Consider the following 112,297-nt stretch of genomic DNA (forward strand, 5'->3'; position numbering starts at 1 on the left):
CAGCTCCGCTCCTTCCTTGAAGTACAGCGACGTGACAGTGAAGGAGAAACACTGAGGCGCCGCTAAAAGCAGCGAGAAGAACCGGAAGGCGGTTTGTTTCTCCATGTTGGCTTCAGGAACACCGAGGTTCTGCTCAACTCTGTAAAATCCAGCAGTCTCTGAGTAACTTCTGTGGTTGGAGCGTGCGGTGCACCATGGAGAAGAGAGAAGAACCAGGTCCCGATCGCAGTGACTTTCTATCCTTCTTCTCCAAACAGCAGTGTTGTTCGGTGGGTCCTCCAGTCGCCTGTCCAAGCACAACTCATAAAAACCCACCCAGATCCAGAAGGAAACCAGTCAGAATAAACAGGAAAACCATCAGGAGAATACAAAGGTTTCCAAGGGAACGAAATCTGCAGGACGGCCCTCCCATATACACTGTGTTCCAGCGAAAGGGCGGAAAATAAAACGAATACAGAGAAATCACTCCAGTTCCAAATGAAACACACCACCGGGACAATTTCTACAATCGGTTAAATCACGACAAGCTCTGTTTCTTTGTGTCTAAAGTCCTCCTTGTTCCCTGTCAGCTTTCAAAGTCTCTCAGTCGTCTCTGGATTTCAGGACCCACTGTTTCTCTTTCTAGACTTTTTTACTCTTTCAGGACTTTTTACTGCGCTGATGCAACAGATCAGGTTGGCAGCAAGTTAGGCCATGCAGTGTGTGTGTGTGTGTGTGTACGTTTGTGTGTCTCTGTCAAAAAAAAAAAAAACCCTCACTAACCCAAGCTTACTGTGGGCATCGTGTATTTGCAAGTGTATTTGCAGTCCCTATGTCCTCTATTGTAAGTCGCTTTGGATAAAAGCGTCTGCCAAATGCAATGTAATGTAATGTAATTGCATTGTATTTCTTATTCTTCCTTCATCCTACTATTATCTATTACTGTTATGTTTTTGCTTTAAACTCTGGCACAACAATTTCCTTCGGGATAAATAAAGTTGTTCTCATTCTCATTCTCTCGTGAAAATGTTTCTATGGACCGGTGAGAGGCGCAGGGGTTCAAATGATAAGAACTTTTCACTTCACAGCATTCAATCAGTAACATGAGAGGGAGGTGATATCTCACGGTCACACTGATGTTCTGCAGTGAGGATGCAGAGCTGTTTTTTCTGTTCAATCGTTCCACGAGCCCATCGCTCTGAGGATGCAAAGGAGAAGTTCCAGACAAACTTTACAAACAAGCCTTTAGTTGCAGCTGAACGCCCAGAAACCTCATCCCACTCCGACGTATCCTCCGACGGGAGGGGTTCAATGAGTTGCAGCCGTTGGTAAACAAGCGCTTCTTTTATCAGAACACTTACATCCAAAAACCTACGACGACAGAAGCTCAAAAAACATTACCTTCACGCCTCCCGAACACTCTCGCACCTGCACACCCCGCTCCCAGCCAAAACACATTCACAGCCAGTAAGAAATAACAGAACTCTGAACATTCCTCTCAACAGCACTGCAGGACGTTTTAGTTAGAGAAACACCCTGGTGATGGTAAACGTCTGTTTACGCCACACGAGCCTGCAATATAACAAACTGCTCACATCAATTCCTTGTGTATAAAAAAAAGAAACAGAATTTATTGCACAACAAAAAACACCCACATCATTCACGGCAATCACAAAATCACACAGAAAACAAGCATCAACATAAACACAACATTTGTGACTCGCTACAATATGTACTATATACTGCTCAGAAAAATAAAGGGAACACTATAACAACACGATGAAACTCCAAGTCGAACGCACTTGTGTGAAATCAAACTGTCCACTTAGGAAGAAACACGGATTAATTTTGACTCGTTTTCAGGACGTTACATCAACGTTGGATCAGCCTGTCGTGTGTTTACCCACTAACATTTTGATTCCAGACCTCAATGGGTTCATCAATTTGATTTCTCTTGATCATTTCTGTGTGATTTGTTGTCGGCACATTCAACTGCGTAAAGAACAAAATATTTGATAATAATATTTCATTCATTAAGATCTAGGATGCTTTTTTGTCGTGTTCCCTTGATTTTTTTGAGCCGTGAGTATAGAGTGCATCGGAAAAAAGCAGTCTTTAACACACACACGCTCATACTTCAGCGTGGGTGAAAGGGATGGGGGCGGCGTTACTGGGTCTACAGCGCCCTCTAGCGGTGAGGGCTGGAACTGCAGGTGTGTGTGGCGGCGGGTGAGGAAACAGGACACACTCTTTCCTGGTCGCTCACAAACGCTCACCTCTTTCTTCAGTCTGGCTTCAACGACTCCTTCCCGTAGCTCCATTGTGTGTCTCATCAGCTTCATTTGTCAGAAGAACATCTCCCTTGTTCTTCACCATGGCCACCAGCACACCTCAAACATCTGCAGCTCAGTTGTTTTTTTAAGTGTAATTCTAAATTTAGAGCATGTTGATTTTGTAACATCGACATAAAAACATGTAGAATGTTCGTGTCTTTTCTGAGGGGAAACTGAAAGAGCTTGCCTTAAGAAGGACGGGCACATGGAGATGAATAAAACAACAAACAAATTTAAACAGTGGAGTTGCGAGAGTGTGCGGGCTGGCGCACGCGCACAACTCCGGAAGTGGCGGTGCCACATGACGTCATCCTCCTCGGTCCACAGCGGTGTTGCCAGATAATTCCGACAATGAACAAAAACACTTCCTGAAACCTGACTGCAAACCGGGTAATACAGAAACATGCTGAACAGGAAACGCATCAGGAGACGCAAGAAGATCTTTTAATTCATTCATTGTATTTTTTCAAGCATTCAAATCGGTAATCTCTTTCAGGAGTGACCTGGACATGAGAGGACGAAAGGAGGAAACACCACCAATCTGGCAACAAGCTCTTTTTGTGAACATCTGACACATTGTTGGGAAACTCTGAAGCAGCCCGCTGGTGAAAAAGAATAAAAACACCAGCAGTAAAATATATTTCTGGCGATGACACAGTGAAGAGGACATGAAGAAGAAGGAAGGATGAAAAGTAACTATGTGTGAGTTCAGTGTCTGTTGATGGAAGAAGCTTCAAATGATGAAATCACTCAAATTCAACCACACAGTTCATCCTTGTCACTTCATGGTATGAGCTTTATCATGTTTGACACACACACACACACACACACACACACACACACACACACACACACACACACACACACACACACACACACACACACACAAAGTGCTCAAATGTCAAAAATGTGCAACACGAGAGACAGCAGTGTGGAAATGTCAGTATCTCTACTTCTTTGTAGAGACTTGGTTACTGAGCTGTTCTCCTTCCTTCAGGTTGACTTGAGGATCTTCTGAACCATTTTCCTTCTCAGTCCTTCCTCTGAAACATCTACTGATCCACGGCCGTGACGGCCGGGTCCAGCTGAGCTGGATGGGGCGCCGTAGATGAAGTTGAATCGCAAACCTCACCTGATTCAGACATGCTCGGTTCGGGGTCACCAATGTGGCGTCTCAAAGACGAAATAATGGTGGAGGCGTAGAGGAGTTCAGTTCTTTAATTTTAAACACCAACAAAATACAACTGGAACTTGAACATCCGGGATCAACTTAATATACGCGGCTTAAATCAGGTACTCTGATATCCGTCTGGTCCACAAAATCTTCCATAACGCCACCCCGCCTCCTCTTAAGACCTACATCAAGCCTCGCTCCCAACTCACAAGTCGAGTGCTAAGGTCGGTGTCTAGAGGAGACTGCAATGTTCCTAAGAGAAAGTCTGCTTTTTCCTGTAAAGCCATAAAAGAATGGAATGTGCTTCCAGAAAATCTTAAGAACATGACTGATTTTCACACCTTTACACAGGTCGTTAGAAATAGGATTCTGCAGCACCAAACATGCTCACACTAACAATACCAGACGGGTCCCAGATGACCAAAGTCATAATATTACAACAATATCACAACAATAGCACTTTCAACTTGCAAAATACATATTTGATTGCCTGTTTATATATTGTATAGTTATTTTATTGCCTATCTGTACATTTTATATATATTGTCTATTTTGCACAGTTTTATATTTGTATTGTCCAGGACTACAGATGGAAATTAGCTATGAGCTACAATCTAGTACAAACATCTCTGCCTCTGTGCTTAATGTAATTGTACACTGTCCTAATAAACTTCTAAACAAACAAACAAACCACGCGCGACGACTCCCGGGAAGAAAAATTGGAGCCTTTTTCTTTATAAAAATAAATAGAAATGCAAGGAGAAAACACACAAACACACAATCTTGGCCTTCAACTAATCGTTTGTTCGTCTTAAAATCTTTAACCTCCGAGAGCCACAAAACCCTTTAGACACGTCAAGTGAAGATGGTTATTGTGGTTTGTCCGTTTTTGCGGCCTCCGCCACGGGACCGGACCTTGTTGTCCCGGTGTGTTCAGATGTGATCCAAGAAAAACATCAGAGCTGTCAGGAACTGATTAAGCAATGAGTGGTTAATTAGAGGTCAAGAAATACACTTGCGTGTAATGAATGTCACCCCGAGGGGATCGTTCGCCCTCTCTAGACGTCCGCTGAGCCGCGTCCAGTCGGATGTGCAGATGAGGAGGTTTCGGCCCCACTCTCAGGGAGTGGCAGTGATTTATTCCACTGTCTCGATGGTCAAGGTTACTTCCTAATAAGGAGTTGTTTTTCACACTCTTTGGAAGTGGGCAACTAGGTACCAGGCTGTGTCTTGGACTGGGCCTCCGGGCCTTCGGGATACGTCATTGCTAGTGCACTGGGGGTGTTAGTGGAAAAATACAAAGTCGGGTGCACTTTTGCCATCACGTGATGCGTTCCCACGCAAAAAGACGCTGAAAGTTCCCGTCAAAGAAAATACGGAGCATCTTCTTGAGTCCTTCTCATATTTAGAAAAAGTGTGTGTGAGAGTGTGTTTACCCGTGCAGACCTTCCTCTGAAAACTCTCCCGACCTCTTTACGGATATTTCCTATTCTAAAAAAAGTCAAATATGTGTGTGTGCGTCGGTGAATGGGACAGAGCCGCCGTCACTGAGCCTCCAGCGGCCTGTAGCGGAGGAATGAAGCTGATGAAACACACAGTGGAGCTATGGGGAGGAGACCTGGAAGCCAGGCTGAAGATGGAGGTGAGCGTTTGTGAGGGGCCAGAAAAGAGTGTGTTCTGTTTCCTCACTTAACGTAACACACACGTACACACCTGCTGCAGTTCGCACTCCCACCGCTAGAGGGTGCTCAGAGCAGGCGGCCCCGTCAAATTCTGCTGAATCACTTGGCTGATGACACACTCCAATCACACACACACACACACACACACACACACACACACACACACACACACACACACACACACACACACACACACACATCGGTACCAGTCCGATCGGCCGATCCCCAAGACGAAAACTTTCCCAACCGACCGCGTTGAGGGGCAATCCGAGTCCACAAACCAAGATGGAGAAAAGCGGAAACAAAATAAAAAAAGTGGAGGAAAGAAAGGCGCATGCGCACAACTCCACATGAGATGGCGACACTGTTACGTCATCCTGGCGACTCGTAGAAATAAACTCGTAAACGGAACCGCAAACTGAGTGTAACAGAAACATTTTGAACATGAAACACATCACTGAGCCCACAAGGTCATTAGTCATCTATCGATTGTGTTCATTTTGGGACAAGTGGACAAGAAAACACCATAAAAATTCAATGCATTCTTATCAAAAATAGAAGGTCCGTGTTTAAAAAAGAAGACTACAATCCAAGGGCATAACAAACACACACACACACACGCAAATGCTGTCGTATAAACAAGGCAGAGTCTGCTGCTACGTCAAAGAGTCTAGGCGGAGTTTGGAAGCGGTTCTCCTTCCTTCAGGGGTACTTGAGGACCTTCTAAACCATTTTCCTTCGCAGTCTTTCTTCTGAAACATCTACTGATCCGTTCGTGGATGGATTTCCGTCCCTTGATTGTTAAAGCAACCAAAACAGAAACGCAAATCAAACCCAAAACCAAACCCACCACCACCAAATATACAGGTGGTGGAGGTGGAAGGAATAAAGGGTTCTGCAAGGGGTCGCTCCATTTCTGACTGACTGGGTTCTTCAGCCTGCAGGAGAACTTCTCAGCCTTCTGGATGATGTTGCCGTTGTAGACGGTGATGTCTTTCCTCTCAATATCCCACTCATCATCTCCCAGTCTCCACAGGTAGCTGACAGGTTCCACATTCTCAGTGTTTCCGTCGCAGCTCAAGGTGCATTTCTCGGATTCAGGACCACAGGATGGTGGATCGATGCTCACCGTGGGCTTCGGTACCTCCTCGATTATCTGCACCCTGTATTGATCCTGGAAAACCTTGTAGTTGAACTCCAGTGTGAAGATCCCAGCGTCTTCTTTAGTGGCATTCCTGATTTCCAGCTCCCCAGAACTGAGGTTCAAGGTTGTCCGGCCCTTGAAGCTCCGATAATAAACCAAATCCAGTTTGTCTTTCACCCACTCGCACACCAGGTTCCTGTCCAGCTTCCAGGTGATGGCCCAGATCTCCTCTGAGATGGACGGATTCAGCCGCAGCTCCGCTCCTTCCTTGAAGTACAGCGACGTGACGGTGAAGGAGAAACACTGAGGCACCGTTAAAAGCAGTGAGAAGAACCAGAAGGCTGTTTCTTTCTCCGTGTTGACTTCAGGAACACCGAGGTTCTGCTCAACTCTGAGCAAACCGAATACTTCAGTCGAACTGAAGTATCAAAATGAACAGTCTTCTAACTGAAGTAAACCGTTTCCGAACACATTAGCTCCTCAAACACGAGATTAGGTGCCGGGTGTTTTTAGGATCCGGATTGAACGGAAGTCCTTCCTGTAACACCCCATTATGTTGCCAGGTCATTCTGACGATTTGAAAAAAAGACGCCAAACTTGTTAAAACCCAAACGTGCTGAACAAGACACGTGTCGATGAGCCCATGAAGTCTTTTGTCTTTAATCATTTTAAAGGTAAAATCCCATTAATATCAACATCTCTTTTACAGGAGTGACCTGGAGAAAAGAAGAAGAAGAAATACGAAAACACCACCAATCTGGCAACAACACATCCGCTCCGGTTCCCCTGAGGAGAACCAGCTGAGCCTTTTTCTTTGTAAAAATAAATAGAAATGCAAGGAGAGAAAAACACACACACACAAACAATCGTGGCCTTCAACTAAATGTGTAGTTATTTTAAAATCTTTAACCTCCACAAAAGCCACAAACCCTTTAGACACGTCAAGTGAAGACGGTTCAATGACATTTCCATGCAAAAAGTATCGGTATCGGCCGATTCTACCCTGTATTCACTTGGTATCGGATCGATACCAAAATTCACAGTATCGCCCACCCCTAGTGTTAAGTTAAACAGCGTGGGAATATGGTAACAGACAAAGTGATAAAGTTGGCCGTTTATGTGTCTGGTTTCAAACGTAAAAGGTAGCACTCACTTCGAGTTAACCTGTTTATTAATCTTGAGAGGAAATATGGTTATTCATACAGAGACTTTGGTATTCCTTGGAATAGTGGGTGAAATTGTCGAATAAGGTAACTCAAATTATTCTTTAAAGTAGAGCCAGAAGAGTACAGTAATATAACCATAGTACAGGCTCAAGTAACACTGTCTTGGGAAGCAAGAATGTAAAAAAAAAAATGTTGTATTGTATAAATGTTGTACAGCGACGTGACAGTGAAGGAGAAACACTGAGGCGCCGCTAAAAGCAGCGAGAAGAACCGGAAGGCTGTTTGTTTCTCCATGTTGGCTTCAGGAACACCGAGGTTCTGCTCAACTCTGTAAAATCCAGCAGTCTCTGAGTAACTTCGGTGGTTGGAGTGTGCGGTGCACCATGGAGAAGAGAGAAGAACCAGGTCCCGATCGCAGTGACTTTCTATCCTTCTTCTCCAAACAGCAGTGTTGTTCGGTGGGTCCTCCAGTCGCCTGTCCAAGCACAACTCATAAAAACCCACCCAGATCCAGAAGGAAACCAGTCAGAATAAACAGGAAAACCATCAGGAGAATACAAAGGTTTCCAAGGGAACGAAATCTGCAGGACGGCCCTCCCATATACACTGTGTTCCAGCGAAAGGGCGGAAAATAAAACGAATACAGAGAAATCACTCCAGTTCCAAATGAAACACACCACCGGGACAATTTCTACAATCGGTTAAATCACGACAAGCTCTGTTTCTTTGTGTCTAAAGTCCTCCTTGTTCCCTGTCAGCTTTCAAAGTCTCTCAGTCGTCTCTGGATTTGAGGAGCCACTGTTTCTCTTTCTAGACTTTTTTTCTCTTTCAGGACTTTTTACTGCGCTGATGCAACAGATCAGGTTGGCAGCAAGTTAGGCCATGCAGTGTGTGTGTGTGTACGTTTGTGTGTCTCTGTCAAAAAAAAAAAAAACCCTCACTAACCCAAGCTTACTGTGAGCATCGTGTATTTGCAAGTGTATTTGCAGTCCCTATGTCCTCTATTGTAAGTCGCTTTGGATAAAAGCGTCTGCCAAATGCAATGTAATGTAATGTAATTGCATTGTATTTCTTATTCTTCCTTCATCCTACTATTATCTATTACTGTTATGTTTTTGCCTTAAACTCTGGCACAACAATTTCCTTCGGGATAAATAAAGTTGTTCTCATTCTCATTCTCTCGTGAAAATGTTTCTATGGACCGGTGAGAGGCGCAGGGGTTCAAATGATAAGAACTTTTCACTTCACAGTATTCAATCAGTAACATGAGAGGGAGGTGATATCTCACGGTCACACTGATGTTCTGCAGTGAGGATGCAGAGCTGTTTTTTCTGTTCAATCGTTCCACGAGCCCATCGCTCTGAGGATGCAAAGGAGCAGTTCCAGACAAACTTTACAAACATGCCTTTAGTTGCAGGTGAACGCCCAGAAACCTCATCCCACTCCGACGTATCCTCCGACGGAAGGGGTTCAATGAGTTGCAGCCGTTGGTAAACAAGCGCTTCTTTTATCAGAACACTTACATCCAAAAACCTACGATGACAGAAGCTCAAAAAACATTACCTTCACGCCTCCCGAACACTCTCGCACCTGCACACCCCGCTCTCTCAGCCAAAACACATTCACAGCCAGTAAGAAATAACAGAACTCTGAACATTCCTCTCAACAGCACTGCAGGACGTTTTAGTTAGAGAAACACCCTGGTGATGGTAAACGTCTGTTTACGCCACACGAGCCTGCAATATAACAAACTGCTCACATCAATTCCTTGTGTATAAAAAAAAAAAAAACAGAATTTATTGCACAACAAAAAACACCCACATCATTCACGGCAATCACACAGAAAACAAGCATCAACATAAACACAACATTTGTGAGTCGCTACAATATGTACTATATACTGCTCAGAAAAATAAAGGGAACACTATAACAACACGATGAAACTCCAAGTCGAACGCACTTGTGTGAAATCAAACTGTCCACTTAGGAAGAAACACGGATTAATTTTGACTCGTTTTCAGGACGTTACATCAACGTTGGATCAGCCTGTCGTGTGTTTACCCACTAACATTTTGATTCCAGACCTCAATGGGTTCATCAATTTGATTTCTATTGATCATTTCTGTGTGATTTGTTGTCGGCACATTCAACTGCGTAAAGAACAAAATATTTGATAATAATATTTCATTCATTAAGATCTAGGATGCTTTTTTGTCGTGTTCCCTTGATTTTTTTGAGCCGTGAGTATAGAGTGCATCGGAAAAAAGCAGTTTTTAACACACACACGCTCATACTTCAGCGTGGGTGAAAGGGATGGGGGCGGCGTTACTGGGTCTACAGCGCCCTCTAGCGGTGAGAGCTGGAACTGCAGGTGTGTGTGGCGGCGGGTGAGGAAACAGGACACACCCTTTCCTGGTCGCTCACAAACGCTCACCTCTTTCTTCAGTCTGGCTTCAACGACTCCTTCCCGTAGCTCCATTGTGTGTCTCATCAGCTTCATTTGACAGAAGAACATCTCCCTTGTTCTTCACCATGGCCACCAGCACACCTCAAACATCTGCAGCTCAGTTGTTTTTTTAAGTGTAATTCTAAATTTAGAGCATGTTGATTTTGTAACATCGACATAAAAACATGTAGAATTTTCGTGTCTTTTCTGAGGGGAAACTGAAAGAGCTTGCCGTAAGAAGGACGGGCACATGGAGATGAATAAAACAACAAACAAATTTAAACAGTGGAGTTGCGAGAGTGTGCGGGCTGGCGCACGCGCACAACTCCGGAAGTGGCGGTGCCACATGACGTCATCCTCCTCGGTCCACAGCGGTGTTGCCAGATAATCCTGACAATGAACAAAAACACTTCCTGAAACCTGACTGCAAACCGGGTAATACAGAAACATGCTGAACAGGAAACGCATCAGGAGACGCAAGAAGATCTTTTAATTCATTCATTGTATTTTTTCAAGCATTCAAATCGGTAATCTCTTTCAGGAGTGACCTGGACAAGAGAAGCCGAAAGGAGGAAACACCACCAATCTGCAACAAGCTCTTTTCGTGAACATCTGACACATTGTTGGGAAACTCTGAAGCAGCCCGCTGGTGAAAAAGAATAAAAACACCAGCAGTAAAATATATTTCTGGCGATGACACAGTGAAGAGGACATGAAGAAGAAGGAAGGATGAAAAGTAACTATGTGTGAGTTCAGTGTCTGTTGATGGAAGAAGCTTCAAATGATGAAATCATTCAAATTCAACCACACAGTTCATCCTTGTCACTTCATGGTATGAGCTTTATCATGTTTGACACACACACACACACACACACACACACACACACACACACACACACACACACACACACACACACACACACACACACACACACACAGACACACAAAGTGCTCAAATGTCAAAAATGTGCAACACGAGAGACAGCAGTGTGGAAATGTCAGTATCTCTACTTCTTTGTAGAGACTTGGTTACTGAGCTGTTCTCCTTCCTTCAGGTTGACTTGAGGATCTTCTGAACCATTTTCCTTCTCAGTCCTTCCTCTGAAACATCTACTGATCCACGGCCGTGACGGCCGGGTCCAGCTGAGCTGGATGGGGCGCCGTAGATGAAGTTGAATCGCAAACCTCACCTGATTCAGACATGCTCGGTTCGGGGTCACCAATGTGGCGTCTCAAAGACGAAATAATGGTGGAGGCGTAGAGGAGTTCGGTTCTTTAATTTTAAACACCAACAAAATACAACTGGAACTTGAACATCCGGGATCAACTTAATATACGCGGCTTAAATCAGGTACTCTGATATCCGTCTGGTCCACAAAATCTTCCATAACGCCGCCCCGCCTCCTCTTAAGACCTACATCAAGCCTCGCTCCCAACTCACAAGTCGAGTGCTAAGGTCGGTGTCTAGAGGAGACTGCAATGTTCCTAAGAGAAAGTCTGCTTTTTCCTGTAAAGCCATAAAAGAATGGAATGTGCTTCCAGAAAATCTTAAGAACATGACTGATTTTCACACCTTTACACATGTTGTTAAAAATAGGATTCTGCAGCACCAAACATGCTCACACTAACAATACCAGACGGGTCCCAGATGACCAAAGTCATAATATTACAACAATATCACAACAATAGCACTTTCAACTTGCAAAATACATATTTGATTGCCTGTTTATATATTGTATAGTTATTTTATTGCCTATCTGTACATTTTATATATATTGTCTATTTTGCACAGTTTTATATTTGTATTGTCCAGGACTACAGATGGAAATTAGCTATGAGCTACAATCTAGTACAAACATCTCTGCCTCTGTGCTTAATGTAATTGTACACTGTCCTAATAAACTTCTAAACAAACAAACAAACCACGCGCGACGACTCCCGGGAAGAAAAATTGGAGCCTTTTTCTTTATAAAAATAAATAGAAATGCAAGGAGAAAACACACAAACACACAATCTTGGCCTTCAACTAATCGTTTGTTCGTCTTAAAATCTTTAACCTCCGAGAGCCACAAAACCCTTTAGACACGTCAAGTGAAGATGGTTACTGTGGTTTGTCCGTTTTTGCGGCCTCCGCCACGGGACCGGACCTTGTTGTCCCGGTGTGTTCAGATGTGACAAAGTTGGGTGCACTTTTGCCATCACGTGATGCGTTCCCACGCAAAAAGACGCTGAAAGTTCCCGTCAAAGAAAATACGGAGCATCTTCTTGAGTCCTTCTCATATTTAGAAAAAGTGTGTGTGAGAGTGTGTTTACCCGTGCAGACCTTCCTCTGAAAACTCTCCCGACCTCTTTACGGATATTTCCTATTCTAAAAAAAGTCAAATATGTGTGTGTGCGTCGGTGAATGGGACGGGGCCGCCGTCACTGAGCCTCCAGCGCCCTGTAGCGGAGGAATGAAGCTGATGAAACACACAGTGGAGCTATGGGGAGGAGACCTGGAAGCCAGACTGAAGATGGAGGTGAGCGTTTGTGAGGGGCCAGGAAAGAGTGTGTTCTGTTTCCTCACTTAACGTAACACATCGGTACCAGTCCTATCGGCTGATCCCCAAGACGAAAACTTTCCCAACCGACCGCGTTGAGGGGCAATCCGAGTCCAGAAACCAAGATGGAGAAAAGCGGAAACAAAATTAAAAAAGTGGAGGAAAGAAAGGCGCATGCGCACAACTCCACATGAGACGGTGACACTTTTACGTCATCCTGGCGACTCGTAGAAATAAGTTTAAACGGAACCGCAAACTGAGTGTAACAGAAACATTTTGAACATGAAACACATCCCTTAGCCCACAAGGTTATTAGTCATCTATCGATTGTGTTCATTTTGGGACATGTGGACAAGAAAACACCATAAAAATTCAATGCATTCTTATCAAAAATAGAAGGTCCGTGTTTAAAAAAGAAGACTACAATCCAAGGGCATAACAAACAAACACACACACACGCAAATGCTGTGATATACAAAAGGCGGCGTCTGCTGCTACGTCAAAGAGTCTAGGCGGAGTTTGGAAGCGGTTCTCCTTCCTTCAGGGGTACTTGAGGACCTTCTAAACCATTTTCCTTCGCAGTCTTTCTTCTGAAACATCTACTGATCCGTTCGTGGGTGGATTTCCGTCCCTTGATTGCTAAAACAACCAAAACAGAAACAAAGATCAAACCCAAACCCAAAGCCACCACCCAATATGGAGGTGGAAGGAATAAAGGGTTCTGCAAGGGGTCGCTCCATTTCTGACTGACTGGGTTCTTCAGCCTGCAGGAGAACTTCTCAACCTTCTGGATGATGTTGTTGTTGGAGACAGTGATATCTTTTGTATCATTCTCCAGTTGAACATCTCCCAGTCTCCACAGGTAGCTGACAGGTCCCACATTCTCAGTGTTTGCGTCGCAGCTCAAGGTGCATTTCTCCGATTTAGGACCACAGGATGGTGGATCGACGCTCACCGTGGGCTTCGGTACCTCCTCGATCATCTGGACCCTGTATTGATCCGGAAGAACCCGGCGGTTGAACTCCAGTGTGAAGATCCCAGCGTCGTGTTTAGTGGCATTCCTGATTTCCAGCTCCCCAGAACTGATGTTCAAGGTTGTCCGGCCCTTAAAGCTCCGATAGCAAACCAAATCCAGTTTGTCTTTCACCCACTCGCACACCAGGTTCCTGTCCAGCTTCCAGGTGATGTCCCAGATCTCCTCTGAGATGGACGGATTCAGCCGCAGCTCCGCCCCTTCCTTGAAGTACAGCGACGTGACGGTGAAGGAGAAACACTGAGGCGCCGCTAAAAGCAGCGAGAAGAACCGGAAGGCTGTTTGTTTCTGCATGTTGAACTCCAGGAACGCGCCGACTTACCACCAACTCGTCTGGGAACGACCGTTCAGGCGAGCGAGCCGGCTTCCTGAGGCATTGAGGGGGGGCGATGCGGCGTTTCTTCCGCTTTACATGGACGGTAATGGGCGTGGCGTGTTCGGTGACAAAATGTCGACCGCAAGTAGTAAATGCTGATCTTTTAAGGTTACACATGTCACTGTTACACATTTCAATTTATATATTTTTGCGTGTTTTTCAGAGGCTCTGTGTTGTTTCAGTCTAAATTGGTTAAAAGTTGAATTGTGAATAGTTAAAAGTTCTTGTATTTTTATAGTTTATTTGTAGCACTGAAGAGTTCATATTTTTAATTTATGTTTTATAATTTTGCATTTTTTCAGGGATTCTGTGTTGTTTGATTTTACATGTGTTGAGTGTATAAAAAGCTGCAGAAACACAGCTGCAGACAAGGAGACACGGCATTTGAGCTGTCAAGGGGTTACTGTAACAGGTTGGGGCCTAAAGTTCGGCAGCTGACCTCTCGATGCTCCCCTGGAGGTCCCGCAGGGGGGCGCCCAGCGCCGCAGAGGCCGAGCACAGGTCGGCATAGTCCTTCTGGGTCTCCAGGGCCAGCAGGTTCAGCTGGTCCTGCAGGCACTGGATGGTCTGCTTCATGCCCTGAAAGAAGCAGCGGCGGCCCTTAGGCGACGATCAGGTAACTATGGCAACAACAACCTCCTGAAGCATGCAGTCAGGGAGACCCTCTGCATCGGGGTCCCACCTCTTGATATTTCACTTTCAGTGCGTTCAGCGCACGGGGGAAAAGACGAGCACTCTCACCGCCTGCTGTCGCTCCTGCGCCCGGCGGATGGCGTCCTCCAGCCTGTCGCGTTCTTCCAGCAGGGAGCCCAGGCCGCGGGAAGCGTTGTCCCGCAGCGCCGCCAGGTCCCGTGCCAAGCCGATGAAGAACGCGCCCATGTCCTTCATCGCCTCCACCTGGTCGGAGGGACCAATGACGAAGACACCATCAAAACGGATCCGTGACCCCGGAGATCCCCGGGCCACGCAGACCGGAGGTGTACGAACCTTGTCGGCCAGGTCTCGCTGCGCCTCCACCGCCGCTCCCAGCGTTTGACTCAGCTCCCTCACGACCGGGAGCCCCGCCAGGGTCTGACCTACCAGCACCTCCTCCATGTCGCGCTGATGCTCCTCCTAGCGGTGAAAGATGGGGCGCATGTTAAAAAGAGCGAGATGTTGAAGCTTGATAGACACACATCAGCTGCGCGAGGCTCACCAGCAGCTCCAGCAGACGCTCCTTGTCCTGCAGACACTGCGACCGCTGCTGCCGAACCTTCTCCTGACAGCGAGACACGCCGGCCGCCACCAGCTGCCCGACCCCGCCCACGAAGGCCTGAGCAGTGTTAGAACTAAAACAAACAAACAAAAAAAACTCCACCTCCGCTTTGCTTGTCAAAAAGTCACATTACCAGGATGGCAAGCATCAGTCCAGCCGCATTTCCTTCCATGGGTTTTGAGACTTTTTTTCTGCATGTTTTTGTTTGGTTATTTGTGTTTGTTTTTTTGTCCTTGTCTACAAAACACAGGCGTCCTTCTCCCTGAGGAGAGACATGAGGTCCAAACAGGTCGTCTCCTCTGTGCTACGAGGTCAAAGTCTGTCCAGCTCAGTCTCGCCTGGGTTACTGAGCGGTTCTCCTTCCGTCCGGGTTACTTCAGGACTATTTTCCCTCACAGTCCTTCCACTCAAACATGTACTGATTTTTTGGTGGAAATATTTTCGTTTCCAAATTGCGAAAACAACCAAACACAAAACCACCAACACCACCAACACCAAAACCCAATATGGAAGTTGAAGGAATAAAGGGTTCTGCAAGGGGTCGCTCCATTTCTGACTGACTGGGTTCTTCAGCCTGCAGGAGAACTTCTCAGCCTTCTGGATGATGTTGCCGTTGGAGAAGGTGATGTCTTTTGTATCATTCTCCAGTTGAACATCTCCCAGTCTCCACAGGTAGCTGACAGGTCCCACATTCTCAGTGTTTGCGTCGCAGCTCAAGGTGCATTTCTCCGATTCAGGACCACAGGATGGTGGATCGACGCTCACCGTGGGCTTCGGTACCTCCTCGATCATCTGGACCCTGTATTGATCCTGAAGAGCCCAGCGGTTGAACTCCAGTGTGAAGATCCCAGCGTCGTATTTAGTGGCATTCCTGATTTCCAGCTCTGCAGATCTGATGTTCAAGGTCGTCCGGCCCTTAAAGCTTCGATAATAAACCAAATCCAGTTTGTCTTTCACCCACTCGCACACTGGATTCCCGTCCATCAACCATCCAATGGCCCAGATCTCCTCTGAGATGGACGGATTCAGCCGCAGCTCCGTTCCTTCCTTGAAGAACAGCGACGTGACGGTGAAGGAGAAACACTGAGGCGCCGCGAGAAGCAGTGAGAAGAACCAGAAGGCTGTTTCTTTCCCCATGTTGGCTTCAGGAACATCGAGGTTCTGCTCAACTCTGTGAAATCCAGAAGACTTCAGTGTCTGAGTAAGTTCTTGGGTTGGATGTTGGATGGCAGCGTTACCTGAGAGGAACAATCAAAGTCTAATCTGTCCCTGCTCACCTGTCAGAGAAGTAATATCCCTCTCATCCAATCAGCAGCGTTGTCAGTCTGTTGTCCAATCACAACTCAAAAACCTGCAATATTTTAATAAAAACCCGCCCAGATCTTAAAGGAAACAGAGAAAACAGGTTTTAAGGGAACGAAGTGCAGGGGGAGGTTTGCTTAAACACTGTGTTCCATAAAAAGGGACGGAAATTAAACAAATAGAGAATTAAATTACTTGAATTAAAAAGAAAACACACACACACATCGACAACAAAACGTAAGATGGTAAATCCTTGAAAACAAGTTGAGCTTTGATTTCTGTTCAGAGTTCACACACTCAAACTCTGATTGTGTTAAACACAATTAGGCTCATGTATATCTGTTAGTTGTTATTAAACACAGAAGCAGCAAAAAGGTTTAAAAACACCAAGAATACACACACACACACACACACACAGTGATCTGTGATCATTATCACATCTGATAATGTGCAGTCAACAACTTCTAACCGAAATAACCCGTTCTCTAAAATCTTGTATCTCTGAGGACGACGGCTTCCTTATCAGCAGGAAGCAGATGGTTTGCAAAAACGCGCCATAATCAACTACATGCTGGGCTGACAGGTCCCACATTCTCAGTGTTTCCGTCGCAGCTCAAGGTGCATTTCTCCGATTTAGGACCACAGGATGGTGGATCTACGCTCACCGTGGGCTTCGGTACCTCCTCGATCATCTGGGCCCTGTATTGATCCTGAAGAGCCCGGTGGTTGAGATCCAGTGTGAAGATCCCAGCGTCGAATTTTGTGGCATTCCTGATTTCCAGCTCCGCGGTTCTGGTGTTCAAAGTTGTCCGGCCTTTAAACCTTGAATAATAAACCACATCCAGTTTGTCTTTCACCCAATCGCACACTGGATTCCCGTCCACCAACCATCCAATGTCCCAGATCTCCTCTAAGATGGACGGATTCAGCCGCAGCTCCGCTCCTTCCTTGAAGTACAGCGACGTGACGGTGAAGGAGAAACACTGAGGCGCCGCTAAAAGCAGCGAGAAGAACCAGAAGGCTGTTTGTTTCTCCATGTTGAACTCCAGGAACACGCCGACTTACCACCAACTCGTCTGGGAACGACCGTTCAGGCGAGCGAGACGTCGAAAGGCATCGAAAGGAGGGGCAGCGGCTTTTATTCCTCTTGAAGCTCACACGATTGGTCAATGGGCGTGGCGTGTTCTGTGTGACTCGTTGTCAACCTTCAGTTGAGACAGTAGTTTGTTTTGCGTGTTTTTCAAAGGCTCTGTGTTGTTTCAGTCTAAATTGGTTAAAAGTTGAATTGTGAATAGTTAAAAGTTCTTGTGTTTTTATAGTTTATTTATAGCACTGAAGAGTTCATATTTTTAATTTATGTTTTATCATTTTGCATTTTTTCAGGGATTCTGTGTTGTTTGATTTTACATTTGTTGAGTGTATAAAAAGCTAAAATTGTTTTGTATTTAACAATTGATTTTTTGTAGATCTGTAAATACTTTAATTTATATTTCGTGAGTTTTTCAGGGATCCTGTGTTTAAATCACTTTAAATGTTACGTACAAAAAAGTTTATTCTTGTATTTCATAGTTTATTTGTGGTTGAACTGAAAAGCGAATATTTCTAAATTACATTTTCTTGTGTCATGTGTTTTTCAGGGAGTCTGCGTTGCTTGACTTTAAAGTTGCTTCGTATAAAAGAGTTAAAAGTTTAAAGTTTACAAAAGTTTACAGCTCTTCCCATTAACAATGTTTATGTTCTATGTTTTTCTGTTGTCAACTTGTAAAGCCTCTTTGTGTACCGTGAAAAGCGCTATACAAATCGTATGTATTATTATTATTATTATTAAATGAGTTAAAAGCTGCGGGGTCGCGCCTGGGGAACGGGGACAGGATGACACCTTCTCAGACGGCGTCTTCACTCGGGAATCCGAGGAGAGCGAGGGTTCGGGCACTGACCTGTAGGGACGTCCTGCTGAAGCTCCTCCATCAGGAAGCCGCTGACCAGCTGCCGGCTCCCGTCCAGGCGGGACCGGATCTCGGCCGTCTGCCGGTCCAGAGCCGCCCGGTTGGTGGAGGTTCGGCTCTGCCGCGCCGCCAGTGCCTGCTGCAGCTCATCCTGCTGGTTCGTGAGCTCCTTCTCCACCGCCTGGAGCTGCGTGGCGCAGTGTGTCTGCACACCCTGGGGAGCGGCGGGTGGAGGAAGCCTTTAAACCTCCTCCCAAAAAACAAACCAACAAAAAAACAAAGTGACGTTACCTCTTGCTGGGCCCCCGCCTCAGTGGAGAGCTCCCCCAAAAAGGAGAGGCGTTCCTGGGCTTGCTTCTCGGCGTGCTCCCTGGCCCTGGAGCTCCACCGGAGGTCACGCTCCACCAGACCTGCGGGTCACAAGTACACGGTCTCACACACCTGCTGACGTTCACCAGGGGGTTGGTGAACGTCAGGAGGTTCCTGACGGGGGCTCCTACCAGACACGGAGCCGTGCAGGTGGGTGCAGCAGCCGGCCAGCTCTTCCAGCGTTTCCCGGCTGTTGTCGGCGTTGAGCCGCAGCGAGGCGGCGAGGGAGGAGGAGGCGGAGGAGAGGAGGTCCGCCTGCGCTGAAGCCTGGAGTTCTGCTACGTTGCAGCCGCTGCAGACAAGGAGAAATGGCATTTGAGCTGTCAAGGGGTTACTGTAACAGGTTGGGGCCTAAAGTTCGGCAGCTGACCTCTCGATGCTCCCCTGGAGGTCCCGCAGGGGGGCGCCCAGCGCCGCAGAGGCCGAGCACAGGTCGGCAGAGTCCTTCTGGGTCTCCAGGGCCAGCAGGTTCAGCTGGTCCTGCAGGCACTGGATGGTCTGCTTCATGCCCTGAAAGAAGCAGCGGCGGCCCTTAGGTGACGATCAGGTAACTATGGCAACAACAACCTCCTGAAGCATGCAGTCAGGGAGACCCTCTGCATCGGGGTCCCACCTCTCGATATTTCACTCTTTCAGTGCGTTCAGCGCACGGGGCAAAAGACGAGCACTCTCACCGCCTGCTGTCGCTCCTGCGCCCGGCGGATGGCGTCCTCCAGCCTGTCGCGTTCTTCCAGCAGGGAGCCCAGGCTGCGGGAAGCGTTGTCCCGCAGCGCCGCCAGGTCCCGTGCCAAGCCGGTGAAGAATGCGCCCATGTCCTTCATCGCCTCCACCTGGCCGGAGGGACCAATGACGAAGACACCATCAAAACGGATCCGTGACCCCGGAGATCCCCGGGCCACGCAGACCGGAGGTGTACGAACCTTGTCGGCCAGGTCTCGCTGCGCCTCCACCGCCGCTCCCAGAGTTTGACTCAGCTCCCTCACGACCGGGAGCCCCGCCAGGGTCTGACCTACCAGCACCTCCTCCATGTCTCGCTGATGCTCCTCCTAGCGGTGAAAGATGGGGCGCATGTTAAAAAGAGCGAGATGTTGAAGCTTGATAGACACACATCAGCTGCGCGAGGCTCACCAGCAGTTCCAGCAGACGCTCCTTGTCCTGCAGACACTGCGACCGCTGCTGCCGAACCTTCTCCTGACAGCGAGACACGCCGGCCGCCACCAGCTGCCCGACCCCGCCCACGAAGGCCTGAGCAGTGTTAGAACTAAAACAAACAAACAAAAAAAACTCCACCTCCGCTTTGCTTGTCAAAAAGTCACATTACCAGGATGGCAAGCATCAGTCCAGCTGCATTTCCTTCCATGGGTTTTGAGACTTTTTTTCTGCATGTTTTTGTTTGGTTATTTGTGTTTGTTTTTTGTCCTTGTCTACAAAACACAGGCGTCCTTCTCCCTGAGGAGAGACATGAGGTCCAAACAGGTCGTCTCCTCTGTGCTACGAGGTCAAAGTCTGTCCAGCTCAGTCTCGCCTGGGTTACTGAGCGGTTCTCCTTCCGTCCGGGTTGCTTCAGGACCATTTTTCCCTCGCAGTCCTTCCACTCAAACATGTACTGATTTTTTGATGGAAACATTTTCGTTTCCAAATTGCGAAAACAACCAAACACAAAACCACCAACCCCACCAACACCAAAACCCAATATGGAAATTGAAGGATTAACGGGTTCTGCAAGGGGTCGCTCCATTTCTGACTGACTGGGTTCTTCAGCCTGCAGGAGAACTTCTCAGCCTTCTGGATGATGTTGCCATTGGAGAAGGTGATGTCTTTTGTATCATTCTCCAGTTGAACATCTCCCAGTCTCCACAGGTAGCTGACAGGTCCCACATTCTCAGTGTTTGCGTCGCAGCTCAAGGTGCATTTCTCCGATTTAGGACCACAGGATGGTGGATCGATGCTCACCGTGGGCTTCGGTACCTCCTCGATCATCTGGACCCTGTATTGATCCTGAAGAGCCCGGCGGTTGAGCTCCAGTGTGAAGATCCCAGCGTCGTATTTAGTGGCATTCCTGATTTCCAGCTCCCCAGAACTGATGTTCAAGGTTGTCCGGCCCTTAAAGCTCCGATAACAAACCAAATCCAGTTTGTCTTTCACCCACTCGCACACCAAGTTCACGTCCATCAACCATCCAATGTCCCAGATCTCCTCTGAGATGGACGGATTCAGCCGCAGCTCCGCTCCTTCCTTGAAGTACAGCGACGTGACGGTGAAGGAGAAACACTGAGGCGCCGCTAAAAGCAGCGAGAAGAACCGGAAAGTTGTTTCTTTCTGCATGTTGGCTTCAGGAACAACGAGGTTCTGCTCAACTCTGAGCAAACCAAATACTTCGGTCCAACTTTAAACCGATTTCAAAATCCAAATGGCGGATTAGATTTCGGTTACGATTTTAAGGTCTTTCCTGTAACACCCTATCATGTTGCCAGATTTTTCTGAAGATTTGAAAAGAAGACGCCAAACTTGGTTAACCAAAACATGCTGAACAAGAAACACGTCGATGAGCCCATGAAGTTTTTTTCATTTAATCATTTAATTGATCCAACCAGGTAAAACCCCCATTGATATCAACATCTCAGTTACAGGAGTGACCTGGAGAAAAGAAGAAGAAATACGGAAACACCACCAATCTGGCAACAACACATCCGCTCCGGTTCCCCTGAGAAGAACAAACTGAGCCTTTTCTTTGTAAAAAAAAAAAAAAAAAAAAAAGCTGCAAAGTCCTACCTTGATGCCATGATCATATCCCACATTTTATGTTGCATATCATCCTGGTCTCAGGATAAGATAAGATTAGATTAGATTAACTTTATTAATCCCGAAGGAAATTATTGTGCCAGAGTTACAGAAAATATAACAGTAATAAATGATAAAAAGAAAAAGGCAGAATTAGAAATAAAAATAAACTATAAACTATAAAGTGTCTCAGTGAAACAATAAAGTCTCTTAGTAAACAAGTGATACAACTCTAAGTGTCTTAGTAACAAGTGAGGTAAGGAGTGCACAATAGTATGATGAAAGGAAAAATTGTAGTGTAGCTGTTATGAAAAGAAATATTGCACAGTGAAATGAAATATCGCAAAGTTGTTCTAATCTTATCTTATCTTATCTTATCTTAGCCTGAGACCAGGATGATATGCAACATAAAATGTGGGATATGATCATGGCATCAAGGTAGGACTTTGCATCTTCTAGTGATAGCGCGTTCCTGATATGTTGGAAGTTCGAAATGTTAAACTTCAAGGCATTACAGGTCTTTTTAATATGATTTTTAAAACTAAGTGAAGGGTCCAATATGACACCTAGATATTTGACCTCTTCAGCGTTTTTGATCATATGGTTACTTACTTGAATATTTGGGAAGACATTCTGAGTTTTTTTGTTTGAGAAACACATTGTGAGCGTTTTCTCAGTGTTCAATGCAAGGCATGAGTTGTTGAGCCACTCTAGTGCATTTGCCATCGTGATGGATAGTTTGGCAGCAACAGAATCAGCATCAGAACCGTGCGCAAAAAAGACCGTATCATCAGCATACATTAAGATTTCTACATCGCTGCAGATGGAGGGCAGGTCATTCATGTATAGACTGAAAAGTAATGGCCCTCGAACGGACCCTTGGGGCAGGCCTGTTGTACAGGCTGTAAACGGTGAGGTTTTAGTTTTTATTTTGACGCATTGATAACGGTTCGCTAGGTATGATTGAAACCAATTCGTGGTATTTGCTGATAAGTGAAAATTGTGCATTTTGGACAAAAGCATAGAGTGGTTTACTGTTTCAAATGCCTTGCGAAGATCCAGAAAGACGGCCCCGACCACCCCTCCTTTGTCAAGACTGGATTTGATCACCTCGAGGAAATAGCAGCATGCTGTGTCGGTGGAATGGTTTGATCGGAAGCCAAACTGCATAGGATGTAACATGTTTCCATTGTCCAGGTGATCAATCAGCTGTTCAGTAACAATTTTTTCAATAACTTTTGAGACAACTGGGAGGATGCCAATCGGTCTGTAGTTCTTAATGTCTTTACAGTTTCCAGCTTTAAAAATAGGTGTCATGTGTGTGACGGCAGGTGAGGAAACAGGACACACTCTCTCCTGGACACTCACAAACGCTCACGTCTGTCTTCAGTCTGGCTTCCACGACTGTTAAATGCAGGTCATTTACATTCAAAAAAATCTCAAACCGGCCAAAAACACTACAGCCTGCTGTTACCTTGGCAACAAAGCTATTTCAACACATGTAAATAAGGAGTACGGCTTGGTCGACTAAATCTGCAATGACAGGGTTCTGTGCCGTCCAAAGAAAAATATTGGGCAAATTCCGTGTCATTTTGTCTACCTTTCCTTTGGGCCGCTCCCTGCTGGAGTCGCCACAGCCAATCATCTTCCTCCATGTAATTCCCGCCAATCCAGTCACTTCCTGTCCTTTCCCTCCATCCAATCGTCCTTCCACCCAGATCTTCGAAGTCAGCTGTGCATTGAAGCCAACTGGCTTTTTAGAACTAAAACAAAAGCCAAACCCTCCACCTCCGCTTTGCTTGTCAAAAAGTCACATTACCAGGATGGCAAGCATCAGTCCAGCTGCATTTTCTTCCATGGGTTTTGAGACTTTTTTTCTGCATGTTTTTGTTTGGTTATTTGTGTTTGTTTTTTTGTCCTTGTCTACAAAACACAGGCGTCCTTCTCCCTGAGGAGAGACATGAGGTCCAAACAGGTCGTCTCCTCTGTGCTACGAGGTCAAAGTCTCAGTTTTACAGTTCATTCTCGCCTGGGTTACTGAGCGGGTTTACTTCCGCCTTGGTTGCTTCAGGACTATTTTCCCTCACAGTCCTTCCACTCGAACATGTACTGATTTTTTGATGGAAACATTTTCGTTTCCAAATTACGAAAACAACCAAACACAAAACCCCCAACACCACAAACACCACCAACACCCAAACCCAATATACAGGTGGAAGGAATAAAGGGTTCTGCAAGGGGTCGCTCCATTTCTGACTGCCTGGGTTCTTCAGCCTGCAGGAGAACTTCTCAGCCTTCTGGATGCTGTTGCCATTGTAGACGGTGATGTCTTTCCTCTCAATATCCCACTCATCATCTCCCAGTCTCCACAGGTAGCTGACAGGTCCCACATTCTCAGTGTTTGCGTCGCAGCTCAAGGTGCATTTCTCCGATTCAGGACCACAGGATGGTGGACCGATGCTCACCGTGGGCTTCGGTACCTCCTCGATTATCTGCACCCTGTATTGATCCTGGAAAACCTTGTAGTTGAACTCCAGTGTGAAGATCCCAGCGTCTTCTTTAGTGGCATTCCTGATTTCCAGCTCCGCGGTTCTGGTGTTCAAGGTTGTCCGGCCTTCAAACCTCCGATAACAAACCACATCCAGTTTGTCTTTCACCCACTCGCACACTGGATTCCCGTCCACCAACCATCCAATGGCCAAGATCTCCTCTAAGATGGACGGATTCAGCCGCAGCTCCGCCCCTTCCTTGAAGTACAGCGACGTGACGGTGAAGGAGAAACCCCGAGGCACCGTTAAAAGCAGTGAGAAGAACCAGAAGGCTGTTTGTTTCTCCATGTTGGCTTCAGGAACACCGAGGTTCTGCTCAACTCTGAGCAAACCCAATACTTCAGTCTAACTGAAGTATCAAAATGTACAGTCTTCTAACTGAAGTAAACCGTTTCCGAACACATTAGATCCCTAAATACGAGGTTTTAGCGCTGTTTTTTTTTTTAGGATCCGGGTTGAACGGAAGTTTTTCCTGCCACACCGTATCATGTTGCCAGATCATTCTGACGATTTGAAAAAAAGACGCCAAACTTGTTAAAACCGAAACGTGCTGAACGAGAAACACGTCAATGAGCCCATGAAGTTTTTTTCATTTAATCATTTCATTGATCCAACCAGGTAAAACCCCCATTGATATCAACATCTCAATCACAGCAGTGACCTGAGAAAAGAAGAAGAAATACGAAAACACCACCAATCTGGCAACAACACATCCGCTACGGTTCTCCTGAGAAGAACAAACTGAGCCTTTTCTTTGTAAAAAAAAACAAAACAAATTGAAATGCAGGGAGAAAACACTAACACGCACAAACAATCTTGGCCTTTAACTAAATGTGTAGTTATTTTAAAATCTTTAACCTCCAAAAGCCACAAAACCCTTTAGACGCGTCAAGTGAAGATGGTTACTGTGGTTCCAACTTCGAACAGGAACAAGTCCAGAAAGATGTGTTACTTTTAACCTTCATGCTGGATATAAAACAACAACGAGTGTGTTGCATTCATGAAATTAATCTGAAATAAAAAGCGTTGAAAGGACCGCGTCTGAGTAACTTCTCTGCAAGGACTATATATATGGCACCTGAGTGGTACGTAACGGTGACGTAAGCCGGTTCCCCACCAATCAGGACACACATAATTGGTGCGTCAATTATAATGACGCACCAAACCGTACAACCACAGTTACCCCAACTATCACTCGAGGGAATCTCAAGTCTGGATAGAAAGTGCAGCAACTCCTTTATTAGGAAATGTTTTACAGAAAACTTATTCCCTGGACGTCAAAACAAAAATAATATTTTGAATAAATTTGATAAGGAATCGATTGCCACGCTGCTAACTATGTATCTGACTCTACCCATAGCCCCCAAGGCAAAAGAGACCCACTTCAAAATTATGAATGACATCTATCCATCGAAGGAATTATCGAGGGCACTTTAATATTGAAGGTAATATACTTTTTGTGAAGACAACATTGAAACTACTGACCATTTATTTTCTCATGCAAAAAAGTACAAGGCTTTTGGGCTAAAACTCTAAAATGGGTTAAAGACATTTTTCTTCGTCACCAGTTTTCTTCTCAAGAGATGACATTACATTTGGTTTACTTTTAAGCAACAAAAGAGATGAACTATGTGTCAGTGTCATTTTAGGCCTGGCCAAGTTCTTCATGTACAAACACAGAATGCAAAAGTGTTCCTCCAATTTTACGTTCTTTATAAACCATTTTGAATTGTATAAAAAATCCTCAAAACTTATTGAAAAGTCTAAAAACCAAAAAATATACAGTTTGATGTCTGAGATTCCTTGTGAACCAGCAAGTTAAATACATATTATATTCCCCTTGCAATTTTTTAATGCTTTTTTTTTCAATTTATTTAATTATCTTATTTTATTTTTCTTTATTTTTCTTCTAGCACTGAACATTTCTCAAAAACCTTTAATACTGTTAATTCGTACAGTTAAGGGATTACATTGTTAAAATTTGTGCGAGATATACGCGTGGGAACGCATCACGTGATGGCAAAGGTGCACCCAACTTTGTATTTTTCCACTAACACCCCCAATGCACTAGCAATGACGAATCCCAGAAGGCCTGGAGGCCCAGTTCATGACACGGCCTGGTACCTAGTTGACCTCTTCCAAAGGGTGTGAAAAACAACTCCATATTAGGAAGAAATCTTGACCCTCCAGATAGTGGTATAAATTACGGCCACTCTTTGGAGTTGGGGCCGAAATCTCCTCATCTGCACATCCGACTGGACGCGCCTCAGCGGACGTCTAGAGAGGGCGAACGATCCCCTCGGGGTGACATTCATTTCGGCCCGGGAATTCTCGTAAGTGTATTTCTTGACCTCTAATAAACCACTCATTGCTTAAACAGTTCCTGATAGTGCTAATGTTTTTCTTGGATCACATCTGAACACACCGGGACAACAAAGTCCGGTCCCGTGGTGGAGGCCGCAAAAACGGACAAATTGGTGACCCCGACGTGATCATCAAATGATGTGATGGTCAACTAACGTGATCCTACTGATGTGATTCTCAGCAGGAGAAAAGCTGGCTTGAAGGTATTCGAGGACGGGAAACCGTTGATTCCACACAGCGTGCACGACTAAAGGTAAGCAGTTTCCTTTTCTAAAAACTGCGATTGGATATTTTAAACTATTGGAATCGGCGGGTGACCGTAATCTGATACAGAGTAGAGCTTGGAATTGGAAAAAATAAGAAAGAAATTGAAATTAATCAGATAAAGAAACAAAGAGAAACTGGAACTGGTTAAGCAAAGTGGAGAGAGGGGAAATTGTGTGGGATCCAGAGTTATTGAAAAAAAAAAAAGAGAAGTTGAGGTTGAGAGAACCTCCGCACAACAATTTCCTTCGGGATTAATAAAGTTAATCTAATCTAATCTTATTTTAGCCTGAGACCAGGATGATATGCAATATAAAATGTGGGATATGATCATGGCATCAAGGTAGGACTTTGCAGCTTCTAGTGATAGCGCGTTCCTGATATGTCGGAAGTTCGAAATGTTAAACTTCAAGGCATTACAGGTCTTTTTAATATGATTTTTAAAACTAAGGGTCCAATATGACACCTAGATATTTGACCTCTGCAGCGTTTTTGATCATATGGTTATTTACTTGAATATTTGGGAAGACATTCTGAGTTTTTTTGTTTGAGAAACACATTGTGAGCGTTTTCTCAGTGTTCAATGCAAGGCATGAGTTGTTGAGCCACTCTAGTGCATTTGCCATCGTGATGGATAGTTTGGCAGCAACAGAATTAGCATCAGAACCGTGCGCAAAAAAGACCGTATCATCAGCATACATTAAGATTTCTACATCGCTGCAGATGGAGGGCAGGTCATTCATGTATAGACTGAAAAGTAATGGCCCTAGAACGGACCCTTGGGGCAGGCCTGTTGTACAGGCTGTAAACGGTGAGGTTTTAGTTTTTATTTTGACGCATTGATAACGGTTCGCTAGGTATGATTGAAACCAATTCGTGGTATTTGCTGATAAGTGAAAATTGTGCATTTTGGACAAAAGCATAGAGTGGTTTACTGTTTCAAATGCCTTGCGAAGATCCAGAAAGACGGCCCCGACCACCCCTCCTTTGTCAAGACTGGATTTGATCAGCTCGAGGAAATAGCAGCATGTTGTGTCAGTGGAATGGTTTGATCAGAAGCCAAACTGCATAGGATGTAACATGTTTCCATTGTCCAGGTGATCAATCAGCTGTTCAGCAACAATTTTTTCAATAACTTTTGAGACAACTGGGAGGATGCCAATCGGTCTGTAGTTCTTAATGTCTTTACAGTTTCCAGCTTTAAAAATAGGTGTCATGTGTGTGACGGCAGGTGAGGAAACAGGACACACTCTCTCCTGGACACTCACAAACGCTCACGTCTGTCTTCAGTCTGGCTTCCACGACTGTTAAATGCAGGTCATTTACATTCAAAAAAATCTCAAACCGGCCAAAAACACTACAGCCTGCTGTTACCTTGGCAACAAAGCTATTTCAACACAGGTAAATAAGGAGTACGGCTTGGTCGACTAAATCTGCAGTGACAGGGTTCTGTGCCGTCCAAAGAAAAATATTGGGCAAATTCCGTGTCATTTTGTCTACCTTTCCTTTGGGCCGCTCCCTGCTGGAGTCGCCACAGCCAATCATCTTCCTCCATGTAATTCCCGCCAATCCAGTCACTTCCTGTCCTTTCCCTCCATCCAATCGTCCTTCCACCCAGATCTTCGAAGTCAGCTGTGCATTGAAGCCAACTGGCTTTTTAGAACTAAAACAAAAGCCAAACCCTCCACCTCCGCTTTGCTTGTCAAAAAGTCACATTACCAGGATGGCAAGCATCAGTCCAGCTGCATTTTCTTCCATGGGTTTTGAGACTTTTTTTCTGCATGTTTTTGTTTGGTTATTTGTGTTTGTTTTTTTGTCCTTGTCTACAAAACACAGGCGTCCTTCTCCCTGAGGAGAGACATGAGGTCCAAACAGGTCGTCTCCTCTGTGCTACGAGGTCAAAGTCTCAGTTTTACAGTTCATTCTCGCCTGGGTTACTGAGCGGGTTTACTTCCGCCTTGGTTGCTTCAGGACTATTTTCCCTCACAGTCCTTCCACTCAAACATGTACTGATTTTTTGATGGAAACATTTTCGTTTCCAAATTATGAAAACAACCAAACACAAAACCCCCAACACCACAAACACCACCAACACCCAAACCCAATATACAGGTGGAAGGAATAAAGGGTTCTGCAAGGGGTCGCTCCATTTCTGACTGACTGGGTTCTTCAGCCTGCAGGAGAACTTCTCAGCCTTCTGGATGCTGTTGCCATTGTAGACGGTGATGTCTTTCCTCTCAATATCCCACTCATCATCTCCCAGTCTCCACAGGTAGCTGACAGGTCCCACATTCTCAGTGTTTCCGTCGCAGCTCAAGGTGCATTTCTCCGATTCAGGACCACAGGATGGTGGACCGATGCTCACCGTGGGCTTCGGTACCTCCTCGATTATCTGCACCCTGTATTGATCCTGGAAAACCTTGTAGTTGAACTCCAGTGTGAAGATCCCAGCGTCTTCTTTAGTGGCATTCCTGATTTCCAGCTCCGCGGTTCTGGTGTTCAAGGTTGTCCGGCCTTCAAACCTCCGATAACAAACCACATCCAGTTTGTCTTTCACCCACTCGCACACTGGATTCCCGTCCACCAACCATCCAATGGCCAAGATCTCCTCTAAGATGGACGGATTCAGCCGCAGCTCCGCCCCTTCCTTGAAGTACAGCGACGTGACGGTGAAGGAGAAACCCCGAGGCACCGTTAAAAGCAGTGAGAAGAACCAGAAGGCTGTTTGTTTCTCCATGTTGGCTTCAGGAACACCGAGGTTCTGCTCAACTCTGAGCAAACCCAATACTTCAGTCTAACTGAAGTATCAAAATGTACAGTCTTCTAACTGAAGTAAACCGTTTCCGAACACATTAGATCCCTAAATACGAGGTTTTAGCGCTGTTTTTTTTTTAGGATCCGGGTTGAACGGAAGTTTTTCCTGCCACACCGTATCATGTTGCCAGATCATTCTGACGATTTGAAAAAAAGACGCCAAACTTGTTAAAACCGAAACGTGCTGAACGAGAAACACGTCAATGAGCCCATGAAGTTTTTTTCATTTAATCATTTAATTGATCCAACCAGATAAAAACCCCATTGATATCAACATCTCAATCACAGCGGTGACCTGAGAAAAGAAGAAGAAATACGAAAACACCACCAATCTGGCAACAACACATCCGCTACGGTTCTCCTGAGAAGAACAAACTGAGCCTTTTCTTTGTAAAAAAAAAAAAAACCAAATTGAAATGCAGGGAGAAAACACTAACACGCACAAACAATCTTGGCCTTTAACTAAATGTGTAGTTATTTTAAAATCTTTAACCTCCAAAAGCCACAAAACCCTTTAGACGCGTCAAGTGAAGATGGTTACTGTGGTTCCAACTTCGAACAGGAACAAGTCCAGAAAGATGTGTTACTTTTAACCTTCATGCTGGATATAAAACAACAACGAGTGTGTTGCATTCATGAAATTAATCTGAAATAAAAAGCGTTGAAAGGACCGCGTCTGAGTAACTTCTCTGCAAGGACTATATATATGGCACCTGAGTGGTACGTAACGGTGACGTAAGCCGGTTCCCCACCAATCAGGACACACATAATTGGTGCGTCAATTATAATGACGCACCAAACCGTACAACCACAGTTACCCCAACTATCACTCGAGGGAATCTCAAGTCTGGATAGAAAGTGCAGCAACTCCTTTATTAGGAAATGTTTTACAGAAAACTTATTCCCTGGACGTCAAAACAAAAATAATATTTTGAATAAATTTGACAAGGAATCGATTGCCACGCTGCTAACTATGTATCTGACTCTACCCATAGCCCCCAAGGCAAAAGAGACCCACCTCAAAATTATGAATGACATCTATCCATCAAAGGAATTATCGAGGGCACTTCAATACTGAAGATAATATACTTTTTGTGAAGACAACATTGAAACTACTGACCATTTATTTTCTCATGCAAAAAAGTACAAGGCTTTTGGGCTAAAACTCTAAAATGGGTTAAAGACAATTTTTCATCGTCACCAGTTTTCTTCTCAAGAGATGACATTACATTTGGTTTACTTTTAAGCAACAAAAGAGATGAACTATGGGTCAGTGTCATTTTAGGCCTGGCCAAGTTCTTCATGTACAAACACAGAATGCAAAAGTGTTCCTCCAATTTTACGTTCTTTATAAACCATTTTGAATTATATAAAAAATCCTCAAAACTTATTGAAAAGTCTAAAAACCAAAAAATATACAGTTTGATGTCTGAGATTCCTTGTGAACCAGCAAGTTAAATACATATTATATTCCCCTTGCAATTTTTTAATGCTTTTTTTTTCAATTTATTTAATTATCTTATTTTATTTTTCTTTATTTTTCTTCTAGCATTGAACATTTCTCAAAAACCTTTAATACTGTTAATTCGTACAGTTAAGGGATTACATTGTTAAAATTTGTGCGAGATATACGCGTGGGAACGCATCACGTGATGGCAAAGGTGCACCCAACTTTGTATTTTTCCACTAACACCCCCAATGCACTAGCGATGACGAATCCCAGAAGGCCTGGAGGCCCAGTTCATGACACGGCCTGGTACCTAGTTGACCTCTTCCAAAGGGTGTGAAAAACAACTCCATATTAGGAAGAAATCTTGACCCTCCAGATAGTGGTATAAATTACGGCCACTCTTTGGAGTTGGGGCCGAAATCTCCTCATCTGCACATCCGACTGGACGCGCCTCAGCGGACGTCTAGAGAGGGCGAACGATCCCCTCGGGGTGACATTCATTTCGGCCCGGGAATTCTCGTAAGTGTATTTCTTGACCTCTAATAAACCACTCATTGCTTAAACAGTTCCTGATAGTGCTAATGTTTTTCTTGGATCACATCTGAACACACCGGGACAACAAAGTCCGGTCCCGTGGTGGAGGCCGCAAAAACGGACAAATTGGTGACCCCGACGTGATCATCAAATGATGTGATGGTCAACTAACGTGATCCTACTGACGTGATTCTCAGCAGGAGAAAAGCTGGCTTGAAGGTATTCGAGGACGGGAAACCGTTGATTCCACACAGCGTGCACGACTAAAGGTAAGCAGTTTCCTTTTCTAAAAACTGCGATTGGATATTTTAAACTATTGGAATCGGCGGGTGACCGTAATCTGATACAGAGTAGAGCTTGGAATTGGAAAAAATAAGAAAGAAATTGAAATTAATCAGATAAAGAAACAAAGAGAAACTGGAACTGGTTAAGCAAAGTGGAGAGAAGGGAAATTGTGTGGGATCCAGAGTTATTGAAAAAAAAAAAAGAGAAGTTGAGGTTGAGAGAACCTCCGCACAACAATTTCCTTCGGGATTAATAAAGTTAATCTAATCTAATCTTATTTTAGCCTGAGACCAGGATGATATGCAATATAAAATGTGGGATATGATCATGGCATCAAGGTAGGACTTTGCAGCTTCTAGTGATAGCGCGTTCCTGATATGTCGGAAGTTCGAAATGTTAAACTTCAAGGCATTACAGGTCTTTTTAATATGATTTTTAAAACTAAGGGTCCAATATGACACCTAGATATTTGACCTCTGCAGCGTTTTTGATCATATGGTTATTTACTTGAATATTTGGGAAGACATTCTGAGTTTTTTTGTTTGAGAAACACATTGTGAGCGTTTTCTCAGTGTTCAATGCAAGGCATGAGTTGTTGAGCCACTCTAGTGCATTTGCCATCGTGATGGATAGTTTGGCAGCAACAGAATTAGCATCAGAACCGTGCGCAAAAAAGACCGTATCATCAGCATACATTAAGATTTCTACATCGCTGCAGATGGAGGGCAGGTCATTCATGTATAGACTGAAAAGTAATGGCCCTAGAACGGACCCTTGGGGCAGGCTTGTTGTACAGGCTGTAAACGGTGAGGTTTTAGTTTTTATTTTGACGCATTGATAACGGTTCGCTAGGTATGATTGAAACCAATTCGTGGTATTTGCTGATAAGTGAAAATTGTGCATTTTGGACAAAAGCATAGAGTGGTTTACTGTTTCAAATGCCTTGCGAAGATCCAGAAAGACGGCCCCGACCACCCCTCCTTTGTCAAGACTGGATTTGATCAGCTCGAGGAAATAGCAGCATGTTGTGTCAGTGGAATGGTTTGATCAGAAGCCAAACTGCATAGGATGTAACATGTTTCCATTGTCCAGGTGATCAATCAGCTGTTCAGCAACAATTTTTTCAATAACTTTTGAGACAACTGGGAGGATGCCAATCGGTCTGTAGTTCTTAATGTCTTTACAGTTTCCAGCTTTAAAAATAGGTGTCATGTGTGTGACGGCAGGTGAGGAAACAGGACACACTCTCTCCTGGACACTCACAAACGCTCACGTCTGTCTTCAGTCTGGCTTCCACGACTGTTAAATGCAGGTCATTTACATTCAAAAAAATCTCAAACCGGCCAAAAACACTACAGCCTGCTGTTACCTTGGCAACAAAGCTATTTCAACACAGGTAAATAAGGAGTACGGCTTGGTCGACTAAATCTGCAGTGACAGGGTTCTGTGCCGTCCAAAGAAAAATATAGGGCAAATTCCGTGTCATTTTGTCTACCTTTCCTTTGGGCCGCTCCCTGCTGGAGTCGCCACAGCCAATCATCTTCCTCCATGTAATTCCCGCCAATCCAGTCACTTCCTGTCCTTTCCCTCCATCCAATCGTCCTTCCACCCAGATCTTCGAAGTCAGCCGTGCATTGAAGCCAAATGGCTTTTTAGAACTAAAACAAAAGCCAAACCCTCCACCTCCGCTTTGCTTGTCAAAAAGTCACATTACCAGGATGGCAAGCATCAGTCCAGCCGCATTTTCTTCCATGGGTTTTGAGACTTTTTTTCTGCATGTTTTTGTTTGGTTATTTGTGTTTGTTTTTTTGTCCTTGTCTACAAAACACAGGCGTCCTTCTCCCTGAGGAGAGACATGAGGTCCAAACAGGTCGTCTCCTCTGTGCTACGAGGTCAAAGTCTGTCCAGCTCAGTCTCGCCTGGGTTACTGAGCGGTTCTCCTTCCGTCCGGGTTGCTTCAGGACTATTTTCCCTCACAGTCCTTCCACTCAAACATGTACTGATTTTTTGATGGAAACATTTTCGTTTCCAAATTGCGAAAACAACCAAACACAAAACCACCAACACCACCAACACCCAAACCCAATATACAGCTGGAAGGAATAAAGGGTTCTGCAAGGGGTCGCTCCATTTCTGACTGACTGGGTTCTTCAGCCTGCAGGAGAACTTCTCAACCCTCTGGATGCTGTTGCCGTTGTAGACGGTGATGTCTTTGCTCTCAATATCCCACATATCTCAATATGCTCACCGTGGGCTTCGGTACCTCCTCGATCATCTGGACACTGTATTGATCCTGAAGAACCCGGTTGTTGAGCTCCAGTGTGAAGATCCCAGCGTCGTATTTAGTGGCATTCCTGATTTCCAGCTCCCCAGAACTGATGTTCAAGGTTGTCCGGCCCTTAAAGCTCCGATAATAAACCACATCCAGTTTGTCTTTCACCCACTCGCACACCAAGTTCACGTCCATCACCCATCCAATGGCCCAGATCTCCTCTGAGATGGACGGATTCAGCCGCAGCTCCGCTCCTTCCTTGAAGTACAGCGACGTGACAGTGAAGGAGAAACACTGAGGCGCCGCTAAAAGCAGCGAGAAGAACCGGAAGGCTGTTTGTTTCTCCATGTTGGCTTCAGGAACACCGAGGTTCTGCTCAACTCTGTAAAATCCAGCAGTCTCTGAGGAACTTCTGTGGTTGGAGTGTGCAGTGCACCATGGAGAAGAGAGAAGAACCAGGTCCCGATCGCAGTGACTTTCTATCCTTCTTCTCCAAACAGCAGTGTTGTTCGGTGGGTCCTCCAGTCGCCTGTCCAAGCACAACTCATAAAAACCCACCCAGATCCAGAAGGAAACCAGTCAGAATAAACAGGAAAACCATCAGGAGAATACAAAGGTTTCCAAGGAAACGAAATCTGCAGGACGGCCCTCCCATATACACTGTGTTCCAGCGAAAGGGCGGAAAATGAAACGAATACAGAGAAATCCCTCCAGTTCCAAATGAAACACACCACCGGGACAATTTCTACAATCGGTTAAATCACGACAAGCTCTGTTTCTTTGTGTCTAAAGTCCTCCTTGTTCCCTGTCAGCTGTCAAAGTCTCTCAGTCGTCTCTGGATTTCAGGACCCACTGTTTCTCTTTAAGGACTCTTTTTCTCTTTCAGGACTTTTTACTGCGCTGATGCAACAGATCAGGTTGGCAGCAAGTTAGGACATGCAGTGTGTGTGTGTGTGTGTACGTTTGTGTGTCTCTGTCAAAAAAAAAAAAAAAAAAAAACCCTCACTAACCCAAGCTTACTGTGGGCATCGTGTATTTGCAAGTGTATTTGCAGTCCCTATGTCCTCTATTGTAAGTCGCTTTGGATAAAAGCGTCTGCCAAATGTAATGTAATGTAATTGCATTGTATTTCTTATTCTTCCTTCATCCTACTATTATCTATTACTGTTATGTTTTTGCCTTAAACTCTGGCACAACAATTTCCTTCGGGATAAATAAAGTTGTTCTCATTCTCTTTCTCTCATGAAAATGTTTCTATGGACCGGTGAGAGGCGCAGGGGTTCAAATGATAAGAACTTTTCACTTCACAGTATTCAATCAGTAACATGAGAGGGAGGTGATATCTCACGGTCACACTGATGTTCTGCAGTGAGGATGCAGAGCTGTTTTTTCTGTTCAATCGTTCCACGAGCCCATCGCTCTGAGGATGCAAAGGAGCAGTTCCAGACAAACTTTACAAACAAGCCTTTAGTTGCAGGTGAACGCCCAGAAACCTCATCCCACTCCGACGTATCCTCTGACCGGAGGGGTTCAACGATTTGCCACATTTGTTCAGCCACGCCACACGAGCCTGCAATATAACAAACTGTTCAGATCAATTCTAGGTAAATTAAAGAGAAAAACAGAATTTATTGCACAACAAAAAACACCCACATCATTCACGGCAACCACAAAATCACACAGAAAACAAGCATCAACATAAACACAACATTTGTGACTCGCTACAATATGTACTATATACTGCTCAGAAAAATAAAGGGAACACTATAACAACACGATGAAACTCCAAGTTGAACACACTTGTGTGAAATCAAACTGTCCACTTAGGAAGAAACACTGATTAATTTTGACTCGTTTTCAGGACGTTACATCAACGTTGGATCAGCCTGTCGTGTGTTTATCCACTTTCGTTTTGATTCCAGACCTCAATGGGTTCATCAATTTGATTTCCATTGATCATTTTTGTGTGATTTGTTGTCGGCACATTCAACTGCGTAAAGAACAAAGTATATGACAAGAATATAACATTCATTCAGATCTAGGATGTGTTTTTTTTTTGTGTTCCCTTGATTTTTTTGAGCCGTGTGTATAGATTGCACCGGAAAAAAAGGTAATCTTTAACACACACACTCATACGTCAGCGTATGTTGTGACGTCACAGCCACCGCCGCCACTGTGGCTACAGCGCCATCCAGTGGCGAGAGCATGTACTGCACGTGTGTGAGACGGAAGGTGAGTGTAGTAGTTAGGTTTTCACTTCTCCTGTCCAGTAGAGGGCAGGAGAGGTTAACATCACTGGGGGTATTTAAGCAGGGGTAGAAGACAGACCTGGGTGCGTGATGACCGGTGTAAGATGGTACAGAATGCTGCAGCACGGTTGGTATTCACTCAACCCAAAAGGGCTCATGTTACACCTCTGTTCGTGCAGTTGCACCGGCTACCAGTAGCTGCTTATCCACTGCTATATCCACTTTGTGTTCAGTAAAACAAGCGAAAACCACATCTCTGGTGTTTGTGAATCTTTCGGGGCAAGGATATCACAGTGAGGAAACAGGACACACTCTTTCCTGGTCGCTCAAAAACGCTCACCTCTGCCTTCAGTCTGGCTTCCACGACTCCTTCCCATAGCTCCACTGTGTGTCTCATCAGCTTCATTCCTCCGAAGAACATCTCCCTTGTTCTTCACCATGGCCACCAGCACACTTTGTTTTTTAAACGTACCGGAAATTCTAAATTTGAAGAGGATGTTGATTTTGTAATGTCGACATGTCTTTTCTGTGGGAAACTGAAAGCGCTTGCCTCAATAAGGACGGGCATAGGGAAATTAATAAAACAATAAAGAAATGTAAACAGTGGAGGACCGAAAGCGTGCTGGCTGGCGCATGCGCACAACTCCTGAGGAGGCGTTGCCACATGACGTCATCCTCCTCAGTCTGACAGCGGTGTTGCCAGATAATCCCGACAATGAGGCAAAAACGCTTCCTGAAACCGGACTGCAAGCTGAGAAATACAGAAACATGCTGATCAAGAAACACACCAGGAGACCCACGAAGATCTTTAAATTCATTCATTGTATTTATTTAAGCAGGAAAAACTCCATTGAGATCGAAAATCTCTTTCAGGAGTGACCTGGACAAGAGAAGCCGAAAGGCGAAAACACATCCAATCTGGCAACAAGACACCGACGATCCTGGGAAACACGTGGAGTTCCTTATGTGAACATCTGATACTTTGTTAGTAAACTCTGAAGCAGCCCACTGGTGAAAGAGGAGAACAACACCAACAGTAAATGTATTTCTGGCGATGACACAGTGAAGAGGACATGAAGAAGAAGGAAGGATGAAAAGTAACAACGTGTGAGTTCAGTGTCTGTTGGTGGAAGAAGCTTCAAATGATGAAATCAATCAATTTCAACCACACAGTTCATCCTTTTCACTTCATGGTATGAGCTTTATCATGTTTCACACAAACACTCACACACACACACACACACACACACACACACACACACACACGCACACACACACACACACACACACAGTGATGTAAAAAAAGCAGCGTCTGCAGTTCCTTATAGAGTCTCGGCGGGGTTTGGAAGCGGTTCTCCTTCCTTCAGGGGTACTTGAGGACCTTCAAAACCATTTTCCTTCGCAGTCCTTCTTCTGAAACTTCTACTGATCCGTTCGTGGATGGATTTCCGTCCCTTGATTGCTAAAACAACCAAAACAGAGACGCAGATCAAACCCAAAACCAAACCCCCCACCCAATATGGAGGTGGAAGGAATAAAGGGTTCTGCAAGGGGTCGCTCCATTTCTGACTGACTGGGTTCTTCAGCCTGCAGGAGAACTTCTCAGCCTTCTGGATGATGTTGCCGTTGTAGACGGTGATGTCTTTCCTGTCAATATCCCACTCATCATCTCCCAGTCTCCACAGGTAGCTGACAGGTTCCACAGTCTCAGTGTTTCCGCCGCAGCTCAAGGTGCATTTCTCGGATTCAGGACCACAGGATGGTGGATCGATGCTCACCGTGGGCTTCGGTACCTCCTCGATCATCTGGACCCTGTATTGATCCTGAAGTGCCCAGCGGTTGAACTCCAGTGTGAAGATCCCAGCGTCGAATTTTGTGGCATTCCTGATTTCCAGCTCCCCAGAACTGATGTTCAAGGTTGTCCGGCCTTTAAAGCTCCGATAACAAACCACATCCAGTTTGTCTTTCACCCACTCGCACACCAAGTTCCCGTCCAGCTTCCAGGTGATGTCCCAGATCTCCTCTGAGATGGACGGATTCAGCCGCAGCTCCGCTCCTTCCTTGAAGTACAGCGACTTGACGGTGAAGGAGAAACACTGAGGCGCCGCTAAAAGCAGCGAGAAGAACCAGAAGGCTGTGTGTTTCTCCATGTTGAACTCCAGGAACGCGCCGACTTACCACCAACTCGTCTGAGAACGACTGTTCAGGCGAGCGAGCCGGCTTCCTGAGGGATCGGGGGGGGGGCGTGGTTACTTCCTCTTGAAACTTACACGATTTGTAATGGGCGTGGCGTGTTCTGTGTGACTCATTGTAAACCTTCAAGTTGAGACAGTAGATTTTTTGGGGGGTTTTTCAGAGGCTCTGTGTTGTTTCAGTCTAAATTGGTTAAAAGTTGAATTGTGAATAGTTAAAAGTTCTTGTATTTTATAGTTTATTTGTAGCACTGAAGAGTTCATATTTTTAATTTATGTTTTATAATTTTGCATTTTTTCAGGGATTCTGTGTTGTTTGATTTTACATGTGTTGAGTGTATAAAAAGCTAAAATTGTTTTTTATTTCACAATTTATTTTTTGTAGATCTGTAAATATTTTAATTTATATTTCGTGTGTTTTTCAGGGATCCTGTGTTTAAATCACTTTAAATGTTACGTACTAAAAATTTTATTCTTGTATTTCATAGTTTATTTGTGGTTGCACTGAAAAGCGAATATTTTTAATTTACATTTTTTTGTGTCATGTGTTTTTCAGGGAGTCTGCGTTGCTTGACTTTAAAGTTGCTTCGTATAAAAGAGTTAAAAGTTTAAATGAGTTAAAAGTTCGTTGTAGAGTGAAAAAAATAAAGGCTATTATAATATAGTAGTATAATACATTTGTTTATTAATTATTAATTCATTTTGTGCATAATGTTACATTATTATTGGTAATATATCGATTATAGCAACAACAAAAATCTGAAGAGCCGTTTGGGAGCCGAAAGAGCCAGCTCTTTTTAGTGAGCCGAGCCTAAAGAGCCGGTTCTCTAAAAAGACCCGGAATTCCCATCACTATTGTTTCCGGGCCCCGTTCAAGGCGCTGTTTCCTGCGAACCTTTGTACCTGGGGAGCTAAAACATATTCCACCCCTGGAAGTTCACTAGTTGTTGGTGTTTGAGAAAGATAGAACCAACCTTTGTCTCCGCAATCCTTCCTTCTCACACCACAGCTCTTTGAAAGACATGTTTTTTTTCCCCACATGCACATACCATTTTTTTTTTTATTCAACACTTAAAATCATGGATGTATTAGGTAACACTTTTTTACCTTGGTGTAAAAAAAAAACACCCAGAGGATAACACACACACACGAAGACACACACTTCTTTCTCTGTACTGGGCTGCAGTTCTGGCAGCGGAGCGGCAGCCTGGATTTCTGTGGCGTCGACGCCGCTTCCTTCTCTGCAGCTTTCTGCCGGCCGTGGACCCGCGCCTCCTTCTTTCCTCCCTTCTTCTTCTTCTGCGGGGAGCAAGAACAACTCGTCACGTGAGGCTGAAGAGGTTTTGATGCTACACGTTTCGGAGGCCGTCGCCCACCTTAAAGAAGGGCAGCCGCTTGCTCTCGTTAAACACCAGGTTCTCGTCGATGAAGGACGGCTCCGTGGCCACGCTTTGGTTGCAGGTGCTCAGCTCCTCCTCCAGAGAGTCCTGGGCCACGAGCCGGGAGGGCAAGGTGAGAAACGCACACTGCACATTTGCAGAAGTTACCAGACGTACGCGACCCACCTGGCTGTGGCCGTCCTCCTCCTCCAGCTCCTCCTTTTCCTCTTCCACCAAGGCGGCCTGCAGCTCCTCCTGCTGCTTCTTCAGGCTCTCCAGGAGCTCGCCCCGGCTCCGTGACTTCTCCATCTGCCGGGGGTAAACGTACTCCCGCCGCTGCGGGGTCGCGCCTGGGGAACGGGGACAGGAGGAGACCTTCTCAGATGGCGTCTTCACTCGGTGGCTCCGAGGAGAGCGAGGGTTCGGGCACTGACCTGTAGGGACGTCCTGCTGAAGCTCCTCCATCAGGAAGCCGCTGACCAGCCGCCGGCTCCCATCTAGGCGGGACCGGATCTCGGCCGTCTGCCGGTCCAGAGCCGCCCGGTCAGCGGAGGTTCGGCTCTGCAGCGCCGCCAGTGCCTGCTGCAGCTCATCCTGCTGGTTCGTGAGCTCCTTCTCCACCGCCTGGAGCTGCGTGGCGCAGTGTGTCTGCACACCCTGGGGAGCGGCGGGTGGAGGAAGCCTTTAAACCTCCCAAAAAACAAACCAACAAAAAAACAAAGTAATGTTACCTCTTGCTGGGCCCCCGCCTCAGTGGAGAGCTCCCCCAAAAAGGAGAGGCGTTCCTGGGCTTGCTTCTCGGCGTGCTCCCTGGCCCTGGAGCTCCACCGGAGGTCACGCTCCAGCAGACCTGCGGGTCACAAGTACACGGTCTCACACACCTGCTGACGTTCACCAGGGGGTTGGTGAACGTCAGGAGGTTCCTGACGAGGGCTCCTACCAGACACGGAGCCGTGCAGGTGGGTGCAGCAGCCGGCCAGCTCTTCCAGCGTTTCCCGGCTGTTGTCGGCGTTGAGCCGCAGCGAGGCGGCGAGGGAGGAGGAGGCGGAGGAGAGGAGGTCCGCCTGCGCTGAAGCCTGGAGTTCTGCTACGTTGCAGCCGCTGCAGACAAGGAGAAATGGCATTTGAGCTGTCAAGGGGTTACTGTAACAGGTTGGGGCCTAAAGTTCGGCAGCTGACCTCTCGATGCTCCCCTGGAGGTCCCGCAGGGGGGCGCCCAGCGCCGCAGAGGCCGAGCACAGGTCGGCATAGTCCTTCTGGGTCTCCAGGGCCAGCAGGTTCAGCTGGTCCTGCAGGCACTGGATGGTCTGCTTCATGCCCTGAAAGAAGCAGCAGCGGCCCTTAGGCGACGATCAGGTAACTATGGCAACAACAACCTCCTGAAGCATGCAGTCTGGGAGACCCTCTGCATCGGGGTCCCACCTCTCGATATTTCACTTTCAGTGCGTTCAGCGCACGGGGGAAAAGACGAGCACTCTCCCCGCCTGCTGTCGCTCCTGCGCCCGGCGGATGGCGTCCTCCAGCCTGTCGCGTTCTTCCAGCAGGGAGCCCAGGCCGCGGGAAGCGTTGTCCCGCAGCGCCGCCAGGTCCCGTGCCAAGCCGATGAAGAACGCGCCCATGTCCTTCATCGCCTCCACCTGGTCGGAGGGACCAACGACGAAGACACCATCAAAACGGATCCGTGACCCCGGAGATCCCCGGGCCACGCAGACCGGAGGTGTACGAACCTTGTCGGCCAGGTCTCGCTGCGCCTCCACCGCCGCTCCCAGCGTTTGACTCAGCTCCCTCACGACCGGGAGCCCCGCCAGGGTCTGACCTACCAGCACCTCCTCCATGTCGCGCTGATGCTCCTCCTAGCGGTGAAAGATGGGGCGCATGTTAAAAAGAGCGAGATGTTGAAGCTTGATAGACACACATCAGCTGCGCGAGGCTCAGCAGCAGTTCCAGCAGACGCTCCTTGTCCTGCAGACACTGCAACCGCTGCTGCCGAACCTTCTCCTGACAGCGAGACACGCCGGCCGCCACCAGCTGCCCGACCCCGCCCACGAAGGCCTGAGCAGTGTTAGAACTAAAACAAACAAACAAAAAAACCTCCACCTCCGCTTTGCTTGTCAAAAAGTCACATTACCAGGATGGCAAGCATCAGTCCAGCCGCATTTTCTTCCATGGGTTTGGAGACTTTTTTTCTGCATGTTTTTGTTTGGTTATTTGTGTTTGTTTTTTGTCCTTGTCTACAAAACACAGGCGTCCTTCTCCCTGAGGAGAGACATGAGGTCCAAACAGGTCGTCTCCTCTGTGCTACGAGGTCAAAGTCTGTCCAGCTCAGTCTCGCCTGGGTTACTGAGCGGTTCTCCTTCCGTCCGGGTTACTTCAGGACTATTTTCCCTCACAGTCCTTCCACTCAAACATGTACTGATTTTTTGGTGGAAATATTTTCGTTTCCAAATTGCGAAAACAACCAAATACAAAACCACCAACCCCACAAACACCAGAAACACCATCACCCAATATGGAGGTGGCCCGAAGCCATTAAATGCTTTTAAAACAAAATGGATGTTCCTCTGGGGTTTTTTTGTGACATCACTTCCTGCTTCTTCACCCCTTTGCAGACCGACACGCTCCATCTTGAGCTCAGGGTGTCACGTCAAATCCACTCTTTGGCATCTCGGCAACACGTCTCGGTGTCTGCAAGGAGATGAGGAAGCTGGACCTTCAACCCTCAATTGCCAGATAATCCCGATAATTAGCAAAAACACACACTTGCACAGGGCCGCCGCAAATTAGGTAAAAAAGAAACATGCTTTATTTTCTCGACCTGGACAAGAGGGAAAGAAAAAAAAGTGGAAACAAGACCGATTTGGCAACAACACACTGGAAATCACTGGTGAAAAAGGAGAAAAATACCAACATATTTCTGGTGAAGACGCTGTAAAAGAAGGACGGGTGAAGAGAAACAACGTGTGTTTGTTCAGAGATTTTCAACGGAAGGAGCTTCAAATCACGTTACACACACACACACACACACACAGAAATGCTCTGAGATAAAAAAAATTTCAGCGTCTGCAGTACCTTTTGGAGTCTAGGTTGGGTTTCTGAGCGGTTCTCCTTTCATCTGGATTACTTCAGGACTATTTTCCCTCACGGTTCTTCCTCTCAAAGTGTACTGATCCGTTGGTGGATATATTTTCGTTTCAAAATTGCGAAAACAACCAAACCCAAAACCACCAACAAGACAAACACCACCAACACAACCCAATATGGAGGTGGAGGGAATAAAGGGTTCTGCAAGGGGTCGCTCCATTTCTGACTGACTGGGTTCTACAGCCTGCAGGAGAACTTCTCAACCTTCTGGATGATGTTGCCGTTGGAGACGGTGATGACTTTTGTATCATTCTCCAGTTGAACATCTCCCAGTCTCCACAGGTAGCTGACAGGTCCCACATTCTCAGTGTTTCCGTCGCAGCTCAAGGTGCATTTCTCGGATTCAGGACCACAGGATGGTGGATCGATGCTCACCGTGGGCTTTGGTACCTCCTCGATCATCTGAGTCCTGTATTGATCCTGAAGAGTCCGGTCGTTGAACTCCAGTGTGAAGATCCCAGTGTCGTCGTTAGTGGCATTCCTGATTTCCAGCTCCCCAGAACTGAGGTTCAAGGTTGTCCGCCCCTTAAAGCTCCGATAATAAACCAAATCCAGTTTGTCTTTAACCCACTCGCACACCAAGTTCACGTCCATCAACCATCCAATGGCCCAGATCTCCTCTGAGATGGACAGATTCAGCCGCAGCTCCGCTCCTTCCTTGAAGTACAGCGACGTGACGGTGAAGGAGAAACACTGAGGCGCCGCTAAAAGCAGCGAGAAGAACCAGAAGGCTGTTTGTTTCTGCATGTTGGCTTCAGGAACACCGAGGTTCTGCTCAACTCTGAGCAAACCAAATACTTCAGTCTAACTGAAGTGTTATAATGTGCAGTCAACAACTTCTAACCGAAATAACCCGTTCTCTAAAATCTTGTATCTCTGAGGACGACGGCTTCCTTATCAGCTGGAAGAAAATGGTTTGCAAAAACGCGCCCTAATCAACTACATGCTGGGCCAAAACATGGCCAAACAACAGGAAACATGAAAGTCACCCAGCAATTTTTTTTCATTCATATTTTATACTTTCTATTCAGGATTGGTGACATTAACATCAATATCCCTTTTTCAGTGACTTGGACAAGAGAAGAAGCAGGAAAACCGACAAATTTGGCAGAGTCATACGATGCCACATCGTGAGAAAAACACGTTGAGTTTGGTTTTCTCTGCAGAGCTCAGAGTTCACACTCTAACACTTTATGAACACAGTATCTCCAATTTTACCATTACATTTCATTACATTAGATTTGGCAGACGCTTTTATCCAAAGCGACTTACAATAGAGGACACAGGGACTGCAAATAACATTTGCTATACCAGCAACTTCAAGACACAAAAAAGACATTTCACTTAACGACAACTAAACACAGCATTTATGGACTGACTGCATTGACTAATACCTGAAACACACACACACACACACACACACACGTCAGCGTGTTGTGACGCCTCAGCGTCGCGGAATGGGACGGGACCGCCGGCACTTAGCTTGCAGCGCCATCTAGTGGTGAGACTGTGAACTGCATGTGTGGTGTGTGTGACGGAAGGTGAGGAAACAGGACACACTCTTTCCTGGACGCTCACAAACGCTCACGTCTGTCACCAGTCTGGCTTCCACGACTGTTAAATGCAGGTCATTTACATTCAAAAAAATCTCCAACCGGCCAAAAACACCACAACCTGCTGTTACCTTGGCAACAAAGCTATTTCAACACAGGTAAATAAGGAGTACGGCTTGGTCGACTAAATCTGCAATGACAGGGTTCTGTGCCGTCAAAAGAAAAATATTGGGCAAATTCCGTGTCATTTTGTCTACCTTTCCTTTGGGCCGCTCCCTGCTGGAGTCGCCACAGCCAATCATCTTCCTCCATGTAATTCCCGCCAATCCAGCCACTTCCTGTCCTTTCCCTCCATCCAATCGTCCTTCCACCCAGATCTTCGAAGTCAGCTGTGCATTGAAGCCAACTGGCTTAGTCGAACTAAAACAAAAGCCAAACCCTCCACCTCCGCTTTGCTTGTCAAAAAGTCACATTACCAGGATGGCAAGCATCAGTCCAGCCGCATTTTCTTCCATGGGTTTGGAGACTTTTTTTCTGCATGTTTTTGTTTGGTTATTTGTGTTTGTTTTTTTGTCCTTGTCTACAAAACACAGGCGTCCTTCTCCCTGAGGAGAGACATGAGGTCCAAACAGGTCGTCTCCTCTGTGCTACGAGGTCAAAGTCTGTCCAGTTCAGTCTCGCCTGGGTTACTGAGCGGTTCTCCTTCCGTCCGGGTTGCTTCAGGACTATTTTCCCTCACAGTCCTTCCACTCAAACATGTACTGATTTTTTGATGGAAACATTTTCGTTTCCAAATTGCGAAAACAACCAAACCCAAAACCACCAACACCACAAACACCACCAACACCCAAACCCAATATACAGCTGGAAGGAATAATGGGTTGTGCAAGGGGTCGCTCCATTTCTGACTGACTGGGTTCTTCAGCCTGCAGGAGAACTTCTCAACCTTCTGGATGATGTTGCCGTTGTAGACGGTGATGTCTTTTGTATCATTCTCCAGTTGAACATCTCCCAGTCTCCACAGGTAGCTGACAGGTCACACATTCTCAGTGTTTCCGTCGCAGCTCAAGGTGCATTTCTCGGATTCAGGACCACAGGATGGTGGATCGATGCTCACCGTAGGCTTCGGTACCTCCTCGATCATCTGGACCCTGTATTGATCCTGAAGAGCCCGGTTGTTGAGTTCCAGTGTGAAGTTCCCAGCGTCGTATTTAGTGGCATTCCTGATTTCCAGCTCCCCAGAACTGATGTTCAAGGTTGTCCGGCCCTTAAAGCTCCAATAACAAACCAAATCCAGTTTGTCTTTCACCCACTCGCACACCAAGTTCCCGTCCAGCTTCCACGTGATGTCCCAGATCTCCTCTGAGATGGACGGATTCAGCCGCAGCTCCGCTCCTTCCTTGAAGTACAGCGACTTGACGGTGAAGGAGAAACACTGAGGCGCCGCTAAAAGCAGCGAGAAGAACCGGAGGGCTGTTTGTTTCTCCATGTTGAAGTCCGTGACTGGGCAATTCGTGAGTGGAGGAAAATTTAGGAGAGTGGGCCGGCTTCCTTATTCGGGGAAAAGCGGCTGATTGGTTGAGAGGTGGCTCGCGCCGTGACGTTTGACGCGAGCATGTCAACAGCATTTGAACAGTAGTTGGTTTCTAGCAGTCCTTCGCCGTAACGTGTGTTTTCCAGGAATAAATCACATGTGACACACTAGTTTCTGCCTCCCGTGTGTAACAGTATACTTCTCGATTTCAATAAAAAACAGAAAAATTAACCTCAAGAGAATAATATAAATAAATTAAAGGATGTTGTGTTACCAGAATATTGGTAAGGGGTATAGAACACATCTCTGAAATGAATTTGTTGATTTATTTTTTTCATTTAAAAATTTTTAACTAAAGTAACATCAATGGTGTTATGGGTCATTTTCGACCCATATATATTTTCTTCAAGGAAATGCAAAGAAACAAAAAATGTCAGCAATTGGACTTTAAAATGAACACACTGAAACACGGGACAGGTCATAACACAAAATATCATTGCCCATCTTCTGGTCATTCGCTGGCAAGTGAAGGTGGCCGTCAGCTTGTCCAGGTTGTCCACTCCTCCTTTGTTTTTATTATAGTCAGGGATAATTGTGGGCTTTTTGTCACCTGCTGATGACACAGCTGCAGCTTTGTGAAGAGTAGACAGAAGTATCACATTCTGTCTTCTTTTTGGACAATATGAGACAACAGTGGTGGTGTCTGTAAAAGCAAACTTGGAGGAAAGTAGAGCCCTGTCTTTCACTGCAGGATTTCAGCAGGCAACTCAGGTTTATTTTTCTTCACTGTGCCCACCATGGTAAGTTCTCTCTTGAGGAGTTCTTGTCCAAAGTCATAGGGGGTAAAAAAATTGTCACAAGTGATATTGTGACCCTGCAGTCCAGCGGTCATGTCAAGGATGTGACTGGACATGCTCATCTTTGTTTGCTTTGTTTTTTTGGAGCAATCCTGGACAAATGAGCATCCCCAGAAGCTCACATGATTGGGGGAGGAGGTGGCTGTCATCGTGTTGGCTGACAATGCATTTATGATTTAAATTTTGGCTGTAATTATTGCTTTGTACTCTTATTTTTATACCCGGGTCGAAACCGACCCTAACACTACAAACGACATAATTTTAACTAGAGCATTTTATAATGCAGTGAAAAAAAATGTTTTTGTTGAAATCAAGGTTCCTGACAAAGTCAAGAAGCCTTGATGCAATAAAAAAATTGTAAGTGATTATTTTATGCATTTAAAAACTAAAACGGGTCGCTAGCGACACTGTTACATCATCCTGACGACTCGTAGAAATAAGTTTAAACGGAACCACAAACTGAGTTTAACAGAAACATTTTGAACATGAAACACATCCCTGAGCCCACAAGGTTATTAGTCATCTATTGATTGTGTCCATTTTTGGACAAATGGACAAGAAAACACCATAAAATTCAATGCATTCTTATCAACAACAGACGGTCCGTGTTTAAAAAAGAAGACTACAATCCAAGAGCATAACAAACACACACACACACACACACACACACACACTCACACACACACACACACACACACACACACACACACACACACACAGTGATGTAAAAAAAAAGCAGCGTCTGCAGTTCCTTATAGAGTCTCAGCGGGGTTTGGAAGCGGTTCTCCTTCCTTCAGGGGTACTTGAGGACCTTCTAAACCATTTTCCTTCGCAGTCTTTCTTCTGAAACATCTACTGATCCGTTCGTGGATGGATTTCCGTCCCTTGATTGCTAAAACAACCAAAACAGAAACGCAGATCAAACCCAAAACCAAAGCCACCACCCAATATGGAGGTGGAAGGAATAAAGGGTTCTGCAAGGGGTCGCTCCATTTCTGACTGACTGGGTTCTTCAGCCTGCAGGAGAACTTCTCAACCCTCTGGATGATGTTGCCGTTGTAGACGGTGATGACTTTTGTATCATTCTCCAGTTGAACATCTCCCAGTCTCCACAGGTAGCTGACAGGTCCCACTTTCTCAGTGTTTCCGTTGCAGCTCAAGGTGCATTTCTCGGATTCAGGACCACAGGATGGTGGATCGATGCTCACCGTGGGCTTCGGTACCTCCTCGATCATCTGGACCCTGTATTGATCCTGGAGAACCCGGTTGTTGAGCTCCAGTGTGAAGATCCCAGTGTCGTATTTAGTGGCATTCCTGATTTCCAGCTCCCCAGAACTGAGGTTCAAGGTTGTCCGGCCCTTAAAGCTCCGATAATAAACCAAATCCAGTTTGTCTTTCACCCACTCGCACACCAGGTTCCTGTCCAGCTTCCAGGTGATGTCCCAGATCTTCTCTGAGATGGACGGATTCAGCCGCAGCTCCGCTCCTTCCTTGAAGTACAGCGACGTGACAGTGAAGGAGAAACACTGAGGCGCCGCTAAAAGCAGCGAGAAGAACCGGAAGGCTGTTTGTTTCTCCATGTTGGCTTCAGGAACACAGGGGTTCTGTTCAACTCTGTTAAACCAGGAAGACTTCAGTGTTTAAGTTCTTTGGCCGGATGTCGACTGGCGATGTTACCTGAGAGGAACGATCAAAGTCTAATCCGTCAACTGCGATCCCTGCTCAAAGGGCCGGGCCGTTATATCCCTCTCATCCAATCAGCGGCGTTGTCAGGCAGGTCAGCCAGTCTGTTGTCCAATCACAACTCAAAAACCCGCAATATTTTAATAAAAACCCGCCCAGATCTTAAAAGGAACCCAATCAGATAAAAAATGTTTTACGGGGACGAAGTGCAGGGCGGGGTTTGAATATAAAATGCATTCCATCAAAAGGGCCGAAATAAAACAAATACAGAATTAAATTACCTCAATTAAAACACACACACACACACACACACACACACACACACACACACACACACACACACACACATTCAAATGTTTATCTGACAACAACACGTAAGATGAGAAATCCTGTGAAAACAAGTTCAGCCTTGATTTCTGTTCAGAGTTCTCACACTCAAACTCTGACTGTGTTAAACACACATTAGGATCATGGGAATCTGTTAGTTGTTATTAAACACAGAAGCAGCAAAAAGATTTAAAAACACAGAGAATATAATACACACACACACACACAGTGCTCTGAGGTCAGCTGGCACTTGTGATGGTTCAAAGTTGGCTCCATAGCGGTGACATAAAAATTGAGGTTAAACAATTTCAAAAATCTCAACGTTGCAAAACAAGGTTGATGCATTTCTGTCCCCAAACACCTGAACTGTTTCACTTTCTGTATCACTGGAAGGAATTCTGTCTCTGCTTCTTCAAGTCAGGTTTCTCGGCCTCTCCTGTCACATTGCAAGTCACTTTGGATAAAAGCGTCTGCCAAATGACTGTAATATAACGTCATGTAACATAGAACAACCTTTTCTGTACCAGGGATCAGTTTCATGCATGCATGGCTATCAGACTTTTTAATTCCTCTTCCCTCAGTCGCAGGGAATCTCCAAATCTTTGTAGTTAAGACCTTAAAACAGTTAAGACAATTTATATTTGATTGTATTTCTTATTCTTCCTTGATCCTACTATTATCTATTAGTGTTATGTTTTTGCTTTAAACTCTGGCATAGCAATTTCCTTCGGGATAAATAAAGTTGTTCTCATTCTCATTCTCTCATGAAAATGTTTCTATGGACCGGTGAGAGGCGCAGGGGTTCAAATGATAAGAACTTATCACTTCACAGTATTCAATCAGTAACATGAGAGGGAGGTGATATCTCACGGTCACACTGATGTTCTGCAGTGAGGATGCAGAGCTGTTTTTTCTGTTCAATCGTTCCACGAGCCCATCGCTCTGAGGATGCAAAGGAGCAGTTCCAGACAAACTTTACAAACAAGCCTTTAGTTGCAGGTGAACGCCCAGAAACCTCATCCCACACCGACGTATCCTCCGACGGAAGGGGTTCAATGAGTTGCGGTGGTTGGTAAACAAGCGCCTCTTTTATCAGAACACTTACATCCAAAAACCTACGACGACAGACGCTCAAAAAACATTATCTTCACGCCTCCCGAACACTCTCGCACGTGCACACCCCGCTCTCTCAGCCAAAACACATTCACAGCCAGTAAGAAATAACAGAACTCTGAACATTCCTCTCAACAGCACTGCAGGACGGCTCCAGTTTAGTGTAGCGTTTTAGTTAGAGAAACGCCCTGGTGATGGTAAACGTCTGTTTAATGAGCACTAGCTGTTGTTGCCACAGCCACGCCACACAAGCCTGCAATATAACAAACTGTTCAGATCAATTCCAGGTAAATTAAAAAAAAAACAAACAGAATTTATTACACAACGAAAAACACCAACATCATTCCGGGCAACCACAATATCACACAGAAAACAAGCATCAACAGAAACCCCAACATTTGTGACTCGCTACAATATATACTATTTACTGCTCAGAAAAATAAAGGGAACACAAAAACAACACGATGAAACTCCAAGTCGAACACACTTGTGTGAACTCAAACTGTCCACTTAGGAAGAAACACAGATTAATTTTGACTCGTTTTAAGGACGTTACATCAACGTTGGATCAGCCTGTCGTGTGTTTTTCCACTTTCATTTTGATTCCAGACCTCAATGGGTTCATCAGTTTGATTTCTATTGATCATTTTGTGTGATTTGTTATCGGCACATTCAACTGCATAAAGAACAAAGCATTTGATAAGAATATGTCATCCATTCAGATCTAGGTAAAAAAGGTAATCTTTAACACACACACACACACACACTCGTACATCAGCGTGTGTCGTGACGTCAAAGCAGCCGGCGCCACTGGGCTACAGCGCCCTCTAGTGGCGACAGCGTGAATTGCAGGTGGGTGAGACGGAAGGTGAGGAAACAGGACACACTCTTTCCTGGACGCTCAAAAACGCTCACCTTTCTCTTCAGTCTGGCTTCGACGACTCCTTCCGATAGCTCCACTGTGTGTCTCATCAGCTTCATTCCTCCGAAGAACGTCTCCCTTGTTCTTCACCATGGCCACCAGCACACCTTGTTTTTGAAACGTACCGGTAATTCTAAATTTGAAGAGGATGTTGATTTTGTAATGTCAACATAAAAACAAGTAGAATGTTCGTCGTGTCTTTTCTGTGGGAAACTGAAAGAGCTTGCCTCAATAAGGACGGGCATATGGAAATTAATAAAACAATAAATACATTTAAACAGCGGAGGACCGAAAGTGTGCGGGCTGGCGCATGCGCACAACTCCTGAGGAGGCGGTGCCATGTGACGTCATCCTCCTCGGACTGACATCAGTGTTGCCAGATAATCCCGACAATGAGCAAAAACACTTCCTGAAACCGGACTGCAAACTGAGGAAACATGCTGATCAAAAAACACACCAGGAGACCCACGAAGATCTTTACATTCATGTATTGTATTTATTTAAGCAGGAAAAACTCCATTGAGATCGAAAATCTCTTTCAGGAGTGACCTGGACAAGAGAAGCCGAAAGGCGGAAACACGACCAATCTGCCAACAACACACCGACGATCCTGGGAAACACGTGGAGTTCCTTCTGTGTTTCTTTCCAGAGAAAGGAAAAACATCACTGACCCCGCAAGTTTATTAGTTATCTATTGATTGTGTCCATTTTTTGACAAGTGGACGAGAAAACACCATAAAATTCAATGCATTCTTATCAAAACAGACGGTCCGTGTTTAAAAAAGAAGACTACAATCCAAAAGCATAACACACACACACACACACACACACACACACACACACACACACACACACACACACACACACACACACACACACACACACACACACACACACACACATAAAGAGCGTAGTGTCTTGTGACGTCACAGCGTCGGTGAATTGGACGGGGACGCCGTCACTGAATCTACAGTGCCCTCTAGCGGTGCGAGTGTGAACTGCAGGTGTGTGTGTGTGTGTGACGGCAGGTGAGGAAACAGAACACACTCTTTCCTAGACACTCACAAACGCTCACCTGCCTTCAGTCTGGCTTCCACGACTCAGTCCCAGAGCTCCACTGTGTGTCTCATCAGCTTCATTCCTCTGAAAAACATCTCCCTTGTTCTTCACCATGGCCACCAGCACACCTTGTTTTTTAAACGTAATTCTAAATTTGAAGAGGATGTTGATTTTGTAACATCTACATAAAACATTTAGAATGTTCGTGTCTTTTCTGAAGGGAAGCTGAAAGCGCTTGTTTTAAGAAGGACGGGCACATGGAGATGAATAAAACAATAAGTAAATTTAAAAAGTGGAGTAGCAAAAGTGTGCGGGCTGGCGCATGCGCACAACTCTAGAGGAGGCGGTGCCACATGACGTCATCTTCCTCGGACTCGCAGCGGTGTTGCCAGAAAATACTTACAATGAGAAAAAACACTCCCTGAAACCGGACCGCAAACTGAGTAATACAGAAACATGCTGAACAGGAAACACACCAGGAGACCCACGAAGATCTTTGAATTCATTCATTGTATTTATTTAAGCAGGAAAAACTCCATGGAGACCGAAAATCTCTCTCAGGAGTGACCTGAAATTCACGAAGTGCTACAGAGAAAATTAAATTTTCTCGGTGCATTCGGTGCAACAGAAAAGCTCAGCTATGAAACCTTCAGCAGCTGCAGCTGCAGGCAGTGGTGCTGGAAGGAGAAGCTCAACGTGCCTGCAATTCCCCATCTCTCCACTAGAGGGCGGTAGAGTCTCAGTGAAATCAATCAACTCCCACAGAGAAAACCAAATCAAATGTCTGCCAGCATGTCAGCAGCCAATTAGGATCCAAAAAAGGAAAATGTTAGTAAAAATACAAAATATTGATTCTCAAACGAACCTGAGCACACAGTGTCTGCGTGTCAGCCCTGGAAAAGCTCCAGAGACGGCGTTAAGGCAGTTGGTGCGCATATTTTGAGCGACATGAAAATTCAGCTTTGTACAGCTTTACATTCATGCTCAGTCATTTTCAGCGCATTATTAGCCTTCAGCAAATTATGACTATAATATTATAATGATAGTCATGAAGCCAAATCACTAAAGCTGTACTAAGTGCATTAAGAGGTCATGGGAGCAGGAGTGCGTCAGCAGACCAATATGTCCTCAACCATAACAATATAGCATACAGGATCGGCCACAGGATCCTGGGGAGGATGCCGTGCTGGTAGATCCAAGCCTTGAATTTTCCAGGTAGACCGGACTTGTCCACAGACTTCAACCAGACATCCAACTCAACGCAAGCTGTCTTTGTGGGTTCTGCATCTTTGAGAGAGCTGTCAAACATCTTGCCCAGGCTCTTGACTGGCCTCTCTGAGATTGTAGGGATAGATGCACCTGCGATGTTGAAGCGGAACTTGTCTTCTACCTTCCCTTTCCTGAGCACCATCGACCTAGATTTGGCAGGTTTGAAGCTCATCCGGGCCCACACCATCATCTTCTCGAGATGATGCATTCTTGATGCATATGATGCATAAGATAAAAATACCAAGAGCACCCCCCCCTGTTCTGAAGAAATGCTCTGAGATCAAAAATTGTCAGTGTCTCCAGTTCATTGTGAAGTTGAAGCTGGGTTAGTGAGCAGTTCTCCGACCTCAAGGGTTATTTGAGGATCTTTGAAATCATTTTCCATCAAATTCTTTTCATTGAAACTTCTTTTGGTCCCTTTGAGGCTCAATTTCGATCCCATAATAACTAAAACAACCAGAAAAAGAAAGACACTCGAACCCAAACCCACCAGCCAATATGGAGGTGGAAGGAAGAAAGGGTTCTGCAAGGGGTCGCTCCATTTCTGACTGACTGGGTTCTTCAGCCTGCAGGAGAACTTCTCAGCCTTCTGGATGATGTTGTTGTTGTAGACGGTGATGTCTTTGCTCTCAATATCCCACTCATCATCTCCCAGTGTCCACAGGTAGCTGACAGGTCCCACATTCTCAGTGTTTCCGTCGCATCTCAAGGTGCATTTCTCGGATTCGGGACCACAGGATGGTGGATCGATGCTCACCGTGGGCTTCGGTACCTCCTCGATCATCTGGACCCTGTATTGATCCTGAAGAGCCCGTTGGTTGAGATCCAGTGTGAAGATCCCAGCGTCTTCTTTAGTGGCATTCTTGATTTCCAGCTCCCCAGACCTGATGTTCAAGGTTGTCCGGCCTTCAAACCTTTGATAGTAATATTCAGGCAGTTTGTCTTTCACCCACTCGCACACTGGATCCCCGTCCGCCATCCATCCAATAGCCCAGATCTCCTCCGAGATGGACGGATTCAGCCGCAGCTCCGTTCCTTCCTTGAAGTACAGCGACGTGACGGTGAAGATGAAACACTGAGGCGCCGCGAAAAGCAGTGAGAAGAACCAGAAGGCTGTTTCTTTCCCCATGTTGGCTTCAGGAACACCGAGGTTCTGCTAAATTCTGTGAAATCCAGAAGACTACAGTGTTTAAGTTCTTGGGTTGGATGTCGAATGGCGACGTTACCTAAGAGGAACAATCAAAGTCTATCCCGTCAACTGCATTCCCTGCTCACTTGTCAGAGAAGTAATATCCCTCTCATCCAATCAGCAGCGTTGTCAGGCAGGTCAGACAGTCTGTTGTCTAATCACAACTCCAAAACCTGCAATGTTTTAATAAAAACCAGTCCAGATCTTGAACAGAGAAAACAGGTTTTAAGGGAATGACGTGCAGGGTGAGCTTTGCATAAACATTGTGTTTATCAAAAGGGACGGAAATAAAACATATAAAGAATTAAATTACTTCAATTAAAAAGCAAACACACACACACACCTTTATCTTACAACACGTAAGACGAGAAACCCTGTGAAAACAAGTTCAGCTTTGATTTCTGTTCAGACTTCACACACTCAAACTCTGATTGTGTTAAACACACATTAGGATCATGGAAATCTGTTGGTTGTGATTAAACACAGAAGCAGCAAAAAGGTTAAAAAACACAGAGAATATAATACACACACACACGAACACACATGCACGGAGTACTCTCTGTTCAGCTGACACTTGTGGTGGTTCAAAGTTGGCTCCTTAGCCATGAGATAAAAATCGAGGTTACACGATTTCAAAGATCTCAACTTGCAGAACAAGTTTGATGCATTTCTGTCTCTAAACACCTGAACTGTTTCACTTTCTGTATCACTGGAAGGAATTCTTCTCTGCTTTTTCTTGTTTTTTCTGTTCAATCGTTCCGCGAGCCCATCGCTCTGAGGATGCAAAGGATCCGCAGACGCTCTCACATGGCAGAAAACACACTTGAATCAAAGTTTCGTCCTCTGTCATTGTGGACGTCCTCAGGCACCTGGTAAACATGGCCTCCAGCAGAGCATCTGGAACGGTCCCTGCCTCTCGGTCCGGTACGGCACACACCTCTGGCCGTGTGGTGAAATAGTCCACGACGGACAGAACGTAACGGTTGTTGTGTCCGTGTGAGGAAACGGGCCCACGATGTCCACCGCCACCCTCTCCATCAGGACCGCCAGCCGCTGAAGCTGGGCGCAGTGTTTTGGAGGCCACCATCTCTCTTCCCCCCTAGCTGACCCTTTCCAGGCTCTCTGGAGCACTCCATCTGTCTCTCAAAGGGCCCCAAACTTTACAAACAAGCCTTTAGTTGCAGGTGAACGCCCAGAAACCTCATCCCACTCCGACGTATCCTCCGACCGGAGGGGTTCAACGAGTCGCAGTGGTTGGTAAACAAGCGCTTCTTCTATCAGAACACTTACATCCAAAAACCTACGACGACAGAAGCTCAAAAAACGTTACCTTCACACCTCCCGAACACTCTCGCACGTGCACACCCCGCTCTCTCAGCCAAAACACATTCACAGCCAGTAAGAAATAACAGAACTCTGAATATTTCTCCCAACAGCACTGCAGGACGGCTCCGGTTTAGTGTGGAGTTTTAGTTAGAGAAACACCCTGGTGATGGTAAACGTCTGTTTAATGAGCGATAGCTGTTGTTACCACAGCCACGCCACACGAGCCTGCATATAACAAACTGTTCAGATCAATTCCAGGTAAATTAAAAAAAAAAAAAAACAGAATTTATTACACAACGAAAAACACCCACATCATTCCCGGCAATCACAATATCACACAGAAAACAAGCATCAACATAAACACAACATTTGTGACTCGCTACAATATACACTATTTACTGCTCAGAAAAATAAAGGGAACACTTAAACAACACGATGAAACTCCAAGTCGAACACACTTGTGTGAAATCAAACTGTCCACTAAGGAAGAAACACTGATTAATTTTGACTTGTTTTCAGGACGTTACATCAACGTTGGATCAGCCTGTCGTGTATTTTTCCACTTTCATTTGATTCCAGACCTCAATGGGTTCATCAATTTGATTTCCATTGATCATTTTTGTGTGATTTGTTGTCGTCACATTCAACTGCATAAAGAACAAAGTATATGATAATAATGTTTCATTAATTCAGATCTAGGATGTGTTTTTTTTTCGTGTTCCCTTAATATTTTTGAGCAGTGTGTAAAGTTTCCATCGGAAAAAAAGCAATCTAAAACAAACACACACTCATACGTCGGTGTGTGTCGAGACGTCACAGCGGCCGCCGCCACTGGGGCTACAGCGCCCTCTAGCGGCGAGAGTGTGAACTGCAGGTGTGTGTGACGGAAGGTGAGGAAACAGGACACACTCTTTCCTGGTCGCTCAAAAACGCTCACCTTTGTCTTCAGTCTGGCTTCCACGACTCCTTAGCTCTATTGTGTGTCAGCTTCATTCCTTCGAAGAACATCTCCCTTGTTCTTCACCATGGCCACCAGCACACCTCAAACAACTGCAGCTCTGTTGTTTTTTTAAGCGTAATTCTAAACTTAAAGAGCATGTTGATTTTGTAAAATCGACATAAAAACATGGAGAATGTTCGTGTCTTTTCTGAGGGGAAACTGAAAGCGCTTGCCTTAAGAAGGACGGGCACATGGAGATGAATAAAACCATAAACAAATTTAAACAGTGGAGTAGCGCCAGCGTGCGGGTTGGCGCATGCGCACAACTCCAGAGGAGGCGGTGCCACATGACGTCATCCTCCTCAGTCTGACAGCAGTGTTGCCAGATAATCCCGACGATGAGCAAAAACACTTCCTGAAACCGGACCGCAAACCGGGTAATACAGAAACATGCTGAACAAGAAACACATCAGGAGACCCACGAAGATCTTTTAATTCGTTCATTGTATTTATTTAAGCAGGAAAAACTCCATTGAGATCGAAAATCTCTTTCAGGAGTGACCTGGACAAGAGAAGCCGAAAGGCGGAAATACGACCAATCTGGCAACAACACACCGGCAGTTCCTGGAAACAAGTGGAGTTCCTTCTGTGAACATCTGAACATTGTTAGTAAACGCTGAAGCAGCCCGATGGGGAAAAAGGAGAAAAACACCAACAGTAAAATATATTTCTGGCGATGACACAGTGAAGAGGACATGAAGAAGAAGGAAGGATGAAAAGTAACAATGTTTGAGTTCAGTGTCTGTTGATGGAAGAAGCTTCAAATGATGAAATCACTCAAATTCAACTGCACCGTTCCCCGACCCTCTCTTTTTAACCTCATCCTTTTCACTTCATGGTCTGAAGTCTATCACGTTATGCACACACACACACACACACACACACACACACACACACACACACACACACACACACACACACACACACACACACACACACGCACACACACACACACACAGAAATGCTCTGAGGTAGAAAAAAAAAGGTCAGCATCTGCAGTTCTTTGTGGATTCTAGGTTGGATAACTGAGCTGTTCTCCTTCCATCTGGATTACTTCAGGACTATTTTCCCAAACAGTTCTTCCACTCAAAATGTACTGATCCAATGGTTGAAAAAAATTGTCATCTCCGAATTGCGAAAAAAACAAACCCAAAACCACCAACACCACAAACACCACAAACACCATCACCCAATATGGAGGTGGAAGGAATAAAGGGTTCTGCAAGGGGTCGCTCCATTTCTGACTGACTGGGTTCTTCAGCCGGCAGGAGAACTTCTCAGCCTTCTGGATGATGTTGCCGTTGTAGACGGTGATGTTTTTCCTCTCAATATCCCACTCATCATCTCCCAGTCTCCACAGGTAGCTGCCAGGTCCCACATTCTCAGTGTTTCCATCGCAGTTCAAGGTGCATTTCTCCGATTCAGGACCACAGGATGGTGGATCCATGCTGTGGGCTTCGGTACCTCCTCGATCATCTGGACCCTGGTTGTTTCATTGACATTGACATTCAGTTCTACCTTGCCATGTGTATTTGCAGATATGTATATTTGTTTGTACTGTTTAAGTTCAATAAAAAAAAAAAAAATAAGAAAAAAACATTCCTGGTGTTTCCCGGTGCTGGCAGTAGAAGCTCAACGCGCCTACAGTTCCCACTCTCACCGCTAGAGGGCGCTACAGTTTCAGTGAAATCAATGAACTCCGACAGAGAAAACCAAATCCAGTGTCTGCACGTCAGCTGCCAGTTAGGATCCAAAAAAAGGACCTTGTTCACATCTTCTGTACCACAAGCAGATCGCAGAAAGCCCGTGTAATAATGCAGTCGTGCAAATAAAGTTACAGTTTGAAGTTCAGCTCTTCTACGTCTGCCTCCATCTATGTGTGTGATTTGCGCGTCCACTTGGACACAACAAAAGTGTGAAGAAGGGGTCTGCAGAGAGCCGGTCGGACCCGAATTCCCACAGGGAAGAAAACATCCGGAGCCACAAAACCCCCTTTAGACATGGAAAATCAAGATAACACCGCATGGATCGTTTTGACTGTTAAAATGCGCTTAAAACAACTACAGTGAGTGGCATTCATAGCATCAATGAAATTCCCTGCACTCCTTCTGACCGCGCAGTCCGTCCACCCCACTTGTCCCGTCCGTTTCCCCGAAAGCTCAATGGGACACACGGCTTGTATGTTCTTCTCTTCTCACCTCCTCTTCCAGCGGCCTGTTTTTCTCCACATTCCAGCTGAAGCTCCACAGAGCTGGTGAACCGCTGGGCCGGTCTAAGGCCGACCAGCTGATCCCCGAGACGAAAACTCTCCCGACCGACGGTGTTGAGGGGAAACCCAAGTCCAGGAACCAAGATGATGAAAACCAGAAAAAAAAGTGAAAATGTTAAAAGTGGAGGAACAAACGGCGCATGCTCACAATTCCAGAGGACGCGTGACATCTGTTCCTGACGATTCAAAGAAATGAGCTTAAACGGAAACGCAAACTGAGTAAAACTGAAACATGTTGAACATGAAACACACAACCTTTTATTTAAATTCATTTCTTATTTACAATGTCTGTTTCAGGAGTGACCTGGACAAGAGAACATCACGGATATGTGATGCATTCTTGATGCATATGATGCAGGTCTGCTGATAAATATAAGATAAAAATACCAAGAGCACCCCCCCATGTTCTGAAGAAATGCTCAAAAAATGTCAGTGTCTCCAGTTCATTGTGGAGTCGAAGCTGGGTTAGTGAGCGGTTCTACTGCCTCTGGGGTTATTTGAGGATCTATGAAATCATTTTCCATCAATTTTTTTTTTCTATGAAACTTCTTCTGGTCCATTTGTGGATGGATATCATTCCTATAAGTAAAACAACCAGAAAAATTAAGACGCTCAAACCCACCACCACCAGCAAATTCGGAGGTCGAGGGAATAAAGGGTTCTGCAAGGGGTCGCTCCATTTCTGACTGACTGGGTTCTTCAGCCGGCAGGAGAACTTCTCAGCCTTCTGGATGATGTCAGTGTTGTAGACGGTGATGTCTTTCCTCTCAATCTCCCACTCATCATCTCCCAGTCTCCACAGGTAGCTGACAGGTCCCATATTCTCGGTGTTTCCGTTGCAGCTCAAGGTGCATTTCTTGAATTCAGGACCACAGGATGGTGGATCGACGCTCAAGGTGGGCTTAGGTACCTCCTCGATCATCTGAACCCTGTATTGATCCTGAAGAACCTGGCGGTTGAACTCCAGTGTGAAGATCCCAGCGTCTTCCTTAGTGGCATTCCTGATTTCCAGCTCCGCGGTTCTGGTGTTCATGGTTGTCCTGCCTTCAAACCTTGGATAGTAATACTTGGGCACTTTGTCTTTCACCCACTCGCACACTGGATTCCCGTCCACCATCCATCCAATAGCCCAGATCTCCTCTGAGATGGACGGATTCAGCCGCAGCTCCACTCCTTCCTTGAAGTACAGCGACGTGACGGTGAAGGAGAAACACTGAGGCGCTGCTAAAAGCAGTGAGAAGAACCAGAAGGTTGTTTCTTTCTCCATGTTGGCTTCAGGAACACAGGGGTTCTGTTCAACTCTGTGAAACCAGGAAGACTTCAGTGTTTAAGTTCTTTGGCCGGATGTCGACTGGTGATGTTACCTGAGAGGAACAATCAAAGTCTAATCCGTCAACTGCGATCCCTGCTCAAAGGGCCGGGCCGTTATATCCCTCTCATCCAATCAGCGGCGTTGTCAGGCAGGTCAGCCAGTCTGTTGTCCAATCACAACTCAAAAACTCGTAATATTTTGATAAAAACCCGCCCAGATCTTAAAAGGAACCCAATCAGATAAAACAGGTTTTACGGGAACGAAGTGCAGGGCGGGGTTTGAATATAAAATGCATTCCATCAAAAGGGCCGGAAATAAAACAAATACAGAATTAAATTACTTCAATTAAACACACACACACACACACACACACACACACACACACACACACACACACACACACACACATTCAAATGTTTATCTGACAACAACACGTAAGATGAGAAATCCTGTGAAAACAAGTTCAGCCTTGATTTCTGTTCAGAGTTCACACACTCAAACTCTGACTGTGTTAAACACACATTAGGATCATGGGAATCTGTTAGTTGTTATTAAACACAGAAGCAGCAAAAAGATTTAAAAACACAGAGAATATAATACACACACACACACACACACACACACACACACACAGTGCTCTGAAGTCAGCTGGCACTTGCAATGGTTGAAAGTTGGCTCCATAGCGGTGAGATAAAAATCGAGGTTAAACAATTTCAAAAATCTCAACGTTGCAAAACAAGATTGATGCATTTTTGTCCCCAAACACCTGAACTGTTTCACTTTCTGTATCACTGGAAGGAATTCTGTCTCTGCTTCTTCAAGTCAAGTTTCTCGGCCTCTCCTGTCACATTGCAAGTCACTTTGGATAAAAGCGTCTGCCAAATGACTGTAATATAACGTCATGTAACATAGAACAACCTTTTCTGTACCAGGGATCAGTTTCATGCATGCATGGCTATCAGACTTTTTAATTCCTCTTCCCTCAGTCGCAGGGAAACCTCAAATCTTTGTAGTTAAGACCTTAAAACAGTTAAGACAATTTATATTTCATTGTATTTCTTATTCTTCCTTCATCCTACTATTATCTATTCCTGTTATGTTTTTGCTTTAAACTCTGGCATAACAATTTCCTTCGGGATAAATAAAGTTGTTCTCATTCTCATTCTCTCATGAAAATGTTTCTATGGACCGGTGAGAGGCGCAGGGGTTCAAATGATAAGAACTTATCACTTCACAGTATTCGATCAGTAACATGAGAGGGAGGTGATATCTCACGGTCACACTGATGTTCTGCAGTGAGGATGCAGAGATGTTTTTTCTGTTCAATCGTTCCACGAGCCCATCCCTCTGAGGATGCAAAGGAGAAGTTCCAGACAAACTTTACAAACAAGCCTTTAGTTGCAGGTGAACGCCCAGAAACCTCATCCCACTCCGACATATCTTTCGATCGGAGGGGTTCAATGAGTTGCAGTGGTTGGTAAACAAGCGCTTCTTTTATCAGAACACTTACATCCAAAAACCTACGACGCCAGAAGCTCAAAAAACGTTACCTTCACGCCTCACGAACACTCTCGCACGTGCACACCCCGCTCTCTCAGCCAAAACACATTCACAGCCAGTAAGAAATAACAGAACTCTGAACATTCCTCTATACAGCACTGCAGGACGGCTCCGGTTTAGTGTGGACTTTTAGTTAGAGAAACACCCTGGTGATGGTAAACGTCTGTTTAATGAGTAATAGCTGTTGTTGCCACACGAGCCTGCATATAACAAACTGTTCAGATCAATTCCAGGTAAATTAAAAAAAAAAAAACAGAATTTATTACACAACGAAAAACACCCACATCAATACCGGCAATCACAATATCACACAGAAAACAAGCATCAACATAAACACAACATTTGTGACTCGCTACAATATGTACTATATACTGCTCAGAAAAATAAAGGGAACACTAAAACAACACAATGAAACTCCAAGTCGAACGCACTTGTGTGAAATCAAACTGTCCACTTAGGAAGAAACACTGATTAATTTTGACTCGTTTTCAGGACGTTACATCAACGTTGGATCAGCCTGTCGTGTGTTTTTCCACTTTCATTTGATTCCAGACCTCAATGGGTTCATCAATTTGATTTCCATTGATCATTTTTGTGTGATTTGTTGTCGTCACATTCAACTGCAAAAAGAACAAAGTGTTTGATCAGAATATTTCATTAATTCAGATCTAGGTAAAAAAGGTAATCTTTAACACACACACACTCATACATCAGCGTGTGTCGTGACGTCACAGCAGCCGGCGCCACTTTGGGCTATAGCGCCCTCTAGTGGCGAGGGCGTGAACTGCAGGTGTGTGAGACGGAAGGTTAGGAAACAGGACACACTCTTTCCTGGTCGCTCAAAAACGCTCACCTTTGTCTTCAGTCTGGCTTCCACGACTCCTTCCCAGAACTCCACTGTGTGTCTCAACAGCTTCATTCCTCCGAAGAACATCTCCCTTGTTCTTCACCATGGCCACCAGCACACTTTGTTTTTGAAACGTACCGGAAATTCTAAATTTGAAGAGGATGTTGATTTTGTAATGTTGACATAAAAACATGTAGAATGTTCGTCGTGTCTTTTCTGAGGGGAAACTGAAAGCGCTCGCCTCAAGAAGGACGGGCACATGGAAATAAAACAACAAATACATTTAAACAGTGGAGGAGCGCCAGCGTGCTGGCTGGCGCATGCGCACAACTCCAGAGGAGGCGGCACCACATGACGTCATCCTCCTCAGTCTGACAGCGGTGTTGCCAGATAATTTCGACAATGAACAAAAACACTTCCTGAAACATGACTGCAAACTGGGTAATACAGAAACATGCTGAACAAGAAACACATCAGGAGACCCACGAAGATCTTTTCATTCATTCATTGTATTTATTTAAGCAGGAAAAACTCCATTGAGATCGAAAATCTCTTTCAGGAGTGACCTGGACAAGAGAAACCGAAAGGCGGAAACACTTCCAATCTGGCAACAACACACCGACGATCCTGGGAAACACGTGGAGTTCCTTCTGTGAACATCTGATACTTTGTTAGTAAACGCTGAAGCAGCCCGATGGGGAAAAAGGAGAAAAACACTAACAGTAAAATATATTTCTGGCGATGACACAGTGAAGAGGACATGAAGAAGAAGGAAGGATGAAAAGTAACAACGTGTGAGTTCAGTGTCTGTTGATGGAAGAAGCTTCAAATGATGAAATCAATCAATTTCAACCACACAGTTCATCCTTTTCACTTCATGGTATGAGCTTTATCATGTTTCACACAAACACTCACACACACACACACACACACACACACACACACAGTGCTCAAATGTTAAAAATGTGCAACACGAGAGACAGCAGTGTGAAAATGTCAGTATCTCCACTTCTTTGTAGAGACTTGGTTACTGAGCAGTTCTCCTTCCTTCAGGTTGACTTGAGAATCTTCTGAACCATTTTCCTTCTCAGTCCTTCCTCTGAAACATCTGCTGATCCACGGCCGTGACGGCCGGGTCCGGCTGAGCCGGATGGGGCGCCGTAGATGAAGTTGAATCGCAAACCTTACCTGATTCAGACATGCTCGGTTCGGGGTCACCAATGTGGCGTTTCAAAGACGAAATAATGGCGGAGGCGTAGAGGAGTTCAGTTCTTTAATTTTAAACACCAACAAAATACAACTGGAACTTGAACATCCGGGATCAACTTAATATACGCGGCTTAAATCAGGTACTCTGATATCCGTCGGGTCCACAAAATCTTACATAACGCCGCCCCGCCTCCTCTTAAGACCTACATCAAGCCTCGCTCCCAACTCACAAGTCGAGTGCTAAGGTCGGTGTCTAGAGGAGACTGCAATGTTCCGAGGAGAAAGTCTGCCTTTTCCTGTAAAGCCATAAAAGAATGGAATGTGCTTCCAGAAAATCTTAAGAACATGACTGATTTTCACACCTTTACACAGGTTGTTAAAAATAGGATTCTGCAGCACCAAACATGCTCACGCTAACAATACCAGACGGGTCCCAGATGACCAGTCATAATATTACAACAATATCACAACAATAGCACTTTCAACTTGCAAAATACAATTTGATTGCCTGTTTATATATTGTATAATTATTTTATTGCCTATCTGTACATTTTATATCTTTTGTCTATTTTGCAGTTTTATATTTGTATTGTCCAGGACTACAGATGGAAATTAGCTATGAGCTACAATCTAGTACCAACATCTCTGCCTCTGTGCTTAATGTAATTGTACACTGTCCTAATAAACTTCTAAACAAACAAACAAACCACGTGCGACGACTCCCGGGAAGAAAAATTGGAGCCTTTTTCTTTATAAAAATAAATAGAAATGCAAGGAGAAAACACACAAACACACAATCTTGGCCTTCAACTAATCGTTTGTTCGTCTTAAAATCTTTAACCTCCAAGAGCCACAAAACCCTTTAGACACGTCAAGTGAAGATGGTTACTGTGGTTTGTCCGTTTTTGCGGCCTCCGCCACGGGACCGGACCTTGTTGTCCCGGTGTGTTCAGATGTGACAAAGTTGGGTGCACTTTTGCCATCACGTGATGCGTTCCCACGCAAAAAGACGCTGAAAGTTCCCGTCAAAGAAAATACGGAGCATCTTCTTGAGTCCTTCTCATATTTAGAAAAAGTGTGTGTGAGAGTGTGTTTACCCGTGCAGACCTTCCTCTGAAAACTCTCCCGACCTCTTTACGGATATTTCCTATTCTAAAAAAAGTCAAATATGTGTGTGTGCGTCGGTGAATGGGACAGAGCCGCCGTCACTGAGCCTCCAGCGGCCTGTAGCGGAGGAATGAAGCTGATGAAACACACAGTGGAGCTATGGGGAGGAGACCTGGAAGCCAGGCTGAAGATGGAGGTGAGCGTTTGTGAGGGGCCAGAAAAGAGTGTGTTCTGTTTCCTCACTTAACGTAACACACACGTACACACCTGCTGCAGTTCGCACTCCCACCGCTAGAGGGTGCTCAGAGCAGGCGGCCCCGTCAAATTCTGCTGAATCACTTGGCTGATGACACACTCCAATCACACACACACACACACACACACACACACACACATCGGTACCAGTCCGATCGGCCGATCCCCAAGACGAAAACTTTCCCAACCGACCGCGTTGAGGGGCAATCCGAGTCCACAAACCAAGATGGAGAAAAGCGGAAACAAAATAAAAAAAGTGGAGGAAAGAAAGGCGCATGCGCACAACTCCACATGAGATGGCGACACTGTTACGTCATCCTGGCGACTCGTAGAAATAAACTCGTAAACGGAACCGCAAACTGAGTGTAACAGAAACATTTTGAACATGAAACACATCACTGAGCCCACAAGGTCATTAGTCATCTATCGATTGTGTTCATTTTGGGACAAGTGGACAAGAAAACACCATAAAAATTCAATGCATTCTTATCAAAAATAGAAGGTCCGTGTTTAAAAAAGAAGACTACAATCCAAGGGCATAACAAACACACACACACACACGCAAATGCTGTCGTATAAACAAGGCAGAGTCTGCTGCTACGTCAAAGAGTCTAGGCGGAGTTTGGAAGCGGTTCTCCTTCCTTCAGGGGTACTTGAGGACCTTCTAAACCATTTTCCTTCGCAGTCTTTCTTCTGAAACATCTACTGATCCGTTCGTGGATGGATTTCCGTCCCTTGATTGTTAAAGCAACCAAAACAGAAACGCAAATCAAACCCAAAACCAAACCCACCACCAAATATACAGGTGGTGGAGGTGGAAGGAATAAAGGGTTCTGCAAGGGGTCGCTCCATTTCTGACTGACTGGGTTCTTCAGCCTGCAGGAGAACTTCTCAGCCTTCTGGATGATGTTGCCGTTGTAGACGGTGATGGCTTTCCTGTCAATATCCCACTCATCATCTCCCAGTCTCCACAGGTAGCTGACAGGTCCCACATTCTCAGTGTTTCCGTCGCAGCTCAAGGTGCATTTCTCGGATTCAGGACCACAGGATGGTGGATCGATGCTCACCGTGGGCTTCGGTACCTCCTCGATCATCTGGACCCTGTATTGATCCTGAAGAACCCGGTTGTTGAGCTCCAGTGTGAAGATCCCAGCGTCTTCTTTAGTGGCATTCCTGATTTCCAGCTCCCCAGAACTGAGGTTCAAGGTTGTCCGGCCCTTAAAGCTCCGATAATAAACCAAATCCAGTTTGTCTTTCACCCACTCGCACACCAGGTTCCTGTCCAGCTTCCAGGTGATGTCCCGCATTTCCTCTGAGATGGACGGATTCAGCCGCAGCTCCGCTCCTTCCTTGAAGTACAGCGACTTGACGGTGAAGGAGAAACACTGAGGCGCCGCGAAAAGCAGCGAGAAGAACCGGAAGGCTGTTTCTTTCTCCATGTTGGCTTCAGGAACACCGAGGTTCTGCTCAACTCTGAGCAAACCGAATACTTCAGTCGAACTGAAGTATCAAAATGAACAGTCTTCTAACTGAAGTAAACCGTTTGCGAACACATCAGATCCCAAAACAAGAGGTTGGTGCCGTTTTTTTTTAGGATCCGGGTTGAACGGAAGTCCTTCCTGCCACAGCCTATCATGTTGCCAGATCATTCTGACAATTTGGGAAAAAGACGCCATACTTGTTAAAACCCAAACGTGCTGAACAAGACACGTGTCGATGAGCCCATGAAGTCTTTTGTCTTTAATCATTTTAAAGATAAAATCCCATTAATATCAACATCTCTTTTACAGGAGTGACCTGGAGAAAAGAAGAAGAAGAAATACGAAAACACCACCAATCTGGCAACAACACATCCGCTCCGGTTCCCCTGAGGAGAACAAACTGAGCCTTTTTCTTTGTAAAAATAAATAGAAATGCAAGGAGAGAAAAAAACACACACACAAACAATCGTGGCCTTCAACTAAATGTGTAGTTATTTTAAAATCTTTAACCTCCACAAAAGCCACAAACCCTTTAGACACGTCAAGTGAAGATGGTTCAATGACATTTCCATGCAAAAAGTATCGGTATCGGCCGATTCTACCCTGTATTCACTTGGTATCGGACCGATACCAAAATTCACAGTATCGCCCACCCCTAGTGTTAAGTTAAACAGCGTGGGAATATGGTAACAGACAAAGTGATAAAGTTGGCCGTTTATGTGTCTGGTTTCAAACGTAAAAGGTAGCATTCACTTCGAGTTAACCTGTTTATTAATCTTGAGAGGAAATATGGTTATTCATACAGAGACTTTGGTATTCCTTGGAATAGTGGGTGAAATTGTCTAATAAGGTAACTCAAATTATTCTTTAAAGTAGAGCCAGAAGAGTACAGTAATATAACCATAGTACAGGCTCAAGTAACACTGTCTTGGAAAGCAAGAATGTAAAAAAAAAAATGTTGTATTGTATAAATGTTGTACAGCGACGTGACAGTGAAGGAGAAACACTGAGGCGCCGCTAAAAGCAGCGAGAAGAACCGGAAGGCTGTTTGTTTCTCCATGTTGGCTTCAGGAACACCGAGGTTCTGCTCAACTCTGTAAAATCCAGCAGTCTCTGAGTAACTTCGGTGGTTGGAGTGTGCGGTGCACCATGGAGAAGAGAGAAGAACCAGGTCCTGATCGCAGTGACTTTCTATCCTTCTTCTCCAAACAGCAGTATTGTTCGGTGGGCCCTCCAGTCGCCTGTCCAAGCACAACTCATAAAAACCCACCCAGATCCAGAAGGAAACCAGTCAGAATAAACAGGAAAACCATCAGGAGAATACAAAGGTTTCCAAGGGAACGAAATCTGCAGGACGGCCCTCCCATATACACTGTGTTCCAGCGAAAGGGCGGAAAATAAAACGAATACAGAGAAATCACTCCAGTTCCAAATGAAACACACCACCGGGACAATTTCTACAATCGGTTAAATCACGACAAGCTCTGTTTCTTTGTGTCTAAAGTCCTCCTTGTTCCCTGTCAGCTTTCAAAGTCTCTCAGTCGTCTCTGGATTTCAGGACCCACTGTTTCTCTTTAAGGACTCTTTTTCTCTTTCTAGACTTTTTACTGCGCTGATGCCCCAGATCAGGTTGGCAGCAAGTTAGGCCATGCAGTGTGTGTGTGTGTGTGTGTACGTTTGTGTGTCTCTGTCAAAAAAAAAAAAACCCTCACTAACCCAAGCTTACTGTGGGCATCGTGTATTTGCAAGTGTATTTGCAGTCCCTATGTCCTCTATTGTGAGTCGCTTTGGATAAAAGCGTCTGCCAAATGTAATGTAATGTAATGTAATTGCATTGTATTTCTTATTCTTCCTTCATCCTACTATTATCTATTACTGTTATGTTTTTGCTTTAAACTCTGGCACAACAATTTCCTTCGGGATAAATAAAGTTGTTCTCATTCTCATTCTCTCATGAAAATGTTTCTATGGACCGGTGAGAGGCGCAGGGGTTCAAATGATAAGAACTTATCACTTCACAGTATTCAATCAGTAACATGAGAGGGAGGTGATATCTCACGGTCACACTGATGTTCTGCAGTGAGGATGCAGAGCTGTTTTTTCTGTTCAATCGTTCCACGAGCCCATCGCTCTGAGGATGCAAAGGAGCAGTTCCAGACAAACTTTACAAACAAGCCTTTAGTTGCAGCTGAACGCCCAGAAACCTCATCCCACTCCGACGTATCCTCCGACGGGAGGGGTTCAATGAGTTGCAGCCGTTGGTAAACAAGCGCTTCTTTTATCAGAACACTTACATCCAAAAACCTACGACGACAGAAGCTCAAAAAACATTACCTTCACGCCTCCCGAACACTCTCGCACCTGCACACCCCGCTCTCTCAGCCAAAACACATTCACAGCCAGTAAGAAATAACAGACCTCTGAACATTCCTGTCAACAGCACTGCAGGACGTTTTAGTTAGAGAAACACCCTGGTGATGGTAAACGTCTGTTTACGCCACACGAGCCTGCAATATAACAAACTGCTCACATCAATTCCTTGTGTATAAAAAAAAAAAAAACAGAATTTATTGCACAACAAAAAACACCCACATCATTCACGGCAACCACAAAATCACACAGAAAACAAGCATCAACATAAACACAACATTTGTGACTCGCTACAATATATACTATATACTGCTCAGAAAAATAAAGGGAACACTATAACAACACGATGAAACTCCAAGTTGAACACACTTGTGTGAAATCAAACTGTCCACTTAGGAAGAAACACTGATTAATTTTGACTCGTTTTCAGGACGTTACATCAACGTTGGATCAGCCTGTCGTGTGTTTATCCACTTTCGTTTTGATTCCAGACCTCAATGGGTTCATCAATTTGATTTCCATTGATCATTTTTGTGTGATTTGTTGTCGGCACATTCAACTGCGTAAAGAACAAAATATTTGATAATAATATTTCATTCATTAAGATCTAGGATGTGTTTTTTTTTGTGTTCCCTTGATTTTTTTGAGCCGTGTGTATAGATTGCATCGGAAAAAAAGGTAATCTTTAACACACACACTCATACATCAGCGTATGTCGTGACGTCACAGCCACCGCCGGCACTGGGGCTACAGCGCCATCCAGTGGCGAGAGCATGTACTGCACGTGTGTGAGACGGAAGGTGAGTGTAGTAGTTAGGTTTTCACTTCTCCTGTCCAGTAGAGGGCAGGAGAGGTTAACATCACTGGGGGTATTTAAGCAGGGGTAGAAGACAGACCTGGGTGCGTGATGACCGGTGTAAGATGGTACAGAATGCTGCAGCACGGTTGGTATTCACTCAACCCAAAAGGGCTCATGTTACACCTCTGTTCGTGCAGTTGCACCGGCTACCAGTAGCTGCTTATCCACTGCTATATCCACTTTGTGTTCAGTAAAACAAGCGAAAACCACATCTCTGGTGTTTGTGAATCTTTCGGGGCAAGGATATCACAGTGAGGAAACAGGACACACTCTTTCCTGGTCGCTCAAAAACGCTCACCTCTGCCTTCAGTCTGGCTTCCACGACTCCTTCCCATAGCTCCACTGTGTGTCTCATCAGCTTCATTCCTCCGAAGAACATCTCCCTTGTTCTTCACCATGGCCACCAGCACACTTTGTTTTTTAAACGTACCGGAAATTCTAAATTTGAAGAGGATGTTGATTTTGTAATGTCGACATGTCTTTTCTGTGGGAAACTGAAAGCGCTTGCCTCAATAAGGACGGGCATAGGGAAATTAATAAAACAATAAAGAAATTTAAACAGTGGAGGACCGAAAGCGTGCTGGCTGGCGCATGCGCACAACTCCTGAGGAGGCGTTGCCACATGACGTCATCCTCCTCAGTCTGACAGCGGTGTTGCCAGATAATCCCGACAATGAGGCAAAAACGCTTCCTGAAACCGGACTGCAAGCTGAGAAATACAGAAACATGCTGATCAAGAAACACACCAGGAGACCCACGAAGATCTTTAAATTCATTCATTGTATTTATTTAAGCAGGAAAAACTCCATTGAGATCGAAAATCTCTTTCAGGAGTGACCTGGACAAGAGAAGCCGAAAGGCGGAAACACATCCAATCTGGCAACAAGACACCGACGATCCTGGGAAACACGTGGAGTTCCTTATGTGAACATCTGATACTTTGTTAGTAAACACTGAAGCAGCCCGATGGGGAAAGAGGAGAAAAACACCAACAGTAAATGTATTTCTGGCGATGACACAGTGAAGAGGACATGAAGAAGAAGGAAGGATGAAAAGTAACAACGTGTGAGTTCAGTGTCTGTTGGTGGAAGAAGCTTCAAATGATGAAATCAATCAATTTCGACCACACAGTTCATCCTTTTCACTTCATGGTATGAGCTTTATCATGTTTCACACGCACACACACACACACACACACACACACACACACACACACACAAAGTGCTCAAATTTTAAAAATGTGCAACACGAGAGACAGCAGTGTGGAAATGTCAGTGTCTCCACTTCTTTGTAGAGACTTGGTTACTGAGCGGTTCTCCTTCCTTCAGGTTGACTTGGGGATCTTCTGAACCATTTTCCTTCTCAGTCCTTCCTCTGAAACATCTACTGATCCACGGCCGTGACGGCCGGGTTCAGCTGAGCCGGATGGGGCGCCGTAGATGAAGTTGAATCGCAAACCTCACCTGATTCAGACATGCTCAGTTCGGGGTCACCAATGTGGCGTTTCAAAGACGAAATAATGGCGGAGGCGTAGAGGAGTTCGGTTCTTTAATTTTAAACACCAACAAAATACAACTGGAACTTGAACATCCGGGATCAACTTAATATACGCGGCTTAAATCAGGTACTCTGATATCCGTCTGGTCCACAAAATCTTCCATAACGCCGCCCCGCCTCCTCTTAAGACCTACATCAAGCCTCGCTCCCAACTCACAAGTCGAGTGCTAAGGTCGGTGTCCAGAGGAGACTGCAATGTTCCTAAAAGAAAGTCTGCCTTTTCCTGTAAAGCCATAAAAGAATGGAATGTGCTTCCAAAAAATCTTAAGAACATGACTGATTTTCACACCTTTACACAGGTTGGTTGTGTAAAGGACTGGTACCTCATCGGTACCAGTCCGATCGGCTGATCCCCAAGACGAAAACTTTCCCGACCGACCGCGTTGAGGGGCAATCCGAGTCCAGAAACCAAGATGGAGAAAAGCGGAAACAAAATAAAAAAAGTGGAGGAAAGAAAGGCGCATGCGCACAACTCCACATGAGACGGTGACACTTTTACGTCATCCTGACGACTCGTAGAAATAAGTTTAAACGGAACCGCAAACTGAGTGTAACAGAAACATTTTGAACATGAAACACATCACTGAGCCCACAAGGTTATTAGTCATCTATTGATTGTGTCCATTTTTGGACAAGTGGACAAGAAAACACCATAAAATTCAATGCATTCTTATCAACAACAGACGATCCGTGTTTAAAAAAGAAGACTACAATCCAAAAGCATAACAAACACACACACACACACACACACACACACAGTGATGTAAAAAAAGCAGCGTCTGCAGTTCCTTATAGAGTCTCGGCGGGGTTTGGAAGCGGTTCTCCTTCCTTCAGGGTTACTTGAGGACCTTCAAAACCATTTTCCTTCGCAGTCCTTCTTCTGAAACATCTACTGATCCGTTCGTGGATGGATTTCCGTCCCTTGATTGCTAAAACAACCAAAACAGAAACGCAGATCAAACCCAAAACCAAACCCCCCACCCAATATGGAGGTGATGGAGGTGGAAGGAATAAAGGGTTCTGCAAGGGGTCGCTCCATTTCTGACTGACTGGGTTCTTCAGCCTGCAGGAGAACTTCTCAGCCTTCTGGATGATGTTGCCGTTGTAGACGGTGATGACTTTCCTGTCAATATCCCACTCATCATCTCCCAGTCTCCACAGGTAGCTGACAGGTCCCACATTCTCAGTGTTTCCGTCGCAGCTCAAGGTGCATTTCTCGGATTCAGGACCACAGGATGGTGGATCGATGCTCACCGTGGGCTTCGGTACCTCCTCGATCATCTGGACCCTGTATTGATCCTGAAGTGCCCAGCGGTTGAGCTCCAGCGTGAAGATCCCAGCGTCGAATTTTGTGGCATTCCTGATTTCCAGCTCCCCAGAACTGAGGTTCAAGGTTGTCCGGCCTTTAAAGCTCCGATAACAAACCACATCCAGTTTGTCTTTCACCCACTCGCACACCAAGTTCCCGTCCAGCTTCCAGGTGATGTCCCAGATCTCCTCTGAGATGGACGGATTCAGCCGCAGCTCCGCTCCTTCCTTGAAGTACAGCGACTTGACGGTGAAGGAGAAACACTGAGGCGCCGCTAAAAGCAGCGAGAAGAACCAGAAGGCTGTTTGTTTCTCCATGTTGAACTCCAGGAACGCGCCGACTTACCACCAACTCGTCTGAGAATGACTGTTCAGGCGAGCGAGCCGGCTTCCTGAGGCATCGGGGGTGGTGGGGGGGTGTTTATTCCTCTTGAAGCTCACATGGTTGGTCAATGGGCGTGGCGTGTTCTGTGTGACTCATTGTAAACCTTCAAGTTGAGACAGTAGATTTTTTGGGGGGGTTTTCAGAGGCTCTGTGTTGTTTCAGTCTAAATTGGTTAAAAGTTGAATTGTGAATAGTTAAAAGTTCTTGTATTTTTATAGTTTATTTGTAGCACTGAAGAGTTCATATTTTTAATTTATGTTTTATCATTTTGCATTTTTTCAGGGATTCTGTGTTGTTTGATTTTACATGTGTTGAGTGTATAAAAAGCTAAAATTGTTTTTTATTTCACAATTTATTTTTTGTAGATCTGTAAATATTTTAATTTATATTTCGTGTGTTTTTCGGGGATCCTGTGTTTAAATCACTTTAAATGTTACGTACTAAAAATTTTATTCTTGTATTTCATAGTTTATTTGTGGTTGAACTGAAAAGCGACTATTTTTAATGTACATTTTCTTGTGTCATGTGTTTTTCAGGGAGTCTGCGTTGCTTGACTTTAAAGTTGCTTCGTATAAAAGAGTTAAAAGTTTAAATGAGTTAAAAGTTCGTTGTAGAGTGAAAAAAAAATAAAGGCTATTATAATATAGTAGTATAATACATTTGTTTATTAATTCTTAATTCATTTTGTGCATAATGTTACATTATTATTGGTAATATATCGATTATAGCAATAAAAAAAATCTGAAGAGCCGTTTGGGAGCCGAAAGAGCCGGCTCTTTTTAGTGAGCCGAGCCTAAAGAGCCGGTTCTCTAAAAAGACCCGGAATTCCCATCACTATTGTTTCCGGGCCCCGTTCAAGGCGCTGTTTCCTGCGAACCTTTGTACCTGGGGAGCTAAAACATATTCCAGCCCTGGAAGTTCACCAGTTGTTGGTGTTTGAGAAAGTTAGAACCAACCTTTGTCTCCGCAATCCTTCCTTCTCACACCACAGCTCTTTGAAAGACATGTTTTTTTTCCCCACATGCACATACCATTTTTTTTTTTATTCAACACTTAAAATCATGGATGTATTAGGTAACACTTTTTTACCTTGGTGTAAAAAAAAAACACCCAGAGGATAACACACACACACGAAGACACACACTTCTTTCTCTGTACTGGGCTTCAGTTCTGGCAGCGAAGCGGCAGCCTGGATTTCTGTGGCGTCGACGCCGCTTCCTTCTCTGCAGCTTTCTGCCGGCCGTGGACCCGCGCCTCCTTCTTTCCTCCCTTCTTCTTCTTCTGCGGGGAGCAAGAACAACTCGTCACGTGAGGCTGAAGGGGTTTTGATGCTACACGTTTCGGAGGCCGTCGCCCACCTTAAAGAAGGGCAGCCGCTTGCTCTCGTTAAACACCAGGTTCTCGTCGATGAAGGACGGCTCCGTGGCCACGCTTTGGTTGCAGGTGCTCAGCTCCTCCTCCAGAGAGTCCTGGGCCACGAGCCGGGAGGGCAAGGTGAGAAACGCACACTGCACATTTGCAGAAGATACCAGACGTACGCGACCCACCTGGCTGTGGCCGTCCTCCTCCTCCAGCTCCTCCTCTTCCTCTTCCACCAAGGCGGCCTGCAGCTCCTCCTGCTGCTTCTTCAGGCTCTCCAGGAGCTCGCCCCGGCTCCGTGACTTCTCCATCTGCCGGGGGTAAACGTACTCCCGGCGCTGCGGGGTCGCGCCTGGGGAACGGGGACAGGACGACACCTTCTCAGACGGCGTCTTCACTCGGTGGCTCCGAGGAGAGCGAGGGTTCGGGCACTGACCTGTAGGGACGTCCTGCTGAAGCTCCTCCATCAGGAAGCCGCTGACCAGCCGCCGGCTCCCGTCCAGGCGGGACCGGATCTCGGCCGTCCGCCGGTCCAGAGCCGCCCGGTCGGCGGAGGTTCGGCTCTGCAGCCCCGCCAGTGCCTGCTGCAGCTCATCCTGCTGGTTCATGAGCTCCTTCTCCACCGCCTGGAGCTGCGTGGCGCAGTGTGTCTGCACACCCTGGGGAGCGGCGGGTGGAGGAAGCCTTTAAACCTCCCAAAAAACAAACCAACAAAAAAACAAAGTACTGTTACCTCTTGCTGGGCCCCCGCCTCAGTGGAGAGCTCCCCCAAAAAGGAGAGGCGTTCCTGGGCTTGCTTCTCGGCGTGCTCCCTGGCCCTGGAGCTCCACCGGAGGTCACGCTCCAGCAGACCTGCGGGTCACAAGTACACGGTCTCACACACCTGCTGACGTTCACCAGGGGGTTGGTGAACGTCAGGAGGTTCCTGACGGGGGCTCCTACCAGACACGGAGCCGTGCAGGTGGGTGCAGCAGCCGGCCAGCTCTTCCAGGGTTTCCCGGCTGTTGTCGGCGTTGAGCCGCAGCGAGGCGGCGAGGGAGGAGGAGGCGGAGGAGAGGAGGTCCGCCTGCGCTGAAGCCTGGAGTTCTGCCGCGTTGCAGCCGCTGCAGACAAGGATAAATGGCATTTGAGCTGTCAAGGGGTTACTGTAACAGGTTGGGGCCTAAAGTTCGGCAGCTGACCTCTCGATGCTCCCCTGGAGGTCCCGCAGGGGGGCGCCCAGCGCCGCAGAGGCCGAGCACAGGTCGGCATAGTCCTTCTGGGTCTCCAGGGCCAGCAGGTTCAGCTGGTCCTGCAGGCACTGGATGGTCTGCTTCATGCCCTGAAAGAAGCAGCGGCGGCCCTTTGGTGACGATCAGGTAACTATGGCAACAACAACCTCCTGAAGCATGCAGTCAGGGAGACCCTCTGCATCGGGGTCCCACCTCTTGATATTTCACTCTTTCAGTGCGTTCAGCACACGGGGAAAAAGACGAGCACTCTCCCCGCCTGCTGTCGCTGCTGCGCCCGGCGGATGGCGTCCTCCAGCCTGTCGCGTTCTTCCAGCAGGGAGCCCAGGCTGCGGGAAGCGTTGTCCCGCAGCGCCGCCAGGTCCCGTGCCAAGCCGGTGAAGAATGCGCCCATGTCCTTCATCGCCTCCACCTGGCCGGAGGGACCAATGACGAAGACACCATCAAAACGGATCCGTGACCCCGGAGATCCCCGGGCCACGCAGACCGGAGGTGTACGAACCTTGTCGGCCAGGTCTCGCTGCGCCTCCACCGCCGCTCCCAGAGTTTGACTCAGCTCCCTCACGACCGGGAGCCCCGCCAGGGTCTGACCTACCAGCACCTCCTCCATGTCTCGCTGATGCTCCTCCTAGCGGTGAAAGATGGGGCGCATGTTAAAAAGAGCGAGATGTTGAAGCTTGATAGACACACATCAGCTGCGCGAGGCTCACCAGCAGTTCCAGCAGACGCTCCTTGTCCTGCAGACACTGCGACCGCTGCTGCCGAACCTTCTCCTGACAGCGAGACACGCCGGCCGCCACCAGCTGCCCGACCCCGCCCACGAAGGCCTGAGCAGTGTTAGAACTAAAACAAACAAACAAAAAAAACTCCACCTCCGCTTTGCTTGTCAAAAAGTCACATTACCAGGATGGCAAGCATCAGTCCAGCTGCATTTCCTTCCATGGGTTTTGAGACTTTTTTTCTGCATGTTTTTGTTTGGTTATTTGTGTTTGTTTTTTGTCCTTGTCTACAAAACACAGGCGTCCTTCTCCCTGAGGAGAGACATGAGGTCCAAACAGGTCGTCTCCTCTGTGCTACGAGGTCAAAGTCTGTCCAGCTCAGTCTCGCCTGGGTTACTGAGCGGTTCTCCTTCCGTCCGGGTTACTTCAGGACTATTTTCCCTCACAGTCCTTCCACTCAAACATGTACTGATTTTTTGGTGGAAATATTTTCGTTTCCAAATTGCGAAAACAACCAAATACAAAATCACCAACCCCACAAACACCAGAAACACCATCACCCAATATGGAGGTGGCCCGAAGCCATTAAATGCTTTTAAAACAAAATGGATGTTCCTCTGGGGTTTTTTTGTGACATCACTTCCTGCTTCTTCACCCCTTTGCAGACCGACACGCTCCATCCTGAGCTCAGGGTGTCACGTCAAATCCACTCTGGCATCTTTGCAACACGTCTCGGTGTCTGCAAGGAGATGAGGAAGCTGGACCTTCAACCCTCAATTGCCAGATAATCCCGATAATTAGCAAAAACACACACTTGCACAGGGCCGCCGCAAATTAGGTAAAAAAGAAACATGCTTTATTTTCTCGACCTGGACAAGAGGGAAAGAAAAAAAAGTGGAAACAAGACCGATTTGGCAACAACACACTGGAAATCACTGGTGAAAAAGGAGAAAAATACCAACATATTTCTGGTGAAGACGCTGTAAAAGAAGGACGGGTGAAGAGAAACAATGTGTGTTTGTTCAGAGTTTTTCAACGGAAGGAGCTTCAAATCACGTCACACACACACACACACACACACACATAGAAATGCTCTGAGATAAAAAAAAATGTCAGCGTCTGCAGTACCTTTTGGAGTCTAGGTTGGGTTTCTGAGCGGTTCTCCTTTCATCTGGATTACTTCAGGACTATTTTCCCTCACGGTTCTTCCTCTCAAAGTGTACTGATCCGTTGGTGGATATATTTTCGTTTCAAAATTGCGAAAACAACCAAACCCAAAACCACCAACAAGACAAACACCACCAACACAACCCAATATGGAGGTGGAGGGAATAAAGGGTTCTGCAAGGGGTCGCTCCATTTCTGACTGACTGGATTCTTCAGCATGCAGGAGAACTTCTCAACCTTCTGGATGATGTTGCCGTTGGAGACGGTGATGACTTTTGTATCATCCTCCAGTTGAACATCTCCCAGTCTCCACAGGTAGCTGACAGGTCCCACATTCTCAGTGTTTCCGTCGCAGCTCAAGGTGCATTTCTCGGATTCAGGACCACAGGATGGTGGATCGATGCTCACCGTGGGCTTCGGTACCTCCTCGATCATCTGAACCCTGTATTGATCCTGGAAAACCTTGTAGTTGAACTCCAGTGTGAAGATCCCAGCGTCTTCTTTAGTGGCATTCCTGATTTCCAGCTCCCCAGAACTGAGGTTCAAGGTTGTCCGGCCCTTAAAGCTCCGATAATAAACCAAATCCAGTTTGTCTTTAACCCACTCGCACACCAAGTTCACGTCCATCAACCATCCAATGGGCCGGATCTCCTCTGAGATGGACGGATTCAGCCGCAGCTCCGCTCCTTCCTTGAAGTACAGCGACGTGACGGTGAAGGAGAAACACTGAGGCGCCGCTAAAAGCAGCGAGAAGAACCAGAAGGCTGTTTGTTTCTGCATGTTGGCTTCAGGAACACCGAGGTTCTGCTCAACTCTGAGAAAACCAAATATTTCGGTCCAACTTTAAACCGATTTCAAAATCCAAATGGCGGATTAGATTTCGGTTACGATTTCAAGGTCTTTCCTGTAACACCCTATCATGTTGCCAGATCTTTCTGACGATTTGAAAAGAAGACGCCAAAATTGGTTAACCAAAACATGCTGAACAAGAAACACGTCGATGAGCCCATGAAGTTTTTTTCATTTAATCATTTAATTGATCCAACCAGGTAAAACCCCCATTGATATCAACATCTCAATCACAGCAGTGATCTGGAGAAAAGAAGAAGAAATACGAAAACACCACCAATCTGGCAACAACACATCCGCTACGGTTCCCCTGAGAAGAACAAACTGAGCCTTTTCTTTGTAAAAAAAAACAAAACAAATAGAAATGCAGGGAGAAAACACTAACACGCACAAACAATCTTGGCCTTTAACTAAATGTGTAGTTATTTTAAAATCTTTAACCTCCAAAAGCCACAAAACCCTTTAGACGCGTCAAGTGAAGATGGTTACTGTGGTTCCAACTTCGAACAGGAACAAGTCCAGAAAGATGTGTTACTTTTAACCTTCATGCTGGATATAAAACAACAACGAGTGTGTTGCATTCATGAAATTAATCTACAAATAAAAAGCGTTGAAAGGACCGTGTCTGAGTAACTTCTCTGCAAGGACTATTTATATGGCACCTAAGTGGTACGTAATGGTGACGTAAGCCGGTTCCCCACCAATTAGGGAGGGAGCTGGCTCCTGATTGGTTGATAGATGGACTGGATAGAGTTGATGAAGTTACGTAACACACTTTCTTCAAGACTTGTGTTTCTGACCTAAATTATATTGACGCACCAAACCGTACAACCACAGTTACCCCAACTATCACTCCAGGGAATCTCAAGTCTGGATAGAAAGTGCAGCAACTCCTTTATTAGGAAATGTTTTACAGAAAACTTATTCCCTGGACGTCAAAACAAAAATTATATTTTAAATAAATTTGATAAGGAATCGATTGCCTCGCTGCTAACTATGTATCTGACTCTATCCATACCCCCCAAGGCAAGAGACACACTTCAAAATTATAAATGACATCTATCCATCGAAGGAATTATCGAGGGCACTTTAATATTGAAATAATATATTTTTACTTTTTGTGAAGACAACATTGAAACTACTGACCATTTATTTTTCTCATGTGAAAAAGTACAGGGCTTTTGGGCTAAAACTTAAAAATGGGTTAAAGACAAATTTCCATCGTCACCAGTTTCCTTCTCTAGAGATGACATTACATTTGGTTTACTTTTAAGCAACAAAAGAGATGAACTATGTGTCAATGTTATTTTAGGCCTGGCCAAGTTCTTCATGTACAAACACAGGACCACAGGATGGTGGATCGATGCTCACCGTGGGCTTCGGTGCCTCCTCGATCATCTGGACCCTGTATTGATCCTGAAGAGCCCGTTGGTTGAGATCCAGTGTGAAGATCCCAGCGTCTTCTTTAGTGGCATTCCTAATTTCCAGCTCTGCAGATCGGATGTTCAAGGTCGTCCGGCCCTCAAACCTCCGATAACAAACCGCATCCAGTTTGTCTTTCACCCACTCACACACTGGATTCCCGTCCACCATCCATCCAATAGCCCAGATCTCCTCTGAGATGGACGGATTCAGCCGCAGCTCCGTTCCTTCCTTGAAGAACAGCGACGTGACGGTGAAGGAGAAACCCCGAGGCGCCGCTAAAAGCAGTGAGAAGAACCAGAAGGCTGTTTCTTTCCCCATGTTGGCTTCAGGAACATCGAGGTTCTGCTCAACTCTGTGAAATCCAGAAGACTTCAGTGTCTGAGTAAGTTCTTGGGTTGGATGTCAGACGGTGGCGTTACCTGAGAGGAACAATCAAAGTCTAATCTGTCCCTGCTCACCTGTCAGAGACGTAATATCCCTCTCATCCAATCAGCAGCGTTGTCAGGCGGATCAGCCAGTCTGTTGTCCAATCACAACTCAAAAACCTGCAATATTTTAATAAAAACTCGCCCAGATCTTACAGGAAACAGAGAAAACAGGTTTGAAGGGAATGAAGTGCAGGGCGAGGTTTGCTTAAATACTGTGTTCCATAAAAAGGGACGGAAATAAAACAAATAGAGAATTAAATTACTTGAATTAAAAAGAAAACACACACACACATTGACAACAAAACGTAAGATGGTAAATCCTTGAAAACAAGTTGAGCTTTGATTTCTGTTCAGAGTTCACACACTCAAACTCTGATTGTGTTAAACACAATTAGGATCATGTATATCTGTTAGTTGTTATTAAACACAGAAGCAGCAAAAAGGTTTAAAAACACCAAGAATACACACACACACACACAGTGATCTGAGGTCTTGGGATGGTTCAAACCTGGTTCCTTCACAGCAGTGAGATAAAAAAAAAAAACAAGGTAAAACAATAAAAAAAAATCTCAATGTTGCCAAACAAGTTTGAGAAGAAGCATTCCTTTTTTTCTCCAAACACCTGAACTGTTTCACTTTCTGTATCACTGGAAGGAATTCCATCTTTCCTGTCAGGTTTCTCGGTCTCTCCTGTCACATAAACAACCTTTTCTGTACCAGGGATCAGTTTCATGCATGAAAATGTTTCGGTGAGAAGCGCGGGGGTTCAAATGATGAGAACTTGTCACTTCACAGTATTTAATCTGAATGCAACAATTTCTCTTTATATTATGAAATTAAAATATTAAACGCAGCAGTCAGGCGAAGGCGGAAACAGTCGTGTTTCAAAATAAGATCCAGAAGGTCGAATGAGAAAAGGAATTTGTACCAAGATTTTCTTTGCAGACCAGGAGCAAATAACCACCGACATAGAAGAAGTGTATCACACACACATACACACACGTCTTGTCAAAATGTTCTTATCATAGCAACTGGACTTCACTGTCTTCCCTTGCAGATGTTTCTCCTCTCAGCCCAGAAGCTTCTTCATTTCCGATCCACCTACTGATCCTCGTCCCAACATGAGCAGGGCTGCTGTGCATGAGGTGGATTCCTGCACAGCTGACCCGTAGCCAGTGATATCTCCCGGTCACGCCGATGTTCTGCGGCCCCTGCCTCTCGGTCCGGTACGGCAAACGCCTCTGGCCGTGTTGAAATAGGTCCACGGCGGCCAGAACGTAACGGTTGTTGTGTCCGTGTGAGGAAACGGCCCCACGATGTCCAAGGCCACCCTCTCCATGCTATTACATTAAAATAATAGCATACTCAGCAATAAATAACCAAAATATCATCTCTTTCCTCTGTTTTGGTGTAAAGAAGTACAAGGACATGAGGGAAATCTTGGAATTTAATGAACAACCCTTTTACAAAACATTTCATGAAATACCTCATATTTCTTTAGACAAAAGTCCAATTTACTTTTATTGTTCACATGTTTGAAACCCATCCCACCGATCATACAAAGGCACAAAACTTCAACAAGTAATTGGTACTGAAAAATAAAGTAATACACTTTAAGATGAAATGAGACGTATAAACAAAGGGATTTTTAAACCATTTACATATGTGCATAATAAATCTAAATTGAATCCCTGTCTGCACCTTACAAACTAAAGAAAGTGCTATTAAATGTGTAAGGATGAAAGTATTCACCTGTCCTGTAAATGTGTAAACTTCATCCATGAAACATGCAAACACATACAATACATACTGAAAATGTATGGAGTTGCATGAACAGTAGAATTCCAACATACTCTTTTGTAGTGAAGCTGCTGACTAACATTAAATTGCACATTTTCGCTAGCAATTAGCTAGCCGGCTTTTACCGCTGCTTCACTGATTTCTCAGCTATGGGTGAAAGTGGACGTCTGTTTCCTCAGACCTGCCAGCAATTCGTTGATCTTATCTCTTCTCAGTTTTCCTTGCAAGCTGTCATATTTTCGCTGTGATGAGTCTCGAAGCGGCGCCGAATATTATATTCCTTAAATACCGAAACTTGTCGCAAACACACCGAGCACAAAGGTTTCCCGTGCGTCTCCGTAAATAAACAGGACGTAGTTCATTTTTCTAAGAAAATTCTGCACTCTTTATCTACTTTTCTCTCTTTTGATAACGACACTTTGGCTGACAGGGTAGAAACAACGTTGTAACAAGCAGCAGATGGTGCATTGTCTTCTACTCTGACCAAAATAGTGCGCCCCGAGCGGCAAATTCTTGAATTGCATTTAATAAAAAAAATTAAATCCTTCTCTTTTATGCATTTTTTCACTTTCAAATTATCCCACGGGCCTGATCGAACCTCAATTGTGGGCGGCTTCCGGCCCACGGGCCGTATGTTTGACACCCCTGCAGGTGAACGCCAGGAAACCTCATCCCACGCCGACATATCGTTCAACCGGACGTGTTCAACAATTTCCAGTCATTGGTAAACAAACGCTTCTTTTATGAGAACACTTGTGTCCAAAAACCTACAACGCTCTATCATCCAAAAAACATTCACAAACCAGTGGGGAATTACAAAACTCTGACCATTCCTCTCAACAGTACGGCAGGGATGCTACAATATGCATAGATAACGCAGGAAAAAAGCAGTTTTCAACAACCGCACACACACACACACACACACACACACACACACACATACATACGCACACATAAAGAGCGTAGTGTCTTGTGACGTCACAGCGTCGGTGAATGGGACGGGGACGCCGTCACTGAATCTACAGTGCCCCCTAGCGGTGCGAGTGTGAACTGCAGGTGTGTGTGTGTGTGTGTGACGGCAGGTGAGGAAACAGAACACACTCTTTCCTAGACACTCACAAACGCTCACCTGCCTTCAGTCTGGCTTCCACGACTCAGTCCCAGAGCTCCACTGTGTGTCTCATCAGCTTCATTCCTCTGAAAAACATCTCCCTTGTTCTTCACCATGGCCACCAGCACACCTTGTTTTTTAAACGTAATTCTAAATTTGAAGAGGATGTTGATTTTGTAACATCAACATAAAACATTTAGAATGTTCGTGTGTTTTCTGAAGGGAAGCTGAAAGCGCTTGTTTTAAGAAGGACGGGCACATGGAGATGAATAAAACAATAAGTAAATTCAAAAAGTGGAGTAGCAAAAGTGTGCGGGCTGGCGCATGCGCACAACTCTAGAGGAGGCGGTGCCACATGACGTCATCTTCCTCGGACTCACAGCGGTGTTGCCAGAAAATACTTACAATGAGAAAAAACACTCCCTGAAACCGGACCGCAAACTGAGTAATACAGAAACATGCTGAACAGGAAACACACCAGGAGACCCACGAAGATCTTTGAATTCATTTATTGCATTTATTTAAGCAGGAAAAACTCCATGGAGACCGAAAATCTCTCTCAGGAGTGACCTGAAATTCACGAAGTGCTACAGAGAAAATTAAATTTTCTCGGTGCATTCGGTGCAAGAGAAAAGCTCAGCGATGAAACCTTCAGCAGCTGCGGCTGCAGGCAGTGGTGCTGGAAGGAGAAGCTCAACGTGCCGGCAATTCCCCATCTCTCCACTAGAGGGCGCTAGAGTCTCAGTGAAATCAATCAACTCCCACAGAGAAAACCAAATCAAATGTCTGCCAGCATGTCAGCTGCCAATTAGGATCCAAAAAAGGAAAATGTTAGTAAAAATACAAAATATTGATTCTCAAACGAACCTGAGCACACAGTGTCTGCGTGTCAGCCCTGGAAAAGCTCCAGAGACGGCGTTAAGGCAGTTGGTGCGCATATTTTGAGCGACATGAAAATTCAGCTTTGTACAGCTTTACATTCATGCTCAGTCATTTTCAATGCATTATTAGCCTTCAGCAAATTATGACTATAATATTATAATGATAATCATGAAGCCAAATCACTAAAGCTGTACTAAGTGCATTAAGAGGTCATGAGAGCAGGAGTGCGTCAGCAGAGCAATATGTCCTCAACCATAACAATATAGCATACAGGATCGGCCACAGGATCCTGGGGAGGATGCCGTGCTGGTAGATCCAAGCCTTGAATTTTCCAGGTAGACCGGACTTGTCCACAGACTTCAACCAGACATCCAACTCAACGCAAGCTGTCTTTGTGGGTGCTGCATCTTTGAGAGAGCTGTCAAACATCTTGCCCAGGCTCTTGACTGGCCTCTCTGAGATTGTAGGGATAGATGCACCTGCGATGTTGAAGCGGAACTTGTCTTCTACCTTCCCTTTCCTGAGCACCATCGACCTAGATTTAGCAGGTTTGAAGCTCATCCGGGCCCACACCATCATCTTCTCGAGATGATGCATTCTTGATGCATATGATGCATAAGATAAAAATACCAAGAGCACCCCCCCCTGTTCTGAAGAAATGCTCTGAGATCAAAAATTGTCAGTGTCTCCAGTTCATTGTGAAGTCGAAGCTGGGTTAGTGAGCAGTTCTCCGGCCTCAAGGGTTATTTGAGGATCTTTGAAATCATTTTCCATCAAATTCTTTTCATTGAAACTTCTTTTGGTCCCTTTGGGGCTCAATTTCGATCCCATAATAACTAAAACAACCAGAAAAAGAAAGACGCTCGAACCCAAACCCACCAGCCAATATGGAGGTGGAAGGAAAAAAGGGTTGTGCAAGGGGTCGCTCCATTTCTGACTGACTGGGTTCTTCAGCCTGCAGGAGAACTTCTCAACCTTCTGGATGATGTTCTTGTTGGAGACGGTGATGTCTTTTGTATCATCCTCCAGTTGAACATCTCCCAGTCTCCACAGGTAGCTGACAGGTCCCACATTCTTGGTGTTTCCGTCGCAGCTCAAGGTGCATTTCTCGGATTCAGGACCACAGGATGGTGGATCGACGCTCACCGTGGGCTTCGGTACCTCCTCGATCATCTGGACCCTGTATGGATCCTGAAGAGCCCGTTGGTTGAGATACAGTGTGAAGATCCCAGCGTCTTCTTTAGTGGCATTCTTGATTTCCAGCTCCCCAGAACTGATGTTCAAGGTCGTCCGGCCTTCAAACCTTGGATAGTAATATTCAGGCAGTTTGTCTTTCACCCACTCGCACACTGGATCCCCGTCCGCCATCCATCCAATAGCCCAGATCTCCTCTGAGATGGACGGATTCAGCCGCAGCTCCGTTCCTTCCTTGAAGAACAGCGACGTGACGGTGAAGATGAAACACTGAGGCGCCGCTAAAAGCAGTGAGAAGAACCAGAAGGATGTTTCTTTCCCCATGTTGGCTTCAGGAACACAGAGGCTCTATTCAACTCTGTGAAATCCAGAAGACTTCGGTGTCTGAGTAAGTTCTTGGGTTGGATGTCAGATGTTGTCTTAGAGGAGCAATCAAAGTCTAATCTGTCCCTGCTCAGCTGTCAGAGAAGTAATATCCCTCTCATCCAATCAGCAGCGTTGTCAGGCAGGTCAGCCAGTCTGTTGTCCAATCACAACTCAAAAACCTGCAATATTTTAATAAAAACCCGCCCAGATCTTAAAACGAACCCAAACAGATAAACGGGTTTTACGGGAACGAAGTGCAGGGCGAGGTTTGCATGAACAATGCATTCCATCAAAAGGGACGGAAATAAAACAAATAAAGAATTAAATTACTTCAATTAAAACACACACACACACACACAAATGTTTATCTGACAACAACACGTAAGACGAGGAATCCTGTGAAAACGAGTTCAGCCTTGATTTCTGTTCAGAGTTCACACACTCAAACTGTGATTGTGTTAAACACACATTAGGATCATGGAAATCTGTTAGTTGTTATTAAACACAGAAGCAGCAAAAAGATTTAAAAACACAGAGAATATAATACACATACACACACACACACACACACAAACACACACACACACACACACACACACACACAGAGTGCTCTGAGGTCAGCTGGCACTTGTGATGGTTGAAAGTGTGCTCTTTAGCGGTGGGATAAAAATCGAGGTTAAACAATTTCAAAAATCTCAACGTTGCAAAACAACTTTGATGCATTTCTGTCCCCAAACACCTGAACTGTTTCACTGTCTGTATCACTGGAAGGAATTCTGTCTCTGCTTCTTCAAGTCAAGTTTCTCGGCCTCTCCTGTCACATTGCAAGTCACTTTGGATAAAAGCGTCTGCCAAATGACTGTAATATAACGTCATGTAACATAGAACAACCTTTTCTGTACCAGGGATCAGTTTCATGCATGCATGGCTATCAGACTTTTTAATTCCTCTTCCCTCAGTCGCAGGGAATCTTCAAATCTTTGTAGTTAAGACCTTAAAACAGTTAAGACAATTTATATTTCATTGTATTTCTTATTCTTCCTTCATCCTACTATTATCTATTCCTGTTATGTTTTTGCTTTAAACTCTGGCACAACAATTTCCTTCAGGATAAATAAAGTTGTTCTCATTCTCATTCTCTCATGAAAATGTTTCTATGGACCGGTGAGAGGCGCAGGGGTTCAAATGATAAGAACTTATCACTTCACAGTATTCAATCAGTAACATGAGAGGGAGGTGATATCTCACGGTCACACTGATGTTCTGCAGTGAGGATGCAGAGCTGTTTTTTCTGTTCAATCGTTCCACGAGCCCATCGCTCTGAGGATGCAAAGGAACAGTTCCAGACAAACCGTGTGTATAGATTGCATCGGAAAAAAGCAGTCTTTAACACACACGCACACACACACACTCATACATCAGCGTGTGTCGTGACCGATGAGGGCTACAGCGCTCTCTAGCGGTGAGAGTGTGACCTGCAGGTGTGTGACGGAAGGTGAGGAAACAGGCTTCCACCTGTTTGTCTGTCTTCAGTCTGGCTTCCACGACTCCTTCCCATAGCTCCACTGTGTGTCTCATCAGCTTCATTCCTCCGAAGAACATCTCCCTTGTTCTTCACCATGGCCACCAGCACACCTTGTTTTTGAAACGTACCGGAAATTCTAAATTTGAAGAGGATGTTGATTTTGTAATGTTGACATAAAAACATGTAGAATGTTCGTCGTGTCTTTTCTGAGGGGAAACTGAAAGCGCTCGCCTCAAGAAGGACGGGCACATGGAAATAAAACAACAAATACATTTAAACAGTGGAGGAGCGCAAGCGTGCTGGCTGGCGCATGCGCACAACTCCAGAGGAGGCGGCACCACATGACGTCATCCTCCTCAGTCTGACAGCGGTGTTGCCAGATAATTTCGACAATGAACAAAAACACTTCCTGAAACATGACTGCAAACCGGGTAATACATAAACATGCTGGACAACATCTCCCTTGTTCTTCACCTTGGCCACCAGCACACCCCAAACATCTGCAGCTCAGTTGTTTTTTTAAGTGTAATTCTAAATTTAGAGCATGTTGATTTTGTAACATCGACATAAAAACATGTAGAATGTTCGTGTCTTTTCTGAGGGGAAACTGAAAGAGCTTGTGTTGAGATAGGTGATCTCATTAGTTTTATTTGAGTTTAGATTCTAGTATACATATGTTTTATTTGTATCTACTCTCAGGAAATGTATGGCACTTTATGACAAGGTTTGGGACTTGTTTTAGTTTTTCGCGACTGTTCAGCTAACTTGACGTTAACTTCTACGTCAGTGTTCTTTTTTTTGGTATAGCGGTGCTGGCGGGAATTTTTTCCCTCACTCTGTACTGTACATGTCCCATGGCTAACCGATGTTGATTCCCGGAGCTGTGAAGAAGAAAATAAAAGACGATTCAAACAAGGCAAACTTGTGAATTCCTTCCGAAACATGGAAAACGAAGAAGCTGCAAACTTAAACGCAACAGGTTATGGGCCCAGGCTACGAACAAAAGGAGGAAGATGGCAACGTTTGGTTTTCGATGGAGACGAAAACAACTACGAGCTTTGGGAAGTAAAGTTTCTGGGACACATGCGACTCGAAGGTTTGAAAGAGACAATACTTTCAACTGTTGAGCCCGACCCAGATAAAAATGCAGAATGCTACGCTGAGCTTATCCAGTTCCTCGATGATAAAAGTCTATCATTGGTAATGAGGGAAGCCTCAGATGACGGTCGAAAAGCTTTGAAAATATTACGGGATCATTACGCCAGCCAGGGGAAGCCCAGAATTATTTCGGGTGGAACTATGCTCACTCGAGAAGGAACCCGACGAAACAATAACAGATTACATTATCAGAGCAGAAAAGGCAGTCACCGCTCTGAGAAACACAAAACAGGTGATAAGTGATGAGCTGATGATCGCTATGGTTATGAAAGGGCTTCCAGGACCGTACAAGCCCTTCGTCATTCACGTAACTCAAGCAGTGAAAAATGACGTTTATTCAGTTCAAGAGTAAACTAAGAAGTTATGAAGAGACTGAAAAGTTTGACAGCAAAACCAAATCAGACAATGTAATGAAAGTGGACATGTCAACGGTGATCTGCTATGGATGTGGAAACCGTGGCCATATGGCAAAAGCTTGTCACCAAAAATCAGGGCCAAAATGGTGCAGCTATCACAGAAGCACAACCCACACCGACGAGACATGCAGAAGATAATCCAAGCCCAAAGAAGACTCGGTCAAACAAAACACAGACGTCCAAGACAAAGATAAGGAAGACGAGCAAACTTTTGTATTCAAGGTCAGTCAAAAAGTCCCTCCGGAAAATATCAGAAAAAATGGACTGATGGTAGACTGTGGCGCTACATCACACATCATAACACAAGAAGACAAATTCATAAGATTGGATGAGTTTTTCAACCCAAACAAACATTACATGGAGCTAGCAGACGGGACCAGAAGAAACAAAGTGGCACTAAAAAGAGGTGATGCAGAAGTGTTACTCCAGGACATTGAAGGAAAACCTGTCCTGGTAACCTTAAGGGGAGCCTTATTCATCCCATCATATCCTCAGGACTTCATATCGGTGAAGGCAGCCACAGCTGATGGAGCCAGCGTGATATTCAAAGAAGGAGAGAACAGACTCATAACCAAAGAAGGAAAAATTTTCAGCATTGAGGAATGTGACAGACTCTACTACATAAGAACGGTAAATTATCAACAACTTTATGATGATACAGTAAATGACATGATGTCCAGAGATAAAGTAAACTTAACTTGTGATGTCAAAACATGGCATGAAATTATGGGACACTGCAATGTAAAAGATGTATTAAAATGACCAAACTTAGTAGAGGGTATGAAGATTACAGGTCAGACCAAGGTAGACTGTAACGTATGCACGGAGGGAAAATTCACAAATAGCAGAAACAGGCAAGCGGATGCAAAAGCTGATGCACCCCTAAAAATGGTACACACTGACTTATCAGGCCCGATTGAACCAGCTGGTCAAGAAGGGCATAAGTATGTTATTTCATTCACAGATGATTATTCAGGGGCAGTATTTGTATATTTTCTCAAATACGAGAGTGAAGCTACATTAGCAACAGAGAAGTTCCTTGCTGACAGCGCAGCGTATGGTCGTGTCAAATGTATCAGGTCAGACAACGGGACTGAATACACAGGAAATGCTTTTCAATCTCTTCTAAGGGAGAAAGGCAGAAGACATGAAACATCATCCCCATACTCTCCCCATCAAAATGGGACAGCAGAAAGACAATGGAGGACCCTTTTTGAAATGGCAAGGTGTATGCTAATAGAAAAAGGATTACCAAAGGTTTTGTGGCCTTATGCTGTCCAGACCGCTGCCCATATTCGAAATAGATGTTACAATGACAGACTCAAAAATACCCCATACTTCATGTTAACAGGGAGAAAGCCAAATCTCTCAAAAATGTGGATATTCGGAACTGAGTGCTATGCATACAAACATGACACTAAGAAATTGGATCCCAGATGTGAAAGAGGAATATTTGCCGGATACAGTAAGAAAAGCCCTTCATACCTGGTCTATAATCCACTTACAGAAAAAGTGTCAAAACAGAGACTGGTGAAATTTATCAAAAAGGGAAGAATTGAACAACAAACACAAACTGATGATTATGAGACAGAAATCCAGGGATATGAAGGCACAGAATCTACAGATGAAACCAGTATTGATGTGTCACAAAGTGAAAATAAAACAGACAACCATATACAGAATGAGGATGAGAGTACTAACGCAGATGTGTCGCATGATGAAGAAGCAGCAGAAAATGTCCAAAATGAAAAAGAGACGAGGTCAGACATAAAACCCAGATATAATCAAACCAGTCGCTATCCTAGACGAAAAAGGGTCATTCCAAGGTATTTAGAGGATTATCAGACGGACTATATTAACAATGATAAAAACCATACAACTATTGATTACTGTTACAGGACTGTGTGCGGAGTCCCACAGCATTATAGTGAAGCACTGAAGTCACCACTGGCACCCGGGTGGAATTGTGCCATGAGGGAAGAGATTGACTCGCTTAAACAGAATGACACATTTGAACTGACAACTTTACCTGAAGGGAGAAAAGTAATTGGAGGAAAATGGGTATTTGCCCTTAAAGAAAATGCTGAAGGAGGACAAATATTTAAGGCCAGATATGTAGCTAAGGGTTACAATCAAACAGAAGGCATAGACTACTATGAAACTTTTGCACCGACAGCTAACATTACATCAGTGCGGGCACTAATGCAGATAGCCGTACAAAATAACCTCATTGTCCATCAGATGGATGTTAAGACGGCATATTTACATGCTCCTATACATGAGGAGATTTTCTTGGAACAACCAGAAGGGTTTGAAATGATGTCAGAAACAGGAGAGAAACTAGTGTATGGATTAAAAAAATCTCTTTATGGCCTGAAACAATCAGGAAGAAACTGGTATGAACTCCTTAATGACCATTTAGAACAGGACAACTTTGTGAACAATCTCTCTGACCACTGTGTGTACAGAAAACAGACGGAAAATGGTGACACAATCATTGTAATAATTTGGGTAGATGATTTAATTATTGCAGCAAGCAGCAATGATGCACTCAGCACATTTAAACAGAACATGAAATTCAAGTTCAACATGAAAGACCTGGGGAAACTATCATATTTTTTGGGCATACAATTTGAACAAAAGGGGGATGAAATCAAAATGAACCAGACAAAGTACATCCTAAAAATGCTAGAGATTTGGAATGTCAGAATGTAAAGCAAGATCTACTCCAAGTGAGCAAAAATTAGAGGGCATCCCTGTAACTGTTGAAAATGAGCAAAGTGAACCTGTCGACCCCAAAGAATATCGTGAGATTGTAGGCAGTCTTATTCATGCCATGACTTGCACCAGACCTGATATCAGCTGGATAGTGAGCAAACTATCACAGAATCTGGCAATGCCAAAAGGAGAAAACTTAGTAGCTGCAAAACATGTTCTGAGGTATTTGAAGGGGACAGCTGATTATGAACTAAGTTTCAAGAAAAATAAGGAGGATTTGAACCTGATAGCTTACAGTGACTCAGACTGGGCATCATCTGTCGAAGACAGACGTAGCACTACAGGCTACTGTTTCAGTTTAACAAAACAAGGCCCAGCCATTGCATGGAAGTCAAGGAAACAGCCCACAGTGGCTCTGTCAACATGTGAGGCTGAATACATCGGCCGAGCCACCACCGCACAAGAAAACATGTACCTGTCTCAACTGTTAAACGGTATGGACAACAAAATGTACAGTTGCACAACAATCTACGGAGGCAATCAGGGGGCCATCGCACTGAGTAAGAATCCTGTAAACAGACAAAGGTCAAAACACATTGATGTAAAATATCATTTCATTCGTGAAGCACTCAGTGAGGGTAAAATAAATCTTATCTATTGTCCATCAGAGGACATGTTGGCAGACATCTTGACAAAACCCATGACAAAGGTAAAAATAGAAAAATTCAAAAAGTGGTTCTTTGGAAATTAAAATGTCCAAAGTTTTTTTTTTTGGATGTTGAGATCAAGAGGGGGTGTTGAGATAGGTGATCTCATTAGTTTTATTTGAGTTTACATTCTAGTATACATATGTTTTATTTGTATCTACTCTCAGGAAATGTATGGCACTTTATGACAAGGTTTGGGACTTGTTTTAGTTTTTCGCGACTGTTCAGCTAACTTGACGTTAACTTCTACGTCAGTGTTCTTTTTTTGGTATAGCGGTGCTGGCGGGAATTTTTCCCTCACTCTGTACTGTACATGTCCCATGGCTAACCGATGTTGATTCCCGGAGCTGTGAAGAAGAAAATAAAAGACGATTCAAACAAGGCAAACTTGTGAATTCCTTCCGAAACATGGAAAACGAAGAAGCTGCAAACTTAAACGCAACAGTCCTTCTCCCTGAGGAGAGACATGAGGTCCAAACAGGTCGTCTCCTCTGTGCTACGAGGTCAAAGTCTGTCCAGTTCAGACTCGCCTGGGTTACTGAGCGGTTCTCCTTCCGTCCGGGTTGCTTCAGGACTATTTTCCCTCACAGTCCTTCCACTCAAACATGTACTGATTTTTTGGTGGAAATATTTTCGTTTCCAAATTGCGAAAACAACCAAACACAAAACCACCAACACCACAAACACCACCAACACCCAAACCCAATATGGAAATTGAAGGAATAAAGGGTTCTGCAAGGGGTCGCTCCATTTCTGACTGACTGGGTTCTTCAGCCTGCAGGAGAACTTCTCAGCCTTCTGGATGATGTTGCCGTTGGAGAAGGTGATGTCTTTTGTATCATTCTCCAGTTGAACATCTCCCAGTCTCCACAGGTAGCTGACAGGTCCCACATTCTCAGTGTTTGCGTCGCAGCTCAAGGTGCATTTCTCCGATTTAGGACCACAGGATGGTGGATCGATGCTCACCATGGGCTTCGGTACCTCCTCAATCATCTGGACCCTGTATTGATCCTGGAAAACACGGTATTTGAACTCCAGTGTGAAGATCCCAGCGTCTTCTTTAGTGGCATTCCTGATTTCCAGCTCCGCGGTTCTGGTGTTCAAGGTCCTCCGGCCTTTAAACCTTGAAGAATAAACCACATCCAGTTTGTCTTTCACCCACTCGCACACTGGATTCCCGTCCATCAACCATCCAATAGCCCAGATCTCCTCTGAGATGGATGGTTTCAGCCGCAGCTCCGCTCCTTCCTTGAAGTACAGCGACGTGACGGTGAAGGAGAAACACTGAGGCGCCGCTAAAAGCAGCGAGAAGAACTGGAAAGTTGTTTCTTTCTGCATGTTGGCTTCAGGAACAACGAGGTTCTGCTCAACTCTGAGAAAACCAAATACTTCGGTCCAACTTTAAACCGATTTCAAAATTCCAAATGGTGGATTAGATTTCGGTTACGATTTTAAGGTATGTCCTGTAACACTCTATCATGTTGCCAGATCTTTCTGAAGATCTGGAAAAAAAGACGCCAAACTTGGGAAACCAAAACATGCTGAACAAGAAACACGTCAATGAGCCCATGAAGTTTTTTTCATTTAATCATTTAATTGATCCAACCAGGTAAAACCCCCATTGATATAAACATCTCAGTTACAGCAGTGACCTGAGAAAAGAACAAGAAATACGAAAACACCACCAATCTGGCAACAACACATCCGCTACGGTTCTCCTGAGAAGAACAAACTGAGCCTTTTCTTTGTAAAAAAAAAACAAAACAAATAGAAAAGCAGGGAGAAAACACTAACACGCACAAACAATCTTGGCCTTTAACTAAATGTGTAGTTATTTTAAAATCTTTAACCTCCAAAAGCCACAAAACCCTTTAGACGCGTCAAGTGAAGATGGTTACTGTGGTTCCAACTTCGAACAGGAACAAGTCCAGAAAGATGTGCTACTTTTAACCTTCATGCTGGATATAAAACAACAACGAGTGTGTTGCATTCATGAAATTAATCTGCAAATAAAAAGGAGCTGTGTTGAAAGTTCCCGTCAAAGAAAATACTGAACATCTTCTTGAGTCCTTCTCGTATTTAGAAAAAGTGTGTGTGTGAGTGTGTTTACTCCCGCGCAGACCTTCCGTTGAAAACTATCCTGACCTCTCTGTGGATATTTCCTATTCTAAAAAAAGTAAAATGTGTGTGTGTGTGCGTCGGTGAATGGGACAGGGCCGCCGTCACTGAGCCTCCAGCGGCCTGTAGCGGAGGAATGAAGCTGATGAAACACACAGTGGAGCTATGGGGAGGAGACCTGGAAGCCAGACTGAAGATGGAGGTAAGCGTTTGTGAGCGGCCAGGAAAGAGTGTGTTCTGTTTCCTCACGTTATGTCACACACACACACAGACACACACACACACATGCACACACACACACAAATGCTGTGATATACAAAAGGCAGCGTCTGTTACTACGTCAAACAGAGTCTATGCGGGGTTTGGAAGCGGTTCTCCTTCCTTCAGGGGTACTTGAGGACCTTCTAAACCATTTTCCTTCGCAGTCTTTCTTCTGAAACATCTACTGATCCGTTCGTGGATGGATTTCCGTCCCTTGATTGCTAAAACAACCAAAACAGAAACGCAGATCAAACCCAAAACCAAACCCCCCACCCAATATGGAGGTGGAAGGAATAAAGGGTTCTGCAAGGGGTCGCTCCATTTCTGACTGACTGGGTTCTTCAGCCTGCAGGAGAACTTCTCAGCCTTCTGGATGATGTTGCCGTTGTAGACGGTGATGTCATTCCTGTCAATATCCCACTCATCATCTCCCAGTCTCCACAGGTAGCTGACAGGTCCCACATTCTCAGTGTTTCCGTCGCAGCTCAAGGTGCATTTCTCGGATTCAGGACCACAGGATGGTGGATCGATGCTCACCGTGGGCTTCGGTACCTCCTCGATCATCTGGACCCTGTATTGGTCCTGAAGAACCCAGTGGTTGAACTCCAGTGTGAAGATCCCAGCGTCGAATTTTGTGGCATTCCTGATTTCCAGCTCCCCAGAACTGATATTCAAGGTTGTCCGGCCCTTAAAGCTCCGATAACAAACCACATCCAGTTTGTCTTTCACCCACTCGCACACCAGGTTCCCGTCCAGCTTCCAGGTGATGGCCCAGATCTCCTCTGAGATGGACGGATTCAGCCGCAGCTCCGCTCCTTCCTTGTAGTACAGCGACGTGACGGTGAAGGAGAAACACTGAGGCGCCGCTAAAAGCAGCGAGAAGAACCGGAAGGCTGTTTGTTTCTCCATGTTGGCTTCAGGAACACCGAGGTTCTGCTCAACTCGGAGAAAATCGAATACTTCAGTCTAACTTAAGTATCAAAATGTACAGTCTTCTAACTGAAGTAAACGGTTTCCGAACACATTAGATCCCTAAATACGAGGTTTTAGCGCTGGATTTTTTTTAGGATCCGGGTTGAACGGAAGTCCTTCCTGCCACACCGTATCATGTTGCCAGATCATTCTGACGATTTGAAAAAAAGACGCCAAACTTGTTAAAACCCAAACGTGCTGAACGAGAAACACGTCAATGAGCCCATGAAGTCTTTTGTATTTAATCATTTTATTGACCCAACCGGGTAAAAAACCCCATTGATATCAACATCTCAGTTACAGGAGTGACCTGGAGAAAAGAAGAAGAAATACGAAAACACCACCAATCTGGCAACAACACATCCGCTACGGTTCCCCTGAGAAGAACAAACTGAGCCTTTTCTTTGTCAAAAAAAAAAAAACAAATAGAAATGCAGGGAGAAAACACTAACACGCACAAACAATCTTGGCCTTTAACTAAATGTGTAGTTATTTTAAAATCTTTAACCTCCAAAAGCCACAAAACCCTTTAGACGCGTCAAGTGAAGATGGTTACTGTGGTTCCAACTTCGAACAGGAACAAGTCCAGAAAGATGTGCTACTTTTAACCTTCATGCTGGATATAAAACAACAACGAGTGTGTTGCATTCATGAAATTAATCTGCAAATAAAAAGGAGCTGTGTTGAAAGTTCCCGTCCAAGAAAATACTGAACATCTTCTTGAGTCCTTCTCGTATTTAGAAAAAGTGTGTGTGTGAGTGTGTTTACCCGCGCAGACCTTCCTCTGAAAACTCTCCTGACCACTCTGTGGATATTTCCTATTCTAAAAAAAGTAAAATGTGTGTGTGTGTGCGTCGGTGAATGGGACGGGGCCGCCGTCACTGAGCCTCCAGCGCCCTGTAGCGGAGGAATGAAAGCTGATGCAACACACAGTGGAGCTATGGGGAGGAGACCTGGAAGCCAGACTGAAGATGGAGGTGAGCGTTTGTGAGCGGCCAGGAAAGAGTGTGTTCTGTTTCCTCACGTTATGTCACACACACACACAGACACACACACACACATGCACACACACACACACACAAATGCTGTGATATACAAAAGGCAGCGTCTGTTACTACGTCAAACAGAGTCTATGCGGGGTTTGGAAGCGGTTCTCCTTCCTTCAGGGGTACTTGAGGACCTTCTAAACCATTTTCCTTCGCAGTCTTTCTTCTGAAACATCTACTGATCCGTTCGTGGATGGATTTCCGTCCCTTGATTGCTAAAACAACCAAAACAGAAACGCAGATCAAACCCAAAACCAAACCCCCCACCCAATATGGAGGTGGAAGGAATAAAGGGTTCTGCAAGGGGTCGCTCCATTTCTGACTGACTGGGTTCTTCAGCCTGCAGGAGAACTTCTCAACCTTCTGGATGATGTTGCCGTTGTAGACGGTAATGTCTTTGCTCTCAATATCCCACTCATCATCTCCCAGTCTCCACAGGTAGCTGACAGGTCCCACATTCTCAGTGTTACCGTCACAGCTCAAGGTGCATTTCTCCGATTCAGAACCACAGGATGGTGGATCTACGCTCACCGTGGGCTTCGGTACCTCCTCGATCATCTGGGCCCTGTATTGGTCCTGAAGTGCCCAGCGGTTGAACTCCAGCGTGAAGATCCCAGCGTCGAATTTAGTGGCATTCCTGATTTCCAGCTCCCCAGAACTGATGTTCAAGGTTGTCCGGCCTTTAAAGCTCAGATAACAAACCACATCCAGTTTGTCTTTCACCCACTCGCACACCAGGTTCCCGTCCAGCTTCCAGGTGATGTCCCAGATCTCCTCTGAGATGGACGGATTCAGCCGCAGCTCCGCTCCTTCCTTGAAGTACAGCGACTTGACGGTGAAGGAGAAACACTGAGGCGCCGCTAAAAGCAGCGAGAAGAACCAGAAGGCTGTTTGTTTCTCCATGTTGAACTCCAGGAACGCGCCGACTTACCACCAACTCGTCTGAGAATGACTGTTCAGGCGAGCGAGCCGGCTTCCTGAGGAATCGAAAGGGTTAACGTTGTTAATTCCTCTTGAAGCTCACACGATTTGTAATGGGCGTGGCGTGTTCTGTGTGACTCATTGTCAACCTTCAAGTTGAGACAGTAGATTTTTTTGCGTGTTTTTCAGAGGCTCTGTGTTGTTTCAGTCTAAATTGGTTAAAAGTTGAATTGTGAATAGTTAAAAGTTCTTGTATTTTTATAGTTTATTTATAGCACTGAAGAGTTCATATTTTTAATTTATGTTTTATCATTTTGCATTTTTTCAGGGATTCTGTGTTGTTTGATTTTACATGTGTTGAGTGTATAAAAAGCTAAAATCGTTTTGTATTTAACAATTGTTTTTTGTAGATCTGTAAATATTTTAATTTATATTTCGTGTGTTTTTCGGGGATCCTGTGTTTAAATCACTTTAAATGTTACATACAAAAAAGTTTATTCTTGTATTTCATAGTTTATTTGTGGTTGAACTGAAAAGCGAATATTTTTAATGTACATTTTCTTGTGTCATGTGTTTTTCAGGGAGTCTGCGTTGCTTGACTTTAAAGTTGCTTCATATAAAAGAGTTAAAAGTTTAAATGAGTTAAAAGTTCGTTGTAGAGTGAAAAAAAAATAAAGGCTATTATAATATAGTAGTATAATACATTTGTTTATTAATTATTAATTCATTTTGTGCATAATGTTACATTATTATTGGTAATATATCGATTATAGCAACAAAAAAAATCTGAAGAGCCGTTTGGGAGCCGAAAGAGCCGGCTCTTTTTAGTGAGCCGAGCCTAAAGAGCCGGTTCTCTAAAAAGACCCGGAATTCCCATCACTATTGTTTCCGGGCCCCGTTCAAGGCGCTGTTTCCTGCGAACCTTTGTACCTGGAGAGCTAAAACATATTCCACCCCTGGAAGTTCACCAGTTGTTGGTGTTTGAGAAAGATAGAACCAACCTTTGTCTCCGCAATCCTTCCTTCTCACACCACAGCTCTTTGAAAGACATGTTTTTTTTCCCCACATGCACATACCATTTTTTTTTTTATTAAACACTTAAAATCATGGATGTATTAGGTAACACTTTTTTACCTTGGTGTAAAAAAAAAACACCCAGAGGATAACACACACACACACAAAGACACACACACACACACACACACGAAGACAGACTTCTTTCCCTGAATGGGGCTTCAGTTCTGGCAGCGAAGCGGCAGCCTGGATTTCTGTGGTGTCGACGCCGCTTCCTTCTCTGCAGCTTTCTGCCGGCCGTGGACCCGCGCCTCCTTCTTTCCTCCCGTCTTCTTCTTCTGCGGGGAGCAAGAACAACTCGTCACGTGAGGCTGAAGGGGTTTTGATGCTACACGTTTCGGAGGCCGTCGCCCACCTTAAAGAAGGGCAGCCGCTTGCTCTCGTTAAACACCAGGTTCTCGTCGATGAAGGACGGCTCCGTGGCCACGCTTTGGTTGCAGGTGCTCAGCTCCTCCTCCAGAGAGTCCTGGGCCACGAGCCGGGAGGGCAAGGTGAGAAACGCACACTGCACATTTGCAGAAGACACCGGACGTACGCGACCCACCTGGCTGTGGCCGTCCTCCTCCTCCAGCTCCTCCTCTTCCTCTTCCACCAAGGCGGCCTGCAGCTCCTCCTGCTGCTTCTTCAGGCTCTCCAGGAGCTCGCCCCGGCTCCGTGACTTCTCCATCTGCCGGGGGTAAACGTACTCCCGGCGCTGCGGGGTCGCGCCTGGGGAACGGGGACAGGAGGAGACCTTCTCAGACGGCGTCTTCACTAGGGAATCCGAGGAGAGCGTGGGTTCGGGCACTGACCTGTAGGGACGTCCTGCTGAAGCTCCTCCATCAGGAAGCCGCTGACCAGCCGCCGGCTCCCGTCCAGGCGGGACCGGATCTCGGCCGTCTGCCGGTCCAGAGCCGCCCGGTCGGCGGAGGTTCGGCTCTGCAGCGCCGCCAGTGCCTGCTGCAGCTCATCCTGCTGGTTCGTGAGCTCCTTCTCCACCGCCTGGAGCTGCGTGGCGCAGTGTGTCTGCACACCCTGGGGAGCGGCGGGTGGAGGAAGCCTTTAAACCTCCTCCCAAAAAACAAACCAACAAAAAAACAAAGTAATGTAACCTCTTGCTGGGCCCCCGCCTCAGTGGAGAGCTCCCCCAAAAAGGAGAGGCGTTCCTGGGCTTGCTTCTCGGCGTGCTCCCTGGTCCTGGAGCTCCACCGGAGGTCACGCTCCACCAGACGTGCGGGTCACAAGTACACGGTCTCACACACCTGCTGACGTTCACCAGGGGGTTGGTGAACGTCAGGAGGTTCCTGACGGGGGCTCCTACCAGACACGGAGCCGTGCAGGTGGGTGCAGCAGCCGGCCAGCTCTTCCAGCGTTTCCCGGCTGTTGTCGGCGTTGAGCCGCAGCGAGGCGGCGAGGGAGGAGGAGGCGGAGGAGAGGAGGTCCGCCTGCACTGAAGCCTGGAGTTCTGCTACGTTGCAGCCGCTGCAGACAAGGAGACACGGCATTTGAGCTGTCAAGGGGTTACTGTAACAGGTTGGGGCCTAAAGTTCGGCAGCTGACCTCTCGATGCTCCCCTGGAGGTCCCGCAGGGGGGCGCCCAGCGCCGCAGAGGCCGAGCACAGGTCGGCATAGTCCTTCTGGGTCTCCAGGGCCAGCAGGTTCAGCTGGTCCTGCAGGCACTGGATGGTCTGCTTCATGCCCTGAAAGAAGCAGCGGCGGCCCTTAGGTGACGATCAGGTAACTATGGCAACAACAACCTCCTGAAGCATGCAGTCAGGGAGACCCTCTGCATCGGGGTCCCACCTCTCGATATTTCACTTTCAGTACGTTCAGCGCGCGGGGAAAAAGACGAGCACTCTCACCGCCTGCTGTCGCTCCTGCGCCCGGCGGATGGCGTCCTCCAGCCTGTCGCGTTCTTCCAGCAGGGAGCCCAGGCCGCGGGAAGCGTTGTCCCGCAGCGCCGCCAGGTCCCGTGCCAAGCCGATGAAGAACGCGCCCATGTCCTTCATCGCCTCCACCTGGTCGGAGGGACCAATGACGAAGACACCATTAAAACGGATCCGTGACCCCGGAGATCCCCGGGCCACGCAGACCGGAGGTGTACGAACCTTGTCGGCCAGGTCTCGCTGCGCCTCCACCGCCGCTCCCAGCGTTTGACTCAGCTCCCTCACGACCGGGAGCCCCGCCAGGGTCTGACCTACCAGCACCTCCTCCATGTCGCGCTGATGCTCCTCCTAGCGGTGAAAGATGGGGCGCATGTTAAAAAGAGCAAGATGTTGAAGCTTGATAGACACACATCAGCTGCGCGAGGCTCACCAGCAGCTCCAGCAGACGCTCCTTGTCCTGCAGACACTGCGACCGCTGCTGCCGAACCTTCTCCTGACAGCGAGACACGCCGGCCGCCACCAGCTGCCCGACCCCGCCCACGAAGGCCTGAGCAGTGTTAGAACTAAAACAAACAAACAAAAAAAACTCCACCTCCGCTTTGCTTGTCAAAAAGTCACATTACCAGGATGGCAAGCATCAGTCCAGCCGCATTTTCTTCCATGGGTTTTGAGACTTTTTTTCTGCATGTTTTTGTTTGGTTATTTGTGCTTGTTTTTTTGTCCTTGTCTACAAAACACAGGCGTCCTTCTCCCTGAGGAGAGACATGAGGTCCAAACAGGTCGTCTCCTCTGTGCTACGAGGTCAAAGTCTGTCCAGCTCAGTCTCGCCTGGGTTACTGAGCGGTTCTCCTTCCGTCCGGGTTACTTCAGGACTATTTTCCCTCACAGTCCTTCCACTCAAACATGTACTGATTTTTTGGTGGAAATATTTTCGTTTCCAAATTGCGAAAACAACCAAATACAAAACCACCAACCCCACAAACACCAGAAACACCATCACCCAATATGGAGGTGGCCCGAAGCCATTAAATGCTTTTAAAACAAAATGGATGTTCCTCTGGGGTTTTTTTGTGACATCACTTCCTGCTTCTTCACCCCTTTGCAGACCGACACGCTCCATCCTGAGCTCAGGGTGTCACGTCAAATCCACTCTTTGGCATCTCGGCAACACGTCTCGGTGTCTGCAAGGAGATGAGGAAGCTGGACCTTCAACCCTCAATTGCCAGATAATCCCGATAATTAGCAAAAACACACACTTGCACAGGGCCGCCGCAAATTAGGTAAAAAAGAAACATGCTTTATTTTCTCGACCTGGACAAGAGGGAAAGAACAAAAAGTGGAAACAAGACCAATTTGGCAACAACACACTGGAAATCACTGGTGAAAAAGGAGAAAAATACCAACATATTTCTGGTGAAGACGCTGTAAAAGAAGGACGGGTGAAGAGAAACAACGTGTGTTTGTTCAGAGATTTTCAACGGAAGGAGCTTCAAATCACGTTACACACACACACACACACACACACAGAAATGCTCTGAGATAAAAAAAATTTCAGCGTCTGCAGTACCTTTTGGAGTCTAGGTTGGGTTTCTGAGCGGTTCTCCTTTCATCTGGATTACTTCAGGACTATTTTCCCTCACGGTTCTTCCTCTCAAAGTGTACTGATCCGTTGGTGGATATATTTTCGTTTCAAAATTGCGAAAACAACCAAACCCAAAACCACCAACAAGACAAACACCACCAACACAACCCAATATGGAGGTGGAGGGAATAAAGGGTTCTGCAAGGGGTCGCTCCATTTCTGACTGACTGGGTTCTACAGCCTGCAGGAGAACTTCTCAACCTTCTGGATGATGTTGCCGTTGGAGACGGTGATGACTTTTGTATCATCCTCCAGTTGAACATCTCCCAGTCTCCACAGGTAGCTGACAGGTCCCACATTCTCAGTGTTTCCGTTGCAGCTCAAGGTGCATTTCTCGGATTCAGGACCACAGGATGGTGGATCGATGCTCACCGTGGGCTTTGGTACTTCCTCGATCATCTGAGTCCTGTATTGATCCCGAAGAGTCCGGTCGTTGAACTCCAGTGTGAAGATCCCAGTGTCGTCGTTAGTGGCATTCCTGATTTCCAGCTCCCCAGAACTGAGGTTCAAGGTTGTCCGCCCCTTAAAGCTCCGATAATAAACCAAATCCAGTTTGTCTTTAACCCACTCGCACACCAAGTTCACGTCCATCAACCATCCAATGGCCCAGATCTCCTCTGAGATGGACGGATTCAGCCGCAGCTCCGCTCCTTCCTTGAAGTACAGCGACGTGACGGTGAAGGAGAAACACTGAGGCGCCGCTAAAAGCAGCGAGAAGAACCAGAAGGCTGTTTGTTTCTGCATGTTGGCTTCAGGAACACCGAGGTTCTGCTCAACTCTGAGCAAACCAAATACTTCAGTCTAACTGAAGTGTTATAATGTGCAGTCAACAACTTCTAACCGAAATAACCCGTTCTCTAAAATCTTGTATCTCTGAGGACGACGGCTTCCTTATCAGCTGGAAGAAAATGGTTTGCAAAAACACGCCCTAATCAACTACATGCTGGGCCAAAACATGGCCAAACAACAAGAAACATGAAAGTCACCCAGCAATTTTTTTTCATTCATATTTTATACTTTCTATTCAGGATTAGTGACATTAACATCAATATCCCTTTTTCAGCGACCTGGACAAGAGAAGAAGCAGGAAAACTGACAAATCTGGCAGAGTCATAAGACGCCACATCCTGAGAAAAACACGTTGAGTTTGGTTTTCTCTGCAGAGCTCAGAGTTCACATTCTAACACTTTATGAACAGAGTATCTCCAATTTTACCATTACATTAGATTTGGCAGATGCTTTTATTCAAAGCGACTTACAATAGAGGACACAGGGACTGCAAATAACATTTGCTATACCAGCAACTTCAGGACACAAAAAAGACATTTCACTTAACGACAACTAAACACAGCATTTATGGGCTGACTGCATTGACCAATACCTGAAACACACACACACACACACACACACACACACACACACACACACACACACACACGTCAGCGTGTTGTGACGCCTCAGCGTCGCGGAATGGGACGGGACCGCCGGCACTTAGCCTGCAGCGCCATCTAGTGTTGAGACTGTGAACTGCATGTGTGGTGTGTGTGACGGAAGGTGAGGAAACAGGACACACTCTTTCCTGGACGCTCACAAACGCTCACGTCTGTCTTCAGTCTGGCTTCCACGACTGTTAAATGCAGGTCATTTACATTCAAAAAAATCTCAAACTGGCCAAAAACACCACAGCCTGCTGTTACCTTGGCAACAAAGCTATTTCAAACACAGGTAAATAAGGAGTACGGCTTGGTCGACTAAATCTGCAATGACAGGGTTCTGTGCCGTCCAAAGAAAAAATTGGGCAAATTCCGTGTCATTTTGTCTACCTTTCCTTTGGGCCGCTCCCTGCTGGAGTCGCCACAGCCAATCATCTTCCTCCATGTAATTCCCGCCAATCCAGTCACTTCCTGTCCTTTCCCTCCATCCAATCGTCCTTCCACCCAGATCTTCGAAGTCAGCTGTGCATTGAAGCCAACTGGCTTTTTAGAACTAAAACAAAAAACAAACCCTCCACCTCCGCTTTGCTTGTCAAAAAGTCACATTACCAGGATGGCAAGCATCAGTCCAGCCGCATTTTCTTCCATGGGTTTTGAGACTTTTTTTCTGCATGTTTTTGTTTGGTTATTTGTGTTTGTTTTTTTGTCCTTGTCTACAAAACACAGGCGTCCTTCTCTGCAGCTGTGTGTGACGGCAGGTGAGGAAACAGGACACACTCTTTCCTGGTCGCTCACAAACGCTCACCTCTGTCTTCAGTCTGGCTTCCATAACTACTTCCCGTAGCTCCACTGTGTGTCTCATCAGCTTCAGTTCTTCGAAGAACATCTCCCTTGTTCTTCACCATGGCCACCAGCACACCTTGTTTTTTAAACGTAATTCTAAATTTGAAGAGGATGTTGATTTTGTAACGTCGACATGAAAACATGTGGAATGTTCGTGTCTTTTCTGAGGGGAAACTGAAAGAGCTTGCCTTAAAAAGGATGGGCACAAGGAGATGAATAAAACAATAAACCGATTTAAAAGTGGAGTATCGAGAGTGTGCGGGCTGGCGCATGCGCACAACTCCAGAGGAGGCGTTGCGACATGACGTCATCCTCCTCAGTCCGACAGCGGTGTTGCCAGATAATTCCGACAATGAGAAAAAACACTTCCTGAAACCTGACTGCAAACCGGGTAATACAGAAACATGCTGAACAGGAAACGCGTCAGGAGAGCCAACGAAGATCTTTTCATTCATTCTTTGTATTTTTTTCAAGCATTCAAATCGGTAATCTCTTTCAGGAGTGACCTGGACAAGAGAAGCCGAAAGGCGGAAACACGACCAATCTGGCAACAACACACCGACGCTCCTGGGAGACAAGTGGAGTTCCTTCTGTGAACATCTGATACATTGTTAGTAAACTCTGAAGCAGCCCGCTGGGGAAAGAGGATGAAAACACCAACAGTAAATATATTTCTGACAATGACACAGAGAAGAGGACTCCATGAAGAAGAAGGAAGAATGAAGAGTAACAACGTGTGTGTGTGTGTGTGTTCGGTGTTTTTCCGTGGAAGAAGCTTCAAATGATGAAATCACTCAAATTCAACCGCACTGTTCCCTGCCCCTGTCATTTTTTAACATCATGTCATCATCACTTCATGATCTGAGCTTTATCACGTTCACACACACCCACACACACAAACGTACATACATATACACAAAGTGCTCACATGTCAAAAATGTCCAACATGTCCAGGAGTCGGTAACCTTTAACACCCAAAGAGCCATTTGGACCCGGATTCCACGGAAAAGAAAACACTGGAAGCCGCAATTACTTTTTGACGTCTAAAATAAAGGTACCCCAGTATACATTGCTTTTTCTTACCTTTACACTTTGTATAAAGACCTATAGTGTGTTGCTTATGAAAACTGCGACCTGCTACAGAGAAAATCTAATTTTCTCGGTGTATTCGGTGCAAGAGAAAAGCTCAGCTATGAAACCTTCAGCAGCTGCAGGCAGTGGTGCTGGAAGAAGTTCAACGTGCCTGCATTTCCCCATCTCTCCACTAGAGGGCGCTAGAGTATCTGTGCAATCAATCAACTCCTACAGAGAAAACCAAATCAAGTGTCTGCCAGCATGTCAGCTGCCAATTAGGATCCAAAAAAGGAAAATGTTAGTAAAAATACAAAATATTGATTCTCAAATGAACCTGAGCGCACAGCATCTGCGTGTCAGCCCTGGAAAAGCTCCAGAGACGGCGTTACCGGCGGTTGTAGGGCATATTTTGAGCGACATGAAAGTTCAGCTTTGAACAGCTTTACATTCATGCTGTCATTTTCAACACACTATTAGCCATCAGCAAATTATGACTATAATATCATAATAATATATCATGAAGTCAAATCACTAAAGCTGTATTAAGTGCATTAAAAGGTCATGAGAGCAGGAGTGCGTCAGCAGAGCAATGTGTCCACAACCACAACAATATAGCATGGAGTCAAAAATGTTGGGGTTTACAAACCAGCTTATGTGATTCTTAAATAAATAACAGTAAAGTATAATTGAAATACTCTTTGTTTATTTTCCAAGGCCATGGGTTACGGCTTGCCGACCCCTGATATAAAAGATACAGAAGTTGAAGTCACAGCTATTTCCAAAAACCTGCACCTTTTAAATAACAATTTGCCCAGATCTTGAAGGAACCCAAACAGTGCACAAGGATCACATCAGTGGAATACAAAGATTTTTAAGTGAACAAAATATTCAGGCTGATCTCTGCACTCACACCACAAAATACCTCAAAGTTGCCAAACAAGATCGAGATGTGAGACCACGCTTCCTGAACTGTTTTACTTTCTGTATTCGCTGGAAGAAATTCTTTGTCTCTAAGTGGCCTTTCAAACACCAACAACACCTATCAAACACAGTTAAGATCATGGATGCATTAGCAAACACTTTTTTACTCTGGAAAAACAATTGACAGATAAACACCAAGAGTAAAACACACCCAGGTAATTCCATATTTGATTTCTTCCTCATTCCCTGAGCAGTGTTACTTGCAGAGAGTTCAGGTAAGAGAGATAATTCACAAAAACATGGCCTTAAATAGGACGGCAAGCTGGGTAAAACTGATACAAGCCTAACAGAAAACACATGAATGAGCCCCAAAAATTTATATTTTTATTCATTTATTATTTACAATGTCTTTTTCAGGAGTGACCTGAACAGGAAAAGACGTTGGAAATATGATGTATTCTTGATGCATATGATGCAGGTCTGCTTATAAATATAAGATAAAAATACCAAGAGCACCCCCCCATGTTCAGAAGAAATGCTCTGAGATCAAAAAATGTCAGTGTCTCCAGTTCATTGTGGAGTCGAAGCTGGGTTAGTGAGCGGTTCTAGTTCCTTCAGGTTTACTTGAGGATCTTCTGAACCATTTTACGTCTCAGTCCTTCCTCTGAAACATCTACTGATCCGTTCGTGGATGGATTTCCGTCCCTTGATTGTTAAAGCAACCAAACAGAAACGCAGATCAAACCCAAAACCAAACCCACCAGCCAATATGGAGGTGGAGGGAATAACGGGTTGTGCAAGGGGTCGCTCCATTTCAGACTGACTGGGTTCTTCAGTCGGCAGAACTTCTCAGCCTTCTGGATGATGTTGCCGTTGTAGATGGTGATGCCTTTTGAATCATTCTCCAGTTGAACATCTCCCAGTCTCCACAGGTAGCTGACAGGTCCCACATTCTCAGTGTTTCTGTCGCAGCTCAAGGTGCATTTCTCGGATTCAGGACCACAGGATGGTGGATCGATGCTCACTGTAGGCTTCGGTACCTTCTCGATCATCTGGACCCTGTATTGATCCTGAAGAACCCAGTGGTTGAACTCCAGTGTGAAGATCCCAGCGTCTTCTTTAGTGGCATGCCTGATTTCCAGCTCCGCAGATCTGAGGTTCAAGGTTGTCCGGCCTTCAAACCTCCGATTATAAACCACATCCAGTTTGTCTTTCACCCACTCGCACACCAGGTTCCCGTCCATCAACCATCCAATGGCCCAGATCTCCTCTGAGATGGACGGATTCAGCCGCAGCTTCGCTCCTTCCTTGAAGTACAGCGACGTGACGGTGAAGGAGAAACACTGAGGTGCCGCTAAAAGCAGCGAGAAGAACCAGAAGGCTGTTTCTTTCCCCATGTTGGATTCAGGAACACCGAGGTTCTGCTCAACTCGGTGAAACCAAGAAGACTTCAGTGTCTGAGTCGTTTCACTGCTGGGACGGTTTGAGTGCGCGGTGTGAAAAACGACCGGTTTCCTTATCAGCATTACCGGATAATTTTCAAAAAAGGCGCTATAATCAACTACATGCTGGGCCAAAACATGCTTAACAGGAAACATGAAAGTCAGCCAGCAAATTTTTTTCATACTTATTTTATTCTTTTTTCTATTGAACCAGGATTAGTGCCATTAACATCAATATGTCTTTTTCAGTGACCTGGACAAGAGAAGAAGCAGGAAAAACTAACAATCTGGCAATGGGTCATACGATGCCTCATCCTGAGAAATACACGCTCAGTTTGGTTTTCTCTGCAGAGCTCAGAGTTCACACTCTTAACACTTTATGAACACAGTATCTCCAATTATACCAACAACTTCCAGACACAAAAAAAGGATTTCACTCGACGACACCTTAACGGCGACTAAACACAGTATTTATGGACTGACTGCATTGACTAATACCTGAAACGCGCGCGCGCGCACACACACGCGTACACGCACACACGCACACACACGCACACTCACACACAGCGTGTTGTGACGCCTCAGCGTCGGGGAATGGGACGGGACCGCCGTCACTGGGCCTACAGCGCCCTCTAGCGGTAAGACGGTGAACTGCATGTTTGTTTTGTTTTTTGTTGTTTTGTTTAGAAGTTTATTAGGACAGTGTACAATTACATTAAGCACAGAGGCAGAGATGTTTGTAACAGATTGTAGCTCATAGCTAATTTCCATCTGTAGTCCTGGACAATACAAATATAAAATTGTACATAATAGACAATATATATACAAAATGTACAGATAGGCAATAAAATAACTATACAATATATAAACAGGCAATAAAATATGTATTTTGCAAGTTGAAAGTGCTATTGTTGTGATATGATTACTTTGGTCATCTGGGACCCGTCTGGCATTGTTAGTGTGAGCATGTTTGGTGCTCCAGAATCCAATTTTTAACTGCCCGTGTAAAGGTGTGAAAATCAGTCATGCTCTTCAGATTGTCTGGAAGCCCGTTCCATTCTTTTATGGCTTTACAGGAAAAGACAGATTGAGAAAAGGCAGACTTTCTTTTAGGAACATTGCAGTCTCCTCTAGACACCGACCTTCGCACTCGACTTGTGAGTTGGGAGCGAGGCTTGATGTAGGTCTTAAGAGGAGGCGGGGCGGCGTTATGGAAGATTTTGTGGACCAGACGGATATCAGAGTACCTGATCAAGTTATCAAAACTTAATATCTTATATTTTCCCAAGATATGGCAATGATGATAGTGTCTTGGCTTTTTATCAAGAATTTTTAGGGCTCGATTATGTAAAGATCTCAGAGATTTTAGGGTTGTTAGGTTAAAAAACAGTTCGTTTGCAGGAGTGCAGGTCTCCTTCCATCATCTGGCTTGCTTGTTTACCATGGCCAGTGATGGTTCTCAACCCACTCCACACCTCCCTCATGTTGTTCTGCTGGAGTTTGCTCTCCAGGAAGCTCCTCAGCATCATGGACAATGTCCATCACCCCCTGCATGCCACACTGACGTCCTGTCAGAGCTCTTTCAGCCGTAGACTGATACCACCGAGGAGCTCCACTGAACGCCACAGGAGGTCTTTCCTCCCTGAGGCGATCAGACTTTTTAATTCCTCTCCATTCAGCCACCGGCAACCATAAAAACCTATCTTTAACCTAAAATAAAAATAAAAAAAAACTGCGATATTTCATTTCACTGTGCAATATTCAGAACTGTGCAATATTTCATTTCATAACAGCTACACTACAAATTTTCCTTTCATCATACTATTGTGCACTCCTTACCTCACTTGTTACTAAGACACTTAGAGTTTTATCACTTGTTTACTAAGACACTTTATAGTTTCACTGAGACACTTTATAGTTTATAGTTTATTTTTATTTCTAATTCTGCCTTTTTCTTTTTATTATTTATTACTGTTATATTTTCTGTAACTCTGGCACAATAATTTCCTTCGGGATTAATAAAGTTAATCTAATCTAATCTTATCTTAGCCTGAGACCAGGATGATATGCAATATAAAATGTGGGATATGATCATGGCATCAAGGTAGGACTTTGCAGCTTCTAGTGATAGCGCGTTCCTGATATGTCGGAAGTTCGAAATGTTAAACTTCAAGGCATTACAGGTCTTTTTAATATGATTTTTAAAACTAAGGGTCCAATATGACACCTAGATATTTGACCTCTGCAGCGTTTTTGATCATATGGTTATTTACTTGAATATTTATTTGGGAAGACATTCTGAGTTTTTTTGTTTGAGAAACACATTGTGAGCGTTTTCTCAGTGTTCAATGCAAGGCATGAGTTGTTGAGCCACTCTAGTGCATTTGCCATCGTGATGGATAGTTTGGCAGCAACAGAATTAGCATCAGAACCGTGCGCAAAAAAGACCGTATCATCAGCATACATTAAGATTTCTACATCGCTGCAGATGGAGGGCAGGTCATTCATGTATAGACTGAAAAGTAATGCCCCTCGAACGGACCCTTGGGGCAGGCCTGTTGTACAGGCTGTAAACGGTGAGGTTTTAGTTTTTATTTTGACGCATTGATAACGGTTCGCTAGGTATGATTGAAACCAATTCGTGGTATTTGCTGATAAGTGAAAATTGTGCATTTTGGACAAAAGCATAGAGTGGTTTACTGTTTCAAATGCCTTGCGAAGATCCAGAAAGACGGCCCCGACCACCCCTCCTTTGTCAAGACTGGATTTGATCAGCTCGAGGAAATAGCAGCATGCTGTGTCAGTGGAATGGTTTGATCGGAAGCCAAACTGCATGGGATGTAACATGTTTCCATTGTCCAGGTGATCAATCAGCTGTTCAGCAACAATTTTTTCAATAACTTTTGAGACAACTGGGAGGATGCCAATCGGTCTGTAGTTCTTAATGTCTTTACAGTTTCCAGCTTTAAAAATAGGTGTCATGTGTGTGACGGCAGGTGAGGAAACAGGACACACTCTCTCCTGGACACTCACAAACGCTCACGTCTGTCTTCAGTCTGGCTTCCACGACTGTTAAATGCAGGTCATTTACATTCAAAAAAATCTCAAACCGGCCACAAACACTACAGCCTGCTGTTACCTTGGCAACAAAGCTATTTCAACACAGGTAAATAAGGAGTACGGCTTGGTCGACTAAATCTGCAGTGACAGGGTTCTGTGCCGTCCAAAGAAAAATATTGGGCAAATTCCGTGTCATTTTGTCTACCTTTCCTTTGGGCCGCTCCCTGCTGGAGTCGCCACAGCCAATCATCTTCCTCCATGTAATTCCCGCCAATCCAGTCACTTCCTGTCCTTTCCCTCCATCCAATCGTCCTTCCACCCAGATCTTCGAAGTCAGCTGTGCATTGAAGCCAAATGGCTTTTTAGAACTAAAACAAAAGCCAAACCCTCCACCTCCGCTTTGCTTGTCAAAAAGTCACATTACCAGGATGGCAAGCATCAGTCCAGCCGCATTTTCTTCCATGGGTTTGGAGACTTTTTTTCTGCATGCTTTTGTTTGGTTATTTGTGTTTGTTTTTTTGTCCTTGTCTACAAAACACAGGCGTCCTTCTCCCTGAGGAGAGACATGAGGTCCAAACAGGTCGTCTCCTCTGTACTACGAGGTCAAAGTCTCAGTTTTACAGTTCAGTCTCGCCTGGGTTACTGAGCGGTTCTCCTTCCGTCCGGGTTGCTTCAGGGCTATTTTCCCTCACAGTCCTTCCACTCAAACATGTACAGTTTTTTTGGTGGAAATATTTTCGTTTCCAAATTGCGAAAACAACCAAACCCAAAACCACCAACACCACAAACTTCACCAACACCCAAACCCAATATGATGGAGGGAATAACGGGTTCTGCAAGGGGTCGCTCCATTTCTGACTGACTGGGTTCTTCATCCGGCAGGAGAATCTTTCAACCCTCTGGATGATGTTGCCGTTGGAGACGGTGATGTCTTTGGTATCATTCTCCAGTTGATCATCTCCCAGTCTCCACAGGTAGCTGACAGGTTCCACATTCTCAGTGTTTCCGTCACAGCTCAAGGTGCATTTCTCGGATTCAGGACCACAGGAAGGTGGATCGATGCTCACCGTGGGCTTCGGTACCTCCTTTATTATCTGGACCCTGTATTGATCCTGAAGAACCCGTTGGTTGAACTCCAGTGTGAAGATCCCAGCGTCGTATTTAGTGGCATTCCTGATTTCCAGCTCCCCAGAACTGAGGTT

General features: G+C 45.3%; 6 protein-coding genes and 3 long non-coding RNA genes across 11 annotated transcripts; all 9 read right to left on the minus strand.

Moving 5' to 3' along the window:
- Nucleotides 1-6,818: 6,818 nt before the first annotated feature.
- LOC147236818 (uncharacterized) lies at nucleotides 6,819-10,366 on the minus strand. The gene is made up of 2 exons (XR_015108859.1): nucleotides 9,913-10,366; nucleotides 6,819-7,953 (listed from the first exon to the last, which is right to left on the minus strand). It is a non-coding gene; the product is annotated as an uncharacterized LOC147236818 (long non-coding RNA).
- Nucleotides 10,367-11,188: 822 nt separating this feature from the next.
- LOC147236819 (kinesin-like protein KIF11-B) lies at nucleotides 11,189-16,174 on the minus strand. Its single transcript, XM_086174597.1, has 4 exons — nucleotides 15,069-16,174; nucleotides 14,861-14,986; nucleotides 14,615-14,770; nucleotides 11,189-14,452 (listed from the first exon to the last, which is right to left on the minus strand). The coding sequence occupies exons 2-4, from the start codon at nucleotides 14,966-14,968 to the stop codon at nucleotides 14,294-14,296; spliced, it is 423 nt and encodes a 140-aa protein (XP_086030723.1). The 5' UTR covers nucleotides 14,969-14,986; nucleotides 15,069-16,174; the 3' UTR covers nucleotides 11,189-14,293.
- A 382-nt stretch (nucleotides 16,175-16,556) lies between these two features.
- Nucleotides 16,557-21,511, minus strand: LOC147236820 (kinesin-like protein KIF11). Its single transcript, XM_086174548.1, has 8 exons — nucleotides 19,874-21,511; nucleotides 19,666-19,791; nucleotides 19,420-19,575; nucleotides 19,116-19,255; nucleotides 18,877-19,037; nucleotides 18,668-18,786; nucleotides 18,368-18,590; nucleotides 16,557-17,635 (listed from the first exon to the last, which is right to left on the minus strand). Exons 2-8 carry the CDS (start codon nucleotides 19,771-19,773, stop codon nucleotides 17,631-17,633), a joined length of 912 nt encoding a protein of 303 aa, XP_086030674.1. The 5' UTR covers nucleotides 19,774-19,791; nucleotides 19,874-21,511; the 3' UTR covers nucleotides 16,557-17,630.
- A 17,838-nt stretch (nucleotides 21,512-39,349) lies between these two features.
- LOC147236821 (uncharacterized) lies at nucleotides 39,350-40,176 on the minus strand. Its single transcript, XR_015108856.1, has 3 exons — nucleotides 40,065-40,176; nucleotides 39,876-39,986; nucleotides 39,350-39,798 (listed from the first exon to the last, which is right to left on the minus strand). It is a non-coding gene; the product is annotated as an uncharacterized LOC147236821 (long non-coding RNA).
- An 81-nt stretch (nucleotides 40,177-40,257) lies between these two features.
- On the minus strand, nucleotides 40,258-51,158 carry LOC147236822 (uncharacterized). Its single transcript, XM_086163017.1, has 8 exons — nucleotides 51,002-51,158; nucleotides 41,606-41,731; nucleotides 41,301-41,515; nucleotides 41,058-41,197; nucleotides 40,819-40,979; nucleotides 40,610-40,728; nucleotides 40,313-40,535; nucleotides 40,258-40,268 (listed from the first exon to the last, which is right to left on the minus strand). The coding sequence occupies exons 1-8, from the start codon at nucleotides 51,099-51,101 to the stop codon at nucleotides 40,258-40,260; spliced, it is 1,095 nt and encodes a 364-aa protein (XP_086019143.1). The 5' UTR covers nucleotides 51,102-51,158.
- An 8,197-nt stretch (nucleotides 51,159-59,355) lies between these two features.
- Nucleotides 59,356-63,338, minus strand: LOC147236823 (uncharacterized). Its single transcript, XR_015108858.1, has 2 exons — nucleotides 62,846-63,338; nucleotides 59,356-60,421 (listed from the first exon to the last, which is right to left on the minus strand). It is a non-coding gene; the product is annotated as an uncharacterized LOC147236823 (long non-coding RNA).
- A 10,724-nt stretch (nucleotides 63,339-74,062) lies between these two features.
- LOC147236824 (kinesin-like protein KIF11) lies at nucleotides 74,063-78,744 on the minus strand. Its single transcript, XM_086162629.1, has 11 exons — nucleotides 77,806-78,744; nucleotides 76,669-76,801; nucleotides 76,461-76,586; nucleotides 76,154-76,370; nucleotides 75,911-76,050; nucleotides 75,672-75,832; nucleotides 75,463-75,581; nucleotides 75,166-75,388; nucleotides 74,918-75,081; nucleotides 74,729-74,839; nucleotides 74,063-74,651 (listed from the first exon to the last, which is right to left on the minus strand). The coding sequence occupies exons 5-11, from the start codon at nucleotides 76,045-76,047 to the stop codon at nucleotides 74,535-74,537; spliced, it is 1,032 nt and encodes a 343-aa protein (XP_086018755.1). The 5' UTR covers nucleotides 76,048-76,050; nucleotides 76,154-76,370; nucleotides 76,461-76,586; nucleotides 76,669-76,801; nucleotides 77,806-78,744; the 3' UTR covers nucleotides 74,063-74,534.
- A 20,159-nt stretch (nucleotides 78,745-98,903) lies between these two features.
- Nucleotides 98,904-99,825, minus strand: LOC147236825 (kinesin-like protein KIF11). Its single transcript, XM_086162674.1, has 4 exons — nucleotides 99,607-99,825; nucleotides 99,360-99,523; nucleotides 99,171-99,281; nucleotides 98,904-99,093 (listed from the first exon to the last, which is right to left on the minus strand). Exons 1-4 carry the CDS (start codon nucleotides 99,635-99,637, stop codon nucleotides 98,977-98,979), a joined length of 423 nt encoding a protein of 140 aa, XP_086018800.1. The 5' UTR covers nucleotides 99,638-99,825; the 3' UTR covers nucleotides 98,904-98,976.
- On the minus strand, nucleotides 99,695-101,983 carry LOC147236826 (kinesin-like protein KIF11-B). Of its 3 annotated transcripts, XM_086162662.1 has the most exons (6): nucleotides 101,111-101,983; nucleotides 100,903-101,028; nucleotides 100,657-100,812; nucleotides 100,355-100,494; nucleotides 99,907-100,276; nucleotides 99,695-99,829 (listed from the first exon to the last, which is right to left on the minus strand). In XM_086162662.1, the coding sequence occupies exons 2-5, from the start codon at nucleotides 101,008-101,010 to the stop codon at nucleotides 100,033-100,035; spliced, it is 648 nt and encodes a 215-aa protein (XP_086018788.1). In that variant the 5' UTR covers nucleotides 101,011-101,028; nucleotides 101,111-101,983; the 3' UTR covers nucleotides 99,695-99,829; nucleotides 99,907-100,032. The 3 variants fall into 3 exon arrangements, with proteins under 3 accessions (XP_086018788.1, XP_086018768.1, XP_086018779.1); XM_086162642.1 differs by having other exon boundaries at nucleotides 100,657-101,028; XM_086162653.1 differs by lacking the exon at nucleotides 101,111-101,983 and having other exon boundaries at nucleotides 100,657-101,084.
- Between the last annotated feature and the right edge of the window lie 10,314 nt (nucleotides 101,984-112,297).

Source organism: Fistularia commersonii, chromosome 2 (assembly GCF_037954325.1).
Source record: "Fistularia commersonii isolate RoL2024-O1a breed Wild chromosome 2, RoL_Fcom_v1.0, whole genome shotgun sequence".
Taxonomy (NCBI): domain Eukaryota; kingdom Metazoa; phylum Chordata; class Actinopteri; order Syngnathiformes; family Fistulariidae; genus Fistularia; species Fistularia commersonii.

Excerpts from the sequence above, each read along its gene's own strand:
- LOC147236822 (XM_086163017.1), bottom strand. The coding sequence starts at position 51,101 with ATGGTGAAGAACAAGGGAGACGTTCTTCGGAGGAATGAAGCTGATGAG. Across the intron at positions 41,732-51,001 it reads AAGCCAGACTGAAGAGAAAG|GAGGAGCATCAGCGCGACAT; the intron begins GTGAGCGTTTTT and ends TTTCACCGCTAG. Across the intron at positions 41,198-41,300 it reads TGAAAGTGAAATATCGAGAG|GGCATGAAGCAGACCATCCA; the intron begins GTGGGACCCCGA and ends TGCTTCTTTCAG.
- LOC147236825 (XM_086162674.1), bottom strand. The coding sequence starts at position 99,637 with ATGGAGGAGCTTCAGCAGGACGTCCCTACAG. Across the intron at positions 99,524-99,606 it reads TCAGCAGGACGTCCCTACAG|GCGCGACCCCGCAGCGCCGG; the intron begins GTCAGTGCCCGA and ends CCCGTTCCCCAG. Across the intron at positions 99,282-99,359 it reads AGGAGGACGGCCACAGCCAG|GACTCTCTGGAGGAGGAGCT; the intron begins GTGGGTCGCGTA and ends CTCGTGGCCCAG.
- LOC147236820 (XM_086174548.1), bottom strand. The coding sequence starts at position 19,773 with ATGGAGGAGGTGCTGGTAGGTCAGACCCTGGCGGGGCTCCCGGTCGTG. Across the intron at positions 18,787-18,876 it reads CCTGCACGGCTCCGTGTCTG|GTCTGGTGGAGCGTGACCTC; the intron begins GTAGGAGCCCCC and ends TGTGACCCGCAG. Across the intron at positions 18,591-18,667 it reads AGGCGGGGGCCCAGCAAGAG|GGTGTGCAGACACACTGCGC; the intron begins GTAACGTCACTT and ends GCCGCTCCCCAG.
- LOC147236824 (XM_086162629.1), bottom strand. The coding sequence starts at position 76,047 with ATGAAGCAGACCATCCAGTGCCTGCAGGACCAGCTGAACCTGCTGGCC. Across the intron at positions 75,833-75,910 it reads CTCCAGGGGAGCATCGAGAG|CGGCTGCAACGCGGCAGAAC; the intron begins GTCAGCTGCCGA and ends CCTTGTCTGCAG. Across the intron at positions 75,582-75,671 it reads CCTGCACGGCTCCGTGTCTG|GTCTGCTGGAGCGTGACCTC; the intron begins GTAGGAGCCCCC and ends TGTGACCCGCAG.
- LOC147236819 (XM_086174597.1), bottom strand. The coding sequence starts at position 14,968 with ATGGAGGAGGTGCTGGTAGGTCAGACCCTGGCGGGGCTCCCGGTCGTG. Across the intron at positions 14,771-14,860 it reads AGCGAGACCTGGCCGACAAG|GTGGAGGCGATGAAGGACAT; the intron begins GTTCGTACACCT and ends CCCTCCGACCAG. Across the intron at positions 14,453-14,614 it reads CGCAGGAGCGACAGCAGGCG|GGCATGAAGCAGACCATCCA; the intron begins GTGAGAGTGCTC and ends TGCTTCTTTCAG.
- LOC147236826 (XM_086162642.1), bottom strand. The coding sequence starts at position 101,010 with ATGGAGGAGGTGCTGGTAGGTCAGACCCTGGCGGGGCTCCCGGTCGTG. Across the intron at positions 100,495-100,656 it reads CGCAGGAGCGACAGCAGGCG|GGCATGAAGCAGACCATCCA; the intron begins GTGAGAGTGCTC and ends TGCTTCTTTCAG. Across the intron at positions 100,277-100,354 it reads CTCCAGGGGAGCATCGAGAG|CGGCTGCAACGTAGCAGAAC; the intron begins GTCAGCTGCCGA and ends CCTTGTCTGCAG.